The following is a 144179-nucleotide window of genomic DNA, read 5'->3' as shown; positions in this document are numbered from 1 at the left end:
GGAGATAGGAATGTTTCTTTCTGCTCCCCTCCGGGCTAAACAGAGTCATGAGCTTGAAAAAACTGGTGTTCCATTCTTTGCCCATTCTCTGGGGACTAAAAATCCACTCACATGAGGGAGTTAGAGACTTCATACGGCAATTACCCTTAAGGTAATTGATACATGTTTTAAAAGAGAACTCTGGGACAGCAACATCTAATATAAAGTAATGAATTGGTAATGGAGCAACCTCAGAAGTCTTGAATAATATATGGTATATTTCTAGATAAGTCACAAGTGAAAATAGCTGAAGGTGTGTTAAGACACAACTAACTCCCAACTTCATATAATTTTTATTAAGATTTAATTCACATACCATAAAATTTTACCCTTTTAAAGCTTACAGTTTAGTTGCGTTTAGTATATTCAGACTGTTGTGTAAACATCACCACTATCAAATTCCAGAACATTTTTATCACCCTCAAAAGAAATCTTATGGCTGGGTGTGGTGGCTCACGCCTGTAATCCCAGCACTTTGGGAGGCTGAGGCAGGCAGATCACGAGGTCAGGACATGGAGACCATCCTGGCCAACATGATGAAACCCCATTTCTACTAAAAATACAAAAATTAGCTGGGCATGGTGGCACGTGCCTGTAATCCCAGTTACTCAGGAGGCTGAGGCAGAAGAATCGCTTGAACCAGGGAGTCAGAGGATGCAGTGAGCTGAGATCATGCCACTGCACACTCCAGCCTGGAGACAGTGAGAGTCCATCTCAAAAAAAAAAAAAAAATCTTATTATTAGTCACTTCCCTTTTTCTCCTCCCCACAACTCCCAGAAATCACTAATCTATTCTCTCTACTCTATGTTCTAAACAATCTGTATAAATGGAATCACACAATAAGTGACTTTTTGTGTGAAAAAGTGTAGCGTAGTGTTTTCAAGGTTCATCCATGTCTGTTAGGTCTAGTTGGTTTATAATGTTGTTCAAGTGTTCAGTTTTCTTGTTGATTTTTTTGTCTGTTCTGTTATTAAAAGTGGGATATTGAAGTCTCCAACTATTATTGTTGAATTATTTTCATTTCCTTTCCAGTCTGTCAGTTTTGCTTCATGTTGTTAAGTGCATATGTATGTATACTGTTATATCTTTTTGCTGGATTGAGTCTTTTACCATCGTATTTTACAGTCTATTTTGCCTAATATTAGTATAGCCACTTCATCTCTCTTTTGGTTACTGTTTACATGGTATATTTTCCCCATATTTTAACTTTCAGCCTATTTGTGTCTTTTAATCTAAAGGAGTCTCTTGTACCTAGCATAAAGTTGGATCAGGTTTTGTTTTTGTTTTTGATTTTTTTAACAAAATGTAGTTCTGTCTTTTAATTAAAATGTTCAATTTATTTATATTCAGTGTAATTACTGTTAAGGTAAGATTTATGTCAGTCATTTTTCTATTTGTTTTCTATTCATCCTTTATGTTTTATTCCTTCATTCATCCATTATTGCCTTTTTTGTGATAAATATTTTCTGGTGTATAATCTTAATTCCCATGTTATTTCTTTTACTACACATATTTTTAGTTATATTCATAGTAGTTTTCCTGGGAATTATAATTAATATTTTTTAAGTCAATTAAATTTTAAAAATTTTAAAAATAGTGTCTTGCTGTGTTGCTCAGGCTGGTCTCAAACTCCTGTCCTCAAGCAATCCTCTCACCTCAGCCTCCTGAGTAGCTGGTTTACACATTTTATCCTATATAGTTCTGTCCCACCACTTCTTTGTCCTATTGTTGTCATACAGATTACATCTCAGCCCAACAACACAGATTTACATTAGTACTTTATATAGTTGCATTTTAAATGAGATAGGAAGAAAAAAAGAGTTACAAACAAAAGATTTATACTACCTTTGTATCAGCCAATGTAGTTACTTTTGCCAGCACTCTTTTATTTTTTTTTCCAGAGACAGGGTACTGCCCTGTTGCCCAGGCTGGAGTGCAGTTGCCATCATAGTTCACCACAGCCTCAAACTCCTGGGATCAAGGAATCCTCCTGCCTCAGCCTCCCAAGTATGTAGGACTATAGGTGCATGCCACCACACCTGGCTAATTTTTAAATTTTTTTGTAGAGACAGTGTCTTGCTATGTTGCCCAGGCCAGCCTTGAACTTCTGGCCTCAAGAGATCTTCCTGCCTTGGTCTCCCAAACCGTTGGGATTATAGGTGTGAGCCACTTAGCCCAGCCCTACCAGTGCTCTTTATCTCTTCATTTGTATTTGACTTACTATCTGGTTTTTATTCATTTCAGCCTGAAACACACCCTTTAGTGTTTCTTGTAGTACAAGTCTGCTAGTGACAAATTCTTTCAGTTTTTGTTTATCTTAATTTCTCCTTTATTTTCGAAGGTTAGTTCTGCTGGATATAAAATTAGTGGTTGACAGGATGCCCCCACCCCATCCCTCTGCTTTCTGACCTCCAATTTCTGATGAGAAATTATCTGTTAATCTTATTGAAGATCACTTATATGTGATGAATCACTTCCCTCTTGTTGCTTTCAAAATTATATCTTTGTCTTTTGACAATTTAACAATAATGCATCTATGGGTGGATCTCTTTGAGTTTTATTCTACCTGGAGCTTGTAGAGACTTCTTAGATTGTAAATTAATGTTTTTTCATCAAATTTGTGAAGTTTTCAGTCATTATGTCTGCAAATATTCTTTCTACTCTTGTTTCTTTTCTCCTTTTCTGGCACTCTCATTATGAGTATGTTGACATGCTTAATGTGTCCCACAGATGTCTAAGCCTCTGTTTATTTTTCTTCATTCGTTTTTCTTCTCTCTCTAATCTTCAAACTGGATAATGTCAGTTGGCCTATCTTTAGATTTGATTATTCTTTCTACTGCTAGCTCAAATCTGCTGTTGAATCCCTCTAGATAACTTTTAAATTTCAGTTGTTCTACCTTCCAACTATAGAATTTTTATTAATTCTTTTTGATATGTTCCATCTCCTTATTGATATTCTCTATTTGGTGAGAAATTGTTCTCATATATTCTTTTAATTCTTTAGACATAATATTTCTTTAGTTAGTTGAAAATATTTAAATAGGTATTTTAAAGTCTTTGGCTATTAAGTCCAACATCTGGGCTTCCTCAATGAATATTTATAATAACTACTTTTGTCTCCCTCTGTGTATGGGCAATACTTTCTTGATTTTTTAAATATCCCTCTTATTTTGTTGAAAATTAGACATTTTAAATTATAAAATACAGCGACTTTGAAAATCTGATTCTTCCTCCTTCCCCAGGATTGTTGTTATTTCTGTTTTTACTTGTTGTTTGTTTAATGACATTGCTAAACTTTTTCTGCAAGGTCTATATTCATTGTAGTGTATAGCCATGGAAATCTGCTCAGTCGGCTTTGTGGTCAGCTAATAATTGGACGTAGATATCCTTAAATACCTGAAACCAGTAAGTCTTCTAGCCTTTGCTAAGAGGTTTTGCATACATATTGAGACATACCATCAATGCTTAGGCACACCATTTACAACCTCAATCTCTTTTTATTTTTTATTTTTCTTGAGACGGAGTTTCTCTCTTGTTGCCCAGACTGGAGTTCAATGGTGTGATCTCAGCTCACTGTAACCTCTGCCTCCTGGGTTCAAGCGGTTCTCCTGCCTCAGCCTCCCGAGTAGCTGGGATTATAGGCATGCGCCACCACGCCTGATAATTTTGTATTTTTAGTAGAGACAGGGTTTCTCTATGTTGGTCAGGCTGGTCTGGAACACCCGACCTCAGGTGATCCGCCCATCTCGGCCTCCCAAAGTGCTGGGATTATAAGCGTGAGCCACTGCCTCCAGCCTATTTTATTTTTAGAAATGGGGTCTTACTGGCATAATCATAGCTCACTGCAGCCTCAACTCCTGGGCTCACAGATTCTCCAGCCTCAGCCTTCCAAGTAGCTGGGACTACAGGTGTGCACCACCATACCTGGATATTTTTTACATTTTTTGTAGAGATGAGGCCTCTCTATGTTGCCCAGACTGGTCTTGAATTCCTGGCTTCAAGCAATACTCCTGCCTCAACTTCCCAAAGTGCTGGGATTCTAGGCGTGAGCCACTATACCCAGCCAAATTTCTACTTCTTGCTTGTGTAGAGCCTCAGGGGCAGCCAGAGAAATGAGATTAGGACTTTCTTAAGTATTTCCTGGGCCTGTACACAGCTCTATACACATGCATGGACTTCTAGATTTCCAGGAATATGTTGGAATTTGTCAAGCCCCCTATGGAATGTCATTCCCCAGATTTTTCTAAGTTTTTTTGGTCCGATTTTTTGCTTACCCAAATTGTTATTGCTGCTTCATACAGCTGTTTCATTGTGTATAACTGCCACTGATTGTTTTCAATAAACACTCTTGGGGAAAATGTTGTCACTGGGCAAGCTCTAGTAGGTCAGCTAAAGACAAACTCTGCAAGTGGATTTTCCAGGGAATTCGCAGACAGGTCAAGCAATGACAATTCTCTGAAAATGAGGCTTTGAAAGAACTCCAGCCCCATTGTGTGTCCCCCAGAAGCTTCTGATTTTCACAGTAACTGTGGACTATTTGTTTTCAAGGCTACCACAGAGCTGGGAGAGAGGCATAGAAACAAAATGAGTTAAAATGTCAAAAAAGATTTGTTAAGATTCAGTCATTTTTCTTGAATTAATGCTTCCTGAATGGTTGCAAGCTTTTGGTTAATATCCAGGATTCTGAAGAAGTTGATATATTTTTTTCTAGTGTTTTTGTTGCTTTTGTAAACGAGATGATATTCAATGATTCTTATTCCATCATTCTTGCTGATTTCATCATCCAATACAATTTTTAGTAAGACCACACTGCAACTTATTTTACCTTTCTGTGCCTCAGCTTACTCATCTGTTTATTAGGAGTAATATTAGTGTCTACCGTGAGGGTTTTTGAGGATAAAATAAGTTAATTCATGTAAAAGACCTAGCATAGTAAATGTTAAATATTATTATTTGTCTCTTCTTTCCTTGGCTCTGTAATTTTCAATTTGGTATTCAAGAACATCTCACTATTTGGAAAATGAAATGGGAGTCAAAGAGCCTTTAGTCTGGGAGTAATCACTGGTATAACTGGAGATGTTACTGATTTTAAGACTGAGCGCATCTGATTTGGAACCAATAGATCTCCCCATCCCCCACCCCCTACCTCTTGCCATTATTTCCCCTTATCCCTTAACACTTGATTGCTTTCTTTCCATTGAGCGCACTCTGCAGAGTATTCTTCTGGTTGCTCTGGAAATGGGTCACTTCCTCATTTAACAAACCCAGGTCCACAACGGCACCTGATAGAAAACACAGCCCTTGAGGGAGCACTACTCAGTATTTTAAAGTCATACAATTAATACATGGTGTGTACACAAGCCCTGAAGTATTACTGGGGCTGATAAAATATATAGCACATGCCCAGGGAAAAGCTCATTACATGGCAGCAAAATTGTCTCATTGAGGTTTCAATTCCAGAAGGACAACTGAACCACTTACTCGGAGATTTTACATGCCATAAATGAGGCAGAAGTAGCTATTTGTCATATTGTGTAATTTCACATACTTCCTTTCCCTTGTTACTGAAAGCAACTTGGTATGAGAGGAAAAGCAAATGATTTGGAGCTACAAAGACCTCAGTTCAAATCTCAGCTCTGACACTTAGTCCCAGTATGGCTTACATGAATTCTTTGAGTTCCACTTTTTACAAATGTGAAAAAGAGATAATAACACAGCTCATAGATATTTGAAAGATTAGAGGAGCTAGTATATGCTAAGTATTTAGTAGAATGCCTAGCCACATAGTAAACATTTAATAAATATTGAATTTACTTTTAAATAATTATTTTTTTCTCCTTCCTTACTAGTTGAGTTTCCTCTAGATGGCAAACACAGTGTTAAACACTGAGTGTAACTAACAAACAAAACATCTGTCCTCTTTCCTAACAGAGCATGAGGGCTGACGGGAAAGAATGACACTGAACATTTAAAACAAACAAGTATCAATTACAAATTGTAATTATGACACTAAAAGAAAAGAACTTAGTCTGTGGGAAAATAATAGGGGGGACAATTTAGATTAGACAGAAAAGGAAGTTCTTCTGAGGAGGAGCCATTTAGGTGTAAAAGATGAGAAGGGGCCACCTGGACGACAGGGAAGGAACCGCTTAGGGGAGGATTCTGAAATAAGCAAAAGCTTGATGTGTTCAAGAATCTGGAGGATATGGGTGCAGCACACCAACATGGCACAAGTATACATATGTAGCAAACCTGCACGTTGTGCACATGTACCCTACAACTTGAAGTTTAATAATAATAAATAAATTAAAAAAAAAAAAAAAAAAGAATCTGGAGGATGACCAGAGTGAATGCAGCATACTGCAGGAGGGAGAACGTGACTGACAGCAGAGTGAGGCAAGGGAGAGGTCATGGGAAGCCTTGCCAGGTAAGCATGGAAGAGGAGGGAGAGGAGAGAAGGAAAGAGAATGACAGCTAGAATTCACTGAGCACTTGCTGTATGCCAGGCACAGTTCTAAGAATTTTACATTTATTAACTCACATGACACCCCAGATGAGCGGCCTGTTATTGTAGGCCTTGTAAAGGGGCTTGTGTTTATTCTGAATGTAATGGGAAACCATTGAGGGATTTTAAGCAGGGAGAGCCATGTTTGGGTTTAAATCTCACAAAGGGCCTGCTGCTGTGTTGAGGAAAGTTTGGAAATATTCAAGAGTAGAAACTAGTCATTATATTCTTAACCACTTTTTTCCTCTTCCAAATCCTGTGACTTGAAGATTTGTTGGATGTAAAGTGCCTTCTAATGAATGGATACAGTTATTACAGTAAGTTCATTGCAAGTGCAGCAGGAAAGAAAAGCAGAAATAAAAATGTAAAAACCATAACATATAACAATTTTATATCTTGTATTAAGTTCTATGAGTAAAAAGTATCTATTCAGATAAAAATTCAAGTTTTAAAAGAAGGAAACAAAAATGGATTTCACGGATTCCTTGGCCTTATGAAAACGGGACCTTACAGAATAGTAATCAAGTTTACACAAAGAGAGTCTGTTGCAATTATTTTGCAAGTCAGCTGAGAATTTTTTAAGTGAATCAGAGATGGTGTAAGTTGCCCACAACACTGTAAGAGAATCAGACTATAGTGATATGTGGTACTTCCCTGAGTGTGTGGACGCCTCTGCTGTAGGACGGGGTTGTCAGTGCATACTTACCAACTCACTAAGTCCTAGCAAAGGTGATGCTTCATCAGGAGAAATATTAGCTTTAACATCTAACACTGGTTCCTTACATAGGCATAATCCAATTTCAAGGATTTAATTGGCATGTTTCAGTTAAAATCAAGGGTTGTCTACACTGAGATTTCATGGTTACTTGCTTCCCTGCCATGCTTGATTTAGCAGATTAGTGACCTGGTAGTGGAGAGTATATCTGTTGTATCTTTTTGCCTCTCTACCTTACATGGTGAATTAATTTTTAAGGCTTAAATAAACATTCAAAAGGAATGGCTCTGAAGTTGATTTCTTTGGAGATGTGTGAAAATGTAGGGACTCCTTTCTGCTAGATTGTCCTTAAATGTCTGAGTATGCCAGGACCTGGGTCTCTGGTTCTGGCAGCCTTCACTTGGCTCACGGGGTTTCGCTGTATTTGGTTGTGTTTACATTTGTAATTGTCTAGGGTAAGATATTTGTACTGGGCGAGGCCTTTTAGACCACAGAAAGATCACTATCAACTTCAAACCTATTCATTTCCATCTGTTAGAGAAACACATTTTGCTTTTACTGTTTATAGAGTTAGAGCCAGGCTTATTGTTCTGATGGGAAGGAGAATGATGTCATCTCTGCTGACTGTAGTAATTGTTCAGGAATGTATTGATATGGTTTTCTACTGCTGGTGTTGTAAGTGTTTTCCTTGTAAATGGCCCAAGGTGGGCAGGGGTGTCTTTGCCTAGACAGGCCTTTGCACTCACAGGAAATCTCTGCTTTTCCTTTTCCTCGTGTCCCTGAAATGTGCACAAACTTCTTTCCCCCTTCCTCTACCACTTATCAAACCCTATGGCCTGGTGTCCCATGATGTGTCCATCAAGATTAGTTACAGATAACAGAATAATCTTGTTGGTTTTAGCAGAAAGGGATTTAATTTGAAAAATTAGATGCTTAATGAACCTCTGGAAGGGTTCTAAGCTTAACCTCCCACGAATGAACTCTGGTACAGCTCCACAGAGCTGCCCTGTTCAGGGAACTGCTACAAGAGAAAAGGAGAAAAACTTGAGACCTTGGTCAAAGCTTTTGCTAAGAATCCATCATTGATTTGTCATTGTTGTGTTGGTTATGGATCGACAGAATGGCTTTATTATGTTAATGTTGGGGAAAAAACTGTGGCCTGTGCAACAAGGTCAGTGCAACAAGGTCCCTAGATTTGTAGCCTGGGAGCTTGTTACAAATAAAAGATCTTGAGCCCCCACCCCACTCCTATTGAACTAAAAGCTCCAGGGGTGCAGCCCAGGAATCTGTGCTTTAACAAGTCCTCCAGGTGATTCTGATGCAGAGAGGGTAACCAACCATCCTGGTTTGTCTGGGATTGTTGGAAGGATTTCTGGAGTACTGGACTATACTGCTAAAACCAGTAAAGTCCTGAACAAGTTAGGACAAATTGGGCACCTTAGATGCAGCTAAAGTGTTGGGAAATACAAATTTTATTTGTATCTGTTGTACAAATACAACAATGCCTGACTTGTTGGCAAGGGTTAAAAAGGGTATTTGTGAGTCATGAGTATGAGGGACAATGTTATTGAAGTAATGACGGAACAGCAAAATACTCATTTGTTACGAATTTTCATACATCAATGAAGAATGTGCCAAAATTCTGAGCTTTCAAAAGTGACTTTTAGAAGTGCGAATTGACAAACTGAGAAAGCATGTTTTGCAGATGAATTTTCACAAGTCATACACTCAGTTGTACAAAATAATTTTTTCTATAACTGAATTTTAATTTTAAATCTCCATTCTGCCTGGTAGGATAATTTAACCCTGGCCATTTTAAAGAAAACACAGTCAAATCAGAATTTTCACTCTCAGATCTGCATTCCCCCCCACCCCAGTCAGTTCAATCAGTTCAAGGTTTTCACCACCCTCTGTTCCCTAGATCATGTCTAAATTCTGAGAAGTTTTCACAGAGCCACGTGTTGAGGGAGGGGGAGGCATCTGTCCCTGCTGGCATCTGTGGAGTTGTACATCATCCCCAAAGGAAATTTCTAGGACATCTGGGTTCCCCATCTGGTTTCTGGTAGTTGGTCCAGGAAGGTTACCCCATATCTTGCTCATCTCTGACTTAGTCTTCAAACCTGCTGGTCCCTCTCAGCTACTTTTGAGCCCCTCATAATGAAGTGTGAAGACCTTGGGACATTTTGGGTGCTCTTCCAAACTACTGTAGGATCACACATGGTCTCATAGAGTTGTCACAGGCTTTGCTGCCTAGACACGCCAGGCTGCCATTTCCAGTATGGATATCTCACCAGGCAGGTCAGGGGAAATGCCATGAAGCTTGTTACCTACCAGGCCTCTATCAGGTGCAAGGCACAGGACTTCCCTCTTCTGGATCTGCCAGTCTATCTGAGGTTTCTGGTGCCCCCTCTGGAGGATCTGATGATGAATCTTAGGGCAGGCACAGGGACCTGCGTGGGGATGCATAACATCTATTTTCTTTTCACTTCCTTTCTGTTACTTTGCTCATCCTCCAGTCCAAAGAATGTTTATCTCATCTGGGGTTAGAAAATTTGCACCTGCATAATCAAGAATTATTCTCAACTTACACTTATGGTATCAACTTTACCCCTTGGGTTCTTTAGGGATGTGGCAGGGACTGTTATTTGCAACCCGACATCCATTCTCCCTTTCTGCTTCAGTAACAAATGCTGGTTTTGTTTGAATCAGCTGTGTGCCCTGCTAAAAGACTATGTTTTCCAGCCTCCCTTGAAGCCCAGCATGGTCATGTAACTACAATCAGACAAATGAAATATAAGCATAAGAGTTGTGTGATACTTCTGAGATGGCTGCATAAGTGATCTGACTCAGCAGGAAGGGCTACTCTTTGCCTTTCCCTAGTTCCTATTGCCTCATATGTAGTTATAATGGTTGGAGCTCTAGCAACCATCTTGTACCAGGAGGTAATCTTGAGGCTGCAAGCTAGTACTAGGAGGCAACTGAAATACAGATGGAGTCTGAATCTCTGATAACCATACCAGCTCTAGCCTATCTACCAGACTTCTTCAAGAAAGAGAAATAAACTGTATTCACACTTTCCCATTTTCTGTTTTATGCAGGCTAACTAACTCTAAGAGGGATTTGGCTTTCATTCTTGAAAACTCTTTTCTCTCAAGCTATTTTTCAGCCATGGGTCCAAAGATCGACATTGAAACTCAAAAGATAAAATCGGATCCCTTTCGTTTCTTTGCATTTATATTGCAAGAACCCTTTTCTGAAAGCCACCAAGAGGACATCTTTTTGCTATCTGAAAAATTAGAGAGAAAGAAACAAATGCTAATATTTTTAAATGTTCTATCCTCACACATGAAATTTATCTAAGCAGTCACCATGTCTCGGATTAAAATCTGAACTTTAGGGTTTTAAAGATCCAAGAGAAGCCATATAGAAAAATGAAAGATTATCAATACAATTGATGATGTCTGAAAGCAGCACTATAGGAGTTTGTTTTAAAACAAAAGCTGCAAATAACATTCTTAGCTGCTTCTCCTAGCCCCTTCTTAATACTTGAGTGTTCTCTCATAGCAGCTGTAGGATCATATTTCTTTGTATAGCCTACTGTATCTCACAGTATGCCCCTTAGTTAACATTTGTTTATTGATCTGGGGCTTGTCGGGTTGACTTTTCAATAAATGGAACAAGTCACCAACTTCATAAATAATTTACTGCTCCTCTGTATTGATAGTTGTAGCAAATTGTATTCCTTCTTAAGGAAGTGATAGCTATTCAACCATAGTTAATTAGGTTTCCTGAAATAGGTATGTATCACAGGGCATGTCTTTCTTGATTTTATTTTATTTTTGCAAGGTTGTGATTAATTTGATTACTGAATTTGATGGTATAGATATTGATTTAGTTTGGCAATCTATAACTACAATTAATTTCAATAAAAATTCAGCAAAGGCATTTATGTTCTATCTCCAAGAATATATCCCCACTTGAAAATCTATTCCTTTCCTCTCTGATATTCATGAGCCATAATTTCAAGTTTTATAGTATCAATTATTAAAAACTACACTGATTCTTTGATCAGATACTATCGGTATAATCATGTTGACAAACAGGCCCTATGATTTGTATTTTGCAGGTCAGTCTTTTTTTTTTTTTTTTTTTTTGAGACAGAGTCTCGTTCTGTCACCCAGACTGGAGTGTCGTAGCATGATCTTGGCTCACTGCAACCTCCGCCTCCTGGGTTCAAGCAATTCTCCTGCCTCAGCCTCCCAAGTAGCCGGGACTACAGGTGCCTGCTACCACACCCGGCTAATTTTTGTATTTTTAGTAGAGTATTGGCCAGGCTGGTCTCGAACTCTTGACCTTGTGGTGTGCCCACATCGCCTCCAAAGTGCTGGGATTATAGGCATGAGCCACTGCACCCAGCCTCAGGTCAGTCTTGATTTTTATTTAATGAATTCGTACTCCACTCTACTCCACAAACATAATGTCACTCACAAGAACATATACAGTAATGCCAAATAAAACTCAAATACAGAATTAGGACAAGGAAAATCAAGAGGAAAATCAAGATCAGATTAAAAAAACAAAAACCAAAAAATACGTAAAACCCAGGAACCTGAGCTGATAATTGCTTCCCATTTGTCTCAGCCTCCAGAAAACCAAAACAAAAGGAGAAGCTCTGTAAGTCACATAGTTTTATTTTTAAAAAGGAAGCAAACAACTTCCTTAGGAGGTACATGTTTTCCCTGGCACCAGATTCTCAAAGAAATTTACCCTTTGGGACTTCATAGGGGACCTGGGGTGCAGAATGGACAAAATTGTGACTCACTTTCCTTTTACTTTAAACCAGAGCTGAGGAAATAATGCTTAAAATTCAGTGAATGATCTCCCAATTTGGTGTTCAAGGAAACAATGTTCTGGAAGATATTTATAGGAATGTCATTTTAAAAAAATGTATTCCATACTCAAATAAGTTAGGGAACCACTGAATCAATCAAAGTCAACCAGGTGTCTTAATAATAGATTTTTTTTTTTTTTTGGGAAACTGACGTTTTGATGTGCATTGTGGTTCCCTACAAAAAGGGAATACACAACTCCGTGTTCTTAGAACTTAACTTACCACAGAAACCTTTCTGCTGAGGCATGTCTATGAACGTCTGAGTTCTGTGACACATGGGTTGGGAAGGATGAGACGTGGTGAACTGATGCAGATACGGTGATGGGAGGGCACTGCAGTGCTCTTGTGAGTAAGAGCATGTGTGTTGGTGCTGGGCAGATATGGGTACAAATCCTGTTTCTCGCACCTACTGGCCACAGGAGTTTGGAGAAATTACCCAAACTCACTGAGCTTTAGTTTTCTCATTCATAAGATGAAGTGCCTCAATTCGAAATGTGTTTGGCTCCAACAACAAAAGAATCTATCAGAATTACTTAGGGGGTTAGTTTTCTGATATAATAAGTCCAGGGGTTGGGCCTTCCATGGCCAATGCAGCTATTCATGAATGTTTTCTGGGTCCAGCCTCTTTCCATATTTCTGCTTTGATGTTCTTAGCATGGAGGCCTCTGTCTTCATGCTTGTTGCCTTATGGTTGCAAATGGCTGTGGCACCTTCATTCTCACATCAGCATTTCAGTCATGAAGGAGGAAAGAAATGTACATTGTTTATGAGTAGCCAATACAAAGCATCAGCCATAGGAGGATAATAAGAGACTGTCACTCAAAGACTAATTTTGACATCCTGGACAACATAGTGGGACCCTGTCTCTACAAAACAATTTTTAAAAATTAGTCAGGTGTGGTAGCATGCACCTGTAGTCTCAGCTACTTGGGAGGCTGAGGGAAGATTGCTTGAGCACAGGAGGTGGAGGCTGCAGTGAGCCATGATCACACCACTACACTCCAGCCTAGGTGACAGCCTAGGTGACATATATATATACACACACACACACACAAAATGGGGTAGAATTTTCTTATAAAAGTTATAATATAAATATGTTTTATGTCATACAGTATAGACTAAGAGCTTCGGCTCAGGAGTAGCACAAGGGTGGGCCATCCATGGCCAATGCAGCTATTCATGGATGTTTTCTGGGTCCAGGCTCTTTCTGTATTTCTGCTTTATATATACATAAAGAGAGAGGGGGTTAAGTGAGATAATGAAAGTAAAGTGCTTATATAATGCCTAGCTCTCAATAAACATCAGTTGTTAACATGTATAGGCAGCCTTGGATTCAATGTGATACAAGTCTGTCATTTAGAGTACCTGGAAAGGTGAAAAACTATATATTCTTCAGCCAATAACAAGTATATATCTTTTTTATTGGGGAGGCTTTTGATAGAAGCAGACCAGACTGTTTGATGTTACTCTCTCTTGCAAGGCTCTGGAATACTGGTAGATAGACACCCTGTTTGACAGCAGATGTCCTAGAAACCAGACAATGAAGAGGAAGGCTGGCATCCTATTGCACCAGGGTGGAACACAACAGTACTGTCCTTAAGAAGAGACCCATTCCATCTTTGCATGGAGGCATGCCATGGAGTTCCTAGGCCAGAAATTGATTAGGAAGCAATTTTGAGGACAAAGCTTGGTCAAGTCTAATACATTTCTATCATTGAATGTAGTCAAGCTGATGTGGGGAAGGCTCAATTGTAAGTGTTCTGTCCCCTTGTCAGACTGTGGATATAATGTTGTGTCCTGATTTTTGGGTTACAAAATACAATAACTGTATTTGGAAATAACATTTTGAAATGCAAATTATAAATATGTATTATTTATATGTCCAATATTATCTCATGGCTATGTGGAGGTGGTTTAATACTTTTTTTAGTCATTTTGGGAAATATTGAGATACATGTCACTCATATTAGGAGAAGTGCATTGGCAATTAGAGGGGAAAGAAAGGTATCACAAAAGTAACTTGGACTAAATATCATCTAGGAAATGAAATGCAGTCTAGTATAGTGATGAGGAAGAAGAAGAAGGTGATGACATCAATGATAACAGCTAAGGTTTAATCAGCACCTACCATGTGCCAGACACTGTTTTACGTGCTTTCCATACCATATGTCATCAATTACAAATACGTGATTTTCCCCATATTTTTAACATCAATAGCTCACTACTTGGAGTGGTCGTTTTGTGTCCAGCAGTAGCACTTCATCCTCACATCAAATCTGTGAGGTAGATGCTATTATTATTCTCATTCCAAAGATGAGGAATCTGAGGCTTAGCAAGATAGTGACATGGCTAGTAATTGGGAAGCTGGGATTAGCATGCACATTTGTGCTAATCCTGAGCCAAAGCTCTTAGTCTATACTATATGATATAAAATATATTTATAACTTTTATAAGGAAATTTTACCCCTTTGTGTGTGTGTGTGTGTGTGTGTGTGTGTGTGTGTGTGTGTGTGTGTGTGTATGGAGATTTATTTGAGCATTGCTCTGCTGAAGACAGTCTAGATGAAATGACCCAGGTTCCCTTCTAGCTATTTAATTTAAAAAATTAGTATCTAATATCCATATCCTTAAAAAGAGGGAAGAGGCAGGGTGTGGTGGCTCATGCCTGTACTCCCAGCACTTTGGGAGGCTGAGGCAGAAGGATCGCCTGCGCCCAGGAGTTCAAGACCAGCCTGGGCAACAAAGCAAGACCCTGTCCCAATTTTTAAAAAAGGAGAGGGGAGATGAGGAAAGAAAGCTATACAACAATGAGTCATTCCCTGTGCTAGGCTAGCTCCTAATTTGTTAGTGCTAAGAGGAAAAGGATCTGACCCAGAATTACCAAATTCTTAGACTCTTGGCTCAACTGGTTTCCAACAAAGTTATCAGATGGACCCAGTTCCACATTACACGGTTTACCTCAAGCATTGGAGCATGTCTTTCTTCCCACTCTCCCCAAACCTGCTCTCCCTCACTCTTCTGTTCTTTTGAATTCCTTGTTCCAATTGCCCTCAGCCTGCTCAGGGGTTTTTCTGGCATCTCGAGCTTTTTACCAGAGAAGATCACCTTGAGCCCTCAAAGATATAGCACAGAGCATGAGTCATGTTCTTGCTCACAAGGTTTTTGTTATTTGCTGATGGCCTGGATAGCATTGTCTTTCTTCATAGCTTTTATTTTAAGACATTTAGAGAGCAATCTCAGGGCTGTTTCTTGGCAGGTGGTATAGAGGAAATGTACCTGATAGCAATAATGTAAGCATACTCTGATCATGACCCTATAGGGCAGACACACCTGAATGTATGTTTCAAGCTATAGAATCTGGGAGTGGCCAACCCTGAGATTCACTCCTTGTCTATGAAGAACATCTGAGCCCCTGTCTCATCCTGTGGAACATAAGCCGTACAGGAGATTGAGGCCCTGGGTTTTGGGTTATATGAAGGTTGCAAGTGGAGGTTGTTAAGGGGAGGGTGTTAAGTGAAAATGCTATATGCACTGGATATTTGCAAGCCATTGCAGTTTTCCTATCCAGCCCACTGTCACTGGACTATAGGAAGGTGGATATGTTGTCCAGCCCACCGCCACTGGGCTCTCTCTGCTGTTTGTGAGCCCCTAATAAAACCCCATGTCTCGTGTCCTGGCTCAGGATCTCTTGTTTGGCCTCTTGAAAATGGAGGCTTCTCTGTTGAGGTTAACAAGGGTTCAGCACAACACGGGGGAAAAACAGGAGTTTAGGAGGAACACATGGAGTATCTTCAATAAATTATCTTTTGTGAATGTTGTTGTAAATACAACTGTAAAGTTGTAAATTTCCTACTGATAGCCAATATTAGAGAACAAATAAAGTGCATGGAACAGAATATCCAAGTGATTTGTCATCTAAAAACACCTCAGAAAAACTTTATTGAATATTAAATTTAAAATATAGATTCTACAGTATGGTACCAGAAGGTTTAATTTTAAAAAAGGAAACTGTACCAGAATGTTCTGAGAGCTGTGATTATGGAGCTGTGATTTGCAGCCCTTGTGTGATTATTCATCACAGAGAAAATTGAGATTTGACCTCATCCTCCTTATTCTCTACTCTGATCAACACCAAATCTGCCTTCACTTCAATTCCAAGCACTAGGTCCATAGGGGTTCCCCTCTTTCCCTCATGGATTAGCACTTGAATCTTAAAAATGATCAAGTATGGCTGGGTGCAGTGGCTCAAGCCTGTAATCCCAGCATTTTGGGAGGCCAAGGCTGGTGGATCATGAGGTCAGGAGATTGAGACCATCCTGGCTAACACAGTGAAACCCCATCTCTACTAAAAATACAAAAAGTTAGCAGGGTGTGGTGGCAGGCACCTGTAGTCCCAGCTACTTGGGAGGCTGAGGCAGGAGAATGGTGTGAACCCGGGAGGCAGAGCTTGCAGTGAGTGGAGATCATTCCACTGCACTCCAGCCTGGGCAACAGAGCAAGACTCCATCTCAAAAAAAAAAAAAAAAAAAAGATCAAGTATAAAAGGGGAGGATGAGCACTGATATTTATAGCATACCTATTCTGTGCCAGGCAATTCATGTTTTACATACACCAGTTACCTCATTTAATCTTTAATACAGCCCTTAAACACTACCTGTATTAAGCTGTTCTTGTGTTGCTATAAAGAAATACCTGAGACTGGGTAACTTATAAAGAACAGAGGTTCAGTTGGTTCATGGTTCTGCAAGATGTACAAGCATGTTGCTGGCATCTGCTCCACTTCTGGGGAGGCCTCAGGGAGCTTTTACTTATGGCAGAAGATGAAGCAGGAGCAGCAGTGATTGCGGGAGGTGCCACACTTTTAAATAACCAGCTCTTGAGAGAACTCACTCACTAGCTCAAGGACAGCACTGGGCCATGAGGAATCCACACCCATGACCCAAACATCTCCCACTAGGCCCACCTCCCGGGTTAGGGATTGCATTTAACATGAGATTTGATGGGGACATATATTCAAACTATCTGGCTACTCCATCTTCCTTTAGACAGAGGAGGAAATTTAGGCTTAAAATCATTAAGTAATTCTCCCCAAATCACACAACCAGTAAGTGGTAGAGCAGGGATTTGAACCAAAGTCTGTCCACCTCCAAAGCCTGCATTATGTTCTCTCTACTCGTGGTTCCACACCCCAGCTTCAGATTAGAATCACCTGTGGAGATTTTAATGCAATGCTGACACCTTGACTTTCACCCCAAAGCAATTAAGTCAGAATCTCTGAGATTGCGTGTGGCTTAACTATTGCTTTAAAAATTCCCAGATTATTCTAATGTGCAGCTATGGTTGAAAAATCTCTATACTAAACTTAATGTTAAATGTCAAAGTTGGAGAATGAACACATTATTATGGATCTAATACTTATGTATGACTAATCTGCAACAATCCAATTGTTTATGATAAAAATTACCCCAACACATACCCAAAGAGCTTTACTTCCCATTGTATTTGCTGCTGTTAGAAATGTAATCAACATTGTTCTCTCCAACTTGAATTCTGAGTAGGAACTGAGCACAAAGACTCAGGTTACCTCCATAGTAAATGGAGAAGTTGGCAGGAGAATAAGGGAATTTTCAGTCTTTTGTGTATTTCCCGGGGCTCCTCTTGAAACTGGAGTAGGTTAGAAATTGTTTTCCAATGAAAAATGAAAAATATCTTCAGAACTTTGTTTCAACACTTGTAGTTCTGAAGGACTTCATAAAAACTAAGAAAATTATGCTCTGGCTTGTAACTTAAATTCACTGAGAAGGAAAAAAAGAGCTAACAAATTCTACCACCGTTGGATGCACAGAGTTGGAGGCTGATTGCAGAAAGACATTGCTCGTGGCAGGAAGACACTGAAGTTTCTCACATGTCACCTTCCTTTCTCAGGATCTTGTAAGGGTGTGAGGATACAAACATCAAAGGCCCCGTGCTAAGACAGCTCCATAACAGCATGCAGATATTTGGTGATGAGGGTTCAGAAGAGGACTTGCTGTGGGGAAGAGAGAAAAGAGATGGGAAGACTCTGTGAATAAATAGAGAACTCTGCAATCATCCCAGTTCCTTTGGTTGCCCTGCAGTCTGCAGGTGCCAGGAGGAATCAGAAGGCGTCTGGAAAGGCTTTCTGTCTGTATGGAGTCAAGGCAGGGTCTTCAAATCTATGCTTTCTGAAACAAAGAAATAACGTTGATGAAACGAATTTTCCCCAGAGAAAGGGGAGAGCCCACAGCGTGAAGAAGATGCCTGGAGAAGGCGGCATCCTCAAATGGAAGGTAATTGCCCTCAAATCACTTAACTAGGATGACCTACTTTGCTTTCTTGTGTAGCCAGGTCTGTTATCAGATTAGAGTGGCTGCTTTCTTCCCTTATCTTCAGAGGCATCATGCCAGAGCCTGGGGCGAGAAAGGGCTGATATCCAGGAATGCAGGTGAAATTATAGCTATTAGCCCTGTCTTAGAGTGCGAGGAAAATGTGCCCCCCCTCGCCACCCTTAGAGTGCGAGGAAAATGTGGCTAAGTTTGTATGTTCCCATGTCATAAATTCCCTCCCTCTCTAATAGCTCTGCAAAAACATCCCAGGGACTCAAAGTAACATTTGATTTCCCAAAGAGAACATTTGCATTTGTAATTGTCAGAAATAGGAGAGATCATGAAAGCTAAATGAATTGGGCTATAAACAGTTTGAAATATGTCTTTAAATTTTAAAAAACATGTTTTTTGTTTGTTTGCTTTGGAAAGAGAGGATCATTTAGACTCAACAACAAAACAGAAAACTGTGAGTGCCATTTTGAGGCAAGACCAATTGGTCCTTCCCCCTCATACTTTCTGCTACCCCATGACCTCCCTCTATCCTTCCAGTCACAGAGTAGCCACCGGGTTTTGGAGTTTTAAAGGTGTGGTCCTGAGAGAGAGAGGAGGGCAAGAGAATCTCAAGATAGATTTGGAGGATTGAGGTAATACAGTGGGGGTACTAGAGGTGCTTTCCCAAGTAAGTCCCCAGAAGGGAGGAAAAATATCCATGGAGAAGGGGCAGTGTGGTTGGTCCTGGCTAACAGGCCTGAACAGCAGACGCTATCGCAGCCCTGCATAGCACAGGGCAGTGGAATAACTTCACCGGTCCCCAAACTGCAGGGAAGCAGATAGGGTCTTAGAAGCATGGGGTTGCTTTCCTGAACCCAATGTGGCTTGGAAGCCACAAAATGTTTCCTGTGCGCCCACAAGAGTGTAAGAAAACCACTGGGTAGGAAAGGACCTTGCAGACTGGAATGAGTCATCATGGAGACCAAAGTCCACCTCAGTGGATGGCAGTGTGGATGGATAGGGACGGATGTCCGAATACTGTCTCTCGTGTGCACCCCTGTCCCAGGCTTTTGGTATTCCTAGTACAAAGATATAGCTCGTAGGAAAAGAGGAAACCCTAAATAGGCTGAGATTAAGTTTCTTTCACCTGGAAGAATGAAGACTATGGTAGTTTTTGAGTTGTAGAACTCGAACAGATTTTTGCATTTCTTGAACACCTAAGTCTATGGATTTACGTTAGCACCATCTGTAGAAATAAGCATGGTTCTCACCACTTTTCGATTTGAATGCACAAGGAGCCCTATCTGGCCATAGCTCTGCCCTCTGCAATGGAAAACATAATTTTAGTGGAACTTAGAGATCTTTGAGTAAAGACAGAAAAATAACAAAGTCTGTTCTTTACCACCTCACTTTTTTTGTACACATATTTGAAAGCATTTTCACATTAAACAATTTGTTTATATCTGTTTTGTGGCAAACACATCTGTTAGAGGAATTATTGCATTTTTTCCTCCTAGAAAGTTGTTTCCTTAATCTTTCCACAAAGTCTTGAGAATGTTAGCTTCTCTTTCTACATTCCTGGAAATCACAGCATGCTGTTCCTCCTAATGGCACTCCCACCTTCATCATTCTGTGCTTACAGTTTCACTGCGTTCCATTGTTCTAATGAGGTGACTGAGTGGAAGCTGAGGTTAGCAAATAAAACTTAGAACAGGAGCAGCCCTTGGCTCCTTTCCCTTGGAGGCTGCTTCAAAAGAGGTGAAATTTTCAAAGACAGAACTTCAGGGAGAGGGTTTTGTGTTCCGGCTTCAAAGTGGCAATTCTTTCCTGAGTTGTCACCTGGACTATCTTACCATATTTCCTGGTTGAATGACTCCTCTAAATCTTACCTTAGCCTGGCCAAATATCCCTGGTCCCTTTGATATCTAAGTCTTCTGGCCAAGAAGCAAATTCCTGCAGTTCCAAGTCAGTAGCTCAAGTTCCTGGGACAGACTACTCGCAGGCCCTCAGTTTGCTGTCTGGTTGTCGTCTAAAAAGTTGATATCACAGGCCAGTTGAGATCGAAGAGTCTTGGGTTGAAAAACTGACTCACAACTTTTAATTGTAAGGCCTTACACAAAATTCTTAAGTTTTCTCAGCTATAAAGTGCGGATTATAACAATATCCCACAATACTTCTGACAATGAAATAATGTGTATATATTGCTTGGCACCGGATATGGTTTGGGTCTATATCCCCATCCAAATCTCACATTGAAATGTCATCTGTAATGTTGGAGGTGGGACCTGGTAGGAGGTGACTGAATCATGGGGGTGATTTCTAATGGTTTATCACCATCCCCCTAGAGCTGTTCTCATGATAGAGTTCTCGTGAGATCTGGTTGTTTAAAATTGTGTGGCACCTCCCCACCCCACTTTTCATGCTGCTCCAGCCATGTACAATGTGCCTGCTTCCTGTTCACCTTCTGCCATGTTTGTAAGTTTCCTGAGGCCTCCCCTGCCATGCTTCCTGTACAGCCTGTGGAACTATGAGCCAATTAAACCTCTTTTCTTTATAAATTGCCCAGCCTCAGGTATTTCTTTATAGCAGTACAAGAACTAAAACAGCACTTAATAAGCATCAAACAAATAATAATTCCCTGCTCCTTCTGCCTAAGCAGACATGGATGGGTTTGTGTATCTAAACTGTGGGACTTTACAAAGACTAAAATGGAATCTCTTGAGGCATTTCACTATAATCAATAAAATAAAGTATTTGTAATCATGTTTATTTATCTGCTGATTTCCTGTTATGTATTTATCACATTATATTTTAGCTGTCTGATTATGTTATGAGATCATTCAAGGTTGGAACTCTGTCTAAAATTCTCTGTAAATCTCCAGGACTTCAAAAACCTCAGTGAATGCTTGATAAGTGCACAAATGAATTAATAGATTCCTAATTAGGCATTTAGATGATGGATTTTGCTAATGCCCTTGTCCCATAAGTACTTTAAATTTAATAAATAATTGTTGAGGACATAGAATGCTCAACATAATGTGTCTTATGATGCTAAGGTCCTTACAATAAAGTGGAAGATCCTAATCACTTACTAGACAAGCACAAGAACTTCTATAACATGAATAGATTGGTACCATAAACTATACATAGAAAGATGGGGTATTTAGCAGAGGGAGAGATTACATTTGGTTGAGGGATTAAGAAAAGTTTCATTGCAGAATGAGGTAGCAATGGAACTGAACCTCAGAAGGTGAATGAGTGTGACAACGGTGATGACAGGGATGCTCCAGTGGACATTTGTGTCTAAGGCACAGTGTGATGGGTGTCCAGAGGGCTGCAAGTAGACTGGTGTATAGCACAAAGTATGTGTAAGTTGGTTAAAGCTGCAGACAGAGGGAGGGTTTTGAAAACCAGCGAGACTGAGAAATTGGGTAAGTCTGGCAATGAGAGTTACTAAAAATTTAGAGCAAGGAAGCTTCAGTTTTAATTAATGTTTATGGAGTGCCTTCATTTTACAGATTAGGCAAATGAAGTTCAGACAAGTTAAATGACTTGCCCAAAGTCAGACGGATTGAAAGTGACAGAGCTAGAATTCTACTGGGGTCCCTTGACTCCAAGATCAATATTCCCAGCACACCACAGTCACTCCTCTCGCTGTGCAGCAGGATAGGCTGAACTGCAGCGAGGGTGACTGAATGCAGGGATCTCAGCTGAGAGGAAGGAGATATGTTTCCTTTATATTCAGGCACTGAATCACTGCCACAAGCAAAGCAACCTCAAACATAAGATGATCTCCCATCTTCCCAATGAGAGGATCCAAAAAGATCTGATCTGAATATAGAAACTGACTGGAAGTGATGGAAGGAGCCAGATTTTGAAGTAAATATGGAGGAAGCCAGTCTTAGTAAAGTCTAAATCTTAAGGGGTACAAAGATACAGTTAGATAAAAGGCATAAGTCCTAGTATTTGATAGTACAGTAGGGATATTATAGTTAACAATAATTTGTTGTGTATTTCAGAATAGCTGGAAGAGAAGAATTGCAATATTCCCAACACAAAGAAAAGATCAATGTTTAAGGTGATGGATATTCCAATGACCCTGATTTGATCATTACACATTGTAGAAAGCAATCGAAATAGCACCAGCATTCCCAAAATATGTACAACTGTTATATATCAATAAAAAATTTAAAATTTAAAAAGCATAATGATGAAGGCAGCAAGTGCTATAATCAGATTTGCATTTTAAAAAGATAATTTTGTCATCAGTATGGAGCCTGGATTAGAGGCAAAGTGGGAGATAAAGAATGCAGTCAACTTCTACAGAAATCCAGGGGTTTTGGTGGCCTGTGCTAAGGTGGTGGTTGTGAGACATGAGAGGAAAAGACAGATATAAGAGGTATTTGGGAAGTGTGGGAGAAAAGATTCCATCAGAGAGGGAGAAAGGAGGGTCAAGGGTGAATCCAGAGTTTCTGTTTTGAGCAATTTTGTGTATAGTGGGTCATTGAATGTCAGATGCAAGGCACGTTGATGAGGACAAATTTATTGAGCTAGGAAACTGGAGTGGTATCAGGAAGGGAGAGATAAAGAGGAGAGAAAAGATGTGATAGCAATGTAAGCAGAAGAGTCAGGAGAAGTGGCTGAATTCAGGGAGATGCTGAGCTCAGTTTGAGGCACTTTATTCTCTCCTGCCCCTCTCCCTCCAGCTGAGATTTCAGCTTTGTCTTGAGAGTTAATCATGTGCCACCGTCAAAAATATTGTCTTTCTTGTTCTGATTATTCCAGGAGGAGCAATAAAACACGGTAATTACCACTTTGTAATTTCCTCTCGGGGAAAGCTAAGTCTTATTTCAAATGAACATAATATTTCATTGACATAGAAAAGAATGAAAATCTTCCCTTGAAAACAAGAATAAACAAAGCAGTCACAGCAATCAATCACTTCCAGGTCACCAAAGGAGAAAATGGTTAGATGATATAATCACTGGCCTAGGAATAGGGTGATCAACCCTCCTTGGCTGCCTGGAACTTCCATGGTTTTAGCACTGCAAGTCCTGCACCCTGGAATCCCTCAGTGGGATTAGGTTTGGATTCTAATCCTGATTCTACTGCTGATTCACTATGAAAACAGATACATTCTAAGCATAGTTCCCTCATCTATAGAATGAGGGGAAAGGGCTTCTTTATATTCTCTCCTGAGATGAGCTCCTGCAGTCCCACGAATCATGTATTGCCAATGACTGCTGAGAGACCACCTGCTCTCATCCCTAAGCTACAGACTTGAATTTCGACATCTCCACCCAAATGTCTAATAAACATTAAACACTTTCATGACCAAACAGAACTCTTTTTGTTTGTTTTTTGAGATGGGGTCTCACTCTATCGCCTAGGTTGGAGTGCAGTGGCATGATCATGGCTCACTGTAGCCTCAAATTCCTGGGCTCAGGTGATCCCCCTACCTCAGCCTCTCAAGGAGCTGGGACTATAGGTTCATGCCACCACACCCAGCTAATTTTTCCTTTTCTGTTTTTTGTAGAGACAGGGTTTCACCATGTTGCCCAGGCTGGTCTCGAGCCATCTGCCTCGGCCTCCCAAAATGTTGGGATTATAGGCATGAACCACTGTGCCCAGGCCCAAAGAGAACTCTTGATTTTCTTTCCCAAACCTATTCTTCCCCATACCTTCTATTTCCCGCAAAATGACATCAACCAAATATCTAGGAATCCTCTTTGATTTTCTCATCTGCTCTCTGTACCAATTCCAGGCCAAAACAGCAAATTCTGTCAGTTCAACCTCTAGAATGTATCCCAAATCCATCTACTTCTGCTAACAGTAGCCAGAGGGATCCTTTAAAAATAAAAACTCGGCCAGGCACGGTGGCTCATGCCTGTAATCCCAGCACTTTGGGAGGCCGAGGCGGGTGGATCACCTGAGGTTGGGCATTCAAGACCAGCCTGGCCAACATGGAGAAAGCCCATCTCTACTAAAAATACAAAATTATCCAGGAATGGTGGCACATGCCTGTAATCCCAGCTACTCAGGAGGCTGAGGCAGGAGAATCACTTGAATCCAGGAGGCGGAGGTTGTGATGAGCCGAGATCACGCCATTGCACTCCAGCCTGGGCAACAAGAGCAGAATTCCGTCTCAAAAATAAATAAATAAATGCAAATAAAAAAGAAATAAATAAAAATAAAAACTCTAACTCCTATTCTTCCTCTTTCGAAGATCTCAAATAAAAAACTGTTTTAGAAGCATCTCTTCTTTAAAGGGATTTAATTTAACTTTCTTTGCCCACTCAATTGATGTATTGGAATATACATATTTACTTGGGTCTTTCATGGATCTACAGGGAATGTTGCTGACCTTGTCACACTGGTGGGTATGAGTATTCTGTCTGCCTGGAGAACAACATTGCATATTTGATGCTAACTTCTAGGTGTTTATCTGTACAAAGGAAAGATGTGAAAGCCCCAAATGCACTGCCCTATAACTCCTAATGAATCACATCTTTACATCCGAAATCATGTCTCACTTGCCAGTTACCAGTTTGGGGAAAACTACCTGCCAAAGAGTCTGCAAATGAAAGATGTCAAGTTTAAAGGAACATCATAAAGTTCCTAGAGCCCAGACCAACTAAAGAGATGTCTTCCTCTACATTATCTGGAGTCAGTGCTTCTTCCCAGAACCAACAAGTACATGCTCCTCAGGATGGTTTCTTGAAGATACTACTTTCCTCACCCCAGGGATGTCTAAGGTCCATTTTGTGTTAGATAAGAAGGTGCTTATTTTGAAAAAAGGTTCATTTTGTGGTGGATGGGAACAAAGTACTTAAATAAAGGGCCAGCCTTCTGGGACATTTACCCTTGACAGCTGAATTTTCTATGCTAGGCTTGCTCATGTCCTGAAAATTTCAGGGCTGAATCACAGTTCAACAATATTAACCTTGTGTTTACCTTCCTGTGCTAGACACTGTGCTAAGTGCTTTTTCAATATATCCTTACTAAATCCTCCCAATATCATGAGATATTTTGAGTCCCATTTTCTAAATGGGCAGAAGGGAACATGGGGAACTGAAATGACTTGCCAAGGTTACAAACCTAGTAGGTGGTGAAGCTGGCATTCAATCCAGGAAGTCTGACTTAAGGCTGCCTCATGGAGTTTTTGAGACATGAGTTCCATCTGTGATCTGCTGAGCCAGTGATTCTCAACCCTGGCTGTACGTCAGGACCATCTGGGGAATTTTTAAACATCTTGATTCTAGGTTGTACCCCAGACCAGTTAAGCCAGAATCTCTAGGGGGTGGGACCCAGGCAGCAATAGTTTTTAAATCTCCTTAGATGATTCCAGTGTGCAGCCGTATTGCCAATCAGTGTGCTATACAATCGTAATTCTTTCCACTTGTTATTTTTAAAATTGTATTATTATTTTTTGAGGTGGAGTCTAACTCTCTTGTCCAGGATAGAATGCAGTGATGTGATCTCAGCTCACTGCAACCTCTGCCTCCCAGATTCAAGCAATTCTCCTGTCTCAGCCACCTGAGACTACAAGTGCACACCACCACTCCTGGCTAGTTTTTATATTTTTAATAGAGATAGGGTTTTACCATATTGGTCAGGCTGGTCTCGAACTCCTGACCTCAGGTGATCCACCCACCTCGGCTTCCCAAAGTGCTAGGATTACAGGTATGAGCCACTGCACCCAGCCTCCACCTGTTATTTTTTAAAACTAGAAAATAATTATATTTGTTGCTTTCCACAAGGAATAGTCAAGAGGCCAATGAGAACAAGACATTGTATACTCCCTATATTTGCATTTCCTTTCTCTTTGGGGACCCAGCTAGCTCAGGCCTTCACTTTCCTATTAAGGAAGAGGAAAAAGTGATTACGGTGGTACCTAGATAATGCTTAGATTTGTAATGTGTTTTAGAAAAAAAATGAATTTATTAGTATTATCTTCAAATGATTTTTAATATTGTGGCACAACTGGAAAGACTGCTACTGCTTTATTGCTGTTAAGAAAAGAAAGAAACAAAGCTGAATTTTGCAGATTTGTATCTAGGGTGCTATAATTGATCCTAGAGTGGCACTGACAACTTGGAAGTGCCAAGATACGATGCTCTACAAAGGGCTGTGAAGTTACTTGCATAGTGACAGAAAGTAAATGAACTTTTATTGAGCACTTACTCATGGTTTAGTGGACAGAACATGGGTTTTTATAGACGGGCAGACATGGGTGCAAATCCCAACTCTGTCATTTACTAGCTGTGGTTTTTTTGGTTTTGTTTGTTTTTATTTTTTAAGACAGGATCTTGCTCTGTTGCCCTGGCTGGAGTGCAGTTGTGCCATCTCGGCTCACCACAACTTCCGCTTCCCGGGTTCAAGTGATTCTTGTGCCTCAGCCTCCCAAGTAGCTGAGATTACAGGCCTGTGCCACCATGCCTGGCTAATTTTTGTATTTTTAGTAGCAACGGGAGTTTCACCATGTTGTCCAGGCTGGTCTTGAACTCCTGACATCAGGAGATCTGCCCTCCTGGGCCTCCCAAAGCGCTGGGATTACAGGCGTGAGCCTCTGTGCCTGGTCGGCCTTGGGCCTGTAAGTCTCCATTTCCTCATCTGTAAAGCGGGGGCTGATAAGGCTCACCTGGAAGGACTGTATGATTGATGAGATATGAGCGAAGCATCCAGTACAGTATCTGACGCATGGTGATAATTATAATCATGTGGCAGATGCCGTGTTATCCACATGTGTTATCTCCCTTTATCTTCACAATACACCCTCAAAAAGATGCTGTTATTTTCACTGATGGAGGTGAGCCCTGAGAGGCTCCACAATTTGCCCCAAGGCACACAGCAGTGAGACGTCCAGTTAGGATTGGTCTTCTGTACCCAAAGCCTGTGAAGGCTAGCTGCCACACCTTGCTTCACAGGCCATCCCGTAGCTGATGTATCTATTAGAACAGAGGGAGAGAGTGTCTGGATAATGGAATCAAATTTAAAAGGCAAACAAATTTTCAGCTATCTTCCAAGCACATGACAATGTTATGAAAAAGGCTATTTGGCTCAGAAAGGGCACTATCACTTACCCCTTTTCCTTTTAAGGTGGAGCTCTACCTGGAGAACACGCATCTAAGAAACTGAAATTGCAAAGCTCCCTCTGGCTTAAGTACTCCTAGCCTTAGCTCTATGCTAAACTAAAAAAAAAAAAAAAAAAAAAAAAAAAAAAAAAAAAACCTGGGTGAACCATTGTCTAGTCACATCATATCCACATTCCCAAGAGAATTAAGCATAAATTTTTTCTGCCGCTGGCTTTTATGGTTTCCCATGAGAGACCATAAAAATTCAAATTGTGGTACATTTTGAAGTAATTTAAGAAGAATGAAATATTGTTGAAATAATTTGGGAGCTCACTGCAAGGGAACTTGGGAAATATAGCCAAGCTGGGTTCCTAGGAAGGAAGAGAATGGGTTTTACAGAAAAGGCACAAAATCCCTGCCACACAGGCCATCAAGTGGAGGTGTGCAGTGGTCATTTGGAAATATGGCATAGGAGCTTGGGATAGAGTGGAAATAGCATCTAAATTGTTGAGGCCATGGGATCAGATGAACTTGTTAAGAAAATTGGGTAGAGTCTGCAGAGGAAAGGTTGAAAAAGGAACCTTGAGGAATACCAGAAACTAAGGGACAAGCAGAGGAAGAGGAATCGCCAAAGGAGACTGACAAAGAGTAGAATCAGAAAGACAGGGGTGCCCAAAAGCAGGGTAGCATTAAAAGTTGACAAAACTTTGAGGAAAGCCATCCTAGGGCTGCCATAACAAAATACCACAGACCAGTGGGCTTTAAAAACGAAATTTATTTTAACAGATGCAGAGAGGTCCAGCAAGATGAGAACTTAGATGGTGTCATTGACTTTGGCAATTAGAGTATTCGCGATCCTAGAGTGTAGTTTCAGTTGGAGTGGTGGAATCAGAAGTGAGATGGTAGAGGCCTGAGAAGGAAATGCAAAGTGATGAAGTGGAGTTATGGAGCAGAGGGCTCACTGACAATGGAAGACTTTTCTGGCATCCCAAGCAACTACTGATTATGAGATCTCAATTAGTCAGTAAATCTGTGCTGGGCACCATATTTCTTGAAGTGCCATCTTAACAGTTTTTAGTTGAGTCAGCTATTGCAAATGTCTTTCTTCATCAGGGAGAGTGACAGGCTCACTGTGTGGAGCTCTTAAGTTTGCATGCATTTTCCTTCTCATCCCAGCTCCCACTACTCACAATGCCTTATAGCATCCATTTATATCACGTGCCTGTCCCCTGCAAGCATGTAGTTTGTGACTTCTGTTAAGGTATCTCTTGGGGCTCTTTTCCAAGTTACTTCTTATATCTAGGATAAATCAGAGATTCCCTCTGAAGCAAAACAGAACATTTATTTACTTACTTATTGTTCTTAACATCTTTTATTGTGGTACAATATACATAAACAGAATGTTTATAGACCAGTGGCAGTGGGATGTATATCTCATGCGAGGGAGGAAGTGGAGGACTACCTACTGGTGGAAACCAAGTTGTGGAAAAGATGATATTTGACAATGATAATAAAAAAGAAACACAAGAGAGAGGATGCTGTTTATATAGAAGCCTGCAACTACAATGACTCTACCCTGGAGATTGATCAAGGAAGCATCCAGTAAAGGAATGTGTTATTAAACCAGCTACCTGCTGAGTAACTGGAACTTAATACAGCTGGGAAAACTCTAGGAGTTTGTACAAAATACCTGTCTCAGCATTACCCCACCCAAGCTTGAGGGAGCTCTCAGCAGTCGTTGACTGATTGACAGGTACTGGGATGGGGATAGGAATGAATAAGCATCAATAGCGCCAAAGTCCTGGCAACTCCTGCCATGACTTCAGGCCACAGAGAGCAGGTGCCACAGTTGGAAGTCAGCATGGGTGCAGTAAAGGGGTTGAAGGAAAGGTAGAGCCAGTGTTGTCTGCTGTAGTCCTGTGCTCTTTTGTCCCCTGCCATTCTGATTCCTTTGAATCAAGTTCTACAAGTCTGAGTCCTGTCCCACAAATACTTGTCTCATAAAAATGTGCAGATATTTTTCTAGGGTATTGTATTAGATCGCTAGGGTTGCCATAACAAAATATTGCAGACCGGTGGGCTTATAAAACAAAAATTTATTTTCTCATAGTCCTAGAGGCTAGAAGTCTGAGGCAAGGTTGGTTTCTTCTGAAGCCTGTCTCCTTGGTTTGTAGGTGACCATTTTCTCTTTTGTCTTCATAGGGTCTTTCCTCTGTGTGTGCCTGTCCTAATCTCCCAATCTTGTAAGAACACCAGTCATATTGAATTATGGCCCATCTACATGACCTTATTTTACCCTACTTAACCTCCTGAAAGACACTATATAAAAATACAGTCAGTCATATTCTCAGGTATTGGGGGTTAGGATTTCAAATACGAATTTGAATTTGGGGGGGACACAGTTCAGCCCTTTACAGGTATATATTTAAAAATGGAATTGTTTTTCCAAATAATATACACATTTTAAATTTGAATAAGTTGGCTAAATTGACATTGAAGAGTGACAGAATATGCCTCTCCAGAATATGCCATTTTGGCATAAGGATTATTTTGAGCTGAAAGCACTTTTAAAAAGCAGGTGCAAACAAAACTTTTTTTTTTTTGATACAAAGTCTCACTCTGTCACCCAGGCTGAAGTGCAGTGGCATGACCTTGGCTCACTGCAGCCTTGATCTCCTGGGCTCAAGTGATCCACCTGCCTCGGCCTCCCGAGGAGCTGGGACTGTGGATGCACACCACCATGCCTGGCTAACTTTCTCTCTTCCTTCCTTCCTTCCTTCCTTCCTTCCTTCCTTCCTTCCTTCCTTCCTTCCTTCCTTCCTTCCTTCCTTCCTTCCTTTCTTTCTTTCTTTCTTTCTTTTTCTTTCTTTCCTTCTGTCTTTCTCTCTCTCTCTTTCTCTCTTTCTTTGTTTCTTCTTTCTTTTTGTAGCGATGGGGTCTTGTTGTGTTGCCCAAGCTGATCTAAAATTCCTGGCCTCAAGTGATCCTCCCGCCTCAGCCTCCCGAAGTGCTGGGATTACAGGTGTGAGCCAAGTGCTCAGTTCTTCAAGCAGAACTTTCTGACTTCTTTTTTTTTTTCCTGAAAGCGTATAAAACTCCCACGTAAAAGATGCCCGCTCTGTATCAGGAGGAAAGAAATATCTTTATCACCAGAGACAGAGACAATTCTCTGTAAACAATCGAATTTTGTTAAAACAACTCTTATCGTTCTTTAGCTTTCCTGTATATTTTAATTACTTTTTCACAATTGCCTCACTTTGTGCAACATAGTAGGAAAGCATTGAGATTTTGCAACTTCCTTGGGCAGTCATTTCTTTATAAAGTCTCTCAAGTCACATAAAACTTAAAATTAAATAAATCTGTATGTTCCTCTCCTGCTAGTCTGTTTTATGTCAATCTAATTCTCAGGCCCTGCTGGGGTTCCTATGAAGGTAGAGGTAAAGCTTTGTCTGCCCTACACCATCCAACATAGTATCACTAATTCCATTTCAACCAGCAGTGTGTGACATTACTTCTTTCCCACACCCTTCCCAACACTGATGTTATCACATTTTAAAAACTTTGCTAATCAGATAGGTAAAAAAGTGGCATCTTTTTTTTTTTAAACCCACATATGCCTAATTACTGATGACACTGAGGATCTTTTTATATTTTTATTGGCCATTCAACAACGTTCCTCCTGCCTGTTCATGTTATTTTCTCTTGGTCATTTGTCTTTTGCTTATGAAATTCTCATTTGTTTAAATGTATATCACTATACTAACTCTGTGATACATGGGCTGTAGATACCTTCTGATAGACTATCATTCATCTTTATGTGGATGTTTATCGTACAGAGGTTTTAAATTTCAAAGTGGTTACCTGCGCCCTGGATCTGTTCTCTTCTCACTTCCTCAAGGACTTTTTTACTCCGTAGATAATGCCCCCACCCTTCCAGCTTCAACTTCACCCTAAGGAATCCTTGCAATTGTTGAGAAACATACTCTAGTTTGTCACACTTTTTATGACTTCTTGACCTGTCCCTTTCTCCAATTGCTGGCCTCTTTTTGCTTTGTTTCATAGCAACATTTCTCAAAAGACAGTTTATTTTTTTCCATTATCTCCACTTCCTCACCACCCCTCCAGTCATCAACCTCTGTAGTCTGGCTCTATGACCACCTCTCTGCTGGAATTGTTCTTGTTAAGATCACCAGTCACCTTCATGGTGCTAGTTGGAGTCACATCTCTGTTCTCACGTGATTTCACCTTTTGGCAGTATTCACCATGACTGACCATTTCTCCCTTCATGAAACATTTTTTTTAAATGTTGGCTTCAGTAAATGAGCTCCCCGTTTTCTTCCTAACTGCCTCAGCACTTCTCAGTACCCTTTACTGACTCTTCCTCCACCACCAACTCTCTGAATGTTGGAGTGTCTCTTGGCACAGCCCTGGACTTCCCTCACTAGCTTCTCATCGGGTGAACTAACTCCTGTGCCATTATATATCTTGCATGTGTTGATGACCCCCAAATGCACAGCTCCACCCTTGACCAATTCCTTGAACTTTAGACTCATACATCCAGTTCCCTGCTGGACACCTCCCTTTGGTTATTTCATACTTAATTGGTCTAAAATCGTTCTTTTTGATTTTCACTGCCTCCCCAAAAAAACTTTTCCCGCCCCGTTTTCCCCTATCTTGCCAAGAACCCTGTTGCTCAAATCAAAAAACTTAGGAATCACCCTGATTTCTCCCTTGACTTCACTTTCTACACCCAGTCCATCAGCAAGTCCTAATGTTTCTATTTCCAAAATGTTCTCAGCATCCATCTATTTTCATCCGTCTTTGCAACCGTTACCCTATTCCTTGCACTGACATCTCTTCCCAGGGTTATAGCTGTAGCCTCCTAAACGGTCTCCTGCTTCCATTCCTGCTTCCATCCAGCTCATTCTCCTGTTAACATTCTTTTCAGCATTTATCCCCATCTTAAGTTACTATAATAACTTATTTCTTTACATTGTTATTGTCTGTTTCCTCTACTATTTTGCCATCTCCATGAGGGTAGGGACCATATCTGTGGTATCTCTCACCACATCCCAACTTCTGGCACATTGAAGAGTCTCAGTAAATACATTTGGATTAAATAAATGAGTAAGTGAATGCATGATTTTAAATATTAGGTAATATTCATAATTTGCTCAGAAAATTCCCCTGAGATTAGCCACTTCCCAGACTGGTGAAACAGAAGAATATGACCTTGTGTATCTTAATGACTCCTGAAAAGAGTGTAAAGACAACATGCTTGGGAACATAAAGTGGAGCAGGAGTTACAAGCTCAAATGTCTCTGGGTTCTGGCAGGTAACAGAAATGGGGAGGTTACCGTGTGTAAGCTACAATGAGTGGTAGGGACCATCACAATCTGAGACCCCCCAGCTATAGCCAATGCACACTCATCAACTCCAGTCAGATGTGGCCAAGCAGCCAAGGGCCCAAGGGTGAGCGATCTTCCAATTTTTCGAAAGATGGAAGTATATGCATATAAATTAGAATAGTTTTGTTCAATTTATCAGACTTGAAAAGAAAAGGAATTAGTTTTGGCTGTGAGTAATCATTTGAAACAGCGACTCCCCCACAAAAAGAGGTTTGAGGTATATAGTCAAAGACTCATGAAGCTCAAAGGAATGAGGGACTCATGCTCCTTCTAACTTATTGCTCATCTTGGCATGGTTTTCATTCTTGAAGTTACTTTATGGCCCAGTGGACTGAGGTAGCTCCAGCCATTACCTCCTCATTCTGTACACCAGGAAGCAAAAGGGGAAAGAGCGAGCCTGACTTCCTGGAAACTTCTATGCCTCATTTTTATTTCATTTCATTGTCTACAACTTAAATGTGCAGCAACTTCTAGCTGCAAGGGAGGCTGGAAAGTGTAATGTTTGTTCTAAGTGGACATGTGCTCAACTAAGGAAGAAGGGAAGGATGGATACTGGAGTTCTAAAGTAGGAGTCTCTGCCAGAGCTGGCTATTTATGTGAAATTCCTAAGTTTTGACACCATGACAGCTAAACACAGCAGCTGTTACCTGATTTCAGCAGAGGCACTGCCAGTGTCGTAAACCCTGCTTGGAGCAGCAAATGTGAATGGGAGGCATTTCAGTGTCACATGGGGCAGCCTGCAAGTCTGGCTGGTGAGGATCAAAAACAGATGCAGGTTAGCAGGACTCAGACAGGCAGTGCAAACGGGAGTGTGTTCAGGTACCCTGGGAGGTGGGGGTGGGTTGTGGAAAGCACTGTGAAGGTGGGCCATGAATAAAGTCTGAGGGGTTACTGTCTGTTACCTGTACATCCAAGCTGTGCTCAGGGCATTGGCAGCAGCATGGGCAGTCCCTGGCTTCCCTTACCTTTAGGTCTAAGCAGTTATTCCAAGGAGTGCAATTTCTATCTTCTCTGAACTATAAAGTCCCTCTCAGTATTCTGACCTCTCACTCCAGGTCAAGGTCACCCTCTCTGGAGGGATAAGTGAGCCTGGACCAGACCCAAACTCCCTGAGAACTCACTGGCCCTTTCCAATCACTGCCTTCACTACCAGCCCTCTTCAATTCTCTCTCTCTAGCCCCCTCCAATCACCCAAATTGTCCTCTTAGACTTGGGCTCAGCCCAGCCCAAGGCTCCATGACAATTCCCCTCTAAATGGCCTCATCTCCCGGTTACACCAGACCTTCTAGACATGGTGGCACCATGTGGTGGTAGGAAAAGAACTGAATTTGCAGACAGTCTTCCCCCACTTGAATCTCTGCACCAAAACTTACTAGTTGACTAGACTACAAATATTTCTATAAGTGTAAATTGGTGCTAATAACATTCTCCTTACCTACTTCACAAGGCTTTTTGGAGGATTCACAGGGATCACTTATGTAAAAGGTCTTCGTTTAAAAAAAAAAAAAAAAGTCTAAATAGCTCTGCATACAAATTTAAGATTCCAGTAAAGATTCTCTGTAACTGCCCAAATATGTTTAAAATTAATGACTTTATTGACACAAACTTTGCCATGAAAAGTGTTATCCTAAAAGGATAGTAAGGATTAGTTTCTGTCTCATACACACATGAAAAAGTAGCCAGATGCATTTTTAGTCACATGGTTTAACTTCTGGTTGCTGTCTCCATGAAATCCAGATTGTTCTGGGGAGGGCCAGGTCATATGCCCTGCATTTCCTTCTCCCCTGGAAGTGAGAAAGTGTTTCTATATAAAACAGAGACACTTTCTTATGGTGATAAATTCCAAACAACATGCAGCAGTGAACTGATGCAGAAACAAAGCTGTAAAGAGAAGCCACAAAGCACATCCCCAGGGAGAAAGAGCCCTTGAACTCGCAGGATCACTGCCAACCTTTGGCAGCTGGGGGCTCCTGCTGAGTAATGTCAGTGGGGACATATGAGTCACAGGTTTTGCTTTTCTTTTATTATTATTAAGACGATTTTTTTAGAACATAAAGTTCCTAAAAGCCCTTTCTCAAAGAATCACAAAATGATAAAGGTTTAGAAAAACTATAGTTTTGTGTATGGTAAAGTCTTGTACAGTGATTAGAACACCTAGTTTAAGACACAAACCTACCCTGAATATAAAAGATTCCATTGCTGAGTGATTTGCAACACACACTATACCTTAAGGGTCTAATTCAGTCTCCTAGTTATGAAGTCACTGTTAGATTCAGGATAGACAGTAATGACTAACCAGACTCCAAATCCCTCAACATCTGCATAGTACCTGGCACAGGATGGACATTTAATGTTTAGTGAATAAATATGCAATCTGCCAATGGAAGGAAGGAAGGAAAAATGACACTACCCACTTGTGTTTGAAGAATAACAGAGTTAGCAGATAAGGAGGTTGTGTATCTGACTTTTGACCTGCATGTCAGTTCTCCGGACTATGTTATATAAACATAACATCATTAGGCTGCCTATTTCTGCTAAACATGGAATTTATTGGTATAGTTTGGTACAACTTTAGTCCTATCTTTCCCAATCCCAGGCATGTTAACAATCCTTGAAAAATCCTGCTACATTAGTTTGGAGGAAAATACATCCAGATGAACATGTTTCAAGACATACTAGAAAATTATTCCTATCAAAACATCCTTTTTCTGTGTCAGTTACCTCATTTCTAATGCAGTGCACATCAATCTAATGTCAGTGTGAATACACATCAACCAGGTGCTGGCTTTCTAAAGTGATTCCTTTGCAGATGCCAAAATGACAGTCCTGGGGTGGTGAACAGAGAGACCAAGGTGAAGCCATGCATGCTGCCACATGTCTCTGGATCATCTCCTTCTCCTACGCAGTGTTCAATCTTTGATTAACAATTGCAAATGACCCCAATAGAGAGGGAAGACAGTTAAGAAGACAAGCAAAGGGAACTGGAAAGCTATGCAAAATTGCAATGTCTGGCTGAGCCCTGAGGGGTATCCTTATTTGGATGCATTGGCCACAAGCATGGTGACATTAAGGACTGGAGGCCAACGTGGACATCAGAATAGGAGGACTTCCCAGGCAGATGAGGAGCAGGTATGACTGCTTCACAGACACCTCCCAAAGACATGCTATGGGCAGTGGGTTGATCCATGGGAAACTGGATCTGATCTGTCTCATACCAAGCTAAGGAAACAAGGATAACAAGGAATTTTTCTCTGCCTTGATTTTTTTCAATATGTGGGTTTAGAGTTGGATGGAAGCCAGCTTTTAAGTGACCCTGGTAAGATTTGTAATGATAATATTTAAAATGAAAGAAGGAAAGAATAAGCTTGCCTGAAACAGAACACACAATAATGGGCAGGAGAGTTTAGTACTAAGGTGTGACTCTTTCACCCCGGAAATGCATTTCTACTTTTCTGTTTCATAAACTGACCTGTAGCTTTAACTCACTACTTTTACACCAGACCCTATTACAGGAGTTGCAAAGAGACAAACTGAACTGCACATTTGCAGTTTATTAACATACGTAAGCACTGTGCCAATACATTTACATGATAAGTAGAAGGCTCAGAAGGGTCCCAACAAATCAGGCAGCAGTTTGCTGCCAGGTAAGACAGTCTTGCCAGGGACTCAGTAGCATTCAGGTCCAGCAAGGGGCAGCCACTTCTTCAAGGTTCTTTGATGGTATCCAGTGCCTTGAAGGACACAGAAGAAGTCCATCTACCCTTCTGCTTGGACTCTCTGCTAGTTGACACAGTTCTTTGTGATTCTTCGACTTCTGTCCATCTGTTGGATGCTGTCTGTTACATTAATGGTGACTTCTTTTGCAGACATTCTCTTAGCATCTCTTTTAGCCTGTTAAGTTGAAAACAGTGAATTGAGTTACTAGGAAATGTAAACCAAAGAAAATGACTGAGGCAAGTCTCAATCAATTTAGAGGTTTATTTTGCCCCAGTTGACAGTGTGCCTGGGAAAAAGGGACACAAATCACAGGAACATTTGTGATCTGTGCAAAAACTCCCAAAGAGGGTTTGAGGACTTCAATATTTAAGGGGGAAAGAGTGGGCAGTAGGCGAAAGAGGAAAGGAAAAGGGAGGTTAGAGAAAAGGGGCAAACAGTTACATTCTTTTGAGGCTTTGATGAGCATTCACTGAATCTACATTCTATATGTGAGAGGAAGGGATAGAGAAACAGTCAAATATGCATTCATCTCATGCTCAATGAACTTGCATTTTTACATAAGATAAAAGAAACATAGAATAGTTAATGAGTAAAATGTGCATTTGTCTCAAGTGAGCAGAAGGATGACTCCTAGTCCTGTCTTTGTCCCACACCTGTGAAGATAAGCTGTTAATTTACATGGGGTGAAATCCAACAGAAATCTGTTTTAGGGTAAAGATCTTAGGGTCCACAAGGAATTTCTTTGTGAGAAATTGTGAGGGAGTCCCCCAGAAAGGTATGTGGCCTTCTGTCTTTGCAGTTATCTATTTAGGAACAAAATGGAAGGCAGTTTTGGGTGACTTAACTCCTAAGCTTAACTTTTCCCTTTGGCATAGTGAGTTTGAAGTCCTGAGATTTTTATTTTCCTTTCACAGAAATATGCGAAGGTCCTCACAATTTGCATTAATCTCTTGAGATTATCACAAATACACACACACACACACACACACACACACAGAGGAAGGATGATCCACACAAGAACGCATGCACATATGCTTCCTATCAGAGGTTTCTTTGTTGAATCTTTAATACCAACACAGCACAGAGCCTGGAACAGGGCATGTTCATTAAAACATTGTTGAGTGGCCGGACGTGGTGGCTCACGCCTGTAATCTCAGCACTTTGGGAGGCTGAGGCAGGTGGATCACGAGGTCAGGAGATCGAGACCATCCTGGCTAATACAGTCTCTACTAAAAATACAAAAATTAGCTGGGCATGGTGGCGGGTGCCTGTAGTCCCAGCTACTCGGGAGGCTGAGGCAGAAGAATTACGTGAACCCGGGAGATGGAGCTTGCAGTGAGCCGAGATCGCACCACTGCACTCCAGCCTGGGCAACAGAGTGAGACTCTGTCTCAAAAAAAAAAAAAGAAAAAAAAAAAAGAACCACTGCTGAGTGAATGCGTGAATGAGCTACGGTCCATCAAAGGATAACGTGAAAGTTTTCATAGTTGGCTTTAGTAGAGTGGTTAAGAGTTTGAGCTTTGGAGTCAGAGAGACTTTGGTTCAAATACTGGCTATATGATTTCACTATGGGCAAGTTTTTTCTAACCTCTCTAACCCTTATCTATAAAATGGGGAATAATAATATTATCTCTCTCACAAGATTTTGGTATGGATTAAATAAGGTAATGCATGTAAGGCTCTTAGTACAATGCCTGTCACTAAATGAAAATGGGAAAAAATAACCTTAAAAAGTAGGATAGACTATCCACTTCTAACTAAGGATTAACCAGTGACAAAAGTTCTGAATTAATATTAAACATTAAAGCATTAATTAAATTGTAGGTTCTTTAAGTATGTGTGTCCAGTCCCTGACTTTCCATCCCCCACAATGAGAAAACAACTTTGGTGAGGGGCAGTCTTGTGCCAATTCTTGTGATTGTGTCCTGGGGGTGAATACGAGTGAGCCTGTGAGTTGCCTCCACTAGTGGATGCACACAGTTATTTGCTGCCCAGCCCCACTCCAGAAAGGACCTGCTGCCTACTGCAGGGAGAACAGTCAGCGAGTAGCCTCCAGTCGTCCCTTTAGGGGACAGCATCAGCTGCAGAGAGCCACCTCACTCAAGTTCATGCCCTTCCCAAGATGGCCCAATGTGCAGGTAAATGGAAGGGCATAAAGGTCTGACCATTTGGGCCCTAAACAGGTCAGCTCCCACAAGCCATTTAGCTGCACGGGGCAGGGGTGGCTGGACTTCTCCCTTAACTCACTCCTGCTTCCATCACCCCTTTCCACAGGTGTTGGCCTCGAGGGCACTTCCTAACATCCTGTGTGATGACATCTGGGTCTGCCTCCTGGGAACATAGTCTGCCTCAGATCCTGTGGGAACACCCCTCCAGGCATGAGCATCTCCTTGTGCTGGGTGTTGAGAGACGCGCATTTTTCATACAACATGGCCCCTGAACACAAGCAAACTACTTCCTCTGTAGTGCATCCAAATTAATGGTGAACTATTGCACTGATGGAGAAAAATCTATTGTTCTGTTGTATTTATTAACAAATGATATGTATGTTTCTAACATGTCACATAAATCCTGTGTCCTTGTGTAGCTGATGGCGACATCCCTCTCCAGATTCCCTTTACTCTGCCAGAGCATCCCTCCCAGCTGCTGTGACTGTTGGCTGCTAACTGCTCACAGCACACTCTTCTTTTGAGAACTGCCCACATCCGATTGGAGCCACCCCCTCCAGGAATGCCAAACAGGCCCATGTCCTGGAGAGGCCCATATCCCATGCCTGATTGTTAGGATACAAAAGGCTGCCCTTTTTGTCTTTTGGGGGTACAAATCCATGGTGCTTTGTGTGCCCCACGGCTCCTTGCAGTCAGGCTGTGGCTAGACTATAGCTGTTCAGCTGACTGAACTCACACATTTGCTGAATCTGATCTTCTGCCCTGCCCTGCTTCCTCCACTACCACGCAGGTTTCACCTGAGAGTACTTTTTCAATTACTTGCATCCTTTCAATTACTTGCATCCTTATCTCAGGTTCTGCTTCTAGGGAACCTAACCAAAGATAACACTTTATGGGTGATTTGAGAAACATTTAAGGATAATTTTGACTCTACATAATTTTAGTCTTATCTATTGATTTCATGAGATAGGATGTCACTGCTTTCCTCTGTGTGTTCCTAGTGCCTAGCACAGTTCTGAGACATCATAAGCTCTCAGTTTAACTTTGTTTGAATAAGTGAATGAATGAATGAATAAATGCACTACACTTGTCAGTGTACCCTTGCTTTAACAACCAGTAGGCAATACTGTTTAGGGCTCAGTCTTACACTCAGGTTTTCTGAGCCTGAACTGGCACCAGGGCTAGCAAAGACTTTTATGGGCTTATTTTTCCCACAAAGCAGAGAACTGATAAAATCACACAACCTTGAAACTAAGCATTTCTTGTTATTTGTCTGTAACTCCTCCTGTCCTTTAAAGCATTCTTTCTAAGAGTAGTGAGGACTAAGCTCTGATTTTTTAAAATCTTGCCCAAATTCCTAAGGGGTCTGGAGAGTCATGCCCTACAAACCATAAATTCTCATCAGATGGGTTTTATTTAACCCTGTATATTGTGACTTATGCCATGATATACATGCCAATCTGACTCTGGCATAACAAGGAAGAAAATAAAAATATTTTACCCCAAAACGTTTTTCTGCCATATTTTGAAACGGTCCTGCAAAGCCATCCCTTGGGGGAAAACTCCACATTCTGTAGAGAATCCCCTTTCCCCTTCCTTTTGTCTTCCTTCCTTCCTTTCTAGATCCAGGCGATAATCAACTAAGTGCTAGGTGCCCTTTTAGGTAGGATAAGAAACATTTTACAACCTGCTCTCCCTGAAGTCTGCTATCTGAGAGCTTCCTCTGCACAACAAAACTTGCTCTCCGCAATTCTTTATCTTAACCTGAACATTTCCTTTCTATTGATCCTAGATCTTCAGATAAATGCAACCAATTGTCTACCAGAAAATGTTTAAATTTACCTATAGCCTAGAAGCCCCCGCCCCCTGTCCACCCACTCTGCTTTAAGTTGTCCTGCCTTTCTGAACCAAACCAATGTATTTCTTAAATGTATTTGATTGATGTCTCATGCCTCCCTAAAATATACAAAACCAAGCTGTGCCCTGCCCACCTTGGGCACATGTTCTTGGGACATCCTGAGGGTTGTGTCATGGGCCATGGTCACTCATATTTGGCTCAGAATAAATCTCTTCAAATATTTTACAGTTTGACTGTTTTCATCAACAGTAGTTATTTCATTTTCTGAGTTCACATTGCACTATCCCATGCCTGCTAAACACACACACACACAGAGGCACACAGATGCACACGCACGTATGCACACACACACAAAGCGTTGTGAAGGAAAAGACAGTGATTCTGTTTCCTGAAGAAAACCGTGGTGATTATGAGACCAATTCCGTCTGACTTCCACTTCCGGCGTCGCTACATAGCTTTAAGGACTGGGGCATGGAATACAATGCAGAGGCTTCTTTAAAGTGAGCCAAATTGACAGTAGCATTCCCTTCAAACTGGTGGGAGGCAAGAGGGCTTTCCAGAATGGAAATGGAAATGTTCCAAACTGCAGAAATGCTTTTCTTTAGAAAAGACTGTTGGTAAGATTTCACAAAAGTTTATTAAAGGTGATACACAGATGATACAAAGCTCTCTATTTCACTCTGTACTTCTAAGCTTAAAAATCTAAGCAAAAGGCCGGGCGCGGTGGCTCAAGCCTGTAATCCCAGCACTTTGGGAGGCCGAGACGGGCGCATCACGAGGTCAGCAGATCGAGACCATCGTGGCTAACACGGTGAAACCCCGTCTCTACTAAAAAATACAAAAAACTAGCTGGGCGAGGTGGTGGGCGCCTGTAGTCCCAGCTACTCGGGAGGCTGAGGCAGGAGAATGGCATAAACCCGGGAGGCGGAGCTTGCAGTGAGCCGAGATCCAGTCACTGCACTCCAGCCTGGGCGACAGAGTGAGACTCCGTCTCAAAAAAAAAAAAAAAAAAAAAAAAAAAAATCTAAGCAAAAATCCAGTAGTTGGATTTCCAAGCCTATTTAAGAGGCTACAAAGTAGTCATTCCTATAACAGCCACAGATATATGTAATTGTAACCCAATTACAATAGGGCCATTTCTTAAATCTGTATATCATAAGCCTGCACAATGGAAATGTTCAGAGCACAAGCTTTGGGGCCAGATAGACCTGGGCATGGAGCAAGCCTTTGCTACCAGTTAGCTGCAACAAGACATGTTGCTTTGACATTTGAGTTTCAGTTCTATTATCTGAAAAATGAAGGAAATAATGCCTGCTTTTTACTTTTCTTTGAGAGAATTAAGTATGTCACATAACATTGAGAGGGTTACCAACTTCTCCTAGTTTATTCTGGTTTATCCAGGGCCGATAATTTTTTTTTTTTTTTTTTTTTTTTTTTTTTTTTTTTTTTTGAGAGAGAGTTTCACTCTGTTGCTAGGCTGGAGTGCAGTGGCGCCATGTTGGCTCACTGCAACCTCCGCCTCCCGGGTTCAAGAGATTCTCCTGCCTCAGCCTCCTGAGTAGCTGGGACTACAGGTGTGAGCCATGCCTAGCTAATTTTTGTATTTTTAGTAGAGATGGGGGTCTCACAATGTTGGCCAGGATGGTCTTGATCTCCTGACCTTGTGATCTGCCCGCCTCAGCCTCCCAAAGTGCTGGGATTATAGGCGTGAGCCACCGCCACGCCCGGCCTGCCAAAAAGTTTTAAAACTAAACATCCTGCATCACAGAAACCTACTCAGGCCCCAGCAAACCAGGATGGTTAGTCACATCAATTATAGCTATTAACATTAATTTTATTTGTAAAAAGATGATGTCAAACAGCAAATTAAAATATAAAGCCCCATTATACTGAAACGAGGACTACTGCTACTACTACTTCTAAATGGCAACAACAATAACTCTAAAAGTTGTGCTTCCGGATAAAGGACAAACTGGAGTTCTGTAACTCCGATGATATAGGACTCAAAAGGTTCCAAGCCATAAACAAATCCACTTTCAAATAATGACACTGCATTTAAGTTAGCATATTGAACAATTAGAATAACAATGCATTTTCTCAGAAACGTTTTATGAAAGAGAAGCTTTTGAATCTGAGATATCGACAGAAAAGTACCCAACCAAAAGCAGCCATGAGGATGTTCAAGAGGTTGGTAGTCGTTGCAATTGAGGACTAAACTCTGATTTATTTTATCTTGCCCAAATTTCTATCTAAGGGGCCTGGGGAGTCATGACCTACAAACCATAAATTCTCATCAGATAGGTTTTGTTCAACCCTGTATATTATGTCTACTTTCCAGTCTCTCTCTGGCATAACAAGGAAGAAAATCAAAATATTTTACCCCAAAATATATTTCCTTGCCATATCTTGAAATCGCCCCACAGAGTCTCTTGTGGGAAAAATCCATATTCTATAGAGAATCCTTTTTCCCCTTTGTTTTCCTTCCTTCCTTCCCAGATCCAGGAGGTAATCATTTAAGAGCCAGCCACCCCTTTAAGTCTGTAAAAAATTTACAACCTGCTCTCTCTAAAGTCTGCCATCTAAGAACTTCCTCTACACAATAAAACTTGGTCTCCACAATCCTTTTTCTTAACCTAAACATTCCTTTCTATGGCTCCCAGGTCTTTAGACAAACTCAACCAATTGTCAACCAGAAAATGTTTAAATTTACCTATAGCCTGGAAGCCTCCACCCCCCGCCTGCCCACTCTGCTTTGAGTTGTCCTGCCTTTTTAAACCAAACCAATGTATTTCTTAAACGTATTTGATGGATGTCTCATGCCTCCCTAAAATATATAAAACCAAGCTGTGCCCCAACCACCTCATGCACATATTCTCAGGATCTCCTGAGGGCTGTGTCATGGGCCATGGTCACTCATATTTGGTTCAGAATAAATCTCTTCAAATATTTTACAGAGTTTGACTCTTTTCATCAACACGATCTAGTTACAACTCAAAAACCTTAGATTTCAAGCCCAAACAAGAGAGAAAGAAGATGAGAAAAAGAACTATCATGCCAGATATTTTATCTAGAAGTTTGGAGAAGTGAGATGTTTTGCCCTCCGCCGAGAAGAGCAACATAAATACAAGAAACAATCACACCATTTTGCCCCTCAGTGCCTGTGATGCTTTATACAACATATTTTTTCCTCTGATGTAGTTTTCAGCCAGCCAAACCTTTTTATTGAATATCACGCCCCCGTCCCTTTTTAATGACAAGAAAAGAAAATGTGTTTCTATTGCAATTACTGGCTTAAAAAAAAAAGTATGGCCCCCAATTCCATAATGAGAGGAGCCTAATTGGCACCTTTTTCTCGTGCAGCCACACCAATCCTTCCTCTACTTCTAACATTCTTGTTTTGTGAGTTTTATCACCATTGACTCTTGTTAATGGGCCACCTCTGGTTTCTCACCTAGTTTTACAGCTTTTCAACTCTTTCCTTACCTCATTTTAATTTCTGCAGCTTTAGTACCCATGAATCATAGATTTTAGTCTTCTTGATACTGCCTCTTTAATTAAAAGTAGTCTGCCATTTCTTAAGGGTAACCAGATTGGCCGTGATAACCTCTTGCCAGTCTCTGACCCAGACGGACTTGTTTATCTTGGGGTTCAGATGTCAATAATTAGCCTGTTTCCTGTGGAGGTTGGGACAGCTTGGCTGCCCCTGGAGACCTGGATTCAGGACTGCAGCTACCTTTGTTCAGCCTTTTCTCACTTTCCCCACAGATGGAAATAGAGATGTTCTCAGCTTTGCTTGAACTCCACAAATATATCTGTACCTAATATGGATTATGCAAACCTTTTCATAGTTCTTCACAGACAACAAAGAAAAGCACGGCTTCTGAGATTATGATGTGTGAGACACCAATTTTTCTGTGTAAGTAGTATTTTTAATTATAAAAGGAAGACATAATTATGGCAAAAAGAAATTCAACGAGTAAAGAAAGGCTTCTAGTGCCTTCCCTAGAGATAATTATGACTAATAATTTCTTACGGAATGTTGCAGGGATTTTCTAGGCATATACAAGCATAGGGCTCTATTATTCTCTCTCCCTATATTCTTTACTTCCTTCCTGGCCTTTAACCACAGTTTAAATTATGCATTTATTTTTTAACTTATTTTTTACTTTCTTCTCATATTGTAAACTTCAAGACAGTAGGAACCTAGTCTATTTTGTTTATTATAGTATTGCCAGACTCTAATTTAGTGCCTGTCGCATAATAGACACCCAATAAATAACTTGACCATGAACACATGTGTGAAGATAAATCTTCAGAAAGAAAAGAAAAGGAAAATCCCTAGGAACAGAAACTGTGTGCATTGCCCTGCCTCAGTGTCCCAGAACTTTGCTACAAGATTTCAATTACATCCGTGATTAATCATTCTTTGCACCATTCCTGAGAGACAGGTGGGAATGTCACTGTATTCACTTTCTCAATGAGGCAGCTGAAACCAGTCAGGCAAATGCACTTAACTCAAGGCCAATGTCAATATTGGTGATGAGTCAAAAAAGATGGTGACCCCAGGTTTCATATCCCACCTCTCACAACTCTGCCAAGGCTCACTCTAAATTCTCCACCACTAAGTTTCAGATAATGGGAAGGAAGAACATGGGGCTTAGATGGAGACAGATCTGGGTTTGAATTTGAACACAGTCAAATCATGACTCCTTGGGCCATGTTGACCGGATATCTAGTTTCTGAGTCTCTGTTTTCCCAGGTAGGAAATGATGCTGCTTACCTTTTAGAGCTGTAAGGGTTAAAAATGATGTCATAGTGTCTGGCACGTTGCAGGCACTTCGAAATATTAGTTTTATCCTCTCTTCCTTCCCAAAAGATTAAAGACTAGAGTTTGACAGCTGCAACTCCAGATGTTTGACTTCTTTTCAGACAGGTCTCATGAGAGGAAGATACACGATAACACACCCTAGTTGTTCTCAAATTCTGTGAATTTATTTGCTGCTGCTTTGTGAATTTGTGCGGCATTAATGCAAGGTCAGTCAGGGGATATTCGATCTTAGCAACTCCACCAAGGGCCAGCTGCTAGCCTTGGAAGCCAGGGGTCAGACCATGCTGCAGGTAAAACTCTCAAGAATCCTGTAAGCCTGGAGCACATTCTATGCAGACCACAGTTCCCTTCCCCATCCACACTTAGACTTACTCACCCTGGGAGTTTGTATCAAGTGCCAAAAGGAGTTGTTGCTTTTCAACTTGAACCTCAGATAGAAGAACAGACATTAGGAAGGCAGCAGAACCTGCTTTAGAAAAGCAACTGGGCACCCACAGAACAGTCATCACAGGCTGGTGGTGCAGAGCCGGAATGGGTGGGGTCGAAGCTATGGGAACCTTTTCTAATCTGAGTGATGACTAGGCTGTCTCATTTAATCAACACGTAGGTAGCGAGTACCTGTTAGGTTCATAACCCTGAAGTAGGCTCAGGAGTCAAGGGAAGAATATAAAGAAAAATAAGGCAGTCTCTGCCCTGAGAGCCTTCTAGTTGAACTGGTTTGACTGCAGACCCTTAGACGAACACCGAGTCTTGCAAATCTCTACAAGAGGTAGCAGCCAGTAGGTAGGTGCACATCTCTGTGTTGCTAAATTCCTTCCTTTTTCCCCAGGCTTGCACTAGAGAGGACACCAAAGTGCCCTTCTAATAGCTTTCCCTCCCTTTGGTTTTCCCACAGGTTTCTGTTATTCTCTCCCTCCTTATAAGGTCCTGTTTTTGTTTTTCTAGGAGAGACTCATATTTACTTTCCAAACTCTTCCTTGATATGTCTCATATAAGTGTTATCCAGGAGAAATCCTGGGCTGGTCCTAATCTCCTTTCTTGATCAGGTCTCCTAGCTCTGTGGACCTTCACCTGTCTCTCCTAGACTGGGCCTTGCCTTGCCAATGATGTTGACCAGACACTGGGGGAGGGGGCAAGAGGAGGAGGAGGAGAAAACTCCTTAGCTGAGAATCAATCCCCCTGCTAATTCCTTTAGCACGGTCCAGTCACTTTGCCAATAATAATAAAGCAACTTGAAAATTTGTAGCTTCTGAAGACAGGAGGGTTCCCTGGAAGGCCAGCCACATGTCAGAGCCTTTTCCACTTGAGCTATGGTCACATATACATTTCTACTGTAGCTGAATACTTGAGGAGGTATTTTAAGCAGGGTGGGCGGGATGGGGGAAGGTGGGGAACAAGAGTCCTAAGCCCAAGGAAATGGCACATTCAGGTTAGAGAGTAAATGTTTGGAGGCAGCTCAAAGTTCCTGAACAACTAATTAGCGGGAGAAGACAAGCAACAACAGCGCTGCCTCTCATGTTTTTTGTTGAGCTCAGGTAGGGAGCTGGATGAAGGAGACCAAGCCAATGATTTATCAGACACTGTGGAGTCAGTAAGTCTCCAAATGACTGGGGAAATCAAGGTGCTGCAACAGAGAAAGAGAAAGAGCTCCCCACTGAGACGGTCAGTTCCAATTTGTGAAGGATCATTTTTGCCACAATCTTCTTGCCAGTTAACACCTATTAACACCAGGCATAAGGCGGCGGGGGGACTGGAGGGAATGGACAAAAAGGAAGATATGGTTTGTTTGATGGGACAGGAAGTGGAGAAGGGCTCCAAACACAAGGTGCAGTTGCTGACAGCCATGAGCAGCATTAGTTGCCCCATCACCCTTCGGAAAGCAGCTTAAACGTGAGGTGTCATCTGCGTTAAATAGAGTAGCTGCTACCCCTGACTAGTGACCTTCTACTTCCTTCATAGCACCATTCAGAGTCTATAAATGCTTTATTTATTCTATATTATTTGGCTCCCAACCCACCTCCATTAAAACTAGCAGCTGCTTCAGAGCAAAAGCCGTGTCTGTCTTTTCTACCCTTGGATCCTTGGCACTAGAACAGTGCCTGGCACCTAGACAGCACTCAATGAACATTTGATGAATGAATCCTAAGAGTAGTGATAGGAACTGATGAAAAATTTTCCAGGCCTAGCAAGGATTGCCTTTCACATACAAATTTGTTTTGTAAATCTGAATGGCAGCACTACAGTAGGCCTGTGGATGAGGACACATGCTTCATGAAAGGGGTCTTCTGGAGAAGGAAAGCTTTAAAAAAAAATGCCAAAGAACCACCAACCAGGTGGCCTGATGGCACCTAAGGGGAGCGCTGTGATATGCTAATAGCTCACATAGGGGTGTGATGGAAGACTGGAAGGGGCAAGCGGATACTGACTGAGCCAGATACTGAAAATGCACAAAGCTTTGGCCCAGAGTCTAAGAGACACACTAGGAAAAAACAGTATATCAAAGGCCCAGGAGGGAATAGGAAGAAAAGTATTTTCTCTGGGCAAATCGTAGGCAGTTGAGAGCCTGCCTGAGTGTTGGTATGAGATAGCACTGCTGACAGAAGCATCAATCACAGGTAAATTTAGCTTCTAAACTAACATCTTAGACAGAAAACCTTTGCCTTGGCTTTTGAGGGACTCAGAATGGCCAGTGACTGGTGAGGTCTCAAGATGTGAAGACCACTGATTATCTTCTAAATGTAAACCCTTAAAACTGAAGTTATCAGCTCCCTGATCTTATTTTGAAAATAGTTACAATACAGCCATGTTCACTTAATTATGAAAACAAAAGCTGCACAGGCTGCTCATAGATATGCATCATCTGCCCAGGGGTGCTGCGTTGGGCAGGTGTGTGTGGTCATCACTCCTCTGTGACAGTTTCCACTGCTGTTGAAGCCCTATGGGGGCTGACTCTGCCTGCCCCATTTTAAAGCCCCAAGAGTTCCCAAAATGTGTATGTGTGTATGTGTGTGTATGTGCGTGTATGCGTCTGGGGGGGGGGGTGTGTGTGTGTATGCGTCTGTGTGTGTGTGTATGTATGTGTGTGTATGCGTCTGGGTGTGTGTGTATGTGTGTGTATGCGTCTGTGTGTGTATGTGTGTGTGCATGTGTATGTATGTGTGAGTGTGTGCATATGTCTGTGCGTGTGTGTGTGTATGTGAGTGTGTGTGCACATGCATGTATGCGTGTGTGTGCATTTGTGTGTGTGAGTGTGTGCATGTATGTGTGTGTATGTGTGTGTGCGTGTGTGTATGTGCGTGTGTGTATGTGTGTGCACATGTGCAGTATTTGTGTGCACGTGTGTATGTGTGTATGTGTGTGTATGTGTGCGTGTGCTTGTGTATGTGCATGTCTGCGCATGTGTATGTGCATGTGTGGGTGTGTGTGTGTGTGTGTGCGCGTGTGTATGTGTATGTGAGTGTGTGTATGTGTGTGTGTGTACATGTGTGTGTGCATGGTATGCGTGTATGTATGTGCTTGTGTGTGTGCATGTGAGAGTGTGTGTATGTGTGAGTGTATGTGCATGTGTGTGTGTGGGCATGTGTGCATGATGTGCGTGTGTGCGTGGTGTGCATGTGTATGTCCGTGTGTGTGCATGTGTGTGTATGTGCGTGTGTATATGCATATGTGCATGTGCGCTGTATGTGCATGCATGTGTGTGTGCGTGTGTGCATGTCTGTGTGCATGTGTGTGCATGTGTATGTATATGTGTGTGTGCGTGTGTGCATGTGTATGCGTGTGTATGTATGTGTGTGTGTATGTGTGGGTGCATGTGTGTGTATAAGAGTGTGTGTGCGTGTGTGTGTGTATAAGAGTGTGTGTGTATGTGTGTGTGTGGGGGGGAGCATGGGGACCTACTTTCCCTAGCTATATCTGAGTACCAATTCCCATCTGTAAATGGAGACAACAATGTCAACATTTTAGAGTTATTGTGAGGATTAAGAGATAATATAACAAAGTGCTTAGCACCCTATGTCATACCTAGACCACACATGAATAAATATTTGCTACTGGCTGGGTGCAGTGGCTCACACCCGTTATCCTAGCACTTTGGGAGGCTGAGGCAGAAGGATTGCTTGAGCTCAGGAGTTTGAGACCAGCCTGGGCAACATAGTGAGATCTCCTCTCTGCAAATAATTAACAAATTGGCTGGGCCTGGTGGTGTGTGCCTATGGTCCCAGTTAGTTGGGAGGCTGCACTTGAGCCCAGGCACTGGAGGCTGCAGAGAGCAGTGACCAAACCACTGCACTCCAGCCTGGGTAATAGAGTGAGACCTGGTCTAAAAATAAGTAAATAAACAATAAATGAATAAGTAGTTGCTACCACAAGGAAGACAGACTAAGCACAACTTACTGATTTTTAATTCTTTTGTTCCGTAACTGAAACTCAATCACTGCTAGTTAGAGTATAAAGCAGCATAATCACTTTGGAAAACTATTTGTCAGCGTCTATGAAAGTCAAATATACCTCTGTCCTATGACCCAGCAATTCCACTCCCAAGTATATTCCCAAAAGAAGTGCTGTCCACCAAAGGACATGCACACAAACATTAAAAGCTGTGTTGTTCACAATAGCCCCAAACTGGAAATGACCCAAATGTTTATAAAGTAAAATGGTTAAATTGCAGTGTGTTCATATAAAGAAATATACATAACAATGAAAATGAGAAAATTATTGCAACTCAGAACAACATGGGTGATTTTCACAAGGATAATGTTGAGCAAAAGAAACCAGACATGAAAAAGCTCACACTTGTATGATTCTATTTATAAAAGTCTCAAAAATAAATCAAACTGATCTATAATACTAGGAGTGAGAAGAATGGTGACATTGTGGATTTCTGGGCTGGTGATAATGTTCTATGTCTTCATCTGCCTGATGGTTACATGGATGTGCCACCTTACAAGAATTCATTGAAGTTATGAGTTGCATTTCTTTGTGTATGTATGTGGCATATGGTAGCCTGCATTATTGACCCTAATTCTTTGCTCTCTCTCCACTTTGGACAGAGTATGTTTCCCTGCTTGAAGTTGGGCTTGTCCATTTGACTTGCTTTGGCCAATGGGATATTAGTCGGTATGATGTGAGCAGAGACATGAAATGTGTTCAAGTAGTTTGGTTTTGCCCCCTTGTGTTTCTGCCGTAGTCATAAGAATATACCCCAGAAAGCTGCTGCTTTCTTGGCCTGGTTTCCAGAATAATACATATGGAACAGACTGAGCCAGCCCTTGAAAGGTCAGGCTGAGCCTATTTAAGTTACAGCTAACCATGGTGGCAGTGGTGGGGGTGGGGGGAGGTGTTGTCTCAAGCAACTGAATGTTGCTGTGTTTTGTTATGCAGCATTATTGAGGCAACAACTGACTAATACACTATTCATTTTTAAAATGTACTTGCAGCTCTTATGTTCTATCTTCTTAATAGAAACCTTTTCCAATTTAAAGTTACCAACATCCTTCTACAGCACTTATATGGCCTTATTCATGTAATACAATCAAAGGAACCTCAGTTTCCTTGTCTATAAAATGGGGATAATGCTTACTTCACAATGCTCTTAGGGGAACTTAAGGAGCCAGTACACTTAAAAGCACTTTGTATACTGCAAAACACAATTTTAAAGTGATGAATGAGGCGAGCAGAAAATGAGGTGGGGAAACAAGTGCATGGATCATGCCATCCACCAGGCAAAACTGCTTCCTCTTGACCACGGCTCGTCCTGGTTCAGAGGGTGAGGGCACAAATGTGGGGAGGAGACTAGAAGACAAATATCTGGGCCTGTGGTAGAGCAGTCACCACAAGGTCCAGACTGTCTTGAGAGATGGCAATGATGATTAGGTCTCTAGAAGGCCAGCTTATGCATAGGCAAAGTAGACAATACAGAACTCTAAGAAGGACACCACAACCCTGAAATCTACAACCCCCATTACCTTCTCCAGTGTCTGCAGGGCCCCCGTTAGTGTTTCATTTAAGTGGTTATGGCGCTGTGTGCCTAACTGTCCCCTGTTAATCCTAACTGCCATTCTTATCTATATCCCAGTTTATAAGAGCAGGCCCATCTGTTCACTCGTTTTGGTATTATTTCTATTGTGGGGATAATGAACCTGAGATTCTGAGAGCTTAGTGATTTCTGAAAGGCCCTTAGTTAATGAGCTTTAGAGATGAATTTGCAACAGGTTTTCTGACCAAAACTTAGAGAGGCAAACTCACTGATATGAGCAAGAATTCCATCATTAGATAATGAGTTGCACTCTCAGAAAACAGGTGGCATTGACCCGAGGGGACAGGACCAGTAAGTTTTTGGAACTGGGGGCTAAACCTGATTAAGCCTATCAAACTTAACCTGCATTGCTTGCTTTTAATCACTTACTTCTAGTTAATCTTAAAAACCTATATAGCTAAAAGTCCCATAGCTAACCAATCCACTAGCTTTGTTACAGACTACATATCTGACATATAGCTCACCACTGTAACAGTTGCTTAAAGTTGTTTTTCAGGAACTTGGGGTTAGCTCTTGTCCAGTTAAAGCCAGTTGAGATCACTGACCCTTCAACTGGGTTTGTAGAAATGCCCAAGAGGTGACATGTTGAAGTCAGAAGACCAAAACTCTTTCTGAAGATCATGCAAACACAGCCATTTTCTCAACATGAGTCCTGTGAAGAGCCATGAACCATGACTATGCAAGCACAGACTATTGATTATCTCATTTTCCCCCACTGCCAATCATCTTTTCCCATGCCTTAGACTACCCAGCTTCTTTATCCCATAGATAGCCCTAAACCCTATCTTTGTGGAGGCAGATTTGGGATCTGTTCTTCTGCCTCCTCACTTGGCTACCTCATGAATAAACTTTCTCTTTTGCAAAACTCATTGTTACAGTGATTGGTTTGCTGTGCACAGACAGAATGAGCCTGGTTCAGTATCATTTTGACAGAAGGATAGGATAAAATGGGGATGGAGCATAGGGTAAGCAGTGGATTTTGAAGGGGGTGGGGCATAGGGAAGACAAGGAAGTCAGAAGGAGGAACTGGGTGGAAGAGGAAGAGACTGCAGATGCCTGAGCCCAGCCTACTGAGAGCGTTCATTCTGGGCTGCCCCTCCTGTACCCATAAGAGGAGCTTCCCAAAAATAGCCCTTGGAGAAAAGAAAGGATGCCAGCCATGTCCAGGGACATGACTGCCCTGCCTCTTCCAACAGTCTGGGGATGATACTGTCACCACATTCTGCTATGAGAGCCACCCTTGGGGGCCCTTCCACTGCCCACCTGGTTGGAGGGCCTGAGTAAAATGCCAGGCTTGTTTCCAACAACTCTGGTCTTCTCTTTCCTTCCTCTGCCCACTCTCCACCCTGCCAACCCCTGAGACTGGCCAGCTGCCTGGCCTAAGACTGGTTCCTCTAACCAGCACAGTCCTCACCATCAACATGGTGACAGTGGCCACAGAAAAGAAGATCCTTGAATAAAGTTGTACCTAAGCAAACATACACATGGAAACAAAAAGCAGCAACCTTCAAGGCAGGGTTTTGGGGTGGGGTTTGCAGCAATTTTTACATGGGTGGGGTAGAGACTTTTTATTGCCAAGGTGAGCCATCCCTGGTCCCTCCCTGGACACAGCTGCTGTGTGGCTCTGCCCTGAAGCAAGCTCTGCCCCCATTCTCCAGTCCCCAGTTGATTCTGTGGCTGCAACCCTACCTCTGTGGTCTGAAGGCCATTCTGTTTCTGGGTCAGAGGGCCTGAGCTGAGGCTCTGGGGATTTGGGCACTGGGTCTCACAGTTCGTCTTCTTCTCTGGATTGGGTATTCCACCTGGGACTGTAGATCGGGGCACACCATTGGAGGACAGTCCATCTTCCAGCACGCCTGGGGGAGGTAAGCAGAGGATGGAACCAGAAGCTTGCACATGGCAGATGTTGCAAACAATCCCAAAATGGAGGAGAAAAAGATAGTCAAAATGAAAAAACAAAAGTTGGCAGAAATCCCACCATGCAGAGCTACGCTTTTCTATAACAACACGTACGCTTTTCACAAAAAGGAGATTTTAAAACAATTCTGTAACCTGAAATTTTTACTTAATGATACCTTGATGACTTTTTTCTATACCATTAAATAGTCTGCCATATTATTTTTCACATGTCTATGTCATCATTTATTTACCTAATCCCCTCTGCTTGGATATTTGTTTCCACATTTTCGTAATAAATCTTACCGTGATGAAACGCCTTGTGGTTAAAGCTTTATTTTAAATTACTTCCTTGGGATAAATTCCTAGAAGTGGGATTACTGGCTTGAAGGTTATATATTTGTTCTGTTTTGTTTTTTTAGAGAGAGGGTCTCACTCTGTTGTCTAGGCTGGAGTATAGTGGCATGATCATCACTTGCTCCAGTCTCAAACTCTTGGGCTCAAGCGATCCTCTCACCTCAGCTTTCCAAATAACTGGGACTAAAGGCATGTGTCACCATACCCAGCTAATTTTTGTATATTTTTTGTAGAGACAGGGTCTCACTATGTTGCCCAGGCTGGTCTTGAACTCCTAGCCTTGAGCAATCCTCCCATCTTGGTCTTCTAAAGTGCTGAAATTACAGGCATGAGACAACATGCTTGGCCAATACATACATTTTTTAAATAGCTCCATCTCAAAGTGTTGGACTGAGTATGTGTGCCTTTTACAACAAATGCCAAGAAATGATAGAAAGAAGTTTAAATAAATAGCCTCACTGAAAAGGAAGAGGACTACACTGAGGAATTAACAAAGGATGAAAATAATCTTATTGGAAAGAGAAAAGGTGGCCCAGGAAGCATGACAAGGAATGCCAAGTATGATGCCAGAAGCTGACAGAGTCTCTGCTGTAGTTACAGGGAGGCAAGGAGCAGCCAGGTAGCCCAGGCTTTCTACTCCTCCACCTGCTGAGGCCAGTCAGCAACAATAGAGGAGTCTGTGAGGGGCAAGGACTAGAGAGAAGGGCAGTGCTCTCAGGAGCTGGAGACACCTGACAGAAACAAAAACCCTGGTTAAGAAGACTGGTATTTTGAAAATAGTGCCAAGAGTTAGGCCAATAGTAGTTCCCATCCTTGCTCTCCAAATGGGTCTCTCAAATAGATGCAGATGACATTCTAGCAGGAAACTTCAGTTACAAAAATCATACAAAAACAAGAATGAGCAAACATTTGAGGAAGGGCAACACCATAAAAAAGAGACAACTAACTCTGCAATGGAGATCCCCAAAAGAAATGGAGTTAATATGGTATTCAGAAAAGAATTTTCAATAAGTGTAGTCAATCTGCTCAGATAAATGAAGACAATATAACCACAAAATGAGGATAAGAGTCACCCAAAAAGTTTCAGAGATATTTGAAATAATAATCTTAAATGTTGAAAGAAAAAATCCTCAATAGAGAAGCTGAACAACACGATAGACAGAAAGAGCAGTTTAGTGAGCTGAAAGGGCAGGCCAAGGAATCCTCTGTGGTAGCACAGAGGGCTGAATGTTATTAGGAAATGCAGGATAGAAATCTAGTAAATTAAACCTTGATCTAATAAGAGTTTTAGATGAGAGGCTAGAGAAGATTGAGGGGAAGCGATATCCACAGAAATGATAGATAAAGACTTCTTAGAACCAAAGAAAGATGTGAAACCTCAATTTGAAGTAGGCTACCAAATACTTGGCAAGATAAGTAAAAAGAGAAGCCCAACCTAAGACAGACCTTAGTGAAGTTTCAGAACATCAATTATATCAAGAACGGCTTCAGAAGAGGAAAAAATAAAACTCAAGAGTGATACTGACATCAACTTTTCATTCACCTTATGAAGACATCGTTTCATAAGAAGACTATGAAATGATGTTTTCAAGATTTCAAAGGATATACACATTTTTAAGTCTTTTGCAATATATTTTCAAATTTACCTCTACAAGTCTTTCTTCTGTTGACCATCTGTCAATAGTATATAAGACAGCAATATTCCCTAAATCCTGACAAATACTGAATATTTTCTTTTCTGGTTTTCATCTTTGTCAATTTAAGAGGTAAAATAAAGTATCTCATTGCTTGAATTAATGCTTCTTGATTTACTAAAGATGTTATATTATTTATATGCCTAATGACTAATTGTGTAGGTTTTTATTTTAATTGTAAAGTCATTTGTTTCTCTTTCCTTTGGAGTATTTGCCTGGGCTTGCTTTTAATCAAACGTAAAGAAAAACAAACAAAATGCTTTCCCTGGGTGTTGAGAAATTATTTGCCATGGGGCAGGCATCAGAAGCACAGTGTATTTTTGTATATCAAGGGCGGGAGGGTGTTGACTGGCAGAGCTGCTAAGACTGCAGTTCCCACACAGTGAGATGGCAGTGTCCACAGGACACCTATCCGTGTGTCACCCACTTGCTCTGCCAAATGCTAATGAGCTTTCAACTGTGACCATGGGACAGAAATCAGAATTCAAAACATTGAAAGTCACAGTGGAAAATATCTGGTCCAGAGCTCTCTCACTGGCAGGCCTCAGCACATTGGGGTGCTGTGATGGATTCAAGGTGAACAGATAAATGGATTCCTGCAGCTGGGCTTGCCCCAAATCCTTATGGCTTCCTTCCTCCACCAGTTACAGCCTGCTGCTGTCTCTTCCCATTCCCACCTGTTCTCCATCCTGTACCTAAAGGGGCTTGAGATGCATGTGTATGAACACCACAGCACACATGCCTCATCTCTGCCCACTCCTCCCTGCAAACAGCCTGGGGCTAGGGCAGTGTACACCTGCAGGAGAGATCAGGAAAACAGGCCCATGAAGACCCTGGAAGCAGGCTTGGTGTGGATTTGGATTTGGTGTGATTCAGACTAGATTCTAGGGTCCCACAACCCACAGAAGAGTCTAGAATAGTGCTACTCAGTGTCCTCCAGGGACCAAACTGTTGTTACTGTCTGCTGTGGGATACATATAAGAACTGAGTGCAAGCATTTACAGTTTTCTATAGCAACTTGATATTGCCAGAACATCCAAAGGCAGACTTGCCTGATTGAACTTACTGGGTGCAAACTAGGTTGAGTGCTTTTAAACTCATGTGGTGAGTCATAAGTGAGGTGAGTTGTGTATTAATCACAAACAGTAGAACCACATATTTGTCTGTGATGGACTGGGGGAATAAAAGCAATGAATTCTGAAGGAGGGCTGAGGCTTTGGTAGATACGTCCCCTTGGCCTCTGGATAACCCACCCTGTGGGAAGGGTGGGGCTGATGGGCTGAAAGGGGCAAGGGGTGTCTGAAGCACAAGACCAAGGTAGAGACTCCATTTCCTAAGCCTAGGGTAGGACTGCCTTCAACCCTTAGGGCTACTGAGTGGGAGTCAAGGCTGGCCAGGGCTCCCTTTGCTTGCTGTTTCCCCCAGTGTGCCATACAGATGTTGCCTTGTTTTTTTGAGATGGAGTCTTGCTCTGTCACCCAGGGTGGAGTGCAGTGGCATGATCTTAGCTCACTGCAGCCTCTGCCTCCTGGGTCCAAGCAACTGAACTGCCTCAGCCTCCTGAGTAGCTGGGACTATAGGCACGTGCTACCACACCCAGCTAATTTTTGTGTTTTAAGTGGAGATGGAGTCTTACCATGTTGGCTAGCCTGGTCTCAAACTCCCGGCCTCAAGTGATCCACCCGCCTTGGCCTCCCAAAGTGCTGGGATTACAGGTGTGAGCCCCCACACCCAACCTCCAGATGTTGCCATTTTCTATGTGCATCATGACTTGGTACCCAGGTCAAAGGTGAGTGAGAGGCCCCTAAGGAGCCATCCTCTGAATGCACCATGATGCTGCCAGCCTGGATGGGGATGGCCACTCCCTTGTCATACCTGAGACACTTCAAGGGGCACACCTGACCCCAATCCTCCCCATGCCTATGGCCAGGTCCCTCTGGGGGTTGAAGGACATGAAACACAGCTCCCTTCTCCCTTCCCCCAATGCAATCCAGTTGCTGACACCCGAGGAGGGCAGCGGGGAAGCAAGGAGAGGCCTAGCGCACCAGGATCAAGAGCAGGCAGCAGGGAACATATCCCAGGGAGGCGGAAAGGCAACAGCAAGTGGGGCCAAGTATGATTTAGAGCTCCAAGCCCGGGGACACGCCCCCTTGTCCATTGGATTTACTTACAAAACACACATTAAAAGACAAAAGTGTGAAGAATTTCAAGATGGTGCCTGCAGAGAGCATTAGATCCTAAGCACAGGGCCCCTTGTGAGCACAGCAGGCCCTGTGAGGCTGCACTGGATGCACATTCATGAAGCCATCCCTGCCAACCCATAAAACAGACCAAGGCAGAGCTGCCATAACTGAGGTGCCAATGGCCAGTCCTTCTCTCTCAGCAGCTCCTATCCCTGGCATCTTTGCTAAGCCTAAGGGCTGCTAGAAACGCAATTTAAAAATCCATCATTTGGTCTAAAGTTTTCATTTTTCGCCAAACAAAAATTACAACTTCGGTATTTTAACCCCCCAGTCTAGAGACTTCCTCATCTATTAAATGGAGATAATACTGCCACCTTCATGGGGTGATTGTAAAGATTAAGTGAGACCATATCTAAAGGTTCTAACAGTGCCTGCACATATATTGCACTGATTATTGGTAACATAGCCTATCTCCGCCTCTGGCCCCTCTCCATTAGCCACACTGGTTGCATTCCTGACGTATGAGTCACACAACCAGCTAAGTGCTAAGCCACTGGCTTACTGAGTATGATGAAACAGAGAAGCTCTGTGCCAAGCAGGGCCAGCTTGGGGGATTGGCACCTGCCAAACAATGAGCAGGGGTCATCTGCCCAGTGTGGTCAAGAGGACACCCCAAGGGGTGAGGAATATAAGGTCATTTTCTGTGACTTCTATCGGTAACAAACCAGGTGATTTTGCTGCATGGATTTAATTTAACTCATATTTTCTGGTTATGAAAAATAGATTCAATGTTAGAAAACTTTTAGAATTCAGAAAAACACAAAGGAAAAATAATTTTTTTACCTCCTCACCCAGCGATATGTCCTGTGTAGGAGACCAGAATATGCCACTCCAAAAAAATGCCACTTTGGCATAAGGATTATTTTAAGCTAAAGGTAATGGAGAAGTAGTTACAGAAAGTTCTCTGCCACTGCCTCCCACCCGCCCCCTCCCCCTGCCATTTGCCTAAAAGTAGGACATAAATTTACTTTTCACTGGTCACTAAACAAGAGGAAAGGCTTCTTCCCCTCTCCACCAGGAAAGACAAAGGTTGATCACTGAAGACAACTTTAGACCCTTGTCAGCCTGGAGAGGGCACCAGAGGAATCTACATTAACAAGCTTTACTAGCTAGCCTTTATCTACTCTCTGTCTGCCTTCCCATAATTTTTCATCCCTAGAGACTCAAAGTCCTTTTCCTTTTTCTTGTCACTTCTCTAAAAATTTACTGGTTTTTGTTGAAGATGCTACATATGCTGGAATTCCAAGACACTTCTTTGAGATTTAGTAACTGCCTAGATATCTCCCATGTATATGTAAAATATATATGTTAATGAGCTTCTGTTTGCTTTTCTCTTATTAATCTATCTTTCATTACAGGATTAATCACAGCTAATAACTGAGAGTGGAAAGAAAGTTATTTTTTCCTCCCCTGGACTTGTCAACAGAGCTGTATGTCCTTCCAACAGATGCTATTAGTGCCTGCCCAGATCCGCACACCTGACCCTGCACCTCTCTCCAGGTGTGGTGGATGTTGGTGGCTAACAGCTCACCTCTGGCTTCTTCTCCTAAGGCTTGCCCTTGGCTGAAGGGAGCCCCCTTACCAGGAGAAGCCTTGCCAGTTATATTAATATCAGTGGCAGTCCATGCTAATGACCAACCAAAAGTATCTGTTGATGGGGAGAGTGGGTACAACAGCCCAGCTCCTTTGCTTCTAAGCAATTTCTGTCCTTTCACTTCAAAGTGACCCATAGGATCAGGCTGAGGCTAGACTAATCGTGAAACCACATCTTTGCTCAGCTCCTTGTCCTGCCCCATCCTGCTTCTCTCCCTCCCTCCTTCACACTCTCCTCCCAGGAATGCCCCTAGGAGTCACTTGCACAAAATCTCCATCTCAGGCTTTGTTTCTAGGGAACCAAACCCAAGACAGTATACATACCCTGCTTATTGGATATATTTCTTCTGCCTCTCCAGTCTCACTCTCCCCTTCTCTCTACCCTGCCTTCTCTCCCAGGAGACTGACCTGAATGCACGTCAACAGGCTCTCTTGTCCGCTGGCTTCTAGTGAGGTTTGACCAATAGGAGGCACTAGCTTTAGAGGAGAAGGGTCTGCGGCGGCACATTGAGGTCAGGTTTTTATTTCCCTAGCTCCTTCCTTGCAGGTTGTTGTGCGTGGACTATGTCCTCTACATACTTCTCCACCAGAAAAGGGTGTAAGCAAGAAAAGCCTGAGAGATTTTTCAGTTAAGTCTCCCTGATGACTTCAGGGAGAGCTCAGGGAAGTGAGGAGAACAGAAGACAGATGGTCAGTTGTTGAGTAGAGAGTTACAGATGCTGTATCAGTCAGGGTTCTCAGCTGTAAGCAACAGAAATTGATTGGAGAATTAAGGCTTTAAAAAAGGATTTATTAAAATAATCTGGGAGCTCACAGCGTTTCTGGGAAGGCTGGAGGTTGAGGCATGGAGGCTATCAAGGGAAAACTTCCTAAATCTTTCCACCAACCCTAGACTCTGGAAATTGCCCTCAGCACTGCTGCCACACTTATATTCAAAACTTATCTGAGATAAACGTTTAACTTGGTGTCTTGAATTTTATCTGGCAACCCTATTGGGGTTATGCAAAATACTCATCAAGTGCCCCCGAGTGGGGACACTGCTGTGAAAGTTGCACTGTACTAAACCCTGGGCTCTATTTGCATGTCTACTCCACACCACTCCTCTCACGCTGAGGAGACAGGAGAAATCCCCTTATTTTACAGAGGAAGAAACTGAAGTTTAACCCAGGTTCTATATGTTTCCAAAGCTTGTAGTATCAGCAAAAACTCCCAAGTAGGCAGTTCTCAAATTTTAATGCATGAAACTACATGAAACTCACCTGGGGTGTCTGTTAAAATGCAGACCTCTACATTAATTCCCCCAGAACTTCTGATTCAGTAGGGGCCCAGGAATATGCATCTTAACAAGTTCCCTCTATCCCACCCCCAGGGATTCTGAGGCAGGGGATTCTAAAGACTGCAGAGGCTAATCTATATTATAAATATATACAGATCTATCTATCTATCTATCTATCTATCTATCTATTTATCATCTATCTATCTATCTAACGTAGACATCCACACTCATGTTAGTTTTGAGGGTCACAAAGTACTCATCCATGTTTTTTCCATAGTGAAGTCTGTACCAGTAAATTAAGAGACATTTGTGTGCCCCTAGAGTATGCCTTTTTTGACACCCTTCACAAAATTTTCATTCCATGCAGGAGACAAGCCAAATCACTGACTTTGCCAAAAGATGGGAAAGAGCTGTATCCACAGCTTGCTGATAAATTGCAACCCCAGTGATCCCTTGCCAAAGCTTCTTGCTATTTTGGAAATGGAGCTGGGCAAGAGGGAAGAGTACAGAAATTAAAAATGGTAGCTGGAAGCCATGTGGTGAGCAGGTCAAGGGGTAATTTCTCCTTAGCTTGAGCACCTGGCTTTCCTTGGTGAAGGTGGTCACAGAGAGTTGGTCCAAAATCATCAGAAACAACCTGCAAGTCATTCTCCTCAATGACAGAAAACCAAAGTATAAGACATTGGCAATCAATATGGAAAGAATCTCCTAAAGTCACAGCCAGTGAAACTCTGGTTCATCAAACACTGTCTGGGCTCTCAGGTCCTGAACACATGGCTGATAATAATTTTGTCTAAACTGAGGTATAAGTTAAACAAGCTATGATTGCTCAGCCACTTACTAAGAATTTGTTTCATCTTTAAAATGAACTAGAGTGGGACAGTGTCATTTCTTATATCTGATGAGAAACTGTTGGCCACATTCTATGTATAATACTATAATATATGACTTTTTGCATGGCTATTACAAACACATTCTTAGAAAATATTGAGCAACCCTTAAATTTATGGTCATTTTTTTTCTGGACAATGGTGCCAAGACACTTCAATGGGTAAAGAATTGTTTTTCACCACATGTGCTATGACAACTGAATATCTACATACAAAAGAATGAAGTGCACCCCCTACCTCACACCATATATAAAAACCAAGTCAAAAGGATCAAAGACCTAAATGTAAGGGCTAAGATCATAAAACACTGAAAGGAAAATACAGGTGTAAGTCTTCATGACCTTGGATTATCCAATTGTTTCTTAGAAATGACCCCAAAAGCATAAGCAACAACCATGAAAAATAGATATAATGAGCATTATCAAAACTGAAAACTTTTGTGATTCAAAGGACACCATGAAGAAAGTGAAAAGACAATCCACAGAATAGGAGAAAATTTTTACAAATTATATATTTGGTAAGGAACTAACTCTCAAAGAACTCCTACAACTCAATAATAAAAAAGATAAATAATCCAAATAAAACATCAGCAAAGGACCTGAGCAGACATTTCATTATAGAAGATATGCAAATGGCCAATAAACATATGAAAAGATACTTAGCATCATTAGCTATCAAAAAATTGCACATCAAAAACCACAAGGAGATACCACTTCGCACCCACTAGGATGGGGCTGTAATAAAAAAAGATAGAGAATAAGTGTTCTCAGAAATGTAGAGGATTTGGAAATCTCATACACTGCTGGTGGGAAGACAAAATGGTACAGCTGCTTTCAGTCTGCAATTCCATAAAAGGTTGAACATAGTGGTACCATAACCCAGAAATTCCTCTAGGGTATACACCCAAGAGAAACAAAAGCCTGTATCCACACAAAAACTCATTCATGAGTGTTCTTAGCAATCTTATTTATAATAGCCAAAAAGTAGAAACAACCCAAATACCCATCAATTGATGGATAGATACATAAAATATAGTATGTATATAAAATGGAATATTATTTGGCAGTTTGACAAAAAATGAAGTTCTGATATATACTACGACATTGATGAACCTTGAAAACATTATGCTACATGAAAGAAGCCAGTTACAGAAGGCCACATATTATATAATTCCATTTATATGAAATGTTCAGAAATAGGCAATTCTATAGATAGAAAAGTAGTGGTTGTGTAGGCCTGGGGATTTGGGAGGAAATGAGAGTGACTGTTAATAGGTTCAGGGTTTCTTTTTGATGTGATGAAAATGTTCTAAAATTGATTGTGCACAACACCAAGAATTTTAAAAATCATTTAATTGTATGCTTTAAATGGGTCAATTGTATGGTATGTGAATTATACCTCAGCAAAGCTGTCATTTTTTCAAATGGTGAGTAATACATTTTGGAATGTTTATTGACTAAAGGAAATATAGAAGCACATTTGGATTTGAACAGCAATGATCAAGGAGAGAAATTGACTAATGGACTTGTATAGTCCTTAAGGACTAGCAACAGTCCCCAAAGGACATGGGTCCTGACAAGGAAGATATTGGAAGACCACTGTTCCCTGAGATGAACCACCAGCCTGTCACATCTGCCACTGGCCATAGGTTTAGTAAGGGAAATGGCTTCCCCATGGTACCCAGCAGCATGCAAGGCAGGAGCCTGCTGAGAGTGACAGCTGGAATTGACAGGACAGGAGGCAGAAGCAAGGAGAGTCCTGTTTGTCTTTGGTGAAATGGGCCTGAATTCTTCTCTTCCCAAAGAGATGCCCAGGAGACAATAGACAAGCTAATGAACTGGAAAGCAGCCAAAAGGAAAAGTTAAAATCTCACTTGCATTCTCTCTAGTGCTACACTTTGGACCTGCCAGTCTTTTCTGAGGGTGTACTTACTTTCCTCTCTCCCTTTGCTCCTCTCAGAGGTGCCTGCCTTCCTTGAAATTTCTTCACCTCTGCTTCAAGAGCACCACAGACCAGATTCTTCAAGGCAGGTACTGCCATATCTTTGTGTTAATTACCGTGGGGTGTCCCAACTCGTTCATGAAATTCAGTTCTCTCTCCCACCAAATGTGTTTATATCTTACTAAAGTATGCAATATTGCTAGAATTGTAACAATACTCTATATTTTACCAGAGCCTTCCTCCAAAATTGCTCAAAACACTTCTCTTATGCTCTTCTCTTTCCTGTTTGTGTCTCCTTGAATAATTCTCTGACACTTTTAAAATGTATACCTTCTGTATTAGTCTGCTCAGGTTGCCATAACAAAGTACCACAGACTGATGGCTTAACCAAGAGATATTTATTTTCTCATAGTCCTGCAGGCTGGAGGTCCAAGACTAAGGTGTCAACTGGTTGGTTTCTCCTGAGGCCTCTCTCTTTGGCTTGTAGATGGATGTCTTCTCCCTCTGTCTTCACATGGTCTTCCCTCTGAGTGTCTGAGTGTCTGTATCCTAATCTCTTCTTACGACACCAGTCATATTGGATTTCTGCCTACCCAAATGACCTCATTTACTTTAATTACCTCTTTAAAGGCCCTATCTTCAATTATAATCACTTTCTGAGGTGCTGGGGAAAGGCCTTCAAGCCGTGAATTTTAGGGGTACACAGCTCAGCCCATATTACCTTGCATTTCTTTTTATAAAATAACATTTATGATTTTCTTACATAAGAAATAGGTGTTTTGTGTAGAAATCTGTACTATATTGGTAAGAAAAAAGTAAACAAAATTACCCATAATCTTATCTACCAGGAATAACTATTATTGACATTTTGCCTACTGTGTCCCAAAACTTCATTCAGTGCATAGACATGCATAGATTCTAAAAACTGAGACTATACAATAATACGGTTCCATTTTCCACCTTTATCTGCCAACACTTCTCTTCTGTTTCATTCTTCCTTCATCTGCTTCTTCTTCATCATAGATGACGTATTCTTTCCTTTGTCACTTGTCTTTCAATCAGTTAATTATTTGAAAAGTATTTATTTGGTACCTAGTATGTGCCAGGCACTATGGTGGGTGCTGGGGTCACATCTGAGGCTTCTAGTTTAGCAGTAGGTTGCAGTCTCTCAGCTAAATCCTGTCTCCAACCACCTTCCTTTCCTTGCTGCTTCTCCCTGTCTCTGCCTAGTTCCTCAATTCTACACCGGAGAGGATACAGGGCATAGATGGCAAAGACTGAATTCTCATTGGAGGGAGAAGAATGAGAAGAATTTGAATGGGCATTAACACAATTCTCCTTAAGAGAGGGAGAACAAGGCAAAGTGGAGAACATTTAGAAGGCAATACGTCTTATCCATCCACATGTCTAACTCCCCCTTCCTCTTGCATGTGACACAGTATAGATCTCACCTTCTTACTCAGGCTCAGATGGTCTCTCCAGGGAATTGTTTACCTGTAGAGTCCCAACAAGCAGCACGCTTACCATGGAATGCTCCCCTAGGGTGACCAACAGATGCCTGGGAACAAAGTCCCAGGGGTTGCCTATGAGGAGTGGTCCTCAGAATCATACTGCCCCTCTAGTGGCTGGTTTACTCAGGAAGAGCTGCTGACTTTCCTTGGCCAAGGCCCTGCCCATCATGGCCTCATTTCTGTTTGAATACAGAGACCTACTTTGATCTTTTATTCTTATTTCACTTCCTTACATATCCAGACAATATTCCCTGCTTGTAGCCTGACCTTTCTCCACAAAGTCAGCAGATCTAATCAGTCGGAGGTTTTAAAACGCCCTGGAAGTGACTCCCTTAAACTGCTCCAAAGGTACCTGATACCATAGGATGCCTGATGGCCTTCACTTTAGACTCTTTTTCTTAGTCACTTGTATTTTTCTTTGGCAAAAAAGTATTCTAATGCAATCTTCCTCCCTGCTATGGTCTGAATGTTGGTGTTCCCCCAAAATTCATATACATAAATCTAACCCCCAATGCAATAGTATTAAGAGGTATGACCTTTAGAAAGCAATGGCCATGACAGTTCTGTCTTCATGAATGAGATTGGTGCCCTTATAAAAGAGGCTAAAGGGAGCTCATTGACCCTTCCACCACGTGAGAACACAGCAAGAGGTGCCATCTTTGAAGCAAAGAGCAAGCCTTCATCAGACACTGAATCTGTTGGTGCCTTGATCTTGGACTTCTCAGCCTCCAGAACTGTGAGAAATAATTTTCTGTTGCTTCTAAATTACTCAGTATAGGTATTTCAGTCTAAACCAGAACAGAGTAAGATATTCCCTGTTGTCTTTTACTCCTTGGTTAAATTATTTTTGGGGGTGGTTAACCTTTTAAGGAAGTGGCAGCTGTTTTCCTGGTTGTTTTTGTTTGTTTTTTACCCCTTGACATTTTCTGACCTTAGTACAGCTAGTCTTTCATTAGGCTATTTCCACATCAACTGTAGTTGGCACTAAATTTTTCTCTGAGGTAGATATTAGAAATTAGATGATATTCCTTTGGGTATACACCTAGTAATAGGATTGCTGGGCTGAATGGTATTTCCATCTTTCGGTCTTTGAGGATTTGCCACACTATCTTCCAGAACGGCTGAACTAATTTACATTCCCACCAACGGTATATAAGTGCCCTTTTTCTCCACAAGCTCACCAGCATCTGTTATTTTTTGACTCTTTAATAATAACCATTCTGACTGGTGTTAGATGGTATCTCATTGTAGTATAAAGACACATGTCGTGCATGTTCATTGCAGCACTATTCACAGTAGTAAAGACATGGAATCAACCTAAATACTCCTTAGTGATAGACTGGACAAAGAAAATGTGGTACATATACACCATGGAATACTATGCAGCCATAAAAAAGGATGAGTTTGTGTCCTTTATAGGGACATGGATGCAGCTGGAAACCATCATTCTGAGCAAACTATTGCAAGGACAAAAAAACCAAATACCGCATGTTCTCACCCATAGGTGGGAATTGAACAATGATAACAGTTGGACACAGGAAGGGGAACATCACACACTGGGGCCTGTTGTGGAGTGGGGGGACAGGGGAGAGATAGCATTAGGAAATAAACCTAATGTAAATGACGAGTTGATGGGTGCAGCACACCAACATGGCACATGTATACCTATGTAACAAACCTGTATGTTGTGCACATATACCCTAGAACTTAAAGTGTAATAAAAAAAAAAAAAAGAAAAGAAAAGAAACTCAAATATTCATACATAACGTAGTTGTAGACAACATAAAAATGATTTGGCCTATGTTGTTATTTGGAATAAAAATTTTTTATTTAAAAAAAAAAAAAAAACTTTGCCAAGTTGGCCAGGATGCAGTGACTCTGAAAGGAACTAAAATCCAGATACTAAAGGGCCCCAGGAGGCTAATCAGGAGATCAGAGGTTGAGCTGAAGCAGGAAACCCAGATTTACAGAGCAGACTGCTGCTCTATCAGGGTCTGTTTACCGCATGCATATCAGAGGCCTGATAAGTGAGCCTGTGACAGGGGTAAGCCATAAAACATAATGTTCGCAAGCTCTTTCTATGTCTCACCTTCTTTAGAAGGACAGATAATTGGGGGCTTGGCTAGCTACTGAAACTTGGTCATGCTGAATAGAAGTGGACAGAGCCATAGAAAAACAGACCACGGGGTTGCAGATCGTGGAGTTCTACACCAAATACTGCACCTCTCTGATGGGCTACGAGCACTGTGCTCTAGGGCTGGGGGTGCAGAGGGGAAGGAGAGAGGCTCAGTCCTTGCTCCCCGGTGGTGATATCTGGGATGCTGGTAAGAGAGAAGTCTAAGAGGTATTGCTGGTGGCAAAGCACAGAACAGGCCACAGAGAGGCACAGGACAAGTCATGCATGGCCATATGTATCTTGCTAAGGAGTGGATGCTGTCCCATGGCAACGGCAGCCCAGGAACCGTGTGGAGGATCCATTAGAGGTGCTCAAGCCTGGAAGTAGGGAGTCCAGCCAAGGGAGCCTTGCCTTGGGGGTGCTCCCCCCTTTTAGAGTTTCCCTTGGCCATCTCAATGTATTATCTTCCCATCTGGACTCACTGAATTGGAAATCTCTCTCAGAAGGCTATAACTGGGAATTGTGCCACTTCAGAATTGATGGTTTTTGCCAAAAAACTCACCTGATAAGTGCAACTGACTATTTAGAAAGAAAGGGGGAAAAGCAAAACAATGGTGAATTAATAAGGATGATCATGTATCTATGGCCACAATCTAAATAAGAAGGATTTCAGTAACAATTTAGAAAGGACACAGTCAGGATGAACAGGATGATGTTTGACAACCTACTCACTACATAGCTCACTATTAATAATTAAGTAGTTGGCCGGGCGTGGTGGCTCACGCCTGCAATCCCAGCATTTTGGGAGGCTGAGGCGGGCGGGTTGCCTGAGGTCAGGAGTTCGAGACCAGCCTGACCAATATGATGAAACTCCATCTCTACTAAAAATACAAAAATTAGTTGGGCGTGGTGACACATGCCTGTAATCCAGCTACTCAGGAGGCTGAGGCAGGAGAATCACTTGAACCTGGGAGGTGGAGGTTGCGGTGAGCTGAGATCGCACCACTACACTCCAGCCTGGGCAACAGAGCAAAACTCCATCTCGAATAATAATAACAACAACAGTAATAATAATAATAATTAAGTAGTTGTTGACACCCAAACTCTCTGTTTTGGCAGTCACATAAGACACTGATGCTGTGGGTTTTCTACTGAAAATATAAAACAAAAACTCCAAGTGGGCTGATTTGATTTTGTATTTCTGAAATGCAGCCAATGGGCTCTTAAACTCCCATTCCTGTCTCTGTAGCTTTCCCTGGGTAGCTTCAAAAGCAAGTTTAAGCTTACTTTTTTCTTGTGAGAAATCTAATTTGAGTTCCCCCTTTTGACAAGTGCCTGCAAAGTTCTGGGAGTGGATGCAGTTGGATTTGCCTTAAATCATATTCCTGTTCTTGATATTTATGTAGGGGACTGGCTTTTCTGATGGAACAGTTTGAGCATCATCATCCGTAAAGTCCATAACCTGCTTGTGTGATCTGACCCCACTCTAGATGCATGGATTCCATTTTGAACCAGAAGTTCTGCTTGGTTCGGCACACTAGAACCAGGGTATGTGAAGGCAGAAAAATTGAAACCACTTCTAGGGATTTTCCCGTACCGTATTTTTTCTTCGGTGTAAAACAGCAGCAAAACTGATATTTCTTTGTTTCTATTTATTTGTTTCCCATTCAAAATATCTGGATCACGCTTCAGGGATATACAAGAATACCTATGGAAAAACTCATGAACTCAAGGTCATGCAGGGACTTAGGGCAGAATTGGGACTGGCTTATCCAGACTCTACACTACTGACCCAGGGCTTGGCAGTTTCTGTCCCAGAAATCAGCACACATAGCTCATGTGTTACCAAGAAGGTGGTCACCCTAAGAAGTGGTTCTCCACTCTTTGTTCTAAGATATTCCTCTCTCAGAAACCACATCTGTTTTCAACTTTTTTTTTTTTTTTTTTTTTTTAGACAGTCTCACTCTTGTCACCCAGGCTGGAGTACAGTGGTGCAATCTCAGCTCACTGCAACCTCTGCCTCCTGGGTTCAGGCGATTCTGCTGCCTCAGCCTTCCAGGTAGCTGGGACTACAGGCATGTGCCACCATGCCCAGCTAGTTTCTTGTATTTTATCAGTAGAGACGGGGTTTTACCATATTGTCCAGTATGGTCTCAAACTGCTGAGCTCAGGCAATCCACCCGCCTCAGCCTCCCAAAATGCTAGGATTACAGGTGTTAGTCACTGCGCCCGGCCTGTTTCCAACTAATTTAACTCACATCTGATACCCAACTTTCTGCTCCCATCAGTTCATCTCAACTAGGATTTGCTAACTATACATGCCAGCAATTTCACCAGGCTCTGGGGACTCACAGAGGCATAAACTGCCATCTTCATCCTGCAGGCACTCAGATCTAGGGCAGGAGTTGAAAATGGATATCAATGAAGTCCTTATAAATCATGTCATCCTTGTGGTCTAGTCCCGGAGTGCCGTTAGATTAAAGGAAATAATGTTCAATACTCATAAGTTATTGGAAAGTAATCTAAATTCTTTACTTGCTTTTTTCAAAGAAAAGTAAAGAAAGTCTCATTCATATTCCATTGCAACACTTTATAATATCCCTAGATAATTGCTGAATAGTCAAGAAAACAGAAATACAGCCTTAATGAAAACATGAGAGAAAAGTTCAAAGACATGGAGGAGAATGGATGAAAGGGGGTGAGACTGGAGGAAGGAAAATTGGCTAGACCTATTACCGTGGTAGTAATAGGAGGCAAGAGGTGATGAGAGCCTCCACTCAAACAATGGGGTGGAGTTGAACAGGATGAATTCAAGAGATATTTAGAGAGATGTGAGGGAGCGATTCAGGAAGTGATGTTCACAGCCCTGCAGAACCAGCTGCAAGTCTAACTCTCCCACATGGAGGTTTCTCGAGTCACTTTAGACTCAATACGTCCAAACTGCATTTACCATGTTACCTTCAAGCCAGTTCTCCTTCCTGACTCTGCCATTTCTGTCAGACATGCCACCAATTTTCTAACCTCTGACCTTAAAAACTGGTGAGCTATCACTTCCCTTCCCTTCTCCTTCATTACCTCTAATCACGTCTGACACTAATCCCTGTGTATCTCCTCAAATCACCCTTTGTTCTCTATGCTTCCACTGGAAAGGTCCAGCTCACCTCATCTCACCTCTAGATTACTGCAGTAACCTCCAGCTGACCTCCTTGACTCCAGTTTCCTCCCCACTGTCCAGCACATCCTAATCACGACAGGAAGACAGATCTTCCCTCAGCATGTCTTTCTCCCTCACACCGTATTGCCCCACTGCATCTGGTCCAAATACCTCTGCCTGGCTTGCAAGAGCTCCATCTTATGGGCTCATGGTAATCATCAAGCTTGATTCCAGTCAGGCGGGTATCCCTAGGCTCCTCAGAAAGGCCAGGCTCATGCCCACCTGGGTGTTACTGCTCCAGATGATCCCCTACTTGGAATGCTTTCTTCCCTCCTTCAACTTTCCAGTCTGGTGAGGGGGCGACCTCTGATCAGTGCCTTGCTTGCTGATGCCTGCCATCTGCAGTTAGTGTCACACAGCTTAACTCTAAATGATCCCTTGCTTATTCCAAGTGTGCAGGTTTTCTCTCCCCAGCTGGGCTGTCTATTCCCTGGGGAACAAAATCTCTCCCTTTGCTCAACTGTCTCTGCTAATCCTGGAAGAAGAAAGATCTCAAGGGAGCTTTAGTATTTCAGCTTTTGATCGTATTTATGCTGTTTTTATCCATATAAAGCACAATGTACTAAGCAGTTAAGGAGATGAACAAGTAACCCAAGGTCCCCACAAGGCCTGTGGCCACAGTGACTTGTATTTCAAGTTCAAAGTCCTTTGTACACTTTGGACTTCATTAATGACTATTTCATTAATGATTTGGTTACTGTTTGCCCCCAGTGCTAGATGATAATCCTTTCTCAAATGAAAAATGGTGCCATTTTGGGGAGGAAAGAAACACAGTATCACAAAGAATCCAGTTTACAATCCCAGTCCCTCTAGTGTCCACAGATAGCTCAGTGAGGTGTCATTGGTCTCAGTCTCTGTGGAGTCAATTTTGAGGCCTAGGGCAGAGCTCTGTATGTTATTCTGAAGCACTGATGCCTTTGTTATAGCAAGAAATTAAATTGACATAGGAACAGGGAATGATATTGATATCTTTATACTTCGATAAATTATGTGTGTATAAACTTTAGGATAACCATGAGAATAGAAAGAGAATGCAAGGACTCCAAACTAGCATAGGGAAAAACATAAGAAATGAGGAACAATCCAAAAGAAGATGAAAACACAGAGGAAAAATTAGGAAAGTAGGAGGAGACAATTTGAAGAATTTCATGGGCCCATTTCTCTGCATGAGCAGAAAGTGTGGTGCTCCCTGGAGGGGGTGGGGCCATGCTGGGAGTCCTGCGAGTTTGGAACGGTTAAAGACAGAAATGAGGAGAGACCATCTAGATTGAGTCAAGTAATCATCTTGCAGCAACCAGGGCCTGGCTGAGACTTCAATTACGCTTTTGCAATAGAGGCAATCAGCTATAAAGATACCAAATCAGGCAGAAAGCTGCCTGGTATGTACAGAATCAGTGCACAGAGAATTAGGTGTTGAGGCTACTCTTCGGAAGCTAGGGAGTGGTGAAGCTGAGGACAGGAACACCGCTTCCCTGCCCATCGTGCCACCATGCCCAAGGACATAGATCTCTCCTTTACTGAGGGCTGGATAAACACTGAGACATTCTTATTACCCATTTCCCACACTTGGGCAAGTCATAAATCAGCAGAATAAATGACAGCTCTCTGTGGTTTAGTCCACATGGGTCTCTCGAGCCTGCATCCTGGCTATCAGCAGCCGAACAGTCACCGGTTCTGCCCTGGGTGAGTCACCACATCTGGTTGCTACACTCATCTATTTTAAGTTGAACCTCTTTAGCTTCAAATTCAGAAGGTGACTTTTTACTATGTTTTTGTCCTCCCTCCCATATAGACTCACATGTGCTCATGCACATGCTGAAGCCTCTGGAACTATCTAGGAGGGAGCAAAGGGTAACACAAGCAGCATGGACTGGAGGACAGATGGACTGAGTTCTGTCATCACCAGCTATATGACTTTGGGCAAGTCACTAAGCCTCTCTGAGCCATCATTGTCTCACTTGCAAATTAAGGATTGAATGTTGGGGGATGCAGTGAAATAATTTATAAGGTACCTAACACTGTCTGGCACACAGAAGGTGCTCAATGAATGGCAGATCTCATCCCCTGCAGCTCTCTGTGTATTAGCACAACTCTGGTGACATGGTTTGAAGGCAGAATAACCCTCAGTCCCAAAGATGTCCACTCCTAAGCACCGGAACCTGTGAATATATGAGGTTCCACAGCAAAAGGGAATTCAGGTTGTAAGTGGAATTAAGGTTGATAATCTGCTGGTCTTAAAATAGACTATCCTGAAATATCCTAGTGGGCCCAATGTAATCACCAAAGTCCTTAAAGGTAAAAGAGGGAGCTAGAAGAGAGAGACTTAAAGGAGATATGACTGTTTTTAAAAGGCACAGAGAGAAAACGAAGGAAGGGGCCATGAACAAAGGCATGCAGGCTGCCTCTAGAAGCTGAAAAAGTAAAGAAAATGTATTATCCCAAGGAGCCTCCAGTAGGGAATGCAGCTCTGCTGACAACTTAGCCCAGAGGGACCATATCAGGCTTCTAACCTATGGAGCTGGAAGATAATACATTTGTATTGTTCAAGCCACTAAAGTTGTGGTAGTTTGTTGCAGTAGCAATGGGAACAAACACACTTGACATCATGGGAGTTTCCCATTCTGTTTTCAAGGACCATGCCCAGGAATTCAGTTAATACCTAATGGTGCTCTGTAAACTTGGGTATTCCAGTGACACAACCATAACTTCTGTGCCTGCAACTAGCTTCAGTAATTATATGCCTAGGTTCATGAGCAGATATGGAGCAGAGGTGGCAGGGATGGATAGCTACTCACTACAACTTTGTTGGAAAAGAACTGACCACTGCTAGCAATTCCATGGCAGTCATACTGAAGCCTGAGTGTCCACCCACTGCCGGAAAACATGCCTCGTGATGTCTGAGCCTGAGAGGCTCTCCCGAGCTATAAATTACCTGGTTTTGCAGGGTTGTCCCATACCCACCTCCCCAGATCTTGTCCCCCCACCCCCGTCATCTCCTCTCTTACCTATACATGGTGTGTGGCCACGCTACCTGCACAGTCCTTCTTGAACCAGCAGAGCCCCTAAACTGCTGTCTCTCCAGGCAAGTGCAAAGGCAAGAGGGTAATGGGCTAATGGGCAAAACCAGGAAGTAAGAACAGTGGAAGTGGTTAGGACTCAAAAGGGAAATAAGACGTTTCATGTTCTTCTCCACTTCCCATCACCTTTGACATTCTGACAAAGGACTCTTGGCCATCTCGCTGGTGCCCACCCAACAGCCATTTTCACTCTTCTTGGTAGACCTAATTTCCTGTGACAAAGGCTGAAATGGCAATCTTGGCTCTCCCAGCTCCCCAGCAGCACTTCCCCCAGTCCCAGGGAATAAAGTATGACTGGTTTGAGATAGTTATGGTTAAATCTTCTCATTTTCCAGTGATGTGTTCTATGGTGAGAATGTGATTTAATTCTGCCCCATGATATGTCAAGGTCACCTTCTGTGGGGATTCTGGGAAAAAGATAGTGGAGGAAACTTCCTTTCCTGCCTCTGAATGGTGTTGCCTAAGAGTGAATGAAGACCTGACCTCATGGGGAAGAAGACCTGGAAGCCTGGCCTCCCTGTGCTATGGAGTTAGCTTGACCTGGAGCCTCGCTGCCTCTGAGTTTCTTGCTGTGGAGATAACAAATTCCTTGCTACTTAGCAGCCTGGTAGGTCATTCTGTCACTTGCAGCTGAAAGCTCTCTCACGGATAAGCATCTTGGGATTACGCAGACCTCAGGAATTCCTGGTCAGTTAGCGCCCTCTTAATGGAGATGTATGGACCAAGTGGACAACACAGTAATAATCAACAACACAGGGTCTCTACTATGAGGACTTCACAGTCAAACGCTGTGAGGATGGAAACCTCTTCCTACCTGCTCCTTCCTCTGGATTCCAGAAGTCATGAAGACAGTGTGTCTTGTCACTTACTTCATGTTAAATCCACACTTAAATCTCACTAGAGATCATTGATTGTCAGACGGAAAATTTGTTCTCTTAAAAGCCCAGGTGTTCCATATATAATAACCACATGTTAAGCCTTTCTGTCCCTCTTCTCAACACTGCAGAATGAGGGAGAAGGCAATAAAAGCCATTTGGGCGAAAGAGCAGCTGAAACAGGCACTTTGCAGAGGTCACATCAAAGGGCAGTAAATGTTCAAAAGCCCAAAGCCCTAGCCTTGTGCGGATCTAAACAGTAAGATACTGGGAAGGGAGCCGGCTGGAGCCTCAGAAAATGTAGTTACAGTTGAGATGTTGCACACCTGCAGATGAAGAAATGGGGGTTCCTTGGAGGCTAATTAATTCTGTGGCAAACCAGGGTGAAATGTGAAATAGCAAAGGATGCAGAATGAGGAAGACAAAAGAAGAAAAGGCTCTGGATGAAGCAGACAGGAAATTTCATGTCTCATGCCCGGCTAGGTGCTTCACCCAAAATCCTCACGGAGAGGGATCTGGAGTCAGCCCCAGAACGACACTGCAAAATCTATCCAGTAGATAAAGTATGGTTATATATATGAATACATTTTTTATGTTCAATGAACAGCATAAGGTGTGTTCTATAATATAGATTTGGAGTTTTTAACTTTGGTTGCAAATCCCAGGTTAAAAGAAGCCAACTTTTCACCTGCTACCTAAGTGGGTGCCACCACCAGTAGGCAGCATGTTTGGCCCATAGAAACTGCTAATAAATATTAGTTTTAATATTAGCTACTATTAACCAAATTCTCATTTTTTTTTATGGCTATTAGGTCCAAATCCCCTGTAGCTATGGCCCTAGGTCCCGAGGAAATCAATGTACACTAAGACAGAAACTATTTAGCTACAGCACACGGGGAATTTTATTAGTGGCATGGGGTTACCTAAAGATATTCCTGGTTGTGTGCAGTGGCTCACGCCTATAATCCCAGCACTTTGGGAGGCCGAGGCGGGCGGGTCACGAGGTCAGGAGATCCAGACCATCCTGGCTAACATGGTGAAACCCCATCTCTACTAAAAATACAAAAAATTAGCCAGGTGTGGTGGCGGGCGCCTGTAGTCCCAGCTACTTGGGAGGCTGAGGCAGGAGAATGGTGTGAACCCAGGAGTTGGAGCTTGCAATGAGCCAAGATTGCACCACTGCACTCCAGCCTAGGCGACAGAGCAAGACTCTGTTTAAAAAAAAAAAAAAAAAAAAAAAAAGATATTCCTGTAACTCCCTGCTCACAGACTGACTCACCCAGGGAGCTTTTGCAAAGATGAACACTCCAAAATTGCTAATTCCCTCCCCTTCCACCTCCAGAGCACAACCACTCACCTCCAGGGAGTGGCAGGGAGGAACCCTTGTGGGATAGTCAGTTCCTATAGCACCTCCATCCTTTCCTGAGAATCCTCTCTCTTCCTTTTAATATTCCAAAAGGCCTCAAAACCTCAACACCAAACCTAAACTCTACATCTTATATCCCAGAGAAAGGAAAGCCAGCTCTCTTCAACTTTTCCCCTTTTGAGCTGTGTTTTCAGGGATGCTATAACTGAGGTTTACTAGAGTTTTCTAATCCAATTGTCCAGAAAGGAAAGAATAACAGAAAAGCTATTACATAGATGTTTGGTCATCTAGAGTCACCTGAATTCAAGAAGTGGGGCAGATAAAAAGATTGTCTTGGTTCATTTTCAATCCTATCTATTTTCACACGATCATTGCTTTATATCTCAACTTGTTCTCCTCCTTGCCTGAAAGGGTTTCCCCAAGGAAGGCTTGCCTGCTGAACCCCAAAGAACTGTCGGGCAGCATCCCCACTTTGCACCTTGCTCTGGCCCTTGTTTTGTCTAATCCTCTCCCTACATCCTTCTGGTCCCTGTTTTCCAGTTTCTCTCTCCCTGGTGAATCATGAGGAACGAGGCAACGGCTTGAAGGATGCTAAAGTTGGAAGCCTCCTTCCTGTAACTGCCACAACATGTGAGGTTGGTGCTTTGGATGTAAAATATCTTGGAAGCAGCTCCTGTGCCAGCCAGGCCTGGATTCATGCTCTGCCAAGTTTTTGTTCTGAGTCCCAATTCCAGTCCCTTTCCTCTCCGAGGCCAAGCACATGAGCTTTGCAGGGTGCAGCCAGCCAGGAAGTCCCAGATTCAGATCCTGGGTGCCATTCATGCAGTCAGATTTCTGGAAACCATAGTGACCACTAACAGTAAACCACGGGCATCACCGTGCTCTAAACACTGCTGTGGTTTTACCCAGTTGTTCTCTTCTTCCTGGAACTCTAGTTGTCTTAATTTCTCCATCTCAGAATTGCATTCCTCCCACTCACCCACCCTGTCCTATCTTTGGCCTGATCTCTTGGCTATAAATCTGTTCCTTTCTTCCACTTTCTCTTCACAGCTCCCCATTTCTTCACTCCCCCGCCCCCGCTTATCATTGCCTTCTGGGCCTCCCAGTAATCCCAGAACCTGGCCCAGGCCTACACTGTGGGCAGATTCGCTTTCAGGCCTCACATTCCCTCTGAGCCAGGAACAACAACTTCCCTCTGCAATGAGTACAACCACCTCTCTTTGATCATGGTGCTGGGAATTCTGGTCCTCCTCAGACTCCCTTAGGGCTTATCCCTGAGACTCTAAGGCCATCACAGCCTTCATCCTCAGCCTGCACTACTGAATATCCCTCCCACAGTAATAATTTGCCTACATCCTTATCTCCCCAGGAAGACCATCAGTGCCTCAAGAGCAGGACCTTTTGTTAGCCATCACCTGGCTGTGAGCCCAGCACAGAGCATGGCACATAATTGCCACCTACAAAGTTTTAATGACTTTGTAATGACTGCTTCACATCCATTTTGAAAGAAGACACGATTGAATTGGACACACCCACATGAACTAGCTGTGTGCCTTTAGGGGAGCTGTCTCCACTGGTATTCCTCAGCTGGGAAACGAGGAGGGTGAGGCAGGCCTAGCAAATCTCTAAGGATCTTGTTCTGCTAAAAGTCTGTGACTCCTCCTAGAGCACACTGTACTTCTACTCAGCACAGTGACCCTGCAACTGGTAGTTTTATTTGTGAAGAACAATTATCCAGAGTTTGGGATAATGCAGAAAAGATGATTAACGTTATGCTAGGAGCGCTTCCCAACAAGCTCGCCTAAAGGTGTTCTGGGGTTCCTACCCAGCATGACTTTATCCCCGGTGGACGTGTGGAGACATTTCAGCTGTAGAGGCCACACATGCTACTAAACATCCTACATGCCCACGACAGCACCCCCAACAAAGAATTATTTGGGCCCCAAATTTCAATAATTCTGGTGGCGTTCAGAGATCCTGGCCTAGAGCATGCAACTTGGTTTGTGCATTTGATTAGGGTCAAACAGTTTACAATTCTGAGAACTGATCATGTGTGATGAGTTTCTTTTCTGTCTGATAGAGAAGAGAACCCCAAAGACTATGGGTTTGGGTTTTGTGGGACTTTTTTGTTTTTGTTTTGTTTTGTCTTTTAGGATGTAACTAGTTTCATATTTAATTTAGCAATCTTATCTCAGCTTTCCTTTTTTTAAAGGTTTCTCATATACCCTTTTTTTGGGGGGGGCCATTTATTTATTTTGCTTTTAAATTAAACTTTTTTTTTTTGAGACAGGGTCTCACTTTGTATCCCAGGCTGGAGTGCAGTGGCACGATCTCGGCTCACTGCAACCTCTGTCTCCTGGGTCCCCATTCAAGCAATTCTCTTGCCTCAGCCTCCCAAGTACCTGGGATTACAGGCACATGCCACCATGCCCAGCTAATTATTTTATTTTTAGTAGAGACAGGGTTTCACCATGCTGGCCAGGCTGGTCTTGAATTTCTGACCTTGTGATCCGCCCACCTCAGCATCCCAAAGTGCTGGGATTACAGGCATGAGCCACTGTGCCCAGCCTAAATTAAACTTTTCAATTCAAAATCACCTATAGATTCACATGAAGTTGTAAGAAATCGTACAGAGTGATCTCCGTTCTCTTTTCTAATTTCCCCCAATGGTAACATCTTACAGAATTGTAGTACGAGATTCTATCCAGGGTACTGACTGACATTGGTACAATCCACCAATCCTATTTAGATTTCCCTGGTTTTAATTTGTACTCATTTGTATATTTGTATTTAATCCTATACAGTTTTATTACATGTGCACTTTCACGTATCCACCACTGCAACCAAGATACAGAACAGCTCCATCACCACAAGGATTCTTCATGTTGCCCTTGTAATAATCACATCCTCATATCCTCTTTTGAGCTGACTTTATCATCCAGCTGTGACCCTCATCAATGAGTTAAAAAGATAGTGATACCTGCTCACTATTTATTTGTATGATAATTAAGTTTTTAACATTTTGAGAAATACACTTTGATATATTCCTTTGCTTTTTAATGAAACTACCTGTTAAGTAGCAACTCGATAGCTGAGCTCCAATGACAAGACCAGATGGTTCCTAATTTCCCCACGAGAGATTATATTAATGAAAACCATCACTCTACATGTTAGGAACACACAGTGACCTTGAGCAAGCAGCCTAACTTCTACATGATTTAGTTCCTTCTTCTCTAAAATAATATCTCTGATTTTAAGGAATTTGTGGAGGATTCAACTAGTTAATATACACAAAGCACTTAGAATAGTGCATTGCACATAATAAATTTCAATAAATTTTATGGTATGTTCTTTCATTTAATATCCACATCAGTCCTATGAGGTAACGACTCTTGTTACTGGAATGCAACAGATAAGAAAACTAGGATTGAGAAAGTTCAAGTAATTTTCCCAAGGTCTCAGCCTAGTAAGAGATAGAGCAACAATTAGAACTCTAGTCTCTGTGATTCCAAGCACCACCTTGCCCTATTTACTGTGAGAAATTGGAATTTTGTGAGAAATTGGAATGCTGTACTCAGAGTAAAAACCAGAAACTGTGGTTCTAGGAGAATACAGACTGCAAAGATAGTGGGGAGTTCTGCATGGGATAGGTGGCTATCTAGAGAAGGAGAAGGCCAGGTACAGTGGCTTATGCCTATAAACTCCCAGTGCTTTGGGAGGCCAAGGTGGGAGCATCACTCAAGGCCAGGAGTTTGAGACCAGCCCAGGCAACATAGTAAGACCCCATCTCTACAAAAAATACAAAAGTTAGCTGGGAGGGGTGGTGCACATCAGCAGTCTCAGCTACTTGGGAAGCTGAGGCGGGAGGATCACTTGGGCCCAGGAGTTTGAAGCTACAGTGAGCCAAGATCATGTCACTGCACTCCAGCCTGGGCAATAGAATGAGATTCTGTCTCAAAACAAAACAAAACAAAAAAACAAAAAACAAACAAAAAAACCCACACACAGAGAGAGCAAGAGGAAATTTTGAGATCCATATATGCTCTTCATCTTCATAAAGTTTGAGAAATATCCCTTTTAACAACTTCAGCAACAAAAACCCAGAGGAAAACCTTCATAAAATGAGCACAAGCATATTTTGTCTAAATTTTCTTCCCACAAGAGGCTAGAAACACATGGGGAGATGAAACAAGTATCCACCAGCTCAAACTAATTCAGCAAGTCCAGCAAAGGGGAGGTAGCACAGCAGGAAGGCACTCGAAGCCCTGCAGCCTTTGCCCTCAGAAAGCAGAAGTGTTTATTCACAGTTCTTGCTTCAAACTATTGATTCACACTGGGGCAAAATGAAAAATTTCCCTGATCATGTCAGAGGCAAGATAAGACTGCAGCCAACGAAGCCTGAGAGGAAATGAACTAGAGGCAGAGTCTGAACCCTTCATACAGGTCCCTCCCATTTCAACTTCTGTGGAGCTAGGACAGCACAGGGCAGAGGTTTCCAAAAGGCAGGTCACAGAGACAATTTCCCTGGCACATGGTACAACAAGAAAAATGAGATAGTGTGGTGGGTTAGTGTGGGGGCTAGGATTGCTCACTCCCTTTCTTAGCAAGATTGGTGTGTTTCTGTCCCTTCTTCAGGAAGGGCTTCCTTCCTCACATACCTATCTATCCCTCTCCTCTCTTTTTTTTCTTATAGCACTTAGTTCTATGTATTAACACTATGTCCTTTCCTTCTTCTTTGTTTTAAATCTATTACCCTGTACCTAGGCTTTAAGCATGAGGGCAGGAATTTTTTTTTACGACTAGAACAGTGCCTAGCGCATCATAAGTGCTAGTACATACTTTCTGAATTGATTTAGCAGTGCTTCCTGCAGTGTGTGTGCGTGTGCATGTGTGCATGGGTATACATAAGATAGCCTTTCTTATGAAATGGTGGAAGTAATAAATGACAGGTCTTTTTCATGCCCCCCTGAATAAAACGTTAGCACCTTGATCAGCATGCACACACACGCACACCTTTTTTTCTTTTAAACGTACACATTTTTTTTTTTTTCCTTTTTACTGGCCAATGAATTCCAAAAGTCTGGGACTCAGTGGTCTCAAAAAAGGGTTTTAGAGTAAAGCAAAGCTTGGCTTGAGTCTGGCACTTTCAACTGTGTGACTTTGGGCAGCTTCTTTTATATCTCGAAGCCTCAATTTCTTCATCTACAAAGTGGGGATAGTGATGCTAACCCCATGAGGCTGTTCTACAAATTAATTGAGAGGATACTATGTCAAGCAGGGACCTGGTCCAGAATAAGATTAGTGGTATAAATAGATGACACCCCCAGTGTGGCTCCACTGTGGGCAAGGCAGGACCTCTCCACCCAGGCCTTGTCTCAAAAGCCTCCTTGGGGTTTGGGCTCTTTGCTCCAGTGAGACTGCCCACAACTGAGGTCATGCCCAGTCAAATGCCACCCAAAGGCAGTTTCCTGGCATTCAGTGGAGTTATTCTTAATTCAGTCCTGCTTCAAATTCAACTACCTTGCTATAAATGTGGACATTGAAATCAAAGGTTTTAAGGTACCACTTCCAAATTGCTGAAGTAAGCCTATTCGCTTGGGGGTGGTGACTTCAGAGATTCTTCCAAATTAATAGATTTACACATGAATTCCTTTCCCCACTGAACTAAGAAAGAGAGGAATCATGTCAGGAACCTCACAGAAGGATATCATTCAGAAATGATGACAAAACAGTCCTGAAATTACAACATAAGTAAGCAAAGAAACACAAATCATTTCTGAGCCATTTGAATTGCACACATTTTCAATCGTTTATGTTTTTGCTTTCATGAAAGCACACAGTATTGCCTTTTGTTGTAGTTCACACTATTAGAGGATTGTGTTAATAAAGGAAAGTGAGTAAACTTGGGGTTGTATAGAGAGAAAGAAAGTGAAGCAGAGATGAGGTCTCTGGTGCTTAGCCCTGAGAAAGAGAGAGCTGAGTCAAAATGAAGAGGCCTGAGACAAAGCTCTCTGGGCTTTCAACTATTTAGGGCAGGGAGGGCAGAGAGGTGAGTAACTGCAGGGGGTAAGGAAGTTCCACCACAGGCTAACAGGCTCTGTCCTGGAGTTATCCTGGGTGGAGATCAACTGGTATAATTCCATGCAATGGAAATGGAAGTGAAAAGCCCCCTTTAGCAGTGGTTACCATTTTTTCAAAATGATGCCCCAAAAGTTGGCGGACTGTTGTCAGACTGCTAGTTGTCTTCCAATATGAGGCCTTTGCTTTTGCTATTGTAACAGAATCTTGGCTTTTAGCTTGATCTGTTGCTGCTCAGCTAAAAGACATTTCCCAGCTTCCCTTGCAGCTAGATGTGGTCATGTGACATAGTTCCAACTATTACTATGGGAATGTACACTGTGTCTCTCCAAGAGGAGTTCAGGGTATGAAGCATTTCCCAAGCTTGTCGAACCATGAAGCATGGCCAAGGTGCCTTCTTGGAGTGAGTCTAACAAAGTGACTTTCTCTATCCTCAGGTCTCTTCCAGGTCCAAACATCTATGAATTACCCTTTGCCCATGATCTATTTCCAAATGCGTTCATCCAGGGTTTTCTCTGCCCCTTGCCTGCATCCTTGCATTTCACAAGTTGAGCCCAGAAAATCAGCTAGCTGGCATCCTTGCAGCGGAGTCCCAAGGTCACGGCTGAAAGAGTAGCAGGCCATGCTGTGAGTCTGTGAGGGAAGCCCTTCCTGGAGCGTGGCATGCAGTTTCCTTTGCCATCAGGCGCTAGCTGTGCCCAATGTGAGAAGATCCAGTCTCACCACAATTGCTTCCCAACAAACACACAAATGACTTTCTCCTTTATTCCCAGGGCACGCTCACTGGCACTCTTTGTTTTTTGTTTTTTGTTTTTTTTTTTTTTTTTTTTTTTTTTTTTTTTTTTTTTTTTTTTTTTTGGTGCTTTGCCAGAGGGTTCCCTGACAACCACATTGGAATTTGTGCATTTGTCCTTTCCTGTGAGAACTCTATCTTGATGGGGGAGGCCAGCAGAATGGATTCAGGATCCCCTTTCACAGTCTGAGCAGCTATCAGCTTCTGGGGTTTGAATCTTCTGAACGGCTCTGTATCCTGGCCCTGTAATTTTCATGCTCTGGATTGTCTACGGATGAAGGACTTCAGTTTCTCTACAAGACAACCTTGCTCGTTGTGAGAATGGGTGTCCTTTCCATAGCCTCTTGCTCCTTCATGTGACAGGTTTTACAGTAATTTCTTCAGGCCCTTTTGGTTCTTATGTAGACTACAAGTCTGTGGGCAAGGACCATGACTAACTTTGCACTCTGCAAACAACTTTACTCACTTCTGGCACCAGTGTTGCTAGTTACTTAATATTCCAATTCAACTTTGTCAAAGTTTAAGTTGAGTAATGTTTTCCCTAATGCTTTTTAATTTTTTTTGAGACATAGAATCGTTGAAGTCCGGTTATGGAACTTTAAAGTTTGGAAATCTCTGGCCTTCCTGGATGGTTTTGGCATGAATTTCATAAAAACTTTTCTTTACCAGGTACCTACTACATGCCAGACACTTTCCTACATTTTGGCCAATTTGCCTAAAAATGTGACAGTCAGCAAATTCCTGGGGGGAACTGAGGATATACTATCATTCTTCTGTTTTACGGTAATTGTGGGGGGGAAAAAAAAAACTACTATTAGCAAATTTGGAATCATACAAATGATCTCAACTTAATAGAATTCCATGATTTGGTGCTGACATATGTATTGTTTCAAAGGCTGAAATGGCATCAACTCCTTCAATAGTCTTGAAGTATGAAGAAAGGAAGATATAAATGAGATCTCTATACTTCATGACAGCAAAATGGCATCATGGATGAAAGCTTCTGAGTCATTTTAATATAGAAGAAGGTGAGAGAATTGAATCTTCACCTGTGCAGGAGCCCTGTGATGGAAACAGTGGCATCCACATCTGTGTCACACAGTTCCCATCCTTAGAGGCACCAACTTATAGTAACTGCAGTGGATGGCTAAAGCTGGCACCACCATTAAAATGAAAAATAACTGTGATAGTGACAACGATTCAAAGGACGGCCCATTGTGCCTCAAAAATCAAAAGGATCCAGTGGGCAAAAGTGAAATGGAAAATAAGCAAATGTAACTTTCTACCACTAAAAGCAATATTTGTGATTCAGTTTCCATAAAACAAAACTACTTGTTTTATTAGATTAATGCTGTTATTCAGAATGTCACTGGCCTGGTTTGCACCTCTCTCCTTTGTAAATCATGTTTTTGTTTTATAATTGTTTATAAGCTATAAGGAGTAACTTTACCTGATTTAATATGCACATTTTTAGGTAAATAATAATTTTTTAAAAAGCATTCAAGTTATCCCCAGGGTCATTTAATCCTTACGTCTGTGAAGTTGGCAATATTATCTCCATTTTACAGGGAAACTGGAGCTTGGGGATGTCGAGCTCTACCTTAATGAGTGAAAAGCAAACCAGAGGCTAGGCATGGTGGCTTATGTCTGTAATCCCAGCACTTTAGGAGGCTGAGGCAGGGAGATCACCTGAGGTCAGGAGTTTGAGACCAGCCTGGCCAACATGGTGGAAACCCTGTCTCTACCAAAAATTAGCCAGGCATGGTGGTGGCTGCCTGTAATCCCAGCCACTCAGGAGGCTGAGGCAGGAGAATTGCTTGAACCCAGGAGGCCGAGGTTGCAGTGAGCTGAGATCACACCACTGTACTATACTCTAGCCTGGGCAATAGAACGAGACTCTGTCTCAAAAAAAAAAAAAAAAAAAAAAAGCAAGCCAGAATAGAATTCAGGCTACCTAATCCTAATGACCTTCTATTGCCTTCCTAAAGCAAAAGATGCTTTCTTGGATAGGACATCTGGCCTCTGGATCATTTTATCAAGTTGTAATTCACCAACAACCATTTCACTGAAAGTTCAAAAATACTAGCCAAGAGCTAGTCAAATGTTCTTTTCATTGAACAGGGGTAAAGAAATAACCCAGGGTTCCAATTTCCCAAACACTGCCCCATGGATATAGAAGTAGATTCAGGCAGGGGCAGGAACAGGAGCAGAGCAGAAGCCCAAAGAGAAAGTTTAGGGGAAATAAAACAGCAAAAATGGATTTAAAGGAAAGGCCCGTCATTCACACTTAGAAGAATTCCTGGACTAACAATTCCAACCCAAGGCAGCTGCTGCAACAGCTGAGACAGAATCAAAACCTGGGGAAAGACCTTAGGTATTCAGGTGGGTTCACTAAGCGGCAAATTCATTTTGTGAGAATTGGCTTTTGAACTGTGTGAAATCTAGTTTTTGGGCTATTTCTTCACCAGTAGTGAACTCTGCTGGGAAGCAGATTTTGCCTGGGTTTCCTGCATCCGGCTAGGTCCTCACTCTGACATGAGAGGTAAACAGATGCAAAGGAGACAGAAAATCTGCTAGTGAGGTCTTTCGTGGGGCTCTTCTCATTGTTTCTCTTTGTTCTCCACAGGTCCTTGTGGTCACCTGCATTTATTAATGTGTCCTTTAGAACTAGTGTTTTCTAGCTCTTTAGGAAAGCTACAGCCCCAGGGCAACTGCAAAACCAGAAAGTCCTTAGAAGAATCTGTGTGGAGGGACTAGAATCTGGATATTGAGTTCATATTGCTGGAAGATTTTCCAGAGTTTAGGTCAAAATGAATGAAGATATATTTGGACTCTCTCTTTTCCTTCCTTCCTTCCTTCCTTCCTTCCTTCCTTCCTTCCTTCCTTCCTTCCTTCCTTCCTTCCTTTTCTTTTCTTTTTCTCTTCTCCTTTCTTCTTTGCTTTTTCCTCCTGCCTTCTCCTTTCTCTCTTTCTCTTACTCTTTCCTCTTCCCTCCTCGACTTCCTTCCTTCATTTCCTTCCTTCCATCCCTTACCCTTACCCTTCCCCGTCCCCTTCTTCTTCTTTCTTTCTTCCCTTCTTTCCTTTCTTCCTTCCTTTCTTTCTCTCTTTTTCTCTTTCCTTGCTTCTTTCTCTCTCTTTCCTTCCTCCTCCCTCCCTTCCTTTCCTTTCTTTCTCTCTTCCCTTCCCTTCCCTTCTCTCCTCTCTCTCTTTCTTTTTTCCTTTTTCTTCTGATTAGTTTTCTCAATGTTCAGCTGGTTCTGTTTGGCTTGGTAGCTTTCCAAATAAATCAGATTGGCATTTTAAAAGTTAGCCAGAAGAAGAAGACACATCAGATGTGTTCTATACCATGACAATTTTATAGTGTTGAAGAATAATTAAGACATTTACTCAATGAAACTGCCAGATAACAAATTATATAGAGAATAAATTGCTGCTTCAGGGAAAATCACCCTCCATTTCTCAAAGCATCTTCCATTTCTAAGAATATTGAAAGTTTCTCAAAGGGCCCCCATTTCTAAGAATACTAAATCACGTAACTTAATACTTATCTGTATTAGTTTCACGGGACTGCTGTAACAAAGAACCAAAAAATGGGTGATTGAAAACAGTAGAAATTTATTGTCTCACAGTTCTGGGAGCTAGAAGTCTGAAATAAAAGTGTTGGCAGGGTTGGTTCTTTCTGGAGGACCTGAGAATCAGTTCCACGCCTTCTTCTAGCTTGCGGTGGCTGCGGACAGTCCATAGTGTCCCTTGGTTTGTAGATGCATCACTTCAGTCTCTGCCTTCACTGCACATGGCATTCTCCTCTCTCTCTGTGTGTCTGTGTCCAAATTTCCTTTTTCTTACAAGAACACTAGCCATTGGATTAAGGTTCACCTTAATATCGTATAATCTCATCTTACCTTGATTACATCTGTAAAGACCCTATTTCCAAATAAGGCCACACACAGGTACTGGGAGTTAGGACTTCAACATGTCTTTCTGGGGGATACAATTCTACTCTCTATACTATCCAATACAAAACCAACAGAACCATGAAGTCCATTTTCTACAATATAACCAAGGGACTTAAAAAAAAAAAAAAGGCTCGTTGAATTCCAGTTTTTAAATGGCAAATTCTGTCATTGCAAATGCAATGAGCTCTGTCCCACTCCCAAATTCCACTAAAGAGAACGTTTAGAGGCATGAACTCATAGGAAAAAGAACAGAGAGTAGATGTACTACAAAATTTTGGAAGCTGGAAAGGAGATAAGCAAGTGTTTACTATCTTAGCAGTTCAAGAAATCTGAATCCTAAGGGAAAAAAAAAAAAGAAAAGAAAACTTGAGTACAACGTGGTTTTTATCCCTCTATCCCCAAGGAACTCAGGAATTGAAGATGCTAGATATCTTTGGAAGGGGGAGAGAAAGGATTTGTGGAAAACTGGCTTAAGAAACAGTTGGAACCCAAGGACCTCTCCCCAAAATACCAAATCTGAATGACTGCCCGTCCTTCACCCTGAAAGAAGTTGTTTTATTTTCTAGTAAAAAACTTCCTGGTGACACTTTTTGGGCAGAGGATCACTTAGAACAATTGAGGTCGAGGCTATTGTGCTGAAAATATGAAGCACTGGGACTCCAGGCTTCTTCCCCTACTCAGTCAGGCATGCGCCCTCCAGGTAGGAAATTGGGAGAGTCTTCTCAGTGGAATCTGATCAATCCCTTTCCCTCAGAAAGGCCTGAAAATACAGACATCAAAAGTTCCTGAAAGGAATGATCCAGCCAGATACTCTACAGTGAAGACAGCAGACCTTAAGCCCAACTTCATAAATGGAGCTTCCAACCAACATTGGAGTGCCCTCTCCTTAAATATGAGTCAACAGTTTAGGGCCAGCAGACATTAGAGGAAAGCCTCCAAACAAGAGAAAGGCCAACAAAACAGGCAGAGGGGACATAAACTTGAATAAACAAACTCGATAAGGGGAGAAAATCTAATTAATGTTATAATCAGAAAGATATTGCATCTAAAAAACTGAGAATGAGATGCTATGAAAAGGAACATTCAGAGAACCAGAAAAGAGTTCTTAGAAATTAAAAATAAGGTAGAGGGAATGAAAAATTCAAAAGAAAATTTGGAAGACAATATGGAAGAAATCTCGAAGAAAGTAGGATGGAAGATATGAGAGGAAAGATAAGAAAATTAGAGGACCAGCCTAGGGTAAAAAAGAATAATAATAACTTGAGAAAATGTTTTCATAATTGAAGGCTACGAGATTTTTTTTTAAAGGCACACAGAGGGATGGGGGCAGGAGGAAAGGACAAATCTCATACAAAGGATTGAGGATCAAAATGACATCAGACTTGTCAACACCTTCAAAACCCTAAGGAAATGTGATTTCACACCCTGCCAAACTATCAATTAAATGTACAAGGCATAAAAAATTTTTTGAAAAGCAAAGTCTCAAACAAATGTCACCTCTCACATAGAAAGCTACTTAAGGATGCTCTTGCCCAAACAAGAGAACAAACCAAGGAAGAGAAAGACACAGAATACAGGAACTATGAGATCAATTCAACACAGGAGAGAGGCCAAGGAAATCCTCAGGTTAATGTCAAAGAAAGAGTCTGGGCCAAGAGGTATGCAGCCAGTCTGGACAGCAACCAGCCCAGATTGGAACAGGTCAGAAAGCTCCAAGGGCAATTTAAAAAAAAAAAAAAGTGATAGAATTCCTAATGTGCTCAAACTTGCCGAAAGGAGATTTACACAACCAGAGAAAGGTTTGATGTGAATTAGTGATGAGTTCACATTAAAAAAAATTTTTTTTAATGCAGCAAAAATAAAATATCATCTGTGAAAGGAAAAGTAATCCTAATCTGGTTTAGCTGCGAAAGTGTTAACAAAATACCAACAATGAACACTGATCTAACCGAATTATGCTACAATGTATTGGCAGTGGTGGAATGGAGGTGAAAGACTGAAATCCTCACCTTTCATGTGGGTAATCAATAGATCAGGCCTTAGACTGAAACACCAAGAAAGAGTATGACTCCCATCAAAAAGTGGGCAAAGGATATGGACAGACACTTCTCAAAAGAAGACATTTATGCAGCCAACAGACACATGAAAAAAATGCTCATCATCACTGGCCATCAGAGAAATGCAAATCAGAACCACAATGAGATACCATCTCACACCAGTTAGAATGACTATCATTAAAAAGGAAAAAACAGGTGCTGGAGAGGATGTGAAGAAATAGGAACTTTTACACTGGTGGTGGGACTGTAAACTAGTTCAACCATTGTGGAAAACAGTGTGGCAATTCCTCAAGGATCTAGAACTAGAAATACCATTTGACCCAGTCATCCCATTACTAGGTAGATACCCAAAGGATTATAAATCATGCTGCTATAAAGACACATGCACGTGTATGTTTATTGTGGCACTATTCACAATAGCAAGGACTTGAAACCAACCCAAATATCCATCAATGATAGACAGGATTAAGAAAATGTGGCACATATACACCATGGAATACTATGCCGCCATTAAAAAGGATGAGTTCATGTCCTTTGTAGGTACATGGATGAAGCTGGAGACCATCATTCTGAGCAAACTATCGCAAGGACAGAAAACCAAACACCGCATGTTCTCACTCATAGGTGAGAATTGAACAACGAGAACACTAGGACACCGGGTGGGGAACACCACACACTGGGGCCTGTCGTGGGGTGGGGGTGGGGGGTGGAGGAAGGGATAGCATTAGGAGACATACCTAATGTAAATGACAAGTTAATGGGTGCAGCACACCAACATGGCATATGTATACATATGTAACAAACCTGCACATTGTGCACGTGTACCCTAGAACTTAAAGTATAATAATAAAAAAAGAGTATGACTTGTCAATTATTTAGAGACAAGGAAATAAAACAAGGGAGCGAACTTAAAAAGTTTATAGTGGTTTCTCCACGAGAACTGATAAACTGGGACGCATAACAGGGTTGATTTTCATAGCAAGCCTTTTAGAACTCTGTCTAAATTTTACGCATGCGGTATATAGCCCAGTAGAGCCAGTGGTTACCACACTGGACAGCACAGGTAGAAGGAGAAATAAATAACAAACTAATTTACACAACTGGTTAATTATAAATGTAAGTGCTCTGAAAGAGAAGTCAGGCACTATGAAAAAATAAAACTGGGAAATGTCACATAATCTAAGGGTCAGCTAAGATTTCTGAGATATTGGCATCTGTACTAAAAACAAAAGCTATATTTGATGAATATCTTTTTAAAAATGTAATGCAATTGGATCAAGGGACTTTCCTGCTCAAAACCCATCCAAGGCTTCTCATCGCTGTTAGGATAAAGTCCAAGCTCCTCAATGTGGCCTACAGGCTCCCATGTGATCCAGCCTTTCCTGCTCCAGCACTGCCTCCCCTCACTCATGGCTTGCATGATGCTCCAATAACATTGCTGTCCTCCAATAGCTGGAAAGTGCCAAACTCTTCCTGCCTCAAGGCCTTTGCACATGCTGTTCCTTTTGCTAGAAATGTTCCCAATACCAACTTTTCATCATATCTGACTTCTCTTGTAGCACTTGCAACAATAATAATTAATTGTGTGAGTTCATTTGCTATCTACCTCTTCTGCCTGTGCTGTCCAATATGGTAGCTGCCAGCTCCACCGGGCTATGCAAATTTAAATTAACATGAAATCATGTGAAAAATTCAGTTCTTCAGCAGCGCTAGCCCCATTTCCAGTGATCCATAGTCACAAGGCTGTATTGGACAATGCAAAGAACATTGAGTCTCTGGACAGCGCTGCTCTAGACTGCAAACTCCACAAGGGCTCCTCCTAGATCTAGCCTGAGTGCCTAGGACTATGTCTAGCACTTTGAAAGTGCACCCTAAATAATTGTTGAATAAATAAATTTATTCTTTCATTTAGGGTAAGGCCACTGCCCTGTCAGAAAGGACATTTATATTTGGTCTATCTTAGTATCTTAAGCCTTTCAATAATGTCTATTTCTATATAATCCCAATGGCAAAATCCACATCAAAGAAAATTAAAATTTAGGTAGCAAAATAAATACTCATGGGACCATTTAGGTCATAATAGTGGACTTTAGAGACTCATGAAGGCAAAGGGCTCCATTTCACCTCAGGTATTATTCTTAGAAATAGGTTCCCCATTTGTCCTACAAACCAATCATTAGAATTAACCTGGAAGATGTGTATTTTCAGAGTCCATATAGATGTAAAGCATCTTAAAGTATCCTTTGACTGTGCCAAGTCAAGTCACTTTGGGCATTGTGGATTATAAATCCAATTTAGATGCCGTATTTAGCATTATACACAAAGAAAGATATTAAATAGGTACAATTTTCTTTTAAGAGGATTATTACCAGGTTTTCAAAGGAGCACAAGCACCTCATTAATAGTTAATGTGTTCTTGGGTTCGAACAAATTCAACAACCCAGAGATGCATTCAAATATATTTATTTCAGCATTCTGGAGGTTTTCAAAAAAATAAAATCAGATCTTTCAAGACAACAGTAAAATCACTATCTTTCTTTCCCCAGCATGCTGACTGTGGGAGAACCTCCTTGCCAGTGTCACTGTCCATTCCAAAAACAAAAAAACAAAACGGTTTCTGCCCTCAGGCCCTTTGTCTCCCCTACCCACCCACACATCTGCTCCACTTCAAGCCTGGATTCCAGGAGGTCCCTGGAAACAAAGAAAATATTCCTGAGGCTTAAAAAAAAAAAAAAGAAAAAGGAGTGTGAGGAAGCAGGGCTCTCTGGCTCTTTTTCAGTGATGGAAATTTAGCTTCTACTTCTCTTTATCTGTATCTCTTCCCTCTTGGTTCTCCCACTCTCTAGAACAAAACAACCAGCAGGTGGGCCTGCGGCATTCCAAGAGCAGACACTGGCAGGAACAAAGGTTACAGAAGCGAGTGACTCTAGGAATCAAGCAAGACATGGAATGGCAGAAAATTAAATTCTGAGTCCCTGAAAGACATGATGCAAAGATGACCTCCTCTCCCAAGGACATGTCCTCATCCTGCGTTGACTGTGTGTGGCCATTTCAGGAAAAGCAAATAATGGAGAATCTGCTTGGATGATACTTAGACCTGGGACAACTAAAAGGAGTTGCACTTATACAACTCAATGCAGCGGAGTCCCCTGGGAGGAGCCCCAGTCACACGGGGAGAGACAGTCACAGCTGTAATAAATAATGGCTAACATGTATCAAGCACTGGCTGAGTCCTCGGCATACATTACATTACAGAATGCAATGTGCACCTCAATGTTCTGAGGGTGTATTTTTAGGAGAACTGTGGCACAAAGAGGGTAAGTGTCTTACTAACTGTGTGGCTCATCTGCAAAGCAGGGGTTGTCTGACCCCATGGGGTTGCCACAAGTATTCAATTAGTTTTATTTTACAATTAGAACAGTGGCAGGCTGAAGAAGTAAAATATACAAGTATTTGTTATGCAAAAACAAATAAGTTGTAAATCTCCATCTTACAGATAAGAAAATGCATTCTAGTTTTGGTTCTGTTGCTGACAAAGTATGGGACTTCAGGAAAGGTGGTGAAGCTCTTGGGTCTTAAAATCCTCAGCGTTTGTACTCAATGATTATTTGGATCCTTTTTCAGCTCCAAGCTTCTTCTGATGAACAGAACATAATTTCTTTGTAGCTTTTCCTTCATCTAACTCCCCTTGTGCTCAATCTAGGGATCTTAACAGGCAGGGAGACGGGGAGTTTGTAAAGGACCAGGGGCATTTGGGGTTGTCTTGATGACAAGGGGGCCATACTGCATTTGGTAGGAGAGTGAAAGGATGCTTAGTGTTCAGCAATGCTTGCTGCAGTCCTACCCAAGATGCAAATGGCTCTCCTGTAGAAAATATAGTCAGCTTCAGAATGCTGGTAGAAATCATGATGTAACTCACAGAAATGCAAAGGGAAGGTTTTCTGTCAAAGTTGTGGAGCCACCCAGCCATGGAACCATGCAAACTGTGACCAGACAGCTCTGCTTTCATATTCTCATGCAGCTAAACAGTCACACAATTAGGCAGCTATGCAACCACACAGCTGGATGTCCATGGAGCCATGCCCCAAATCCCACAGTTTTGAAACCAAGCAATAGCCTATCTCATTCTTCAAATGTAAGACAGATACCAAAGTAAGTGTGTTCCTAGCTTGTCAATCTCAGACAACAGTAATGGCAAGCCTTTTTAGGGGACGGGTAATGAGCAAGACCCAATTCCTGACGCCAAGAAACACTCATTCCTGGAGAAGGGCAGACCTGCACACATGTGCACGAGGCTGACCATACAGCAGTGGAAATAGTGATGAGAAGAAAAGGCGTATGGGGAAAACAGAGATTCATTCCACTTGGGGAGGGCCTAGGGAGGCTTTGCAGACGCGGTGGCTTTGGGTTAGATTTGTACAATGAGTAAGGGTGAGGGTAATATGTTCTATCGGAGGAAGCTGCAAGACTAAAGACACAGAGAAGGAAGGAAAGGGCAGGCCCAGTGAGGACTCAATAGTGTGGAATTGGCAGAAATAGAAGGCTCAGACCTGATGGCTGAAGGCCTGGAATGCTATGCCAAGAATTTCATCATTTGTCTAGTAGGAAATAGCGGTCATGAAACATTATTGGGCACAAGGGTGACACAATCACATCCATCCTCCAGAAAGACTCTTTGGCAGGAATGTGAAAAATGAACTGAAGAAAAGTCAGAAGTAAACAAGAGGTTTAGAGGTTCCAGCAGGGACACACAATCCTATCTCTGCTTCCACTGACACTGGAATAAAGCCCAAAGCCCTGCCCATCACTCACAAGGCCCTAAATAGTCTACATCCGTACAGACATCCTCTCCTACCCGACATCCCCCCCACCACCAGTTTCCCCCAGTTACCTTCACCTCACTCTGGGCCTCAAACACATCAAGCTCATTCCTGTCTCAGGGCCTTTGCACTGCTGGGGGCCCTTCCTGGAGCACTCTATCCCCTAATGCTCACAAGGCAGCTCCTGCTCTTCACTCACAAGTTAGCTCCTTCCTCAAAGACCCCTTCCTTCACCGCCTAATCTGCTTCCCCATATCCAGTCATTCTCTATTTTATTATCTTGGTTTTCTTCACGGTGCTTACCAATGTTTGAAATTGCCTTGGTTATTTCTTTCTCTACCCATCACCATTAGCTCAAACCCAAATGTAAGCTCTGAGAGAGGAATCTTGGTCTTGTCCACTGCTCGAACCCCAGCATCTAAAACAGCACTCATTCCAGAGTGGGTTCTGAAGAATATTTGTGGGAAGGGAGGGAGGAAGGAAGGAGGGAAGGAAGGAAGGAAGGAAGGAAGGAAGGAAGGAAGGAAGGAAGGAAGGAAGGAAGGAAGGAAGTGAGAGAGGGAGGGAGGGAGGGAGGGAGGGAGGGAGGAAAGGAAGAAAGGATTTTCTGTGTGATAAATACACAAAATTCAACTGAGCTTGTGATTTTGTAAGAGACACACACGGAGGAATAGGGGAGGAAGGGAATGACTTCCTAGCCACCAAGATGCCCCCACATCCAGGAAGGGCAGTGGTAGGTGATTTGAAGGGGACCATTAATGAGGGTTGGAACTAGGGCAGCAGTTGGGCCTGGAAAGAAAGGAACAATTCACTGCAACCATTCATTTCAGAGACAGGCTGTAGAAGTTGGTGCCTGATTAGATGTGCAGAGAAAGATAGGAGTAAAACAAAAATAACCCGAGTCTTACACCTAAACAACCAGAGATGATTCTGATGAACAGAGAGGGATGGCACCATAGGGTGGGCAGTTATGTGGGAGAAGAGGTTAATTTGGTTTGGGGCAAGTTGAATTTCAGGAACTTGGCTGACAGTATTTGGATGCCTTGTGATAGTTGGAAATGTGGTCTGGAATCAGGAGCAGATATGGTAGGAAGCAGCCACTGGGAGGATAACATCAGCAGCAGGTGAGTCCTCTGGGAGAGCCTGCTGGATGAGAGAAGAGAATTGGGCAAGGGCATGAAGAGACGTGGGTGGAGCCTGGAACAAATCAGGAAAGAGGAACTAAAAAAGGAGGACGAGGCAGAGAAGACGTAATCAGAGGTGGAAGGGAAATGGTGGTGTAGTGAAACTGAGGGAGAAGGTCCATTTCCAAAATGCGAAGGAAGGGTAGGCAGAGGAGATTGGCCAGGTCAGTGGTGCTGAAAGCTGCAGAAAGGGACACGAGCGCTGACTCTCCATTTACAAGGTAATTGGTACTCTGTGAGAAGAGCTTCAGTAGATTAATAGGAATGGAAATTTCCTGTAACACATGTGCAGGAATCTATCTGGACCCATCTGCTTCTCCCCAGTGAGACTTGGGGGAACAGGGACTGATGCAAATATGCTAATGCTCCGAAGGTTTACTATGCCACAGTGTTAAAGTCCTTTGTTTCTGACCCTGGAGTCTCATGTCTTACCAGTATTCAAGAAACTGTGACAAGCTAACTTGTAGGGTAAAATCCTTCATAGTTATTAAAACTGCCATGCTCGTCTAGAAACTTGCCATTCCTCCATTAAGAAGTAGAGTCTGATTCCCCTTCCTTTAAATCTGGGCAGGCTTATGACTCATTTGTAACCAATAGAGTACAGGAGAAGTAAAACTGTATAATTTCCAAGACTAGGACACAAAAGGCAAAGCAGCTTCTACCTTGCTAGCTGGGGCTTGCTCTGGAGTTCTGAGCAGTTACGCAAACATACTGACTGCCCTGGGCCACCATGCTGTGAGGAAGCCCAAACTAGCCCTTGCAGAAAGAGCATATGGAGAAGTCCTGGGACTTTACTGAGAGAGATGCCCAGGCAGCCCCAGCTGTTCCATCTGACAGCAAAACCCCAGCAATTTTATTCAACAAATAACTTTAGGTTTTTGCTTTTCAACTTTTTGCTTTTAGACTTTTTGCTTTTCAAAATATCTCAGTCACCTTCAAAGGATGAAGATTTACAACTAGTGAATGTGGTCAAAAGAACAGGCCCAAGCTGGGCATGGTGGCTCATTCCTGTAATCCCAACAGTTCCAGACGCCAAGGTGGGAGAATTGCTTCAGCCCAGGAGTTGGAGACCAGCATGGGTAATATGGCAAAACCCCATCTCTATGAAAAAAAAAATTTTAATTAGCTGGGCATGGCAGCTCACCTGTGGTCCCAGCTAGTTGGGAGGCTGAGGTAGAAAAACTGCTTGAGACCAAGAGATCAAGGCTGCAGTGAACCGTGATCATACCACCATGCTTCAGCCTGCAGGACAGAGCAAAACCCTGTTTCAAAAAAACAAAAACAAAAAACAAAGAACAGGCCCAGAGATGTGAACAGATTGTATATAGGGCAGAAAAGGCAGTTTTTACAGAATTATATAAAAAGATGGCAACTTCACTCTCAGAGATGCACACTAAAACTAACTGAGCTACAATTCCATACCCACTAATGTGATAAAAATCCCTAAGTTTGATAATATACCCTGCTGGCAGGTTATAGGGAAACAGGCACTTTCATATGCTGCTGATGGGAATGCAAAATGGCACAAGGCCTCTGGGGGGAAATTTGGCAACATCTAGCAAAATTACATTTGCATTCAGCATCTGGCCCAGTCGTACCACTTTTTAGGGATCTACCTAAATCTACACTGGCAAAAAAATAAAAAGACACCTGGGCAAGATTATTTATTACAGCAAAAGATTGGGAACAGACCTAATGGCTATCAGTAGGATACTGGTTTACTAAACTAGGACACATCCACACAATTGAGCACTATGCAGCTATAAAAAGGAATGAGGAATTTATATAGTGCTTTGAAGTGATATCTGGGATATAGTCTTTGGTGAAAGCCAAGGGACAGAACAGTAGGTATAGTATGCTGCCTTTTATCTTAAAAATGAAAAGCATCTAAATATATAGATACAGATATAGATATAGAGATTTGTGTTTATGTGTGCGTATGTTTGCTTATTTGAAAAAAAAAAGATAAACCAAAAACTGATAAAATGGTTATCTATAGGATGACAAAGGAATCAGAGGAAAGGGGGCAGAGATGATGAAAGCCGAACTTTTTATATGTAGCTTATTTTATAGATTTGTCTTTAGAACCATGTAAATGTTTGAACAATATAAAACAAAATTAAACTGAAATGAAAGAAATAGCAATTTTTCCTGAAATACAAAAGTAAAATGAAACAAATGAACCTACCTATCTAGCAAGTTGATGGCTTAATCACTGTGATGGTTAATACTGAGTGTCAACTTGATTGGACTGAAGGATGCAAAGTATTGATCCTGGGTGTGTCTATGAGGGTGTTGCCAAAGGAGATTAACATTTGAGTCAGTGGACTGGGAAAGGCAGACCCACCCTCAATCCAGGTGGGCACAACCTTATCAGCTGCCAGCGAATATAAGTACGGCAGAAAAACGTGAAAAGGCAAGACTGGCCTAGCCTCCCAGCCTACATCTTTCTCCCATGCTGGATGCTTCCTGCTTTCAAACATCAGACTCCAAATTCTTTGTTTTGGGACTCAAACTGGCTCTTCTTGCTCCTCAGCTTGCAGAGAGCCTATTGTGGGACCTTGTGATCATGTAAGTTAATACTTAATAAACTCATATATATATATATATCCTATTAGTTCTGTCCCTCTAGAGAACTCTAATACAACCACTCAGCAAGAAATTATTTCAATGTACTTTAAAACACAGTAATCTAACTATATGTTCCTATTGGGATATACCCTAAAGACAAAATCTCCCACAAAATCTTTACAAACATTTTCAGTAATCACGTTGAGGGAGGAAAATAGTCTGGAGGCAGGGAACATAAGGCTGATCCACACTTCAGCTATAACAGGAAACATCCTCTCCATAGGGCATAGGTGGTAAATGACTTTGTAACTTTACTTCATCCTCTCCATTTACATAGGGCATACCCAAAGTAACCAGTGGAATCCTCTAGGGGATATTTAAACTCCCCAAAATTCTGTAATGGGGCCTTTGAACCCCTAAGCTCAGGCCTGCTCTTACACTGTGGAGTATACTTTCATTCTCAATAAATCCCCCTTCATTCTTTCCTTGCTTTGTTTGTGCATTTTGTCCAATTATGTGTTCAAGATGCCAAGAAACTGGACTCCCTCCACCGTTAACAACACTGTTACATATGTAAGACAAAGAAACCTTAGTTGCTTACTTATAATGTTGTTAGGAACCAAGAATTTTAGCATCTAAAAAAGAATAAAATTTTAAAAGAATGAAAAATCTGAATTGATAATATCAATAGAAACACATAGTCTCTTTAAAAATAGTTTCTGGTTCTGTCCAGTGAAAAGGGATATAAACAACAACCAACCCAGTAGCAACAAGCAGCCTAGGTGCTCAGGCTATAGGCTCTAAGTATTATATTTCAGTTAGAGGAGCCACGGCTCCTTAGAGAAATCCATAATTCCAAGTCCTAGCCCAGAAAAATAAAAGAATGAGCCTAGAAAAACATAATAAGCCTAGAAATAATAATAAGCCTAGAAAAACATACCATACCAGAAAGCCAGGACTATCAAAGACTACTAGAGGTGTGTGAAAGGAGTCAAGAGTCAAATGGGGGCTCCCACTAGCCAAAGATGGGAAACCCCAAGCACACACATACAAGATAATAAGTGCAATGAATTAAAACCCATCCAATATGCTAATGAGCCATGAATCCATCATGATGCTTTAAGAAACACTCTTTGGGCCACCTTCGGAGGATACTAGGGGAGAAACTGAGAACTGATCATTAAAGGGAAACATCTGGCATTAACTCAGACTTTTCAGGGAAGCCAAAGGGGATGTGGGGAAAAGTTATTCTTTATAAAAGAATTTCAGGTAATAAATGTTAAAGAAATGTTAGACTATCACTACTTTGTAATTCTTAATGAAATAATTGATGTAGGCAATGATTATCAATAGCTGCTAAAAGCATTAGGTAGAAAGCTGATGAGAAACTTTATAAAGGATGGACCAGGTGGCCTAAGCCAATCTTAACATCACAAAAAATGAGAGAGAACCTGATGTGTGGTTCCTGATGCAGAGTACCTCATCAACTATGAAGTTTCTTACTAAAAAATCAAACCGGAATTCCATCAAGCCTATTGTTCTGTCAGTTTACAGAGAATACAGAAACTTTTTTCAATTAATTAATTTTTAAATTGACAAATAAAATTTTATATATGGTGTACAACATGATGTTTTTGTATATGTATATGTTCTTGAATGACTAAATCAAGTTAATTAACATATTCATGATCTCAGATATCTTTCTTTGTGGTGAGATCATTTAAAATCTACTTTTTAAGCAATTTTCAAATACAGTTGTCCGTCCCTACCTGCAGCTTTCATTTTTGCAGTTTCAGTTACCTATGGTCAACCAAAGTCCAAAAATATTAAATGGAAAATTCCAGAAATAAACAATTCATAAGTTTTAAATTGTGTGCCATTCTGAGTAGCATGATGAAATGTCTCGCTATCTTGCTCTGTCTTGCCTGGGATGTGTATGTATGTATTGTATGTATTGTATACATGTATTGTCCTATGTATCCGTGCTGTAGACGCCATTGGCCTGTTAGTCACTTTGTAGCCCTCTTGGTGATCAGATCAATTGTCCAGGTATCATGGTGCTTGCATTCAAGTCACCCTTCTTTTACTTAATAATGGCACCAAAGCAAGAGTAGTGATGGTGGCAATTCTGATATGCCAAAGAGAAGCCCTAAAGTGCTTCTTTAAAAGAAGGTGTGAAAGTTCTCTATTTAGTAAGGAAAGGAAGAAGAGTATATATAGGATTTTGTACTAATTGTGGCTTCAGGCATCCCCTGGAAGTATTGGAACTTATTCTCCATGGATAAGGAGGAACTACTCTATACAATACATTGTTATTAACTCTAGTCACCATGTTGTTGCGCAATAGATTTCCTGAAGGTTTTCCTCCTGTCTAACTGAATATAGCAACATTTTAAACAACACCACAGGGAGGCAATCAGCAAAATCCAAAAAATCAGAAACTCTGCAAGACAAAACGACCAGTTTCTTCAACAAATAAATTGAAGGGGAAAGGGAGGAAATGGGAAACCTATAAACTAAAAGAAACAAGAAAAATATAAACCAAAGACAATATGCTTGTATCTCAATCCAAACAAACCAATGATAGAAAAACATTTATGAGACCATTGGGAAAATTTGGACACTGGCTGAATTTTTATTACATTAGATAGTTAAGAATTAAGGAATTTTCATTAATTTGAGATGTGATAATGGTATTGTGGTTATATATTAGGTTGAAGCATATAGAATTGCTGATATTACACCATTTCAACCTATGAAAAATGACAATTTCATATAGCCCAATCCAATATCTTTTGACTTTTTAAAATTTTTCTTTTGAAACAGGGTCTTGCTCTGTTGCCCAGGCTGGAGTGCAGTGGTGTAATCTCAGCTCACTGTAACCTCTGCCTCCCGGGCTCAAGCAATCTTCCCACTCAGCCTCCAGAATAGCTGGGACTACAGGCACACACCACCACACTTGGCTAATTTTTTTTTTTTTTTTTTTTTCCTGAGATGGAGCCTCACTCTGCGGCCCAGGCTGGAGTGCAGTGGCATGATCTCAGCTCACTGCAGGCTGCACCTCCTGGGCTCATGCTATTCTCCTGCTTCAGCCTCCCAAGTAGCTGGGACTACAGGCACCCGCCACCATGCCCAGGTAATTTTTTGTATTTTTAGTAGAGACAGGGTTTCACCGTGTTAGCCAGGATGGTCTCGACCTCCTGACCTCGTGATTCGCCCGCCTCGGCCTCCCAAAGTGCTGGGATTACAGGCGTGAGCCACTGTGCCCTGCCACGCTTGGCTAATTTTTAAAAAAATAAAAATTTGTAGAGATGAGGCCTCACTATATTGCCCAGGCTGGTCTCAAACTCATAGGCTCAAGTGATCTTCCTGCCTCAGCTTCCCAATGTGCTGAGATTACTGGTGTGAGCCACCATGCCAGCCCCAATATCTTTTTTAAAGAGTCCTAATTTCTTAAAGATTCATGCTAAAGTATTCATGGATGAAGTTACATGACTTCCAGAATTTGCTTCAAAATTACCCAATTGATGAAGGGGAACGGAGGCAGAGATGAAACAAGATTTGCAATGTGTTGAAGCTGTGATGGATACATGGGGGTTTATTATACTATTCTCCAAATATATATATATAGCTTGAAATATATGTGTATAGTTTTAAAGTTTCAAATTTTCATATATGTTTGAAATGTTATATTAAAAAATGCCTAACGCTACAATTAAGGGGTTCTATAATTGTTTTGAGCAATTGCAACCAGATGGTGTTTGATGCTCAATTGAAGAAATAATCTCTATTTGTGTGGTGTGTGTGTGTGTGTACCTACACACATATTCAAATCACCTTTTCATATAACTTTTTTGTATATCATATACATTCCACACTAATTATTTGCTTACTGCTACAGGATTTTGGAATCCCAAGAATAGTCAGTGTTTGAATTTTGAATTTATGTTCAAAAGAGACAAATATGGCTAAAGGGCATGAGCACACTCTCTCTGGGTCTCCGTGTTAACATTTTTAGTAGCTTCTATTTAAATGGTGCTTTTTCTCTAAGAAGATCATTGGGTATTTTCTGAAAGCTTACATAATGGGTGGAAGCCCCCCGCCTCTGCAGCGGGACACCTGATTCAGAAAAGTAAACACCATAACAACAACCCATTCATCAGCTGCCCAGACTCACAACCGAGCAGACATGCAGTGACTTTCCAAAAACCCTCATTTCTGGCATTACAGCCTGTGGCAATAACTGAGAGTTAAGGAAAGTGAAACTCAGAGAGACACAGGGAGATAATTATTCCTCACGCCTCTTAGAAGAGCATTCCACCCTCTCAGAAGAAGCACTTTCTGAATCTGATTCAGCTGAGAAAACAACTCAGGCCATGGTAGCTGCACCCAACTCTCTAAATCAACAGTGACCTGTGCTGAAGGGACAAAGGCGTCCCAACGTTCCTCAGAGCCCAAGGCTAGGAGAACTCCTTGAGAAGATGAAATTGATCTTCAAGCACCCTCTACCTTACTCTGCATGATGCCACATTCTTCCTGAATCCCACCCAACTCAAGAGCATGATTTGCATAATAAAATCTCTAATACCTTGATGAGCAAATGTTATCCGAGATACCTTAAAAACTGCTTCCAAGGTAAGAAATGAGCTTAATTCCATTAATTCGTTGTCTGTTCATTATTCTAGAAACATTGTTTGAGTATTCCGCATGTGCTGAGCTATTTAGAGGTGTATTTGAGGGTTAGGACTAGTAACTGCAAATCCTATACTTTTTTTCTCTCTTCCACACTGCCTTGGGGATCAAAGACAGTGGCTCTTAAATCTGGTTGTGCTTCAAAATCACCTAGGACAGGAGCGGGCATTGGAACACAGACACGCTCATTCATTGATGTATTGTCTATAGCTGCTTTGGCATTAAAAACAGAGAAGTTGAGTAGTTGCAAAAGAAATCATATAGTCCACAAAGCCTAAAATATTTACCCTCTGTCCCTTTACACAAAAAGTTTGCCAACCTCTGATGTACGACCTCTGGACCAGCAACACCGGCATCACTTGGAAGCCTGTCAAACACGCAGAATCTGAGGTCTACCCCAGACCTACGAAACTCCACTCTCCAGGGACCTAGAGAACATGGAGACACTGCAAGTTTTCTAGCCTCACCCGCACTACCAAATCAGAAGTGCCAGGGGTGGGACCTTTGTTTGTGATTCCCCAGGTGAATCTTATGTGCAGTCACTAGGGAAGCAGAAAGATGAGTAAGGTGATTACGCCCCCACCCCTGCCAGGTCTTCCTGTGGGACTGCTGCACCAGATTCTCCAGCTGCTGGGAGAGTTAGCTGCTAAAGGATCACAGCTGAGTGCCTCTCCAGGCACTGCTCCTGTGGAAGGAAATGACCTTACCCAAGGTCACATCTCCTTGCTGGGGGAAGCCTGCATCCAACACCTGGCCAATACAGGGTAAAAACGCCCTGTCTTCTCAATTGCTGAATGGTCATCCCAGCTCCAGAGCTCCCTGGGGCATCGGCTGAAACCCCTATTGCAACAGCCATTCCACTCCTCCATCTGCCCTGGCCTGTGCCCCTCACCCTGTTGGAGAAACTGGGATGCTGACTGAATTATTATTACATTACAGAATTAAGAAATTTTCATTAATTTTTAGGTGTGATGATGGTATTGTGCTTATATATTAGTTTGAAGTATATGAAATTGCTAATATTACACTATTTCAACCTACAAAAATAACAGTTTCTTATGGTCCAATCTAATACCTTTTTTAAAGAGTCCTAGTTTCTCAGAGATTCATACTGAAGTATTCATCGATGAGTTACATGACTTGTGAAATTTGCTTCAAAAATGTCTAATTGGTGAAGGGGAATAGAGGCAGAGATGAAACAAGATTTGCAATATGTTGATAATTTTTGAAGCTGATGATGGGTACATGGAGGTTTATTATACTATTCTCCATATATATATATGTATATATCCAAAATATATATATATCTTGAGATAGATTAAGAGGCCCACATCACAGCTGGTTTACTAGAGTTCTCTCCAGTAAGGGTTTATCTCAGAGTCTGTTTCTGGGCTCTGTCTTTAAGAGTATACAGTATAATAGCAGAAAAAAGTCACAATGATAAATAAGAAAACTCAAAATGGAGTAAGTGTCCTAAATGGCATGTGCTATCAGGGAACACATAACTGAAGCAGAAGGGCAGGAGCAGTAGGCCTTTGGGGTGATGGGTGAGGTTGTGGGATCAGATGGGATGCCCTTGGAGGCACCTGATCCCATTGCGCCACCCGTCACCCCAAAGGCTGTATGAAGGGGCTGGAGAGAAAGCCTTGAATTCCACACTAAGACATTTGCATTCAGTAGATAGTGGGAAATCATGAAAGGCTTTGAGTAGAAGAATAACACAATAATGATCCCAGCTGTGCTTGAGGAGTATTCACCTGGCAATAATGTGAAGGGGATTGGAGTGGGAGTGACTGAGGGTGGGAAGACTAGTCCAAACGTTGTTGCAAATGCTAGGTGAAAGGCGGTGAGGACAGAAGCTAGCAATCTGTGAAGGGGCTGGTGTACAGGAAAGACCGCAGGGCTCAGAATGAGACAGACCCTAGTTCCAAACCCCACCCCACTGCTCACAGCCCATGTACACATAGAAAAGCCATCCCACCGCTCTGACTACCCCTTTCTGTAAAATGGAAATAATAAAGTTGGGTAACAAATCTGCAAAGCCTGGCACATGCTGAGCACCCAATTAATGGAAGCCACACCATGAGGTTGTAGCTGTGTTCATTTGTGCTTGTACATTGTCACTTATCACCCCAGCAAGAAAGTGTGAGCCTGACTGCTATGAAGACTGCCCTTGAAAAGTGATTCTTGGAGGTAATTGTTTAATGAGGCCTCGGTTTCAAACAGGCCAGTTGTTTATTGAGGTGCTTAAACCTGAATCATTCCTCTTAGGAAGGGTGCACAGGAGATCTCTGCTTCCATTGTAACTGCTGCCATGCCCTGTTATTATGGCGACCGGTTTCCCAAACTGCCCTGCTATTTTCTGCAAGCCTTTCCAGTTTCTTCGTGCCCTAAAGCCCACAAACCCTAGAGACAGCAGCAGGGTGGGTTTTTTTGAACTTCCACAGAAAACACTGTCATCTCTTTAAATTTGCCATTTGGCTGTAAGCTGCTTCTCTAACAGAAGCTCCCAGTCTGAGCAGCAGTGTGACCCTGCACAGCAGACTTCCACAAATGTTCTCACTAACTGGAAATTGGTTCAGTGGAATATTAGCTGGCACATCAATTTCTGGCTGGCATTAATCTTGCAGGAAAATGAGGCAGAAGGCAAGGGAATGTCCACCATGCATTTCATGTACACAGCACAGTCTGAAGTTAAAAGACCATTCTAAAAGATATAAGTTTAAGGTATTGCAGCATTATTTTTAAAATTATTTCAATATTAGCACATGTAGTTTTTCCAGAAAATGTTCACCTTATGAACTTACTTGAAACATGAAACTATTAAAAACAATATATTATTATTGTTGTTATGGCAAAATTGTAATACTAGCAATCTTGTCACCTTGGTTTCTGGCAGAACTTCTCTCCCTCCTCACTTACCTAATTCCTTTTCCCCTTCTCTCTTGTTCCTGCAAATCTTCTCTCCTCTCCGACCACAGCTTTAGGATAAAAGATGTGACCACTTTGCTGGCAGCCTGCCCAGTATCTGTTCTACCATTTTTCCTTTGCCAAGAGGACCCTGATACTTTTAGGGTAGCTTGAAAGTTCCCTGTGTAGAAGGAAATGACCTCACACAATATCACGTCCCCTTGCTGGGGAAGCCCACATCCAATACCTGGTCAATACAGGGTAAAAAGCTAAAAGTCTTGAGTTCCTAGACACCGTGCAGCCCAGAACACCTACGTCATACAGTTCTGACCAATGAGACCCAAGCAAAGTTTACTGGATTCTAGGAAAACTGTCATTTTACAGATAAGGAACAGATCAGGCAGAATGCCCCTTTCTGCCCTTCTCGTTCTTCCCATTTGAAATAAGATGGTGCAGCATCTTGAAGCCATGAGGATGAAATCCATACACTAAGGATGGCAGAACATTAAACCCAAAGGAGCCCAGCTCCTCAACAGTGTCCATGACTGGGTGTGCCCGCTGACCTCCAGACCTCTGTGCAGACCTTCCATGGGCTAAATCCCATTCCTGGAGTTGGTTTCTGTTCAGGCAGCCAGATGCACTCCCTAACTGGTCCAACAGGTGAGGAGGGTTCCCTTCATTCAGCAAACAACCACCGAGGGCCTGCTCTGTGCTGGGTACTGCACTAAGCACTTGGACTGTAACAGTGGATGAGTCTGTCAGACCCTTGACCTCACGGAGCAAGAGAGTCAAAAACTAAACAGTAAATGAACAAGACAATGACAGGCTGTGGTGTTAGGAAGGAAATGGCCAGGCGGCCACTGGGGAAGGCTGGTCTCTCTGAGGAGGTGACATCTGAACTGAGAACCAAAGGGTGAAGAGGAGTTAACCACAGAGAGGGGGGCGGGTGTGGGGAGGAAGCACATTCCAGCAAGTGTGAAGGCCTGTGACAGGAAGGGGCTCCATGTATTCAGAGAACAGAGGGGAATCAAGCGTGGCCGGAACATGCTGAGCAAAAGACAGAGCAGAGTAAACAATGAAATCATGCTGGAAAAGCAGCAGGGATCTCGTCATGCAGGCCCCCGGAGGCCAAGGAAGGGACTGGGATTTTATTCTACACATAGTAGAACAGGAAGCTATCAGAAGGCATTAAACAAGAGAGTGACAGGACCTGACATATGTTTTTAAAAGATCGTTCTGCCTAAGACATGAAGAATGAATTGTCAAGGGTATGAATGGAAGCAGGCTATGGCAGATGTTCAAGTGGAAGACAGATGTGGCTTGGCTTGGGCAGGGCCTGTGGAGATGCAGAGTAGACCTTCATACAAATGGAGCTGCCCATGAGCTTCCTGTATATGATTACAACAAGGAGCAACCTTGTCAGTGCACTTAGAATTCAAATGGACAGACTAAGAGGAAAGGATGGCTAAAGATGTTTAGAAACCCTCAGATGGCAAGAAGGATGTATGCTGGGTCACTGGAAGGAAAAATGGGAGAATTCACAGAAAGTCTGTGATTTTTTTTTTTTGATATTCAGAGGGAAAGTATAGGATAGCATCAGGGGCTACTGTATGGGTTCTGTTACCGCATATTAATGAGGAATGAATAGAATTGCTGAGAGGTGGTGAGATCATTGTTCTAGAGCATGAATTGCTCATGGGGCAATCACAACATTCATGACTTTTTCCAGAAATGCTGGGCAGCTCCAAAACAAGTGTGTAAGGAACAGAGGGGAAAGGTGACCCAAGGTTTGAGATTGGCATGACAAGCCTGGTGCAAGCTTGAGGATGTGAGGGGATCCTGGCTGCTAGAATGCACAACACTGAAACACTAGGCCCTTCATACTTGTGAATGCATTAATTCTTCAATAAGTCTAGTCCTACAATGTGGAAACTGAAACCCAGAGAGGCTAAGAAACTTGCTCAGGGTCACACAGCTGATAAATGCCTGTTGTTAAAATCAAATTCCTAGGCCATGTGAGGTGGCTCACGCCTGTAATCCCAGCATTTTGGGAGGCCGAAGCAGGCAGATCACGAAGTCAGGAGATTAAGGCCATCCTGGCTAGCACGGTGAAACCCATCTCTACTAAAAATACAAAAAATTAACCGGGTACGGTGGCCTGTGCCTGTAGTCCCAGCTACTCGGGAGGCTGAGGGAGGAGAATCGCTTGAACCCGGGAGGTGGAGATTGCAGTGAGCTAAGATCGAGCCACTGCACTCCAGCCTGGGCAACAGAGCGAGACTCCATCTCAAAAAAAAAAAAAAAAAAATCAAATTCCTTAACAACTGAACTATTATATTATTCCAAACAAAGTAACAGGGAGAGTGATGGATGAAGAGAGCAGGTCGAGGTCCAGGGACCTGAGGTCATGATGCTCGCAAAAAGCTGGCTCACTAGTTGGGGAGTAAGTATAGGAAATTGTAAACAGAGACCAGATCTAGCCAGATGATGCTGTGGGTGTGGCTGTATCAGAATTCAGAATAATGGCTTAGAGAAGAAGGTCAAGAATCCCTGGGTTGGCTTTCCAGGCCAAACGGCATCAGCTTTGCCTAACTGCCCACAAAATGCCCATGAAGACATAGAAAAAGACCAAAACTCACAACATCACCACAAGTGAAGAGTGGTAGACAACCTAATCCCAGAATCTAGGAGAAGTTGGCATCATTTGTAAAGCAGATTGTGTTACATTAAGAAAAACCTACCCAGGTTTTTGGCTTTGCTTTATTACACAGAAGCCATATGGTGAGATGTAGGCAGACATTAGGTACCTATCCCATCTGATGCAAAGACCTGGAGCTGGAAGTGCATGGAGTGGTACCAGCCACAGCTCTGGGCAGCCAACCTGTCTGACCTCATGGGCATTTGAGACTCAGAAAGCTGGTTCCTGCACACACACACAGACACACCCAGCCATACACACACACACACACACACACAGAGCCATGTTTCTATATACATGATATGGTTTGACTGTGTCCCCACCCAAATCTCATCTTGAATTGTAGCTCCCACAATTCCCACATGTTGTGGGAGAGACCTGGTGGGAGGTAATCGAATCGTGGGGGTGTGTCTTTTCCATGCTATTCTCAAGATAGTGAATAAGTCTCACGAGATCTGATGGTTTTATAAAGGGGAATTTCCCTGCACAAACTCTCTTCTCTTGTCTGCCACCATGTGAGATGTGCCTTTCACCTTCCACCATGATTGTGAGGCCTCCCCAGCCACATGGAACTGTGAGTCCATTAAACCTCTTTTTCCTTATAAATTACCCAATCTCAGGTATGTCTTTATCAGCAACATGAAAACAGACTAATACAACCTATAAAAAGACTAAATCCCAGAAAACAGCTAGGAACAACATAGAACAGCATACTCAGCCTGAGCCTATTGTGGGGGCTTGAGGGGGAGGTAAGAGGGAAACATGGAGGAATTATGTACAGTGGAGTCACATGTACATTTCCCTGGTATGTAATTTGCCTGAATTCAAGTATATTTGCCCAGTATTGAAAGAAAAACAGAAAAATCCCTTTACTTCTCCATGACCTTGCCCCCTTTCTCTTCCTCCATTCAAACTAGACTTGGGCTCCCACTACCTCCATATGGTTTCCTAAATACAAAAATGAACAAAAAATATTTTTTCTTGGTTTTTGAGCTTCCAAGCAGTTTGAGGAATTTTTCCCATTCACCCCATCCCGAACTTTAAACATCACCTTCACGTAAGATGTAAATACAGCATCATCTTCATAGGACCTGACAGATGAAACCTCAATGCTGAGAGAGGCATTATTTTCCTCTGCGCGCTTTTTCTATACTTTCTAAATGTTTAATTAGGAGCATGCATTGCATTTGAAACCAGAAAAAAATATATGATTCTGCCTAAAGACTGTTCTGGTTTAACGGGCCTATCAGGTGACTGGGATGCAGGTGATACCTGGGGCACCTCCTGCAACCCTTTCTATGGAGATGGAGACTGGAGCAGCGTGAGCACTCAGCACAGGGAGAGGACAGTGTAAGCACTGCAGAGCTGTGGGACTCAGCCTTGTAAATGCTGGCAGGAGGCTCCCACGGTAAATGGTTAATATTTTCAGAAAAACCCAAGGCAGATGGGGTGGGGGAGGGTACTACATTCATGCTTAGCAGCACAGCACAATGTACCCTGCGCTGGATTCAGAAACAAGAGACCTGAATTCTGATCCCAGCTCTCCCACTTCCAAGCTGGTGGCCTGGCTCAATCTCTTCATCTCATTGAATCCCAGCTCCTCATCTGGCAAGTGACGAGAGCAATGGTTTATGAGGTTATTTCGGAGGGTGATACAAACTAATGTCAAAAAGAAAAATTCTCACATATAGTAAATGCAAATTGTAGATTCAGATAAATGCTATTTGAATCTAAACAGCCAGGAAACAGGTCCAATCTCAGAAAAAAGTGTGAGTAAGTAACAGTGGAAATCCATCGACTTATTATTTCCAAATGTTCACAGTGTTAGTGCTCATAAACACACTTGCATTGGTTTGCTAGTGCTGCCGTAACAAAGTGCCACAAACCGCATGGCTTAAACAACGGAAACCTGCTGTTTCCCAGTTCTGGAGGCCAGAAGTCCAGGACCAAGATATCAGCAGGCCGGTTACAAAAAAAAAAAAAAAAAAAAGAAAGGCAGAAAGAATGAATGAGACCTACTATTTGATAGCACAATAAGGTGACTATAGTCAATAATAACTTAATTGTACATTTTAAAATAACAAAGTGTAACTGGATTGTTTGTAACTCAAAAGACAAATGCTTGAGGGGATGGACACCCCATTCTCCATGAGGTGCTTATTTCACACTGCATGCCTATATCAGAACATCTCATGTGCTCCATACGTACGTACACCTACTATGTACCCACAGAAATTACAAATGAAAAAACATATCAGCAGAGTTGGTTTCTTCTGGAGGCCCTGAGGGAGAATCTGTCCCCTGCCTCTCTCTGAGCTTCCAGTGGTTTTCAGCGGACTCTGGCGCTCCTTGGCTGGTGGCAGCATCACCAGTCTCTGCCTTCATCTCCACATGGAGTTCTCCCTGTGTGTCTGTCTCTGTCTCCAAATTTCCCCTTTTCATAAGGACACCAGTCATTCTGGATTAGGGCCCACCTTAATGAACTCATTTCAACTTGATTACCTCTTTAAAGATTCTCTTTCCAAATAAGGTCACATGCTGAGGTACTGGGATAGAGGGGAGTTAGGGCTTCAACCTGTGAATTGGGGGAGACACAAATCAGCCCATAACAACATTCTAAAAGAACAACATTCTCAAGAGAGATGGCTGTGGTTGGGCATGAGACAGAATGGGAGTCAGGTGTGTGAGGAAGCAAGTGTTCGTTAGCCAAGCTAGCTGGAGCTATATCACAATTGGGCTCAGCGTAAACCCCTCAAGTCTGCTCTGCAGAGGAGAGTAAATGTGGCATATAGGCTGGCCAGAGAGGCTCTGAAGGAATCTTCACAGGGATAGGATTTTGCAGCAGAGGCCAAAGGTCTGCTGAGAGTATCTCAAGGCTGTGGGCCTGATATGGGAGGGCTCCTGGGATGAATAGCCCAGCATCATTGTCTAAGAACAGGTTCAGACACCCAACTTCACAAGGTCAGAATGTCCTTATCAGCAAGAAGATGTTGTGGATCACAGGTGCACAGATCCCAGGGTGAAGGTGGGACCTCCAGAGTCCAAACCTGAGGGATTGCTGAGTGCAGGAGGAGCCAGGAAAAGACCTCTTGCTGACTCAAAGAAGAAGGCCCTTCCCACCAGGGTCTATAAATCGAAGAAAAAAAAAATCTGCAATGTTTTTTGCAGAAAAAAAAATCTGTGTTTATCCTTTGAGTTACAAACAATCCAATTATACTCTTTAAATTATTTTAAAATATACAGTTAAGTTATTATTGACTATTGTCATCCTATTGTGCTATCAAATAGTAGGTCTTACTCATTCTTTCTACATATTCTGGAGGAAATTCTGGAATGCACTTAGGATGCTACTACACCCTGCAGTGGAGTCACCTTAAATTCATCTTTGGTTAGAGTTGGAATTGTTTTAATCTAACGTCCAACAAAGGCAAGTTTCAATGGACTGATATCTAAGACAAAAGCATCTAAAATGAGACTCAGGAAAGAGGTTATAAGAATGACAGACTAAGCTTCATTTGCACAGCTGGATCATTCATTCATTTATTCATTTTCACAGTCATTCGACAAGCGTGTGGAAGATGCCAGGCATGCAAATGTCAATCATGTGGTCCCCAACCTGGAAGAGCTCACAGACTAACTAGAAAGACAGAGGAATAACCAAGCCCTGGCAATGCAGTGTGACAGGTACCATCACTAGACTCTCAAAGTGTCTGGAGATCCAATGGCACAACATGATACTCTGCCCAGGAGACAAGGGCCATGGGAGGATGAGGCTTCCTAAATCTTTACAAACTGCCTAGGTTTGTTACCACCTGTCTCTTGCAGTAATTTTAAGAAACAACTTGTAACAAAGAGGCTTGTGTTTGGCAAAAGGGGTATAAGGAAGGTGGGGATGTTTTCTTACTATGCAGCCCATCAGACAGACAACAAAAAGTTGAGCAGAGGAACTGATAAGGAAAGAGAACATCATCTGTGGGGTCTATAAGAAGAAATTGACAAACAGAAGTTTTAGATTTACTCATTTATGAGAAATTACTCAGGGTCCTAATGTAACCAGAACAGCGTTAGGCACAGGGATAGGACTGTGCGTGAAATGACCCCTTATCTAACCCAACAGACCCCTTGCCTTACCAAACCTAACAGTCATCCTTGAGGGGAGCAGATGTTAGTCACTAATTATTCAAAGATAGAACCACAAGTGGTAACAGGTAAGTGGAGGCAGCTGGGGTGTGGGTAGAGGGGGGTTTATCCACCAGGAAGCCCAGGCTGTCCTCTCCACAGGTGCTCTCACTCTCGGGGATGCAGTCAGGCCAGCTGGGCTGCCCTCCTGTTCCTCTGCAGGGTGGGAGGGTTGGCTGAGACAGTCCCCTTCCTCTGCTGGGCTCCTGCAGGGGTCTGTATACACACTGACCCCTCCCCAAGCAGAACAAACTGCTTAGTTCCTGAATGCCTCTAATGCTTTTCTCCATGCCCTTCTAGTATGGACCATGGACCATGCTGACCTGAATGGTGTCCAGTTTTATGTCTGTCTTCCCTATAATAGTAACTTCTTCAGGTCATCTTTGTGCAAATGTCTATTCAGTGAACAAAAGAGCTAAAAAAGACATGTCTTTTATCATATTCTATCAACACAGGGAAACGAAGACCTAGAATATTGTCTTCATAGCTCTATCAAAATGAATCAAGGTCAGCAAATTTAAACACTAAACTGAAACCAATAAGATGAAATTTAACAGAAATAAATGCAAAAATTCCTTATTTGGGGTGCTGAAATCAGTCATAGCAATTCAGGATTCATAAGGAAAGAAATCCATTCATTTAACAAACGTTTATTGAGCACCACCTATGTTTTAGTCACTGTACCAGGTGCTGGGTACACAGCAGAGAAAATACAGACAATGTCCTTGATGTCATAAAACTTAAATTTGAGTATAAAGAAAGATCTAAGGGTTTTAACTAATCATAAGCTTAATGTGCGTTATCAAGGTAATATGGTAAAAACAACAGCAGGAAGACAAACAAATCCTAACCTGAACAAACCAAGAGGGTCTGTCCAATGACCATATCATAACACACCTCGTATTGCCCTATGCCGTTCAGCTGACATCAGTAGCGTGGAGTTAGCCATAGGTCCCTTGTATCAAGAAGGACTTTGACAAACCAAGTAGTGTATTTAGAGAATGTGGTCCGGCCTACATGAGGTGTGAGAAGTGATTGAAGGAACTGAATGTATTTGACCTGGAAGATCAATGGTAAGAGATGTGACAGCCATCTTCAAATATTGAAAGAGCTGTCTGTGCAAGACTTGATCACACCGGTCTGGAGCTCACCGGGTAGAAATTACAAGGAATCAGAAAGAGTCTCACAAGAGAACTGCTCCACAAAGGTATGGGAAGGCCTCCTTCCTTAGGGAAAAGATTTTCCAACCTTTAGAGATGATGCGGAAGACAATTGTGCTGTCTGAGATCAGAGTAGAATATCAAAAGATCAGACTTGACTTTGAGTTTCGTGAACTGTAAAATCAAGAATTTCACAGCATATCCCTTATTAATCAGGAAGGCAGTATTTAGGAGTAGAGGCTTTGGAATTGGATAGAGCTAGATTCCAGGCTGGAACTGGGAAAAGTTACTTGCAGACTTCAAGCCTCATTTCCTCACTTGTAAAAGGAGGGTGGTTATAGTTCCTGCCTCATTCCTGCAGTGAGGATTCAATGAGAAAATTCAAAGTGCCCAACAAAGCACCAGGCCCCTGGTAAGTCAAATGATGGGTAATCATAATATTAAATACTCTCCATTTTATTTGACTTTCAGTTTATTTAGGTAAATCATTTTGCTGTCTGTAATTCTGCAAACCTCTATTATACTAAGATAATTATTTAGCAATTTAAAAATGGAAAGTAGAAGTTCTTTAGAAAGTTTTGAAATGTTTTCTCTGCAGAAATTAGAAAAAAAAAAGCGTGCTTAAGGATGCAATTTATGGGGCTTGTGATTACACTGAGGTGAAGCTAGGAAGTTATTAATGAATAGAATGACTGAGCTAGGTTGGGTCATGGCAACCTCAGAGACTTCCTTTCTCCTTGGAGACCCCCACCAGGCAACAGAATTAAAAATCAGTCCAGCAGACTAATTTGATGAGGCTTAATTTATGTCAGACCAATCTGATTTTCTTCTGTAACAGAGGGACAGACTTTGGTGACACAGGAAAGCAATGGCTATCACATACCATGGCTTCAGCTAGGTCTTAAATTCTAGCCTACTTAACAGTCAAATCTAAAAAATTAATTCAGTTCTACTGAGTAGTGGAAATGATCTCCAAAAACAGGAACCACAGGCTCAGGATCACTTTTTGCGTAAGAAGATGCAAGAAACCCTCTTCTTTGTGAACTGGCAGAAAAACACGCCCCTCCCTATCTGCAGTGAAATTCAGAATTCATTCAACAAATATTTGCTGGACACCTGTCATGTGACACACCCTCAATCTGGATTGGGCTAAGAGAAACACAAGTGAGATTTAAAAGCAGATGTGATTAAATGGGACTTTTCTTGGACAGATGTGTTTGTGGAGTTGAGGTGGTGGGTTCAGGGAGGCTACAGAAGAAATGGAATCTTTGGATTGGGTCAGGTGTTTGAAGGGAGTAGGGTAAAGTTGGGGAGAACTTTTTAAAGAGAAGTTGAGATCAGAAAGGCCCTTGGGAGAATTTAGGCTAAACTGATTCAAGTAGGAAAACCTCAGTAGCAAGGACTGCAAAGAAGAGGCAGAAGGGGATCTAGGAAGAGCTGACAGGATGGAGGACAGATTTACACAGAGCATCCATTCATTCTGAAAACTTTTACAAAGTCCCAGATGTGCTCAGTACAGAAGACACAAAGATGAATTAGCTTCACCCCTAACCCTCAAAAGTCCTGAAGTAGCCAGGAGAAAAGGTGGCTTCAGTTTGACACCAAAGGAGAATCACTAATGTCCCAGAAAGGATTCTTGGGAACTGAGGGTAAAGTCTGTGAGTGGTTGAAGGAGTGTTCCGCCAGGGATGATTCCCCTGAGAGTCTCATTTGCCTCACTCGGCTGACTTCTCCAGCTCTAGAACTCCAGTAGTGAAGCCATTTTTGTTGATTTTACAATCTGGACTCTCCTAAATCTAGCTCTTTCATTCATTCCTACCCACCTCTCCCATCAGAAAACAAATGCTGTAAACAAGAAAACATGGCGTTCTGGCCTCCTATCACAACACAGCCACTGGGGGCTACTAGGTGTCCCCCGGCAGCTTGGCGGTAAATTAATGAGTAAAGTGCTGGCAGGGAGTGGGTGAGGCGGGAGTGAGGAGGCAAAGGGGATGAAAGGAATACAGAGTCCTGGCCCATCTCCCAGGGTGGCTGAAACCCAGGAGATCTGTAGCTTTCACAGATGACCCATTCTGACTAAAGATGACCAGCTCCCAGTCTGAAAAACCCACAGGAGTCAAGCCATTCCCAAAGGCCCTAGGCAATGTCAGTACACTCCCAAGGAAGGCCTTGATTTAATCTTAGTCTTCAGAAATATCCTCCTCCCCTGAGGCTAACAGAAATTCCTAGGGAATTAAAATGACCCTGCCCATACAAGCATCTTGCCAATTTCAGGGTGCTGTCCTGGGGCTGAAGTGGAGCTCCTCCTCTGGAGGATGCAGGCCTTCAGGACCACCTGTCTGGCAGGGCTGGCCCATGTTTGGCAGGGTACCGTGAATGAGTGTGTCTGTCCCAGGCCCCACCTGTTGCAGGGACCAGATCTCATGATGGATGGGATGTGAATTAGTATGGCAGAGTAAAAAATCAAAGAGTGTCAGGAAAGTTGTGAGGAAGTATGTACATATAGAGCCATCCCATAATAACTTTCATACCCATACACATGCATATACGCACAGAGACACACACATACCCCATATACTCCCAGTCACCATGGTAACCATTTCTTAAAGCGGTACTTAACGGGGTTTTGATTGTTTATTATATTTTTTTCATGCTAGATCTTTTCACTCTTATTTCTTTGGAGTACATCTCTGGCCTTTGACTCTCTGCTGAGAAGTACCACACCTCCTTGGGAAACTCTGTCACATCTAACATTTACCAGGTCCATCTAGAAGGCTCATATCTATCCTCATGCTGACACTGAATTCAGCCAACACACCATTTGGTAACTTGCTAAAAGCATTGGCAATACAAAATAACCATTATGATTGCCACTGTGAGTCAGAAAATCTAGAGACAAATATAGTGTGTATTGTATTGTATAGCTTTCACAGACAGTCCTCAATTTTAAAATAAAAGCAAGTCACAAAGTTAATGTGGAAAAGGAGCCAGCTTTGGCCCTTAAAAATGGAGAAATCTATTCTCGATTAAAGTGACAGCTCTTATTTAGTAGGCATGGATTTAAGATTCTTAACCTTTTAAAAGTAATTCGCATTTCCTTCCTCCTCCTATGGTATACATTATGCTTCAAATTAACCCTATTTTCCATTTTAGATTTCATTATTCAAAAATGCCAAAAACATCAGTGGGCGAAGAAACACTTAAAACATGTTTGTCCAGATATTGATCTAGCTTTGGACAACATCCATGTAATAAGTAGTGAGATTTTTTTCCTTTCAATGTCACCAATACGTGTATGGTTAAAGGTCAGTCTGTGGCAACAGTTTGCATCTCTGCACTGTAATTACTTGTTCTGCTAAAAAAGAAAAAAAGGGGTGGGGGGAAGAAAAAGAAAAAGAAAAAAATCTTGACTCATGACCTGACCAGACAGTTCTTTGCATCTCCTTTTATCAGATTTCTGCTGAATGAGGAAAGACCTAGGCAAGAGTATTTAATTTAGAGTCAAAATCCACGTGTATGCCCTGCCTCCTACAAAGCATTGGGACACCATGGGGTAGGGAGAGAAGTCCTTTGCTATGGAACAACTGCTCCAAAGTAACCTAAAGTGCAGAACTAGCGATGGGGCGGGCATACATTTATTTTGACCTAAACTAGGATTCTGGTCTTTGAAGACCGCGACTGGGTTCATTTCCTAGAGGGAGAAAAGGGGAAGCGACAAGGAAGACTCCACCCAGGCGAACCCAGGCAGGCGCCTTGTGTATAAATCCAGGGAGAGGGGCGCCAGGTGGCCAATGGATGAGAAGTCACCAGGCTGGGTACGCAGGTGGCCGGGGTGGCAGATGGGCCAAAATGGGGCGGAGGCGGCCCCGGGCGGATCGGGGTGGGTGGCTGAGGGGTAGGTGTGCGGGGGAGGTGGACTGTCCTCCCACCCACCGGTCCCCCGACCAGCAAGCAAGCCTTGGACAAGGCCAAGCAGCGTTGGGCTTCCCGAAGCTGGGGGATGGGCGCAGCCTTCGGTAAGGGGCTCTGGTCGACCCCGCTCCCTGGGCTTGCGTCTGTTCACCGCTCAGCGGGCAGGTCCTGCCTCTGCTTCCTCCCAGTCACCCCTACCGAGCCATCAATTCCTCGGGGAACCGGCTCCTCTCTCAGTGCCCGGGCCAAGGCGCCCTGGGAAGCGGGCGGGCGAGGGTCTGCAGGCACCGGGCCACTTACCCGCGTGCAGGCCGCCCGCTTCGGGGCCGCTGTCCGGGGCGGCGGCGCTGGGCGGCGAGTCCGAGTCAGTGTAGGTGAGCCAGGTGGATTCTGTCTCCCGGGTCCAGCTCTCGTAGTAGCGGGGCTCGATGGCATCCGCCCGGCTCCCGCCGCAGCCCATCCTCCTGCGCCGCAGGCGCGCCGGCGGCTGCTCAGCTGTAGGCTCTGACGGCGGCTCAGCCCCGGCGGCGCAGCCCCGGCCCGCGAGGAGGCGGCGGCAGCGACATTGCGTCCCGGCTCCCGCCCGCGCTGCAGCCGCGCGGAGCTCCCGCGGTGTCCGCCGCCCCTCCGCCGGGCCCTCTCCCCGCCCGTCCCTCCTCTCCGTCTCCAAGGCCCTCCCTCCCCTTCGGTCCCCACCGCCCAGTCCTCCCTCCCCGCGCCCTGGCCACCCCAGGGCCCCCGCTCGCCCGCCCCCTTCCTCAGGGCTCCAAGCCAGCCCGGGAGGAGGAGCGGCGGCCCCACAGCAGGAGGAGGGCTAGGGCTCCGGAGGGGCTCGGACCCGTCGGGCCGCGATTACCGTTCCCAGTCTCTGGCCCATCCATCCATCCATCCATCCCCTCACCCACTCATTCATTCATCCATCCTTCCTTCCTTCTTTCGATCCATCCTGGAAAGAACTGAAACCCCAAGCTTTCTGGCCACCTGTTACAAAAGCAATGGAACTGGAGGCAACCCCACAAACCCGGCCAGAGTATTGCCGCTAAGACTTAAGGAACAGTCAGAGCCTATGCCTGTCTTATCTGATTTGGGGAGGCAGGAGTAGGGCTATGATTTTTAAGAGAGTTGGGCTAGGCAGTGTCACTAACACCCCTTCCAGCTGTGGGACTTCATTATCCCCTGAACTTTAAACTCCAGAAAGCAATAGATCACCTGGAACCACCCAGTATCCTGAACCCCCTCTCTGAGTGGAGCGTGGAGGCATGGCTCCTCCCTCCAAGCCCAGGGTGGCCTTGACATTCCTGGGGTCCAGTTGTCAGCCTTTCTTTTCCCGGTGCACCCTCAGGTCCATGCGGGTTCAGACCTAGAGCTCAGACTTGGGTAGGCCAATGAATTTACCTGTTCCAAGAATCCAGAACAGGTGGTGAAAGATGAAAATCTTAGCCTTCAAGAAGCGGGTAGGAAGGGAAGGGTTTGGAAGAATAACTCTTCAATGACCAAGCTCTGCTAGAATATGGTATTAAGTAAGTATCATATTCATTCATTCATTCAATGAATGTATATTTACTAAATTCCTATTGTGGCAAAAGACTGTTCTAGTAGACATAATACATATATAATATATTCTGTATTTTATCCACTGTATGTAGACTACAGGGTGTGATGTTTAATACAGCACGTCAAGCATAGAGAATATAGATATAGTACTCATTATATACTATATAATTTATAGAATGTACTAGAGTACATTGTCTATAACATTTAGTACGTAACATCCAGTAGGTAGGGCAAGTTCAGAGCATTGCCTGGCACATAGTAGGCCCTCAGTAAATGTCCAGTGAATGAATAATAAAGTATCTTTTTATAGTAATTTGATTCACTTAAATTATTGCAATTTGGGCTAAAGGTGATCCAGTTGAGGGTGGAGCCATCAGACATCCCTCTGGCAGGCACTAACCAGAATTCATAATGTAGAAGGGAGCAAAGATTCATGGAACTGAACCCAGGCTCTCCTCCTTATGCTGTGTCCAGCACCTGTTCCCACCCCAGGGCTCAGGCTGGCCTCCTCTGCAGGCTTTGCTTCTCCTTTTGAGATGGCCCTGGCAGGCCTCTTCAACCTTGTTTTAGGTGTAAGGTAGAGGGAGTGCAGTTATCCAGGAAGTGGTGGCTTCCCTAGCCCTTTGGAATTCAGATGCCTTGTGCCCCTTTTACTTCCCCCCTGAATATTTTGATTTCAGAAGAACCAGCCTTCAAGGAGAGAGAATACTTAACATCTCTAGCAGAGCCTGTGCTTTCCTCAGTTCTATGGCACAGTGCTCCTTTCATAACCAGCTACTTCATGATGTTACCACTCAAAGAGCAGACAGGCCAGAAACAGTGTCTAAGTTAGACTGTCCTGGGAGAGTTCTAGAAAATGAAAGAAATTGAAAGAACTAGAGCTTGGTGAGCACAGGAAACAGAGTAAACGTGATATGAAGTGGAGGGGTATGCTGGGGCCAAATGGAAACTGTATGCCCATATGTCTACATTGTAAAAGCTATAAACCAAGTGAGCAAGTTTAATTGAAACATGTGCTGTCCTCCTACCTTGACAAGTTATCTTCATAACAACCTAAAAGACCAGGTTCTAATGTAGAGTTCTCTCAATCTCTGGAGTTCTGCACTGAACATGGCAGTGGGATTGTGGGTGGAAATGACCCACCCACTCCTCCTTCTATTCTCAGTTCAGTCCTGCTACACACAGGTCCTTGTGGGCCCATGGGTTTAAGGTCTGTCCATACTCCCCTCCCACAAATAGCTGCCCTTGGCCATCCCCCTGGCTGAGGAGCATGTGCCTAGCGGATGTGGTCTGCCCTCAGGGGTTTTGCTTCCAGTACAAGCCCTTGAAGTAGGCTCAGGGGGTTTGGAGAAGACTGTTGCAAGGACTCAACTACCCAACAGGGAGGTTAGAAGGGACTGAGACTCAGGCTCCAGGTAGGTGCATTCTGTGCCCCCTGGATTCCTTGGCCATAGAGAGGACCAGGGCTAGAGAATCAGAGTGGGACCTCTGGAGCAGGTGCTCAGAGCAGGGACCCCTCTTGCCAGGCCCTGTCTACTTATTTGAATGGAATTATGAACATTTGCAGAATACAGAGATGGTTATCAAGTACTGCCTGGCTAAGGTTGAGTGTGGTCACTCATTTCACACACATACCTGATCATCTATTGTGTATAGTGCAAGCTTCTTAAAGACAAAGACATGGTGACATGCTTGGAATCTTCAAAAGGGATTAATTTAATGCCTTCATAGAGTCAACGCTCACCAAATATTTGCTTAATGAATGAATGGCAAGAGGCAAGGTGGGAATACAGTTAAAAGTGCAAGTTCAAGAGTCTGACTTTCTGAGTTTAAAGTTTGGCTCTGCTACTTAAATGGATGGTCTTGGGCAAGATACTTAACCTCTTTATGCCTCAGTTGCAGCATCTGTAAATGGGAATAATGAATTGTGTCAGTATGTGTAAAGGGCCTCAAAAAGTGCCTGGCACATAGAAACACTCCATGAATGTTGCTATCACAGCACTTTTGGGGCAACAAGCAACAATGTCATCTCTCTCCATTAGGAGGGAAATCCCTGAAATTATTATGTCTTTCCACCTGAGATAATGTTTGTAAATTTGCTTAGCACACTGCAGAAGTTTGGTAAATAGGTAGGCTTTTTCTTTTCTTTCCTTTCTTTTTCCTTCCCTTACGATGTTACTGCTAACAACCTTCCTACAAATAAATTTTTTTACCACCATTTTTACCACAGAGCAGTGGTATTTTTTCATGGAATCTCTTTCTTGCCATTACATAACACCATTGATTCAGAGAAATTCATGGGCCAGAAAAAGTTAAAGAGCAGCCAATCCAATCCTTCTATTTTACCAACTAGGAAATCATAGCTCAGAAAGTTGCAGAACTGCCCAAGGTCACACAGGAAATGTTACTTCTGGCAGAGCTGAAGTTTCAGCCAGAGCTCGGGGCCTCTGACTGCTGGTTCTGTGCTCTTTTAATTACAGCTCTTTAGCTGGGATTGAATTTTCTCCTAAACCTTTAGGAATAAATGTTATAAATTAAATGTAAATATGTAAAATGTAATAAATTATCTTAAACCCTCTGTTCAGAATCTGTAGCTTGACTGGCATGAATTGGTTATCTTTTTCCATCAAGTTTGAAAGCAACAAAAAGAGAATTCTAAGGAGAAAGGCTGCAACAGGGCATTGGAAAGCCTGAGCCAAAGCTATCCAGAGCAATGAAATAAATTACACCTGTAAAAACTACTGCAGAGTGGTATTTGTTAGGTGATGGGATTCTCAAAATAAATTCTCTTTGGCTGTAAGAACCCCTGTGACTGGTACCACCTCTGGCTCATTTCTATGGAAACTGGAGCAGAGGCCTGTAGTACTTCTCCCTCCAAGGTCTCATTTCTGTGGCTCGGCATCACTGGGCTCTACCCGACTATTGTGAGCTGTAGAAAAGAGACCTTCAGTAAGGCAGACAATCAGGATGGAACAGAAGGGTCAGCAGGAACCTCACCCTGCCTTTAGAATCAGTCATCTGAAAAGGAGTAAAGATAGATTCACTGCCTTACAAGTTTTCATCTTTTTCCAAGTGAAAAAGTAGCATAAATGAGGAACAACAGTAGCAATAATTCTGGCCTACGGGGCACAGACCCTAGGTAAATCTCTTTGGTCTTGAATGCCAAATCTCAGCAAGTTTCCCCACTGCTCCAGATTCAGTGAACATACCAGAACCAGAGCTCTGTGCCCTCCCTCTGAAGGATTTTAAAGCAGTTTCCGCAGAGCATCCCTCCAGGTCCTCAATCTTGCTAGTTGACACATCCTCATTGATCCACAAATTGTCATTTAGATGTAAAGGAAGAGGACTCAAAGTTAGCAGCCAAAAGCACAAGATCTGATTTGGTTCCCCACATCTGGAGAAAAAAAATCAGAAAATATCATTTGACATGAGCTCATTCTTGCATCTCTTGCCTTGAAGAATGACTGCTTTCCCCAGGGAAAGAATGGTACACCTGGAATCCAGGTGATGTGGGCAGATTGGGTAAACATCATCAGAGTGTAAGTAAGAAATGAAAGCAAATACTACAACAGCAAGAAGATAAGTGAGTTTTTTTAATTTGGTTTAAGAAGTTAGAAAAGGTGAAAAAGGGAATGTCGCAGAAAAACAAGAAAAGAAAGTAATTGAATATGTTACAACAAAATATTTATATAAAAATGAAGTTTATATGTGGAATTAAACACTATAGAATTAATTCTCAACTAACCCTTAAAATAAATCGTTCTCATGAGAAGAGAGGCTGGCTCCTTTAGCTTAATTCTAGAGAGATTCAGCAAGTTCTTTCACTGATTGCTAAACTTCAGAGTCTATCTCAGTCCCTGGATTAATGTCCTGTGGCACTTTATCGTACCCCAAATTAAAACACAGGACAAAACAAATGTTTTTCTGGTGTTTCTCAGTTTCTGGTTTTACTACACTTCCTTATGGTATAGCACTAGCTCATTGATCAGATGTAATGAATAACTGACTTGTTCTCTCACATGGGAATATGACCAACATTCTACTGGAAATGGCCTGGAGAGGAAAACCCGGTGATGATGAGGTCATGGACCTGATTTTTAAATGACAGAATAACTTCAAGTTGTAGATTTTAATACAAGAAAAGGGGACTGAATAAGAAGTAAGAGTAGCTCCCAAAAGGCATAGTCCCACAGGACTAATTCCAAAGAGAATTCTGAAAAATCAGAGAAGGTTTCGATAAAAACATCCACATAGCATTACACCTTCTTAAAGGCCTTTGGAATCATGGTTATCTACCTCTAATGTTGCTCAGGCCACTTAGTAATACTGTCCTGTGCACTTTCTTTTCACCGGAACAAAGAAAGTTTGAGTAATTTGCCAAAGGTTACTATAAAGGTTACTATAAATGTCAGAAAGAGAAAGATTGGGGTATAGATCTCTTAGTCCAGAAACATGGAATTTTACTTCCCTTTAGAAAAAAAAGGAAAAGCAGATTGTAACTTCTTTCTGACCTTGGAGAGAGAGCATTTTCTATAGATTCGAACAGCGCATTTTTACAGTGTTTACTAAGACCTATGGTTCCAATTCCATGTACCAGTTCTGATTGTACCTTCACCTTTAACTCAAGAAGATTTTGACAACGTGAGTCTTAGTCCATTCCTGCTACTATGACAGCATACCTTAGACTGGGTAATTTATAAGCAACAGAAATTCATTTCTCACAGTCCTGGAGGCTGGGAAGTCCGAGATCAAGGTGCCAGCAGACTTGGTGTCTGATGAGGGCTGCTCTTTGTTTCCAAGATGGCACCTTCTTTCTGCATCTGCAAATGGTGGGAAGACAAAAGGGATTAACACTGTGTCCTCACAAGGCAGAAGAGATGGAAGGGCTAGGTAGCTCCCTTCAATCTTTTTTATAAGAACTCTAATCCCGCTCACGAGGGCTCCACCTTCACTTTCCAAAACGCCTCGGCTCTTGATACTATCACATTCAGGATTAAGTTTTAAATTTGAATTTTGAGAAAACACACATTCAGACCACAGCAGTATATGAATCTGAAGAGCAGTGTGAGAATCAGAAGTCACCTGTAAAGGCCGGGTGCCGTGGCTCAAGCCTGTAATCCCAGCACTTTGGGAGGCCAAGATGGGCGGATCACAAGGTCAGGAGATCGAGACCATCCTGGTTAACACGGTGAAACTCCGTCTCTACTAAAAAATACAAAAAACTAGCTGGGTGTGGTGGCAGGCACCTGTAATCCCAGCTACTCGGGAGGCTGAGGCAGGAGAATGGCCTAAACCCAGGAGGCGGAGCTTGCAGTGAGCTGAGATAGTGCCACTGCACTCCAGCCTGGGCGACAGAGCGAGACTCCGTCTCAAAAAAAAAAAAAAAAAAAAAAGAAGTCACCTGTAAAAATACAATCGAATGAAAAGAGAGGAATTGAAATAGAGTAGATTTTGTCTGATGCTTTTGGCAGAAAATTGCTGGTGCTGGTATACAATGCCAGGAGCCTAGGAGTGCATGACTTGGGTTTCTAAGGCAGAGCTGGAGGAATGGAACAGAATGTTCTCTTTAACTGCTGACCATGGCATAGAGCATAGAGAAGAACTGTTTCTTGGGCTCTTGAAGGTTCTCAGAGATTTTCATATGGCACAAAGCAGTCCAGATGACTCAGTTTCCTTCTCTGAGAGAAAAGAAAACATATTCAGAACATTTTGTTTGCTCTTGGCTTAATTCTACCACAGTTAACCTGGATCTTCAATCATTAAAGAGACGTGATACATCTTATTCCCTTCCCTTTGCAAAGAGTTGCTTGTCTACCCAGGCAGAGCAGAAAAAAAAAAGTCCTTTTCATATTATTCTACTGCTTCTTAGGACGGGGCAGGTCGTTCGTTGAACTTGCATGTAAAGTTAGGTCACACTGCAGCAAGGCTCAGGGGAGCAGATGGTGACTTTTACTCATCATTTCCCAAGATGAGGGAAAGGGACTACAATACTTTACTCTCTCAATGCCATCTTGGTTGTTGCTATTATGACTGATGCTTCTGTCAGAGGAGATACAGATATAGAAGAGAGAAGCTGAGACACCAGGAAATCAGGCTGCCTCTCCATCCTGCTCCCGTTACATTAATGTGGAAATGAGATTCAGTTTGCTTTTTGCTGGACTTCAGTCAACAGAAGAGTAATTGCCTTATCCTAAATGAAAAACATGACTTCCTGATTATAGTAAATATGGAGAAGGGGGTAACATGAGCAGAACAATCCGGTCTTTCACTGTAATTACCCAGCAAAACACTGCCTCCTGAGAGAGCTGGGAGCCCAGGGGCTGGTGGAAAAGAAGCTGAGGCAGCCCGCAGGGCATTTTGAAGGTGAAAGTTGTCCCTACGCAGAAGCTCCTGGTACATTACCCATTAGGGTGGGCTGATCTTCTGTCTGAATTTGGGGTAATTAAATCAAGGATTAGAATGATATTTTCATTTGTTTTCTTAAACAAACCTGTGTTCAATTAAGCATAATACCTACTTCACAGTATTGTGAGGAAGCAGAGACACTGTGTGAACATGTTTCACACAAGTCCTAACACATAGCAACTGCTCAACAGATGGCAGCTATTATTTTAATCTTTAAAAATGTTTTATTCTTGTGATTGTTTTTCCTTGACTAACTGGGACATTTGGGTCTTCTTTCTGTCCTGCCTTTGACCTTGCAGGGGTGAACTTACATGCTCACTGACAATGTCCTTAAACTCCTGGCATCCTCAGAGCAAGACAAAAAGAATGGGGGCGAGCAAAGGTAACCCCCAGTGGGGCTCTGGAAGTGTGGAGGCCCCTCTCCTTTCCTCCTTCCTTCCGTCCCTTTCTTCCTTCCACCTCTAGCCAACAAGGCAGAACTCACAGGCAACACCTGGTTTCTGCACAGATGCAGCTGCATTTTGAACGTAGAGGAAAGTGTGGACACTGACTGAGGAGTTTGTGGGGGTGGGCGTCCCTCCCTAGAAGGGCACCCTTTCTGATCCAGTGGGTCAGATGGGCCTTGGTGCACATAGGCAGGCTTCCCAGGCTGGGGACATTGAGAGGGAGGCAGTAGTCCTCTCTCCTCCACTCCAGTGATTAATAAAAGCTAACGTTTATGTAGCACTTACATGTCCCAGTCTCCATATAATAAGCACTTTGAACATAGATTATCTCACTTAACCCTCACAACCACACTAGGGGGTAGGTACTACTAAGAGCTCCATTTCCGTAATGAGAACTCTGAGACTTAAGGAGGTTAAATGACTTGTCCAACGTCATCCATAAACACTGAAGCCAGGATTTAAATTCAGGTCTACATGGCAGCAAAGTCCACACTCTTGATCACAATGCCAGTCTCGTATTTCAAAGCTGTTCTCATGGGGCTGGCTATCCAGAAACATCCAAGGCTGCTGCAGCTGCTTATGTCACAGTCCGGGTGGAGAGCCTCTGAGGTCCTCTTGAAGGACGATCCCATTGCAGGAAAGCCACATGTGCTGTCCTACAGTTCACAGGAGGAAAATCAGAAATGATTAAAGGCCTTGAGAAAAATTTTCCAATTCCAAGAAGCATCTATGCTGTGAGTAATCCTATTCAGAATCGAGAAAAATAGAACAGTTACTGAAAATAGGGTAAAAAAATACTCCCTCCACAGTTGAGAACTCCCTCATAAACAGTCATATGACCAAATCCAGGAACAGGCCATGAATATAAGAATGATGATTTGAATTTGTTTATTACCTATGTTGCACAGGGTTTTAGCCTGACAGCTCTGAGGACAAATAAGTTAGTAAAAATGATGTGTGGGCTGGTAGAATGTTTGAATTGTCTGCATTGTTGATTTTGTCTCCTGATACGTTCTTTCGTAAGGTTGAATTAACTGATGTGCATTTCAAGTTCTCAGCTACCACAAGCAACTTAATGAATCTCAGAGAACTGCTGCTGTCACAGAGGCCAGAAAGCAAGTAGTTTCACTCTTATCAAAGCATCTCAAAAAAGAACAGAATTTTAGGATTTTAAATATATATATATGCACCCTGCTGAAAAAGCCCTATATTAGAAAGAACAATGTACCTCAGGAATGCATGCAGATATTCCCGGGGGGGGGGGGGGACGGGGGGGATAGTGGTGATTACAGAATTAAAGAAAAGTAGGTGATAGTTGTGGGGAACAGGTTAAAGCTAAATTATTCAAATATTTCTAAACATATCTGGACAAAGGCTTGGGTGGTCTCTATTTGCTTGACAGACTGAGAATCTGTTCTGAGATTCATCAGCTCCCCAAAGTCCCTTCCTCCATGAACCTGTGGCCAAATCCTATAGTAAGGAGGAGGCTGTAAGTGACACTTGGAAAATAATTTCACTGAAAGCTCTTTGATGTTCAGGGATAGATTCCACTCATTTGGCACTCTTCTGACCAGATGTAACATGTACAAAAGTGGGAGAGAAATGTGCTTTGGCACCGCTAGAGCTCCATGTCCTAGTAGGACACTAGCACCCAGAAGTGGTAGCACCCAAGGAATTAACAAGGGGCCCCAGTGAGAAAAGCAAGTCTGGTGCAGAAACCATGGTAATAAGTTTGGATTTTGTTTTAGGGACAATGAAAAGTACTTTTATTAACAGAGAGAATAATTTGATATTCTGTTTTTGAAAGATCACTTGTGGCCGGGAGCAGTGACTCATGCCTGTAAACCCAGCACTTGGGAGACTGAGGTGGGTGGATCACTTGAGGTCAGGAGTTCAAGAGCAGTCTGGCTAACATGGTGAAACCCTGTCTCTACTAAAAATAAAAAATAATTTAAAAAAAAATAGTCAGGCATGGTGACACGCACCTGTAATCCCAGTTACCTGGGAGGCTGAGGCAGGAGAATTGCTTGAACCCAGGAGGCGGAAGCTGCAGTGAACTGAGATCATGCCACTGCACTGCAGCCTGGGCGACAGAGTGAGACTGTCTCAAAAAAAAAAAAAAAAAAAAGTAAAAATAAAAGAAAAAAGAAAAAAAAATCACTCGTATGGAGAACTGATTTGGGGAGCCCAGAGAAAAGGCAGGGAAATCAGTTTGGAGATTGTTATAATAGTCAAGGAAAGAGATAATAGTGATTTATACACTAAGGCAGTGGCAGTGACGTTGGAGAAAATGGATAGATTCAAGACACAGTCCGGAGGTAGAGTAAGCAGGCTTGCTGATATTTTAAACGTCAGAAGTAAGGAAGAGGGAGAAAACAAGGATGACTTTCCAGTTTCTGCTTGTATATCTGGGTAGGTGAGGAAGACTTAATGAGGAATAAATTTGGAGAAAAAAAAATCAGGATGTCTGTTTTGGATATTTTGAGTTCAACATGCCTGGGAGACAAGTAGGCAATTAGATAGAGAAGATGAAGAATCAAAAGAAGATCAGTGTTGGAACCATGAACAAAAGTGTGCAATTTCCTAAGGAGAAAGAGGTAGACATAGAGAAAGAGGATGGGCTGAGATCACGCTTTGAGGAAACCCCTCTTTAAAGGACTGGCAGAGGAAAATAACTTGAGAAGAAAGCTGGGGAGGAGAAATCAAAGAAGCAGAAAACAAATCCAAAAAGGTATAGTGTCACAGAAGTCCAGAGAAGAGCATCTGTCAGGAAGAAAGCGTTCAATTTTGACTAAGGCTCCTGAGTGTTGTGTGAGTCAAGGATGAAAAATAGCCCATTGGGTGGGGAACATGAACATCCCTGGTGAATTTGGTAAAAGCAGCAGTGGAGGGGTGGAGTCAGAGCCAGAGCGAGTGGGTTAATGAGTAGATGGGAACACATGCGTGTAATTTTACTTGTTTTTGAAGCCAAACACGCACACACACAAACACTAAAGTGATTATCTTTAACATAAACTCATGAGGATAGTAAGACGGGGAGAGGACAAAAATGCCACAGTATTTTGAAAGCTGGAAACCATTTGGAGAAGTTTTAACTAATTTTGCAGGCTAAAGAAGGCAGAATCCTATGTTAGTAGTGAGGAAACTTAAAACCAACACCATCTGCACCTCTAATTTTTCAAAGTCTCAGGAGTTAGTGGCACCAGGAAACTTTAAAAGTAGAGGTAGGGCAAGGGAGTGTGAATTGGCATTAAAATAAGGAGAATTTGTTGAAAGCAATTTAAAAAGTAATTATATTTGCAGATCCCTACCCTACTCTTAATAGATGCCCTTCCCCATCCTGGCAGAAGACTAGATTCATTCTCTGGAAAAGATCAAACAATAAGTCTCTTGACTGGGATATCAAATAGGATGATTAAGAGACTGTACGTTTACCTGTGCTGAGACTTTCAGGCTTCTTTCCCTCCTCACCTTCCAGAGCACAGGTAGGAAAGATTCTCTTGGAAAACCAACCAATCCAGAGAAAATACCTAAAGATACATCAGGGCTGCCCAAGGAAATAGTCAAGCCAGATTGCGCCACTGCGAAGCTCACAGTGGGTAAGTTCCACTCAGGTGAACAAAGGCTCAAATCAGCTTTTTGGTTTCCACAGTCAAGGATAAGCAGACAGCAGATATTAAAAGATATCTGAAGAAAGACTCTAATGCAAAAGAGCTACTGTGAAAAAAATGGAAACTATATAAGAGTAAGAAAACTATATTTAATGTCCTCAGAGAGATCAGAGGAGATGTTACAACCCTGAAAAAAGAACAGAATACAAATAAAATAGAACATTTAGAGAACAATCAACAACCACCACAAAAAGTCCTTGGAAATAAAATAAATGATGGCAGAAGTAAAACACTTAGTAGAGAGCTGGAAAAATGAAACTGAGGCATAAAAAGGCCAAAGAAATAGAATATAGAAAAGAAAAGAGAAGAAAATTAGAGGATCAGTCTAGGAGGTCCATCATCCAAATAATAGGGATTCCAGAATCAGATAAGAGAGCACAGAGGGGAAGAAATCACTAATGACATAATTCAAGAAATTTTTCTAGAATTCAACTGTCAAAATAGATTAAAGTAAAGGTCCTCCAAAGAATGTCATCATAAATTTTCAGAAACCTGGGGACAAACAGAAGATCCTACAGGCTTCCAAAGAGAAAAATAGGTCACATACATAAGATTAAGAATCAGAATGCCTGATAGGAATGGTGACAAGTGTCTATCATCCCAGTTACTTGGAAACCTAAGGTGGGAGGATCCCTTGAGCCTAGAAGTTCAAATCCAGCCTGGGTAGCATAGCAAGACCCTGTCTCTAAAAATAAAAAATAAAAGTTTTAAAAGAATCAGAATGTCTTTGGAATTCTCAATGACAAGACTGGAGGCTAGAATACAGTGGACTGTAGCCTTCAAAATTCTGAATAAATTATTTTAAACCTAGATTTTTTATTCCTAGCCATCAATTAAGTGAAAAGTCAGAATAAAGGCATTTTTATCTGCAAGGTCTCAAAAATTTTACCTCACATGCACTTCTGAAGAAGTAACTAGAAGATGTATTCCGCCAAAACAGGAAAGAAAAGGTTGGTTGGAGCCAGGGCCCAGGCAAAAGATGAAGGGAATCCTTAGACTGATGAAGAGACCTCTAACAAAACTGTTCTATTCATAATAACAAAGACATAGGATCAACCTAAATGCCCATCAATGGCAGCTTGGATACAGAAAATGTGGTACATACACACCATTAAATGCAGCCATTATAAAGAATGAGATCATGTCCTTTGCAGTAACATGGATGGGGCTGGAGGCCATTATCCTTTGCAAACTAACACAGGAACAGAGAACCAAATACCGTATGTTCTCACTTATAAGTATGAACTAAATTCTAAGAATTAATGGACACAAAGAGGGTAGCAACAGACACTGGGATCTACTTGAGGGTAGAGTGTGGGAGGAGGGAGAGGATCAGAAAAAATAACTATCAGGTACTAGGCTTAGTACTTGGATGACTAAATAATCTGTACACCAGACTTCCATGACACAAGTTTACCCATATAACAAATCTGCACGTGTACCCCTGAACTTAAAATAAAAGTTAAAAGAAAAAGAAAACACAATAAAACAAAACAGTGCTACACCAGGGCTTAAGGGCAGTTTGGATACAGTCCAAATTGGAGAAAGTCAGAGGTTTTGGAAGGGATTCTTCAAGAGGACAAAACTAATAGCATAAATCTAGATGTTTTGAGCAGAAAAATAAACTATGGCAGTTTGAAGTTGGACTGGTAATAAGTAGAAAACTAAGCAAATAAAAAAGTTATTCCCAAGGCAAATTAAAAGTTGTGTAAGGAAGAAAAAGTAGTCTAAGCTTACTAGATGGCTCTGCTCTCAATATCACTATATAATCAAAATAAAGTAAACATGGATTATTGAACCAAGGAAAGTTAAGATGTAACCATGCAGGAATGGTAGGAGATGGAAGAATGTGTGTATGTGCTGTGGGAAGGGGAAAGAATGAGAGCTAAATCTTCCTCCTCTATAGGGGCAGTCAATAGCTACTGCTCACAACTGAGGGATCATGAAGTAGCACAATACTAGCATCTTATTCAGAAACATAGAGCTAAATGTCAAAAAGAAAAAGCAGCTAAAAGAGTTATAAGTAGCTGTCTCTGATGGGGAAAGCAGAGGACTGTTGTTTTTCATAACAAGTCTTATAGAACTCTTGGGTCATTAAAATATGTGCAAAAAACCTTGCTAAAAATAGAAACCAAATAAAAGCAAAGGCAAATGGAGAGTGAAGAAGTGAAAGTGGCAACTATAGACATATGTTTTGAGAGATATGGTTCTTAAGAGAAATAGAAAAGTGAATTACAGTAGGTTGGGTCAAGGGTGGGTTTTGTTTTGTTTCATTTTGTTTTGAGACAGGGTCTTGCTCTGTTGGCCAGGCTGGAGTGCAGTGGTAAGATCATGGCTCACTACAGCCTTGACCACCTGGGCTGAAGTGATCCTCCCACCTCAGCCTCCCCAGTACCTGGAAGCAGTGAGTAAGCAGGGAGGAGCAGAACTACCCTAAGAGCAAATTATGGTAGATGTGCCATCACTGAGATCCTCACTCTTGGGCCAGCAGCAAAGAGGGGAGGCCAAGACCTTCATTAAACCAGAATTCATAAGGAGCTTGAAAAGGTTCCAAGTTGGCAGTGACACCTGGCTCTCTGGGTGCCACCATGCCCAGCTAATTTTTTATTTTTTGTCAAGATGGGGTTTCACCATGTTGCCCAGGTTGGTCTTGAACTCCTGGGCTCAAGTGATCCTCCTGTCTCAGTCTCCCGAAGTGTTGGGATTACAGGCATGAACCACCACACCTGGCCAAGGGTGGGTTTTTTAAAGATGGCAAATAGAGCACATTTGAGATGGGAACTGTCTCCCTGCGAGAGAACTGATGGTGCAGGAGAGGGAGGATTCCAATGGAGCAGGGTCCTTGAGAAGATTAAAGGGATGGGATCTAAAACCCACAGTGTGGGGTGGGCTTTTCTTCCCTTTACTGAACAAAAGGGAATAAAAAGGTAGGTGGAAACACAAGCGGAATTGTAGAATTTCTCATGGCTATGCTTGTCTTATCAGGCCTTAAGACACCCAGAACAGAACACAATATAATATACCAGTAATTCTGTGAGAAGCAACACACAAACTACACCCAGACATGTGATCCTTCAACCTTCCTACAGTGCAGAATGACAAAACTGCATATGTTTGATGAATAATTCCCTCACAATAGATGTATTACCATTTTGCCTCATAGAAATAAGAAAATCTACATTTAAAAAAAAAAAAAAAAACTTCCACTGATAACATCTCGGACCAAATATTCTTGTAGGCCCTCGATATGGTTTGGCTGTGTCCCCACCCAAATCTCATTTTGAATTGTAATCCCATAATCCCCACGTGTGAGACCCAGTGGGAGGTAATTGAATCGTGGAGGTGGTTACCCTCATGCTGTTCTCATGATAGTGAGTTCTCACAAGATCTGATGGTTTTATAAGGAACTTTTCCCCCTTTTGCTCAGCACTTCTCCTTGCCGCTGCCATGTGAAGAAGGACATGTTTGTTTCCCCTTCCACCAGAATTATAAGTTTCCTAAGGCTTCTTCAGCCCTGTGGAACTGTGAGTCAATTAAACTTCTTTCCCTTATACATTACCCAGTCTCAGGTATGTCTTTATTAGTAGCATAAGAATGGACTAATACAGCTCTCCTTCTGCAAAACAATTACATCCTAGATAAAACATAGATGAGATGGGCTTGTAGGAAATAGAAGATGTTGCCAAGGGACTCCTCCACACAAAATGGAGCAAACTATAAGTAGAAATTAGAGCTGGAAGCAGTGAGCAAGCAGGGAGGAGCACAGCTACGCTAAGAGCAAATAATGGTAGACGTGCCATGATCCAGGTCAGCAATGGGGAGGGAAGGCCAAACCTAAGACCTTCATTAAACCAGAACTCATGAGGAGCTCTAAATGGTTCCAAGCTGGCAGTGACCCACAGCTCTCAGAAGAAGCAGATGCAAATTTTCCCTAGAGAGAGCACCCCCAACACAAGCTGAGAAGACTCCCACAGATGAAGACCTAATAAATACACAGTCAGAGATCAGCAGGCCCAGGAGGGACAATGCCACCATGAGTGAGAGTTGGCAGACACATTTTAAAGAAAAGATGGGAAAAGCAAATCACAAATGAAATAAAAGACCCATCTGTGGCTTTGAATATCACCTGAATAGTTAATAGAATGCACATATATGGGTCCCATTCCAGACCTACTGAGCCTGGGAATGCCTTAACACTCATTCCCCACAGAGAGGAAGCCAGACAACTGGGTGCACAGTCCCTATTTTCCTTTCCACAATTATCTTTGTATAGCTTTTGCTAACCTTGCAGGGAGATGTAAATACAGCAGGCCCATCCATTCAAAGGCAAAAATAAAACTAAGAAAATAGCTAAACAAGATAGCACCCCCTAGTGCCAGGAAGGTAGGAACTGACTTGGCTTGGGTGCTCCCTGTCTCCTGCAGAGCAGAGCACAACCCTAGACTGTCCAGTCCACGAGCCCTGGAGGCATCACTATGCGAGAATGAAATGTTCGTCACTCCTCAGTGACTACAATGCACAAAATACTGTGATTGAAGATAATGGGAAATGGGCGCCATAATAATAACAAATGTCTTAATAGCTTAAGGTAAACTGTGTTCACTGGGAATCTAGAAGCGCTTATATAATCCACAGAAAACTTTGCAGGAGGACCAAGAAGGGGCTGGGAAAATAACTCGTTTTAAAGAAAGAGAGCATCAGGCATGGGCTGGGTCCAAAGACAATGAGCCCATTCCAAATAGAAGAGCTAATTTTGAGTACAGTAGAGGTTGGTTTTAATTTACCTGGTCCAACCTCAATGGCCCTTACCTTATGGAGAGCACCCAACAAAAAAGGGAAAACTGCAAACAAAGGATAGCACTGCTTTGCAGTTTTGTAGCTTAAGGAGCATGCTATTAGGCTAAGAGGAAAATGGGAAATGGAAAATGCCTTGTGTGAAAACCAGTAACAACAGCCAAGCATGGTGGCACATGGCTGTAATCTCAACACTCTGGGAGGCTGAGGCAGGCGGATTACTTGAGGTCTGGAGTTCAACACCCGCCTGGCCAACATGGTGAAACCCTGTTTCTACTAAAAATACAAAAATCAGCCGGGCGTGGTGGCACACGCCTATAGTCCCAACTACTCTGGAGGCTGAGGCAAGAGAATCACTTGAACCCGAGAGGTGGAGGCTGCAGTGAGCCAAGATCACACCACTGCACTCCAGGCTGGGCAACAGAGCAAGACCCTATCTCAAAAAAGAAAAGAAAGAAAATAAAACAACAACAATAACCAATCAGGGTTGAATGGCATCAGCCCTATCAGGCAGGTATTACTACCGTGATTATGTTATAGATGAGCAAAATGAATTCAGAGAGGTTGAGTAACTTGCTTAACTTTACCCAGCAATAAATTGTGGAGGCAAGCCCAAGCATAGGACTTGCTCAACTTTATAGGTCATGTTCTTAACAGACTTTTTTTTCTGATTTGATTGTTTAAAGAGGTGACTAAATTTCATGATTCAAGATTTAGGAAAATTATTACACAATGCTTAGTGAAAATTTCTTCTGCTATCACTGCCCCCAGGCCTCGAGCTTCCCTCCTCATAGGCAACCAGCATCATTAGATGAGGTGTAATATTCTAGACATATATTCTGAGTTTGATTTTGCTGCACCGTTCTGAAGCTCACATTTTTCACCTAGGAAAATATCTTGCAGATCGCTCCTTATCAGTACACAAATAGCTTCCTTGTTCTGTTTTCCAGCTGCAGGATTTCATTGTGCGTGGAGGTGCCATGATGTCGCTCACCAGTCCCCAGTCAATAGACATTAGCCCCATTTCCATTCTTCACTGTAGCTGATGCTCTTTATTCTGAGAAAACTCCACTCCCTCCTGAGAGATCTTGGGAGACTCCCATGACAATGAGGCTCCTCTAAGCCACAAGACACGGCCACATTCTCAAGTTACTTTAACCAGTGAGAGTGCATTGTGAGACACACAAGAACACAGACCAAAAAAAAAGAAACTGGGAAGCAGCTTGACAAAGGCAGGTGGAGAGTGGCTCCACCGTGGGCACCAGGCACCTCTGCCCATTTCCTGCCACCACCCATGGCTGTGAGGGGCTCCATGAGCCACCCAGATACTGTCACCATATCTACCATCCTGCCAGTTGCTGGGCTTCTGCAACTAATCAGCCTACATCTAAAAGCAAGGTCATTTTAAGAGGGTCTCCGTGACTCTGGCCTCACTTGCTGAGTCCAAATGTCCATGCAGGAGACGGGCAGGGTCTCTATCACATGGCCCCCTTGCTACTGGTGGAAGGTGTCCAGGTTCTTGGGGTCTTGAACAATTGGACAAAATTACAAAGGAAGGAAAGAGTGAAGCAACAAAAGCAGAGACTTATTGAAAACGAGATGGGAGTGGGCCCGAGCATAGGGGCTCAAGAGCCCCGTTACAGAATTTTCTGGGATTTAAATACCCTCTAGAAGTTTTCATTGGTTACTTGGTGTACACCCTATGTAAATGAGGAGGATCAAGTAAAGTTACAAAGACATTTAATGGGTTTACGCCTTGTGTCAATCGTGAGGATATTTCCTGTAATAGCTGAAGTATTTCCATTTGATTTAGTTCTAGGAAGTCAGCATGAATCAGTCTTTTGTTCCCTGCCTCCAGACTGCATTCTCCTGTCTCACCCTGGGCAGACTGGGGAGCTGCTGGCTGGTCAGCTCCGCTGGGAACAGGGCCCATCCCAGTTCCCACCAGGTGTAGCCAGGGTGGTGAAGTCAAGTGGGAGAATGTGAGGTCTTGTGCATAAGGTCCCGTTTCCTCTGAAGGGGCTTGGGGCACTCAGGTATCAGATACTGTACCTTCTGCCCAGGGATCCCAGAGCTGCCTGGAGGAATTTGAGCAGGCTGGAATTCCTGCTGAGCAAGCAAGGCCAGAGTCTCAGAGACCCTCTTAAAGTGACCTTGCTTTTAGATGCAAGCCGATTCAGTCTAGGGAAAAAAATGACCACATGGAACCACTTGTAAGGGTCTCTAGCTTAAAAAAAAAAAAAGTTATATACCTTATCTCACCAAAGTCTCGGGAAGCAGATATCATCAGCAGCAGTCCCATTTGACAAATGAGAAGACAAGCTTACAGAGGTTACCTGAATTGCCAGGATCACACCGCTAGTCAGCAAGGGAGCCGAGACTCAAACCTGCGTCTTCAGACTCCAGTTTGCACCTCCTTCTGACTGCACAGCCCTGCAGGCTCCAGAACATCTCCCTTGCCAGTTCTCCTTCTTTTCCCCGGCTGTTGAATGGTGACGCTCCCAAGGCCGTCTGTTAGGGCCTGCCTTTCTCTCCCTCTCCACTCTCTCTGGTTGTTCTCATTTACCTCCTTGCCTTGGCCTAATTTCAAAAAGTCAGTGGCCCCTAGAACTCTCTCCAGCCCAGATCTTTCTCCTGAGTTCCATACCTATAAATCTAATGCCTTATTGGACGCCTCCACTTGCCTGTCCAAGTCACCTCAAGCGCAGTGTTTCTAAACTGAAACTCATCTTTCTCTGTAAACTGCTTCTCCTTCTGTGCTCTCTGAGTAGCAGTGACTTCACTTCTGAAGCACAGACTATGTGTTAGTTATTTCATACATGCCAGAGAGGGGTATCATCATCCCATTTTACAAAGGATAAAAGTAAGGCTTGGAGACATTAACTTGCTTGCACAAGGCCATGGTACCAAGTCGTTGACAGAGCCGGGTTCAAACCAAGCTCTATTCTGCATTTTCTCTCACTGGCACAGGCTGCCTGGAAACCATGGGGCCTCAGCCCTTCACTCTGTTGCACGAACCAAAAGTCATGGGTTATTCTTGACTCCTCCAACCCTCCCCACCCTCCTCCCACCCTCGCCCACCCCCACCCCAGCTTCTCACCCCCACAGCTGCTTCAGAGCTGAGTCAATCAGTTCTACCACCTAAATGCTACTCAAGCTGTGCCTTCTCTCCATTCCTACTGTCACTTCCTTAGCTTAGCCCCTGAATTATGTCTCCCTCAATACCTGAAATAACTTCCTAACTAGTTTCTTTGTCTCTAGTAACAACCCCGCTTCAAATCCTCTCTCCCTGTGAATGAGCTTTCTAAAATACACCCGATCATTGCATTCACCTGGTTAAGAACCTCCAAAAGCTTCCACTACCTTCAGGATAAAATCCCAAATTCCTGTTTCTGCTGCTGCCTGTATATGCAGGTGATCCCTTGCTGGGTCTCTGAAATGGGTTCATCTCTTCAAGGTGTTTGCTAACCGAGACGATACAGTCCTCTTGTTGCACATTGCACTGATCCAGGCCATCTATACTGTATTCCAATGAGATACAGAATAATGCTTGAGTGAGAGCCTTTCATATGCAAAAATAAAGACTGAATTATGCAATAACTATTGATAAGTTTACAGTAATCCATCATGCAATTGTTTACCCAATAGATTGCATTTATATTGTCTTTGGTACCACGTAATTTGTAAATTTTCATGACAGTGTAACCAGTTAGGCCTAGGGTGGCAGGACTTAAGTGTTGCTGAATCATTTATTACTCCACACCTCACTGAAAAGTGCTTCATAAACTTTCTAAAACTGTTCAACAGAGAGAGGGTAATTTGTGCTCTGCCAACAAAGGATTCTGTTGTTGGGTGCCTATCAGCATATTAAAGGCTCAGAGAAAACCAGCAATGCAGAAACTAGAGCAATTTTATTCTCAGAAGATGATTTTCTTCTGCACATCCATCATCTTCTGAAAGAGTTTGCCCTCAACAGAAGTTTGAGGGCATTGGGAGAGACTGCCGAGGCCCTGAAGGCTTCTGGAATTTCTCTGACTCTGACATCAAGATGCAAGCACAGACCTGCTACTCTCTCAGGAGCATCTTTGGTTAACTCCTGTTGGTCTTTCAAGATTCAGTTCAGATGGCATTTCCTCCTAGTGCACTTCCTCTCTGTCACACACGCACACATGCACATGTACCCACACATTTGTGACATGTATAATAATTGCATGGGATTTCCTAACACCCTCTCTCATAATACCTGTCTGTATTTTCTATTGGTTGATAGAAAATTCAGCCCAGACTGATGAGAGCCAAAGGGAAATTTATAGGCATTGGAGGCACCCTGCTGCAGCAGCTCCAGCCTCACCCATCCCCACCCCGTCCCAGGTCCAAGTTCAGTGGGAAAGCAGGATTGTCTCATAGGTTTTGTGCCCAGCCTGAGGAAATTCCCCAGACTATGAATCCCCGAAGGTGGGCCAGGGTCTCTTATCCCATATCCAGCCCCTAGCACCTTCCTTGGCATGCCTTGTTTTCAACAAATAACAAACGGGGACAGAAAATGTTCAAAGCAAGGCTCCTACCTTGAAGGAGTTTGTAGTCTAGTTCAAGAGTCAGTATGTACAAACAGAATAAAAATACAATAGACCATACAAGGTAACATAAGTGCCAAATGACTAACTTGGGCATTAGGTGTCAAAGGAATTCAAAGACGGGACAGTTTTGGGACTTGATAAATAAGACATATATCCTGAACTGGAGAAATTGTTTCTAGTAGGAAAGAAAGGTATGTTACACAGCAAATGCCAATACAGATTGATAAGTATGGGGGCAGGGTGTTCATCAGCATCTTCTGTCAGTTCTAGAAAGGTTTTCTTTTTTCCTAAATGATTCAAATAATAGCAGCCTTATTTTTCTTGGTCTTATTTACTTTATTTTACTAATATATTTTTCAAGACAAGAATAGGGGCCCTGTGTTGGTGTGTGATTGACTCTGGAGATGGGTCTCCACATCTCAGCCTAACACAGAGCAGCCTGATTTCATTTCACTGCAGCATCACGGTTTTCCATAACTTCTCTCTTTTTGTGAGACAGAGTCTCACACTGTCACCTGGGCTGGAGTGCAATGGCATGATCTCAGCTCACTGCAACCTCTACCTCCCGGGTTCAAGCGATTCTCCTGCCTCAGCCTCCTGAGTAGCTGGGATTACAGGCACCCACCACCACGCCCAGCTAATTTTTTGTATTTTTAGTAGAGATAGGGTTTCACTATGTTGGCCAGGCTGGTCTCGAACTCCTGACCTCATTATCCAGCCGCCTTGGCCTCCCAAACTGCTGGGATTACAGGTGTGAGCCACGGTGCCTGGCCCATTGCTTCTCTTCTTAGCTGAGCATTTAGCTGCTGTTAAAGTCAATTAAGTCCTGCCCTAGAAGTATGCTGTGGATGACCACAGTAACACCTCTGCCAGAAGACCACGCAGCTGGGTGTGTTGACCTCACGGAATAAGGGTTGCAGACATGGTGAGAAAGGTTTCCTCGCTCTGATAGAACATTTTCCTCTCTGATTTTGCACTGGAATTTGAACAAATTTCATTTTAAGGGTTGGTCTTCAACATGCAGGGAAGAGTTTGGCAGAAGAAAGAGGAAGAACTGGTGATGTATGGTCTCTCACAGTCCCCTGAAGACCCTTGAGTGGCTCCACATCACTCACAAGACAAAACCCCAACTCTGTGATGATGACCACCAAGGACCTCTCTGCCACCTCCAAGCCAGGCTCATCTCTCGGTGCTTCCTAACTTGTATTTTACCTCCGGCAGCTCAAAAGTACTTCTGCTCCCATGCATCCTATCCTATGCCCTTGCTCGTGCTGTTTCCTGGTCTGACACTCACCACCTGTGGCTTGGTTAACTGTGTTATCCTTTAAGCCTCAGCTCAGCTGTCACCTCTTCTGGGAATCCTTCTGTGATCTGTCTGCCTGTTGAGGAGTAAGTGCTCCCATTATACATTGTGTGCACCTCCATTTGTATGTGTGAACTAGAGTAGGACTTAACCTTTGCTAAAGGGTAGATCCATCGCCAGCATTCCACGCAGGGCCCAGCATGCAGTGGACATCCAACACAATGTTTGAATGACAATGAATGAATGAATGAATGAAAATGCATCGTACACAAATGGATGCTTGCCTCTGGCACCTTGACCTCCTCCAAACCCTTTCCCCTCTGGGTGTCTGTTCCGTGTTTTCACCATTTTCCTTCCTTCCTTCCTCCCCACCTCCCTCCCTCCTCCTTTCCTCCCTCTTTTTTCTTCTTTCTTTCTTTTTATTTCCTTCTCCTTTCCCCAGATGTCATTAAAATCTTTCAATAGGAAGACATCCTACAAACTCATCCTTACCAAGTGCAAATGGGCAATATGACATAGCATGTCTCCATCCACCACCGCCACCACCAGTGAGTACTTTTTAAAAAACACAACACATAGTCTTAAAGCCAAAGGAATAGTGATAATATTGGGGTTCAGCATTGGCTGGATCCATATGGCCTTGCTGGCACCTGTCTGCTCACCCACCATGCTTCTCTGCTGCTGGAGGACAGAGCAATGGGTGTGCCAGGGTCAGAGGCGATGCTGTTACCCAGCAGAAAAGCAATGAATACGGGCAGCGCTGCATGTGGTAGGGCTTAGTGGTTGTGTGCTCAGGGCTCTAGAGTCCAACTCTCTGAACTGAAATACCAGATTGACTGTTGTGTGACATTGGACAGATCACTTAACTTCTCTCAGGGTGGATAAAAATGCTTACCTCTGGGATAATCGGAATTAAACGAGGTAATCCCTGCAAAGCATTTAACATAGTAAGTGACTCATCATCAATACCTGCCAAACATTAAATATTGTATCCATTAGCCAGTGCTACATAACAAATCAGCCCAAAACTTAGTGGCTTCAAATAATAACAATAATTTATTATTACCTCGTGAGTCTAGGGGTTCTCTCTCTCAAGCAGTTACAGTCAGATGGTGACTGGGGCTAGAATCATCTGGAGGGTCACTGGTGTGTCTGCACCTAGGATGAGAAGCCTCAAATAGCTGATGGCTGGAACCGCCGGGTTTCTCCAGCAACTCTCTCTATCTCTATGTCATTTTGCAATAAAGACTGTCCAGCATGAAGACAGGCACAATATCACCTTTGATGCCCAAGCATCAGAAGTCTCAGATATCACTTTCTTCACACTCCACCAGGGAAGACAGTCACAAAAGCCCATCCAGTTTCAAGGGGAGGGGACATAGACTCCCCCTCTTGGGGTTGATGTGGCAAGGTTTCAAAAGAATATGTGGGGGGCGGGGGGAAATATTGTTAAGACCATTTTTGGAAAATACAGTAGGACACAGTATTATTATAGTTACCATTTACTGAGTCATATGCCTTATGACTTGCTTGTATTATCTTGAAGTATCTTAAAGCACTGGATTGGTTGGCTAAATTGCAGGGTTAGCAGCGTATTTCTGAGCATGGAAATATACATAAGGCATGTGATCTGAAAGTCACAGAAAATAAAATCCTTTCTTTTCTATAGAGAGAAGAAGTGGGGATAGTTGTTGATTATCAAACATGCAAGAGTTACACACAACCCCTAATTCAAATTACATTCAATTACTCAAAGCAAAGTTTAGAAAATTGTATTTCAACTGACTGCTTGAGAAAATTAAACTAATTTATCTGTAGCCAGCTACAAATAATTTGCTGTATTTCTAACAAATAGTGTCTGTGAAACGCCTGGGTTTTTGTTGTTGTTGTTGTTTTGTTTTTTCACGCCTGAGCTCCTTTAACTTTCCCAGTGGCCCAGATAAGAAGGTGTCAAAGGAAGAAGGAATATCCAAGCACCCATGTTTCTACATGTGAACAGAGGAGATGGCTATGTCTATATCTACCTCATGAAAACCATGGGTTAGCTACTACATCTGAGATTTCCTCCATTTTTGACATTCCATAAAGGCCTTTCTAAGAAGTATGTTTATCTAAGCCAAGGAAGTAAGTTATATGGGAGGGAAATACTTTAGCTTGCATATTAGGGAACTAGTTTATCTCACAAAAATCCATGACCACTTATTGCTACCTATCAGAATGCAGTCCTAGGGGTATGAGTGATGGAATGGAAGGGATCTAAGGCTGGCAGGAGCCTGGAACCTTGCATACTTGTGGTGGATATCTGGGCATCGGGGCTCTGAAAGGAGGTATCTTGGATCCAAGAACAAACTTTGTTCTTCAAATTTTTTCCACTGCCAGCCCTACATATGGTAATCAGAAATCTACATCAGTCAATAAAAAGGGATATAGATCAGTTGGGGGTAAGTCAGGAAAATAGAAACCCCAGGAGTTGTTTTAACAGAAAATTTAAAACAAGAATTAGAGGACTGAAAATTTCAAAAGAAAAACTGAGATTACACAGAGATCATGAATGCAGGAAGCAGCTCTCATTTTTAAGGTTGAGGGAACAAAGAAAAGAGTTTGAAGTTGTCAGAAATTAAATGCTTAAAAAACAGACCTACACGAATGGCACAACAGACCTCTAAGAAGAAGACACTGTACTGCCCAGCAGGTGCTGGTACCTCTAGAGGGAGCGTGTTGGAACAAACTGGAGACCAGACCACTTACAACTGTAGGGAAGGGGCTATAGAGGAAACGCAAACAGAATGACAAACAAACAGAAAGCAGTCCTTCAGTCTTGCAGTCTCCCTCTATTGCCCAAGTGGCAGAATCTAACAAAGAAGTAGCTGGCAGAACCTAATAAGGAATTAGCTGGGAAAAAAGAAACGCATTTGCAGAATATCCACCCCAGCATCACAGAGCAGAGAATAGAAGGGTGTTGGAGTGGAGGGAAAAGAGATTAATAATTGGCCCAAGGTGTGTCTCAGGCTATGCAGGTGCTGACTGTCAGAGCCTCTTACAACACAATGTCACAACTCTTCAGGTGAGCAGCTCAGTTGACAACCCACTTAGTTTCCCTCTGTGCTTTGGTGGACAGTAAACTTAGGGCTACACTTTGCTAAGTGAAAGTACCCACCTTCAGATATGATAACTTTTACTAGGCTATCTTTAAATTCACTGACTTTTCCCTCTTTTCATCTCCATTTTGCTATTAAGCCCATTAATGACTTAATTTATTTCAAGTATATATTTGTTTCAGTTCTATAATTTTCATTTGGTTCTTTTTATTGTTCTATTTCTCTGCTGAGATTTCCTCTTTTGTAAGTCATCACAACATATTTTCTTTTGTATCATTTAGTGTAATTATAATACCTGCTTTGAAAATTATTTTAAGCTTTTGTGAGCCTGCTCATTCCAACATCTAGGTCAGATCCAAATCAACCTCCATTAATTATCTTTTTTTCTTGAGAACGTGGCACATTTTTCCTATTTCTTAATGTGTTGAGTTATTTGGGATGGTATCATGGACATTGTGAATGTTGGGCTGTGCAGAGTCTGGATTCTGCCATATTCCTCCAGTGAAGGTTGATTTTATTTTAGCAGGGAATTAACTTGGTTGGATTCCAGCTGCAAACTCTGCCTCTCGGGGTGCAGCTCAAATCTCAGTTCACTGGGTTGCTTGAAATCCGCATTATGTATGCATGATTTAATGCTCAGTCAGAGAGTTGGCCAAAATATAAGGAATTTGGGGCTCTCTGGCTCTTTCCATGTCTGGATTTCCCTCTTTCACTTTCCAGGAGTTGTGGTTGCCCTGAATGTTATCTGCCCAGAATGTAATCTGATTCTTCAGGCCGGAAGGATCGTAGCTTTTGGATTGGCATTTTAGCTATCTACCATGTGGTACAATGAGGCCTGGCTTTAGCTGAAAAGCCACGAAAACAAAACAAAACAAAACAAAAAAACTCACCCCATGCTATTTCCATCTTCCAAGTATTGATTGTCCAGAGTTTATAGGTACAATCTGTGGGAGGGTTGATCTAATGAGAGCTTATTTTGCCAATATCAGAAGCAGAACTGCAAGTAGCCATGCTTAACTTAGACTCTTTTAGACAATTATCTCCCAGATACCCTTCTTACTTGGTATTTGCTGTTTTTAGCCCTCATCTTACTTATTATATCATATTTGTGCTGTTGTAAGATGCCTTGAATCCTCTCCAAATGCAAGTGTATGTACATAATTAATAAACAAATGGATAGATAGGTTAAAAAATAAAGCCCTGCTGCTTTGGGAAGAAAACTACACATACTCCAAGCAGTTTCTTTCTCTAGGCCAGTAGTTGCATGATTTGGTCTCAGACAGGCAGACTAACTCAGTGGATGGGAAGAATAGTGGCTCACAGTGAAGGGATGTCATTTCAATTCCAATTCCAGGCAAGAAAGTGCCAATTCTGTGAACAAAGGGAAAAATGGGCTTGTATTGGCTGAGGTGGCACTCTATTCCATCGCCTTCTGCTGGTTCCCCTTGGGGACCTTTGCCCATTCTGTGAGGTCCTCATGGGACTGTAGATCATTATGCACCAGCCTCCCACTACAGAGATGGCCACATCACTCAAGCTGGCCAATAAGGGCTTCCCATCTCTTGGCCAAAGAGGTGGGTTCAGAGGTGGAATTGTCTCTGGGATTTATAGCTCTGTGGACTCTGCTGAAACAAGCCTCCCTTCTACTGTGTTTGCTGAGATGGGAAGAAGGAAACATGGGAGTCAGAAAGGACCA

General features: G+C 42.4%; 1 protein-coding gene and 1 long non-coding RNA gene across 3 annotated transcripts; one reads left to right on the top strand and one right to left on the bottom strand.

Annotated features, from left to right (window-relative positions):
• Nucleotides 1-35496: 35496 nt before the first annotated feature.
• Nucleotides 35497-117295, bottom strand: BAALC (BAALC binder of MAP3K1 and KLF4). Of its 2 annotated transcripts, XM_008001269.3 has the most exons (3): nucleotides 116936-117289; nucleotides 53263-53429; nucleotides 35497-36859 (listed from the first exon to the last, which is right to left on the bottom strand). In XM_008001269.3, the coding sequence occupies exons 1-3, from the start codon at nucleotides 117093-117095 to the stop codon at nucleotides 36749-36751; spliced, it is 438 nt and encodes a 145-aa protein (XP_007999460.1). In that variant the 5' UTR covers nucleotides 117096-117289; the 3' UTR covers nucleotides 35497-36748. The 2 variants fall into 2 exon arrangements, with proteins under 2 accessions (XP_007999460.1, XP_037856142.1); XM_038000214.2 differs by lacking the exon at nucleotides 53263-53429 and having other exon boundaries at nucleotides 116936-117295.
• On the top strand, nucleotides 78126-104358 carry LOC140712233 (uncharacterized). The gene is made up of 3 exons (XR_012093737.1): nucleotides 78126-84875; nucleotides 91356-91826; nucleotides 100986-104358. It is a non-coding gene; the product is annotated as an uncharacterized lncRNA (long non-coding RNA).
• Nucleotides 117296-144179: the final 26884 nt, after the last annotated feature.

This window comes from Chlorocebus sabaeus, chromosome 8 (assembly GCF_047675955.1).
Source record: "Chlorocebus sabaeus isolate Y175 chromosome 8, mChlSab1.0.hap1, whole genome shotgun sequence".
Classification (NCBI taxonomy): Eukaryota; Metazoa; Chordata; class Mammalia; order Primates; family Cercopithecidae; genus Chlorocebus; species Chlorocebus sabaeus.
The sequence above is the reverse complement of the archived record's forward strand: the minus strand, read 5'-3'. Positions and strand labels throughout refer to the sequence as shown.

Bases quoted from the DNA above. Each gene is read 5' to 3' on its own strand.
- BAALC (XM_008001269.3), bottom strand. From the start codon at position 117,095: ATGGGCTGCGGCGGGAGCCGGGCGGATGCCATCGAGCCCCGCTACTAC. The intron at 53,430-116,935 runs GTAAGTGGCCCG...TACCTCCCCCAG, and splicing joins AGCGGGCGGCCTGCACGCGG to GCGTGCTGGAAGATGGACTG. The intron at 36,860-53,262 runs GTAGGGTTGCAG...TCAACTTAACAG, and splicing joins ATGGCCTTCAGACCACAGAG to GCTAAAAGAGATGCTAAGAG.